General features: G+C 42.0%; 1 protein-coding gene across 14 annotated transcripts; it reads right to left on the reverse strand.

Annotated features, from left to right (window-relative positions):
- Positions 1 to 3,713: 3,713 nt before the first annotated feature.
- gphnb (gephyrin b) lies at positions 3,714 to 106,510 on the reverse strand. Of its 14 annotated transcripts, none has more exons than XM_054748050.2 (26): positions 106,355 to 106,510; positions 67,623 to 67,701; positions 60,273 to 60,341; positions 56,402 to 56,459; positions 56,218 to 56,310; positions 46,835 to 46,929; positions 46,663 to 46,729; positions 43,171 to 43,443; positions 41,412 to 41,546; positions 25,232 to 25,273; positions 23,304 to 23,378; positions 19,145 to 19,201; positions 16,182 to 16,224; positions 14,603 to 14,740; positions 13,443 to 13,535; positions 13,316 to 13,371; positions 12,607 to 12,726; positions 12,428 to 12,486; positions 12,092 to 12,245; positions 10,126 to 10,247; positions 9,817 to 9,904; positions 9,584 to 9,657; positions 9,388 to 9,452; positions 9,173 to 9,276; positions 6,254 to 6,350; positions 3,714 to 4,060 (listed from the first exon to the last, which is right to left on the reverse strand). In XM_054748050.2, the coding sequence occupies exons 1-26, from the start codon at positions 106,416 to 106,418 to the stop codon at positions 3,927 to 3,929; spliced, it is 2,454 nt and encodes an 817-aa protein (XP_054604025.2). In that variant the 5' UTR covers positions 106,419 to 106,510; the 3' UTR covers positions 3,714 to 3,926. The 14 variants fall into 14 exon arrangements, with proteins under 14 accessions (XP_054604025.2, XP_054604024.2, XP_070399773.1 ...); XM_054748049.2 differs by having other exon boundaries at positions 9,385 to 9,452; XM_070543672.1 differs by having other exon boundaries at positions 13,443 to 13,583.
- Between the last annotated feature and the right edge of the window lie 37,669 nt (positions 106,511 to 144,179).

Genomic DNA, 144,179 nt, shown 5'->3' on the forward strand with positions numbered 1-144,179 from the left:
ACCATTAACAAAAATCACAATTGCGTTAACTGGTTCAATATATTCATAAAAATCAAACATTTATCCTTGAAGAAACAAACATACTTGAGGGGATGAGGAATTTGCCATTATTTTCTACAGTCACCTTCACACTTTAACACACTTTCACATAGATGCAGGTCTACTTTCGTGGCATGGCACTATTAATCATCTCCAGCTAATGGGATCTGCTGTCATCTGCTGTTGCAGAGAAGAACAGAAACAGTCTAATTTCGTGATGCCTCCCTGAAAACCTTCACTAAATCCCACAGCTGGCTTTTTCCTATTAACTTATTACTTCCTTACACCTCTGCATTTGACCTCTTTTCCTTGTGAGTCTCCTTTTAGTCCCTGAATCTTAAATACTTACATTTCTCAAGGATTTGTTCAAATGCATTAGATTTTTGTTGCTCAGAGAAGCAGCAATGAAAAACACACACAGATGTACAATAGTAGAAAAACAACACATTTGTAGGTAATTCAGGCTTCAAACCAAGTATTTCCAGAAAACAAGGAATGAAACATAACGTAAAAAATATCCTAATGCCAAAACTTTTTACATTTTTTTCATGACCCATTTTTGTAAATACAGGGCTTGATTACTGTCAAGAAATACCTTCTATTTATCTTCAAAGGATGAATTCTTGTGACTTTTGAAGAGGATTCTAGCAGAAAACAGAAAAAAATGTATCCAAATTTCTTTAAAATTGTACTTTATGCTACTGATCACACATTTGTCTGGATTAAGAACGAGGCTCTGTGGGAGGGACATGCCCCCCTTATCCTCCCCCAAATCTATGTCTATGCTTGCGGAGGAAGCCCAGCAAGGCGGGCACCCAGCCCCTCCCATCTCTCAGCCAGGAACAACTTGCAGGCGGCCACAAGGTCCTGTCTTCTGAGGAGTCTGAGAAGTGTCGCGCATCCGCCTGTCTTCCATGCTAGGTTTTAGTTGTGCTGCTCAACTGTGGAGCTCTGAGGGAGTTTACAAAACACTGCTGCTCTTTGAGTTGTTTTTGGAGTCGCTTTACCGAGGCTCTGCTTGTATTTTAACAGTCCACATTAAAGCTCCACAAGCTACCAACTTGACCTCACACGGAAGCCAGGTGGCCGCACAGGTGGGCCACCCCGGAGCTCATCCTTAGCTTCTTGGGTTAGCCAAGTTAGCTTGTGGCTACATTAGTTTATTTGGTTCTAATCCTATTCCAACCATAACAGCCCCACCCTCAGCTCCACCTCTTTTCCCATTTTTGGATTGTGTGGACGTGATTAGACCTGTGACACAGCTAAAGTGGCGGTAGTGGGAACCAAACCTGCCCCCCACAGAGCAACAGGCAGGGTATGTCCATCCTTTTTACATGTCCATGGTCCCAACAGAGCGACCTGCCAGTCTTAAGTTGCAAGTGGAATATTCCGGCCACAGGGGGCATGGGCGTTTCATTAACCATGCAAAGGGACATTTTAGCACATGGCTCAAGAAAATGATTTAAAAATATGAAAAAGTTGCAAAGTATCCCTTTAAAGACAAAACAGGACAAGCCTCCCACTTAGCCCCACACCCTCACTAACAAACAGAACATTATACTGACATAAACGTTGATTTAGGAAATTTTAAGTGAAGTTTTTATCAATTGTTAATCTGTGAATAGAATAAAATGTAACAAGTAAAACAGAAAAAACATAGAATTTACCCAAGCAGCAGTCAGTGTTTTAGTCAAGTCACCATCTATTGAGTTCAAGTCACTCTCAAATCCCTAGTGTTTGAGTCCAAGTCACATAGGATTAGTCCTATGAGTCTGAGTCAAGTCACCGTCTTCCAGTCCAACGTCCACTTTCAAACACCACTTGTCACATTTGCACCCAGAAAACTAGGCCTAAGTGAAATAGCTATTGTTGGAATTAGCATGTAGCTAATGCTAATGCTGGCTTGTTGTATAGGTCAGATTACTGCACAATTATATTAACCACAACTTCACACAATCTTCTTTCGTGTACAGGTAACAAGTAGACTATTGTTTTCAAATTTATTTGGAGCATGCTTTTTATTGCTTTGCCACATGCTACCGTGTTAGCTTGGCCACAGCGTGGCGGCAGAGACTTGTCCCAGCCTCGTCTTCTGTTGTCCTCTTGCATATTCTGCACATCTGGCACTGCTTCTCCCTGACTTTGATGAAACATCTGCAAAAGCAAATGGCACAATGCGCAATACGTGTGGATGCTCACTGGACATGTTGAAAATGTCGAAGGGAGGTGAGTCACATTTGTACATCAGAGTCCGTGTCCAAGTTTACATCCTAACTTTGCAAGTCCGAGTCCAAGTGAAATTCATTGGCATGCTCTTCGAGTCAAGTCCCTTTAACGTGACTCAAAACAGAATTTCAGACCAGGTCCAGGACTGGAGTTCTCAATTCTTGCCAGGTGACAACTAAAGAGTCGAGTCTTGAGAAACAAGTAGTCCTCTGACTTGAGCAATACTCTTGACTAGCTAGACTGGAAACAACCTAATGATTAATTTCTGGTATTTAAAACAATGTTTAAGCAAAACAAGTCATATCAATGCGTTAGAGCACTAGATCACCAGTTTTTACCCAGCGTGTCATTGCTGCTGCTGTATACCTGTATTCTCCTCCCCCCCAGCATTATACCAAGACATGTCTCGTTTTTATATTTGTTAATGTTTTTGGTTATTTTTTGCCTTTAAATCGGAGTGAGCTTCCATCCCATTATCACCAATGACAAAAAACCCAACTTTTTCCCATCGACAGCGTTTATTAAAAAAGGAAACCAAACAAGATATTTTCTTACATAATGATCAAGGATTTTTATTATCTTAGTCTCTTTCATCAGTTTCATATCATTACAGAAAATGTTATAGTACAGCGTTGTTCAATGTCTCCTCATTGCTTAATAATTTCCTTAGGAGTGCTGGTCACATATATCTGTACAATATGGTTATTTTTTTCTGTACATTTTGTGTGAAGTTGGTTAAAAAGGCTGTCAGCACTTAAAGAAGCTGTTTCTTTTCTTTAATATTTTCTTAAATAGTTGATCAAATAAAAGATTACTTCTCCCAGGCTCAGCTCACTCCCTAAGCCACCCTCGGTGGGGTTTGGGGCTGAGTTTAGCGCCCGGTTACCGTGAATATAAGGAAGCTTCAGGGTCTGGGCCCCTCCCTCCCTCCCAAGTCCCAACAACACCTCCATCCTGCCCAGGCATTTGGCACTGCGCACATAAACAAGACTCACAAGATAAACAACAAGCAAAGCTCTTTGTGAAGCCATTATGATGCATACTAATGAGAGAAAATCAGAAGTGTCACCTTGGTAGGCACTCAGAAGAGGAGGTGGCCCTGATGTGCGCCTTCTCATCTTAACTGAGCACCAGTAAATCTGCAGCCGTCCTTAATGTTTTCTTCGCTTTCAAAAAGCAGTTTTTTTATTCACTAAAGATGAGAAAATAAAACTTTTCTTTTTTTTGTCCTGGCAGGCACCTACTGCTGTCTATTAAAATGCTACTGCTATAGATAAGGTCTAGCATTGAACACACAAAGCAATTGCAATGAAAGGAACAAAGTTGCCTTAATATAATAATGATAATAATAAGAATAATGATAATAATAAGAATAATAATCATAATAATATATTACAGAATAAATCTCTTTATAATTAGATTTTTTTCATTAAAAGTTATATTTTCTTTGAAATACTAGAATTTTTTTAAATAGTTTTTTTTTCATATGTCTCTAGGTTGTGATCAAGATGTTGACTATACCTCAACGTTATCCAAATCAATAAAAACTAGCTGTGCCGTTGCATATTACAGAATAGTCAATGATATGTGGACATGCACCGTGAACCACCCATTCCAACCCTCGCTATACGACGCCGTCTTGCCGTCCCTCTCTGATGACATCATAGCCGTCCGATGACCATGACATCGACCACTTCCCCCTTGTGCAGCTCCACGTATTGCTCTGTTTTTGGAGGTAGCATCAGGAGCCCGTTAGCACTGCGCATACTCATCAACCTGCTGCTCACCTGGTTTCCTGTAGCAGAGGGACATGACGCGCAAGATTTACAACATCAAAAAACGGTGTTTAATTGTCTTGGTCTCTAGCGCCTAGCTCACCAATAAAATACTCTACTGTCAACATTTAGCTTCAAACCCACATCAGGAGACATTTTTGAAGACGTTAGGAACATCTTTGTTCACAGATTTGAAATATTTAGGTAATTACCTGGATCGATTTGTTTTCTTGCTCCTTAAAGCAACACTCAAGAGTTTTTAACACTATTGCTTTGAAAGTGGTTTCAGTGATTCTTGAGGTAGAAACTTTACCAACTTCACTCTGCAGCACTCTGCTGACCAGAAACCACACTTCACAGTTGTGTGGTATGGATGGGAAAACTAGTGGGAGCTCTCTACCTGCTTTGCACTCGTAGGAAGGAGGCTATGGACTCACGGACTGACAGCGACGTGGTTTTATTCCCACTGGACCGTGTGACAGGGGTGCCTCCAGAAAATTTTGATAGGGGTGGCCAGATGGGGCCAAAGAAATTTTTGGAGTGGCACACCAAATTGGTCCTTGTGGTAACTCTTGGAGAATTTAGCCTGAATTCTGAATTTAGCCTGCAATGTACTACATTGTGCCTTAATTTGTTTTTATTAAAATAACAGTACATTTAACTTACATTTTACAAACAGAAACATTTCAGAAAAATACATTTGTTATTTAAAATGTAATCCCAAATTTAATTAAAAAATATATTTTTAGGTTAATTCATCTGTTGTTGTGTTAAAAAAACTATGGAGATACATTTTTTAATGGTGAGCAGCAGAAACATGTATTTATTAAAATTCAGATTATTTCTTTACTCATTAACTGTAATATTTTATTTTGTTTTACAATTATGTCTTGAATAAACAAGATCAATATATGGTTTGACTGAACATTAATATGATTTGTTAACACAGACTTTTCCTAGGGGGGGCAGCAATTTTCTAGGGGTGGCCATGGCCACCCCTGGCTACCCCTTGGGGCGCCCTTGCCGTGTGGATCTTTTTACTTCGTGAATTATTTTAGTATTAGTTGGCTTGTGTCAGCGCTAGCTACAGCAGGCTGCAGCGGGGTTGTTTACGACAGTTGTAATTCCACTTTCAACCAGTAGGAGAGAGAAATGGAGGAACTTAGCGTTGCTTTAACACTGATGTTACAGCAGCCACAGTGGGTCTAGCCTTTAGTATTTCAAACACATTTGTGCATCTGTGGTCTTCGTGTTTTATGACTTTGACCAATTATTAAACTTTTGTGTCAGACTGTTAAAAACGGTTAATCTGAACTTTCTGGTGATGTAAAGCTGCTCTGCTCAGACCAACTTGTCCAGAATTCAGCAGCAAGGTTCCTGACTGGAGCTGACAGAAGAAAGCACATTACACCAATTCTTAAATCACTCCACTGGTTGCCCGTTCAGTTCAGGATCAATTACAAAATTCAGTTTCCTGCATTTAAATCGTTGAGCAGTCAGGCCCCTCCCTATCTGAGGGAACTCCTCCGTTTCTACCACCCTCCTTGTGCTCTTAATTCTGCAGATCAGCTCCTCCTCACCGTCGGGAAAAGGGCTTTTTCCATCTGTGCCCCAAAACTTTAGAACTGTCTACCTCTCCAGAATAGGCAAGCGCCCTGTTTTGCCTTTTTAAAATCACGCCTGAAAACACACTATTTCTTTAACTCCTGAACCATAAAGCATTAAGACATAATTTGTCATCCTTCTTTCCACATTGGATGTTCAATTTAAAATCTGTGGATTAGTTTCTTGTTTGGCTTTACTTTGTTGTTCTTTTTAACCGTTTCTGTGACATATTTCTGCCTGTGTTGTTTTAGTAACATGCAGCACTTCAGTTAGTTGTAATGTCGTGTTAAAAGGGCTCAAATAAATAAGGTGGTATGTTTCCTAATTTAGGGACTTTTATTATTATTAAACAAGTGATTTTGCATAAAACGTTTATAATTAATGTTTTTAAAAAATAAAAACTGTTTTCCATCTGTCCACATCCGCCATAAAGTCATAATAATAAACACAATAGCATCCAGAGCCTTGATGATGTCAAGTTTCAGCTTCATTCTAAACAAAGAAGTTCTTTCGGATATAAAATCTCAACTAACGGAGATTGATAAACCAGATATTCCCCCAGATATTCCCGGTTACAGAACAGCGATGTTCCTGCTGGTGTGTCGTACCTGTGCTCTGTGCCCATGGCAGAGGCTCCTGGTGATGCCATGTCAAAATGCAGCGGTGGTATTCAGGGCGAGGGTCCAACTTCACGTCACATGACAACTGGAAACAAAAGTTTGGTTAATGTAGATTAGGCTACAAAGTAAATTCTTCCATAATCCTGCAAAATGCATTCCAAAGCATTTTTTCCCCTATCTCCTTGCAGGTGTGGATTTATCAGAGCACCGTTTGGTCCATACCTGTCAGGTTTTGGGTTTGGAAATATGGGAGACTGGGGGTGGGGTGGTGTCTCTCAGGTCATAGGTTAGGTCTAGCAGAAGTTTGCAACTTCTAACATGTCAGATATAAAATCTTTTGTTGAGGTCAGCTGAGTGGAGTTGAGCAAGTTTTGTTTCCAGATGACACTCCGGAGTGGCCAATCCAGAACCAGCCTCTTTTGAAACATCTCCTTTGACATACAGTCAAAACGTGTTTTGCACGCTGCAAAGCTGTCACAGCTAGACTCCTTAAGAGTCCATCCGTCTTTGACACAACAACCTTCCTGCCTGTTGTGACTTGGAGACAACCCGAGACCGGACTGGTCGTACTGCGGTTTTTTCCACGAACTTCGGTGCCTTGGGGTCCACCGGACTTCCTGACATTCCGGATCACACCGGGGGTCTCCGATCAGGGTTTGTAGGACACGACAGATTGTATCTGATGTTGTTTTATTAATAATCAACTCTCTAGTTTAAAGCAGACCAAATTCATTTACACCCAGAACTCAGTTTCTTCCAGATACAAAGGTTCTGATATACATCTACTTTACACCAGCATCACACATCACATCCCATCATATATCATTATTCATAGCTTGTCAATTAGTCTAGAAAATAATGTTAATTTTTAATTATGAACTTGGCTCTGTCTGAATTAATACGAAGTGTGTTTATGGTCACTGAATAAGCAAAGAATCCTAAATTTTTCTGGTTAAACATTCAAAGATCAATCAGGTTGATATTCTATATTTATATAGAATCATCACATCTTATTGGTCATAATTAAACACCCAACATAACATCTCTACATAATGGCACACACACACACATGCACACACGCACGCACGCACGCACGCACGCATGCACGCACGCACACACACACACACACACACACACACACACACACACACACACACACACACACACACACACACACACACACACACACACACACACACACACACACTCACACACACACAGAAATGTATCCAGACATAGCAATAATTCTTTTAAAGTTACACAACAAATAATGTTTAACTAATTGAAATGCAGCTTTTTTAACATTTTTTTTGGTCTAAATAAACCTTACTGGTAATCAGTCATTTGACTTGTTGGTGGCAACATACTCTGTCTATAAGGGATTATGTTATGAAGGATTATTTATGGCAACTTGATGAAAACGTGAAAACTTTTTCCTTTAGTTTCGGGCTTTTTCACCCTCTAGTGGATAAAAGCGGTAGCTGCAGCGTCCACATAAAGCTAAACACACAACTGATTACTTCCTGTATGTTCTTTCAAAATAAAACATGCACCTTTAACTTCCTATGTTTTTTAAATTAGCACCAACAGCATAGCCTAGATAATGGGAAGGCCAGGGTGTCTTCACTCATACAAACTATCTAACTACTACAACTCAAAATTAATCAAAATAAATGTTAAATGTGTTAAAGCTAACGCAGGAACTATCATCAGCTAGCTGCAGCAGGAACATCATAGTACGCCCTCTGGTGGCAGCAGGACGAATTTATATCCACCGTAGATTTTGGGATTTTTCTCTTAATGCATTTAGATAATAAGAAAATATAAATAGTTACATAATCTGACTAGCACAACTTTGCAACTTCTAGTCAAACAGACATGTCATCCAATACACGCGGAGACATTCGTAGTGATTGAAACGTGTGAATAGGAAAAAAACTAAACCACACACACGCACGCGCGCGCGCGCACGCACGCACGCACGCACGCACGCACACACACACACACACACACACACACACACACACACACACACACACACACAACTTCAAGATCTAATGGGGAGCCTAAGTCATGTTATGTTCCATGGATTTCACATATGATGTCCGTGAATTTTAAAGAAGCATTTTGATACCAAGAAAGTGCTTGTTTTCAAACGGGGGGAAACACAATTTTAGGTTTTGAATGAAAATAAGTCCAGGACTAAAAATGCGCTTCACGAAAGTGACGTCATCGAACCAGACACGGGGAAAACAGAGAGAAAAGGGCTGTAAGTTCAGCAAACTTCAAACCCTTCCCACAGCAGAAAAAAACCACCATAAAGGTGGCCCCTTGGAAAGTAGCAGCTACGCTAGGGGAGAGGAGATTATGTGGTGACGTCGTATATGCGACGTGCCGATTTAGTCATGCTAATTATGAACTTTTACAAGCTGATAAAACTCAATGTACTGGCATGCTCGAAACATCCATCCTTACTTTTCATCTAAATTTCAGGACAACACATGTGGGATCCAGGGTCCAAGGCAAAGCGGATTAGAAAAAAAGCTCTTTTAGCTCCGTTGACTTGCATTCATTTTTTCGTTCTTTCGAGGAACCGTGAGCTGAGCGGAAAGGGAGGAATCTTAGGCTCCCTATACTTTATAACAGCAGATGATGCAGCACTGCACTCTGGATGCCCCCCTAGTAGTTGGAGAGCAGATCCTTTACTTGATCCTAATAGCTGAGGACATAAGCTTTGTGTGTGTTTTGTTTTTGCTCCACAATTATGAATATTCCTGGCTGTGACTTCTTGAGTTGCGATGCAACCCATGAAAATGAAACAAATTGATGTTCTCCTGTTTTACAGTTTGTTGCGTCAAATCACGATGCAGAGAAATCAGAACGCCCTGACATCTCTGAGCATCCTACCCTCGCTTTGATGATTGTGGGCCTGGGGTCCAAAATGCCCTGCATCTTCCTCAGAGCAGGGATGACAAAAAGATTACAGGTGACGACAGCGGATACGGGGTTTCCTAGGACAGAAGCACGCACAGAGGGGGAGAGAGCAGAAAGAACAATATCTGAGTAACGTCTTTGAGCGTGCAGCCGGCTGAATCACTCTTACTCTCAACTTCACACACTACCTGGAAGGGCAAAGATTAGTTTACGAGCACCGTCTATGTCCAAGGTGGCAAATGTGGTTGGGAGCCTGTAAAAAAAAAAACACACAAATAACTACAAAAAATCTATTAAAATAAGATTGAATTATATTTATATGTTTTTCATTTTATTTCTCCAGTTAAACGTAAAATAAACGTGAGAAAAAAACGTTTTCCTCACCCTGGTTTCATGAAAACACGACCAAAATGGATCTGAGCATGAAGGTCGATATCCAGCACCTGTTTAAGATAATCCTGCAGATAGAAACAAAAACAAACAAACAACAAAAAAGACAAAAATTACAAAATGTAAATGAGTTTAATAAAGACTTCACTGCGACACTTCCTTTAAAAAGTCTGTCATCCTTAAATCTACCACTAGTTGTCAGTAAAAATGTTTTATTTCTTTCTTACCTTCTCTCCCATGGACACTCCTCCTGAGGTGATGATGACATCAGCACGGCTGATGCCTTCATTCAGAGCGTTGAGAAGGTCATCGGGGCTGCAAGACAACACGTGCGCACGCACACACACACACACACACACACACACACACACACACACACACACACACACACACACACACACACACACACACACACACACACACACACACACACACACACACACACTCAGCTACCAACTCACAAAAAAGGAGACACTATGCCGTAAAAGCTAATATTAGGGTGATAATTTGTCTAGAGACTTAATCCAAAGGCGTACTTGTCTCCAACGATGCCCAGGTTAATAGTAGGGTAGCCATGTTCCTGGATTGTGGCCAGGAGGGTGGAGCGATTGCTGTCTCTGATCTTCCCAGGATGGAGGTCGTCCTCTGGGTTCAGCAGCTAACAAGACACAAGAGGAAACAAATGTTTGTGGTGCTCTTTAAAAAATACACAAAACAGAGAGATTTGCGTGTTTTTAATCCAAGTTCACTTGATTAGCAACTGTGTGAGGAAAGAAATAATTCAGTTGGGTCACTGTCTTTAAAAAAAACTCCTCGAGGACCTCTACCTGCAAGTTTTCTATTTTCCTGCACCGGCCCACCTGGTGGGAATCAATAAGTGAGTGTTGGAGCAGGGGAACAGCTGAAGAATGGGCACCACCCACCGACTTTCCTGTTTTTATTCAGTTGATCTCATGTTAAAAAGCTGCTTTGATCAAATTCTGGAAAATATTGTCATGAATCGAGCGTAATCTGTTAGCTGCTACAGTACGTGTGAAAAGTCTAAGCTCAGGGGCGGTTCTAGAGAGGGTCCAGTGTGGGCCAGAGACACCCTGACAGCAAGCTTGGAACCCCCTTGTGCCCACCCCTGCTGAGGGCGGAGCCTAAGTCTGAACAGCGCAGATAAAGTTGAAAGGAGATGCTGCGACAGATACTTTTATTTTGTTACTGATGCAGATAACGAAGATACCCATTTTTTATTGTGTTCAAAAGCTTTTTCATCTAAACTAACAGAATTTTTATATGATGCTGTGAATCTCTCATGCACTGGCTCAAATAAAAGTTCCAGTATATTTTTTATTATATTTTTAATCAGAAAGCACTTTATATGTTATACAATACGATGCTACTGCCATATTTGAGCTATTGTGTAGAGGTCTGGGGAAATACGTACAAAAGTAATTTACAAACAATAACGACAATGCAGAAAAGGGCGATCAGATTAATAACAAATGCAGGATATTTGGATCACACAAATGAACTTTTTATTAAAACGCGGACAATGAAGTTCCAGGACTTGGTTAAATACAAAACAGCACAAATAATGTATAAAGTAAGAAATAAATTAATGCCTGATAAAATACAGAAACTGTTCACAGAGAGAGAAGGAGGATATAACCTGAGAGGGACACTAAACTTAAAGATACATAAGTTTAGAACAACATTAAAACAGATGTGTATCACAATAATAGGGGTTAAATTATGGAATAATTTAGAAGAAGAAATCAAAGTAAGTGCAAATATAAATGTGTTTAAAATGAATTATAAAAAATATATTCTGAACAAGTATATAGAGGAAAATAGATGATTTATGTGGTTGTCCTTTATTCTAAGGAAAAGTAAATATGAGCATCAATTGTAAAAAGATGTGTTTTTTTTTCCATATGGTTTGGTGGTTTTTGGTGACTTGTACCATTTTGTTTGTTTTAATGTAGGTTTTGTGTTACATTTAGTAAACAAGTAAAAATTACTTGTATAAAGGGGTAGGGACATATAAGTTTCGACTTCAGCCTACTCCTTTTCAGACAGAGAAGAAGACAAAAAGGGATGATGATATGTATTTTTTCTGTTTGTGGTATTTAAAAAAAAAGATGTATGTTTTCTTTGTTTGAAATAAACTAAACTAGAAAAAAGTTATTGACAGCGTTTCTTCAGCATTTCTGCTTTAAATTCAAAAAGAGATTTATTATGTATGAATGTTAATTATTTCATTTAAAATCTTTTTTGTGTGAGTGCTGGGGAATAACATGAAATTCAAGCTTTTGAGTCCGTTCAGGGCTACGTACCAACTGATTGCCTGAATCAACACAGAATTGGCTGACTTGCATGAACTTTAAACAAGGTGTGATATAAACACAGATTTAGTCTAGACAGTAGTAGTAACACAAATGCACAAAAGGAGACAAAATCAGACCCGTTTGTTGCATTTTTGTCCGTATTAAACACAAATTTGACAAGTTTCACCTCATTTCCCGTGGACATGACAGCCACCACAGGGAACTTCTGGACTTCAACCTCTGTGACTCCCACAGTGGCCAAGAGGCCGATCTCTGAGGGGCCCATATGGGTGCCCTTTGCCAGCACACACTCCCCACGCTTGATGTCATGCCCGATAGGCCTGTGGAGATTAAAACACTTCATTTAATTAAAGAAAAACCCTGAATGCTTTAAAAAAGGCAGCATTTTAAGCCTTCCTTTGGCTTCCATTCATAATGGGTATTGTAGCTTTAAACATAGCTCGTGGGTTCAAGTTAGGAAGACCTTTTTGAATGTTTCCCTGATATAATTAACAAACCTAACCTGATATCCTGCCCTGGGCGAGCTTGCATGAGAATTCGTACCTCCAGCTCCTCTGTTCCCTAAAGCACACAACAGTTGTTTTAAAAAAAAAAAAGATTGTGTCTCAGTTGCAGGTTTTACTGCTCTTTACTTTTTTCTCACCAAATCTGCCTTTATTGTGAAGGAGACACCAAACTTACATCTTCAGATTCACGGAGGAGCTCCGTGTCTTCCACCTGGACCACGGCGTCGGCCCCGCAGGGTATGGGTGCACCCGTCGTCACTCTCATCACCTGGCCAGGCATCACTGTGTGGGTGGGCTTCACATACAGAGAAGGGGGGGGGGGTGCAATTAAAAGCACGATCCTAGCTTCGCTGGAAAGTACCTGTAATCTGTGCCAAAGATGGTGCACAATGCAGAGAGCTCAAACTCAAATGACGGCAAGTTTTAGCTTAAATTCTGCAAAGGTGAAGAACATATGGTGGCCATCTTGAACTGGGAAACCTCCATCACCTTCAGCAAAGGCCTGAGGTGGTGCAGTCGCAAAATCTAACAAACACAGAAGCAGTGGGTTCATTTGGCCTCTATTCAGCTGCTGAAAGGATTCCAATGGATTGCCCCCCCCCAAAAAAAAAAAAACCACAAACTGGTAGATAAATAACATCCTTGTCCAAAATCATCATATTTATGCACAAAAATTGGCTGCAGCTCCTTGCAATTTCTTCTCCATCATCTGAGCTAGTTTAAGTGATCTGAAGCGTAGCTGGAAATCGCAGACTCTCATCTGACGAGAAATTTATACGTTTTTCCAACCGGATCCGTTCAAGACAAAGTGAAACGTCAAAGATGTCACGAAAAACAAAAGCTCAAATATCTGTTTTTAAATGTAGACGGTGAGGGTAACAAACCTGCTCTCCAGCTTGGGATTCTCCTATAATAAAGCGGTCACCTGGGCCGTCGGCCGCTGAAACAAACCAATGAAAAAGTAAGAATGTCTTCATCAAATGTCTCAAAAGGGATAAACGAAACTCTCACCTCTCACAGCATATCCATCCTTAACCGAAGCAGGAAAAGGTGGAAGGTTGTCTTTGGCATAAACGTCCTGAGCCAGAACTCGACCCATTCCATCTGTGTTGGTAGAAAAGTGAGGCAGAGAAGTGGGATCAGGAATAAATGCTGGAAAACGAGGGGAAACCAAAGCAGACATAGGAGGATTTATATAAGAACACGTGTCACAAGAAAACATTTGGAATGAAACAAATAAACTTTCATTGATGTGGAAGAATCAAAGTAAACTCTTTAACAGCTAAAAAAAATAAGAAAAAGCACAATGGAAGAGTGGGAGGAAGAAAAAACCCATCTCTTAACTTCGAGGTTCTGAATGTTTGTCATGGGTGATTCTGCAGGTTGAGTGCTTTGCAGTTTTGTCCCTGGTTTTATTGTATTTCTGGTAATTCCTGTTTTATTTTGTGCATTCACTTCCTGTCTCATTACAGGCAGGCAGCTTCACGACATGAGGCTCCTCACTAATCTGCCTCATGTCTTGCACCTGGGTCCTGGCTTCTCCATTTAAGCATCTTTGCAACATTTTCCTTTGCCAGTTTGTCTTCTCCTGTTGTGTGATGTGAACCTGCTCTCAGAAACACTTGGTAAAAGTGTATTCAGTTCGATTTGGACTTTTCAGTTGTGTTGTACTCCAGGAATCCCTTCTGCTGATTAAACTGTGTGAGCTCTGCATTTGAGTCCTCTTTGTGCTTTGATAATGTTAATTTAAACGCTTTGATTTCCAGGGATGAAAACCGAACGTGCATGCAGATAAAGCAGCATTTAGGACAAAGCCTTAAGCAGCAGAAGTATTTTTCACATTTCATTGCAAGCTGCCATGATGATGATGTCATCTTATATTTTATGTATTGGCAGAGTTGTCATGGTGACTGCATCCTTCTGAGATGCTCGTCTCCCTTGCTGCTTCCTGCAGCTATTTTTAGGTAAAGCCTGTTCGTTACGTGCATCTTTGTGCAGCCTGGAGAGTTTATGTCAGGGCGACCAACGCTTTCTCACTGCTGAATGAATGAAGCCGCCACAATACCACGAAAGCGTTAACAGCGTAATTACCCAGCATCCTTAGAGGCTGGTGCCACAAAGCATATCTCTCTGAATTTCAAGGGGAAATAATGACCCCCCCACACACACACCTCTGTAGTTGATGATTTCAGTGCCCAGGACGGCGGTCATCTCCAGCACAGTGATGAAGGCCTTGTCCATAGAGGTAAGAGGGAACGGGGACATGCGGTGTCTTCGGGCCACCTTTGTGATGTCGACTGCACTGTGACCTGCGTGGATGGAGAAGATGCTTGGAAAAAAGACCAAAATTTGTTTCATGTTATGAAATATTCTGATACACCCAAAAGTTCTACAACGAAAATGCTGCTTAGTGGAAAAAAAAAAGAGCTTACTTAAAGCTCCCACTCTGTGCTCTCTAGTATAAATGAATGCCTTGTGAGTTCTCGGTTGAAACAAAGCTCTGGGGCTCAATTTTCAAGAAATTAGTTGAAGAAGGGGGAGCTGAAGGCGGCATTATTCACGATATTCAAACATCTTGACTCTGATTGGATAACAGCAACACGACTCTTCCACTAACTCCGTTCGCTCTGCAATGCAGATGTGTTCTCGCCATAAATAACACAAGTCTGAAGGAGTTCTGCCATGTTATGCTAAGGCTAATAGATAGCATCTGTTAGCCGAGACGTGCTCTGCTCTCTCCCGGATGCTAAAGCAACAACAGTGTTCCCTTGCGAGCCAAGATGGGTGAGTCCATGAATCCCAAAAATCAAGTGACATTGTCTATTACTGTTGTCTTACAGTGGCTGATTCAGGAATTAGGGGTAGAAACAGGTGTTTAGCTCAGAGTGACCAGTCATCTTTAAAAAATAAGTTAAAAAAAAAACAAGATCTTTTCTAATATGTTTGGGGTATGCGGCAAATGTGGAGTGACGGAACAAGAACTACAACATTTGTGCAACTTTTTCTGTCTGCTATTTATCTTCAGTTGATCAACAATTTGTTCCCAACACCTCAAAGTTGTCCCACACTGTTTGACTTCCAGACTCTCAACAATTCTGTCTTGCAAATGTCCAAAACTAAAACACCATAACAGTAGGGCCTTGTGGCTCACGTGAGGAAATCGAGAACCCTCGCAAATGTTTTGAGACATCTTGGAAACTCCTTTCCAAGTTGTGTAATCTCAAATCATAGCAGCCAGTGAGATTTAGAATTTAAGAGACTTCTCTGTTGGGATTCTCTTCCACAATATGATATTAGAGTGTACTTTTACTTTTTCCTGACAACGTCCCTAATCTGTGCAACAAATTTCGCACCTGTAGCAGTAAAAGTCATCGTAAATGAAACCAAACAACATTATTCGCACTCATATACAGAACTGGATTAGGACTATTTCCTCTGCTGACTGCAGGTATAAATGCACAACAACATCATCTAAATTCTCTACTAATTCCAGGGTGCAACTAATATGAAATCTGTTCAGTTCTCCTCTCTTTATCTTTTCCTACCTCCTCTCCCTCACATTAAATAATATCTTCCACGCTTTGATTTGCCTTGACCCAGTTTCATGCCTTTAAACCCATATTCTGATGCTTGATGCAATGCTTAACAAATACAAGACAACAACTGCACACGTGAAAACGTTTGCATCACGCATCACATGCATGCTTAACATCTAATTACGAGTTTAGGGGCACACCCTGTGACACTTACTTGATCTTAGGATATTCTCTTTGCTGCTGCATCGTGACTGCACCTGGAGACGAGAGAGCGATTGGTAGGGTATGAGAGAGAGAAAGGGCAAAAAGAGAGGGAAGACAGAACAAAAATAGTGATAATTTGAGATAAACAAAGCTAGACTTGTGACATGGTGGAGATGGCAACCTGTTTATACAACATTCAGAAGCACTAGCAAGAGCTGTGTCACACTACACCGTGCACTTTGTCCTGCGGATGAGAGATGGCTGCATCTCCTGCTCTACGGTATGATCACTTACATTACATCACGTTGCATAACAGGCGGTAGTGATGCTGAAAAATGCACCGACATTGCACAACACTATCAAAAACCTTTAGAAACAGGCTTTACGGACAAAGGCAACAACATACAGAGTGACAATATTGCATCACAATGTCGTAAACAATGTTCTAACGGAGTCAAAGTTTAACACTGAATGTGGTGGACATGTTGTGCTGAGTCTAGATAGCGGCTGTTCAGATATGGTGCAGGATGGAAAGGTATCGCTGGAAATCGCTGATTCTGTGAGCTAGCTTCTCGTGATCTATGTCAGAGTGGGGGGGGGGGGGGTGGGGGGCTGGTTTAAGGCTGGGCTGAGCTTCCCAAGACAACAGGTCAAATGCTTCCTTTTCAGTGTTACAGTTGTGTTTACAAAGGGAACAACGGTCATGACCTCTGCCCAAGTATGTGACCAGGGTTAGGTTAGGGTAAGTCTTGGCCTTTGGATGAAGAAAGCCGGACAAAATAAAAAGGTTGAAACAAAGTTTCAGACAGCTGTTGACAAATAAGTACAGCAGTAATATTCAGTATGAGAGTTAAGATCAACTTGACTCATCCAACTAGGGGCTGCTTCCTTTGAAGGTTGCATTCGACGTCACAGCGATGCAACAAAAGCTGTCCAAATTTGAAGGCTCCTCCAAAAGTGGCCCAGAAATACATCCTTCTTATTTCTGAATTTGATGGGTGGGTCTTTTGTATCCTTCACGGCCCACCCAATACCCAAGATCCAATGCGGGTTGAACAGGATATTTTAGTTTTTTTGTAATAATGGTGGTCAAAGCAAGAGCAGATTTGCAGAGGTGATACAAAACTGAAATGCTTGAAGTGGTTTTGGTACTATTGTTGCTTGCATATTTTCTAAAAATCTATTTTTGTCTAGCCTAGACATCGAGACCAACCATAGCAACAGCAAAAGATTTAGCTGTGCAGGTTGATCTGGCCACGCTTCATTGTAGCCTCAGCAGGTCTACCATTGGCCCAAACAGTTTTGTGTCTTGCCAATCACAGCGATCTGTTTGATAGGTAGAATTAACGCTAGAGCTACGATGGGGAAAATCTACAAAGATGGCGTCGGCTCAGAAATGGCGCTCATTTAAAACAGCTTTGGCATCAACTTTGGCTGATTTATACTTGAGATTTTCGTCGATATATGATCAGACAGAGGTACTTACGTAAGTAATTAGTTTTTGAAAAAAGGATTTATTTGCGTCTTCATCAATGGTTTTGGTGGACTGCCCTGTTGACTGACCTCTGATTGGTCTCAACACTGTCCATTTGCATGCAGAGAGAGTTTGAAAGACGACCGCGGATTCTGCCCCACAACTGGGTTGTTCCAATGGCTTGTGGCAAGACAGTTTATTTACATTGATAGGACGGTTTGCTAGACTATTTTTTTTATCAATTATCAAAAGAAAAATCATCCTAAAAATTTTTGGGACTTTATTCCAAGTAACCATGTTTCAGTACAAATAAATTATGAGTGAAAACATGATGCGTAGAATTTGGATACGGCCCTAGAATGTAGACTGAAATCCATCTAGCTGCAGGAAGTGTGACATCAATCTGCTGAGGCAAACAGAAATGGACCATTCTGCCTCATTATGTTGTTAAAAGTTAATTTACTAAAAGCAAAACAACAAGCTGATCTAATGGCATGTTGTTGCAACACAGGTGTTTGTAGGCCCTCGTTAGGAAGCTACTCTCTTGTGATTTTGGGAAGCTCAGTCTTGGATAGAGGAAGGAGAATAACAATACAGCATGTTGGGCTTGATGTTTAGTACAGAATTTGTAAATATATATATATGTGTGTATATAAGTGTGAATGTTTGCCACAATCGCTCTTCTTATGGACCTCACTTTTCAGATGTGTGAATTGAACTTGCTCTTCACTCCCTCTGCGATTTCCAGGTCCTCCCTTCCTAAAGTTATTGACCAGGTTGGGTGTGGGTGGTGCATGTGGCACGGAGAACCAAAACCCCCGTGGTGAAGGTGAAGGGCTCTCAATTCTCACCCACCCACCCACCCCTTTCTCTCTCCTCCCATCCCTCACAGCCTAAAATGCTAACAGCGCAACACCACTGGGCACCAAACAGCCAAGGTGAGAAGGTTGATGTAAGGGGGTGGATGTGGCTGCATGGGATGGTGGAGGGGAAGGGGTGGAGAGATAGCTAAATATGTAGAACAATGAGTATCAGCATAACGTGGTCCTCCAGCCCAGATACAAAGAAAAGGAACAAAAACGGGAAGCACGGACTAGACAGACCACTAAACTACAGAGCTGAGACACGGCAGAGAGAAGAGAAACGAGAGGAAATTAAAAAAACATCAAAGACCAGTCTCAATGGCATTTACTCAACAGACATCCAGCACACCAGACAGCTACTGAAAGCAGAGAATGTTAACCAGAAAGACAGAAGGCAGATGGAGGAAGGAGGCTGAGATGAGGAGAGAAAGAATCCCGACAGAGATATCAAGACAAAAAGCGACGAGTGTAGAAAGGACAGTAGAACGAGAAACAGACAAGTGACTGTAGACGGAAGGAGAGACAGGTGAGAGAAAGCCAGAGACATAGGCAAGCAAGAAGAGGGGGAGAGGGCATTTGTTTAGTGCAATCCTCTCAGGAGGGTGAGGGAGGAGGAGGGGGGTGGGGGATAGTTACTCGAGAGCTGAAGGTCCTCCTGCGATCATCTTTAAGCCCCTCCAACCTACACTGGAGCTAGTGGAGATAAAGCATTGAATCACAGGCATCAGTGCATCTGTCCCAGCATCCACAGGACCACAGACAGACGGACGGACGGACAGACAGGAGGGCACACGAACAAACAGGCATCCACAACAACAAGCAACCCTAGCAGAAGTAGCAGCGGGGAGATCGTAGAACCAGCGCCAAAAAGGAAGAATGTAGGCAGATCCTTCAGTATCTCTAATGGGAATATTCCCTCAGGCTTCATTCAGGCTCATGAAGGTTTCATCTTGAAGAGTCTCCTGTCTCTAGGTTTGCTGGTTTATTTTGATGTGCCCCCCCCCCCCCCATGTGCTGCTGTGAGTGAGAAACTTGTGTGAAACCACAATCCTTCTCCAGAACATTTTTCACCAGTCACAGTGAGATTTGCTATTAACATGGATGGTTGCAGGTCTGAATCCCAACTGTGGCTGAGTTTGCATGTTCTCCCTGTGCAGCAGTGTGTGTGGGTTGGGTTGACTGGCGACTTTAAAATGGTGGGGGTGGTTGTCTCTCTCTGTTCTTGTGATGGAGACCTGTCCAAGCCGTCCCTCACCTCTTTCCCAATGACCTTTGGAGATAAACACCAGCTCAACGTCAGAAAAGCAGCGAGATTTCAACAGCAATGCAATTTTTCTGCAATTTCTGCAATCAAGGCTTGTCGCCTGGTGATCACCAAAAGTCTCCTTGTAATTAACTTAAATATTCCCCTTCATGTTTTTTTGTTTCCTTGGGGATGTTTGTTTACTTTATCGATTTTGTCTTTATTTTATTCCTGAATAATACAGGATGTTCAGAGAATTGGTTCTGAAATCTGCAAAACAGCACCATACTTGTAAGAGCAACTCATAAAAAATGACACTTAACACTCAGGATTGATTTATACTTTATGTGAAACTTCCAGTCTACTTAAAGCAGAAATGCAGAGTTACCTCCTTTTCAGGAATTATGTATGATTATATAGAAATTAGTAAAAGTGATGGTCTTACCCTGTACTGTGATAAAATGGAGGCATTATGTCATTTTTTTTGCTAAGTTCTTCTTTGAGGTCCTGGCATTTCTCCAGTTTCTTGTGTGTGTGTGTGTGTGTGTGTGTGTGTGTGTGAGTGTATATTGGAGATAAAGCATTGATATATAAACATAAATATGTTTTGAAGACTTAGGTACTTCCTCAAACGCGCACAAGCTCTTTGATTGACATCTTTACACAAGAACATGTCTAACGCTATTGGCTACAGCAGTGCTCAGTCAATCAATCAAACTTTATTTGTATAGCACTTTTAATACAAAAGAAAATGCAGCTCAGGATAACGAGAGACTAATAATTTAAAACGGTGTGTTTCATCTTTGAGGTGTGTGTTAACGAACGAGAGGCGTCGCTTCCAGCTGTAATCATGGAAGTCGTGGGGGTTTAAGGTGCAATACATTTTTCCACCTCTAGATGGTGACCTCTGAGAAAAAATGTTCAGATTTCTACTTTAATTTAACCTAGAATTGATTTCACTGACTGTTTTTTTAGTGTACATAATGTAAACATTTCCATTTCCTTGTGGTTCACAATTATGTCTGTTTCTGTGTTAATATTGGCAATTTTGGGAAGTGAGCGGAAATAATTAAACATGCAAATGTAGGAAAGAAGGAAGCCATCCCTCTTACGGTGGTCATGTGTGCTTTCATTCAAAGATTTTACGAAAATTTCCACCATAGTGATCAAACTCTGAGAAAACTAGCTATAGTTGCTTTATTGCATAATTTCATAAAAATTCCAGAGTTTAGTGTTTTACTAGATTTCAATATGTTCTCCCGAGATTAAGTTACCGTCACAAAATAAAGTTAAGCAGCTGGAATAAAAGGTTTTCTGCATATCCCACAATTTTCCCTTTTTGTTGTCTTTTTAATTATTGCTTTAATTTAGAAAAATGCAATTTAAAAATGTCCTAATTTAGCTCAGTTCTTGAGTTTGTTTAAATTCCTGCAAACGCACATGGATACACAACCTTCAGGTGCACAGAAAGAGCGACGTATGTTGGGATAAAAGCAAAAAACCCACAAAATAAACAAAAGTGAGCTAAAAACTGCTTAAGACACAGATCAAACTTGCGCACACAGAAAAGCACAAACAAAACAACAATCAGGACATTTTTGTACAAGGAGAGTCTTGCTTAAAAGCAGCAAACATCTAGAATAAAAAAAGTGATTTCGCAAGTCTCGTTAAATGCACGCCACAATAATCACACACTTCCTACTTCTTAATCCAGTTTTACATCAACTTTATGGTAATGGATCATTGTCTGACCTGTTGCTTTGAATAAATCAGTAAATATTCAGTCGCCATGAGCTGGAAAACAACTGAAAACCTGAACGCAGTGGTGGCAGGTGACACAAGTGGTAAAAATTATCTCAGAATGATAACAAAACAGACAAAACAAAGTTTAGTACAGAAGATCATACCTTCAGTGAGGAGAGAAAGTTTGCTTATGGAGATAAAGATGGGAGGAGCTGAAGGGAAATGTGTTGGGGAAGCAGATTGGTATGTTTGTGATGTTTACGAGGGGTGAAACAGGCAATCACACCTTCCTTCTATTGTTTCTAATCCTCAGCTGTAACCCCTAATTATTTGTGAGAGACTGGCCATGTGAGGGATGACGATGGGCTGGTGAGAGATATGCAAACACACTCCTCACACACACAATCACAAGGACAGTAACTGAAAATGTTTCCTCGTGGAGCAAAGTTAACTCGAACCTTATATGAAGGTTTAAATCTGACCCCTTCACTAAGAGGCGGTATGTGGGAAAAGGAAACGCATTTTAAAGAATATAAATAAACAAAAACCTGCTTTAGGGCCAGAAACACTAATCACTCCACATGCCAGAGCCCATCGTCGCCGCGGAAACAGGCTGACGAGAGGTTGTCATGGAGACGTGCCAGGAAGATCAATGCGCCGGGAGGGAAGGAGTGAATACAGACACGGAGCAGCGAGTGTGGCCGGGCTCATGAGACACGTGGCTCAGAGCCCGTGAGCCAGCCGTGATGAGAGGAAAAACAAAAGAAGAAAATCGATGAAGCCAATAAGCAGCCGGCTGAGGAGATGCTCGAGGAAATGATGGGATGCAACTGCTGCGGTGCTGAACTCAGCACAAAACAAAGAAGCTGTCAGACAAATTATGCAAAGAAAAGGGAGGATTTATACAATCAGAGTGAAGAGGAGAAGGTTGTGGCAGAGAAGAGATGCTCGTTTTAGTCGTCACCCATTGGAACAAATCAAAATGCTTCTGGGGTCAAAATGTTAGAAGCCAAAGTAAAATCCAGAGTCATGTTTCTGGTTGTTTCCTGGTTTAAGGACTCCCACCCGATCCCTCGCTAATTTAGCATTTTGTACTGCATTGTGTAAAAGCCTCGAGTCAGCCCATTTTCTTCATATTTTGCCTCCAAGAAGCTAGATGTTCTCAATCTATCCCAAGGTTGTCTTGAGTTTTTGTTTTCCAGGAGTTCAGATCGCAAAAAGAGCTGGCTCCTCGAAAGCAAAGTAACAAAGGAGTTGGGAGCGAGTAAAACGTTTGCACAACTACAGACATTCAGGCACATAGACACGAATACACACACAAGTTCTCTGCAGAAACAACACAGCCCCAGACACAAATCAGACCAAAGCAAACGAGCAGAAGTGAGACGGATGAAGGAGTTCTGGTGCAAATCTGGAGACAGAGGCATTGAAGAGTTGGGATGTTGGTCATTATTGAAAAAGTAAAAAGTGGTGACCCATGGGTCAACCTCTGCAGAAAATACATGTTCGTTCCTGCAGGATGTAAATGTTGTTTCTCCAAACGGAGGCTGTTCAGAAAGCCATCTACAACAGGTAAAATAGAAAATGGACAAACAACTAAAACAACCAAATCCTTTTAAAGTGCTGCCAAACATGAACTGAAATGTTAACATATCTCTCGCTGCCTCTGTGCCTGTGTGCAAGAATGGTGTGTGTGTGTGTGTGTGTGTGTGTGTGTGTGTGTGTGTGTGTGTGTGTGTACGTGGAGGTGCTAGGTGGGAAGCCTGCATGCCAGTAGGTAAGAAGTTGCTAGAAGGTTAGCGGGTTTACCTGGTCCAAGGTAGAGTACCTTGACTTGAGCGTGATGACCTCATCCAGGTGAGCCCTGAATTCTCTCCGTGAGGCCTGGGGGGAGCCATAGGACAGTCACTCACCTTCATACCACACACACACACACACACACACACACACACACACACACACACACACACACACACACACACACACACACACATGGGCATGCACATCCACTCTGTAAAGTACAAATTAATAGTGCCTTTAGATTTAATTACACCCACAATCTGGTTATTTTGCACGTGCACACACACACACACACACACACACACACACACACACACACACACGCACGCACGCACGCACGCACACACACACACACGCACGCACACACACACACACACGCACGCACGCACACACACACACACAAACCACTAACAGCCTCTCACACACTCTCCAATCAGATCAAAGGAAATTTTAAAGTTTACAAAACGGGAAACATGTTGCTGGTAAACACCAACCCCACAGGGCCAGAGATAGATGTAGAACAGAAATGGTTTAGTGATAACAGTTACAGTAAAGTGTGTGTGTGTGTGTGCGCGCGCGTGTGTGCATACATATGTTAACACAGAAGGGTTGTGCTTCTTCTCTGGTCTAAACCAAGGCTAGACTAGATCTGCTCAGTATGTTGAACTGATACCAGCATCAAATTAGTCCGGATTCTGATAAATATCAGGTTTGTACGGGACAGCATAGCTCAGGAGGTAGAGTGGGTGGTCCAGCAATCGGAAGGTTGCAGGTTGGATCCTGGCTCTGAACAGAGAATGCTGCTGTTGTGCCCTTGGGAAAGACACTCAACCTGCCTTGCCTGCTGCTGGTGGTGGTCGGAGGGACCGGTAGGGCCTGTGTTTGGCAGGCCTGTCCCCGGAAAGCTGTGGCTACACTGTAGCTCATCCCCATCAACGTGTGAATGGGTGTATGACGGATTGTGTTGTGAAGTGCCTTGGGGGGTTGTAGAACCCTAAGAAGGCACTATACAAATGCAGTATATTTACCATTTGTAATCTGGAGAGAATCATCTAAACCTGCTCAAGTAGGAAAAAGGTTTTCAGTTTTCCCAGATCATATAAAACAGGCAGTAATGTCTATCCTTAACCCTAAATAACAGATTTTCCATTTTTCCAAACTCAAACTTTTGTCATTTTCTTTTTGCAGAGGACCTACATGAGTCATATTTTACTTATAACTCTGAGGTGTCATTTACAACATTGCATGGCATTATTCAGTGTGGAAAAATCCTCCAAAATTATCCACTGAGAAGCAGAGACTGTTATGATTAAAGGTTTACAGGCTGCTGAAGGAACAGGAGCAATATGGCAGATTGCAGAAAAAGCAGCATAAATGTTGAAAAAACCTGTGGTCTACAGGTCTGCAGGTCTAACATACGCCCAGATCGCAACGTTACTATTAAAGCAGCGCATCAGCCATTGGGCCAAAACCAGAGTAGAAGCACAGCGGAGCTCTGAAGGCTTTTAGAAAACCGCCTCTGTTTTACAACTGATGTTTGTGTATCAATGAGGTCATTTTAAGAGGACGCGAGGTGCACACTGAGGCAGAGAAATGCAAAAAAAAAAAAAAAACACACACAATATAAGCAACTTTCAACTTCAGCTCTGAGGTTGAAACGCAGTGATGAGAGTTTGGGTGTTAGCATGGAGACGAGGTGATAGTTAGATACGGTCCGTTCACCAAAACGAGACAACATCCAGACACCATTAGTACGAAACGACAACAAATGTTAAAAAAAAAAAAAGCAGGAGTGATGTAGGGAGGACCACACCCCCACACACGGGCACGCCACAGACAGTATAGGGCGACATGAAGCTGTCATGCCAGGCAGGAAAACAGGGATGTGTTTCCATGGTGACGGCAGTAACTATGCTTCCCAACACATGCAGGAGTACCTCAGCAATGCTTAGGGTGGATGAACAGGAGGGGAGCCGCGCCTGGTGTTGTGAAAGAGGAGGGAAGAAGAAGAGAGGTTTAACAGAGCCAAAGCAGGACTGAACAGGGAACAGAGGCACACAGAGACTGACGGGCGGAGTGGACGGCACCCTCTAGCTCTCAGGAGGACCTCTGTAAGACAGTTCTCTGTGCAGCTGTCTCAGACAGGCCAAAGGCAGCCAAAGGCATGGGAGACAGGGCGGGGCTGGACAGGACAGGTGAGGACAGCAGGTAGGAGTTAAACAGGAGAGAGAGGATAAAAAAACAACTAATAATAAAGAAGTGTGTTTGTGTCTTTCTGTTTAAAGATTGGATTTTTCTGAAAAGCTTTCACATCAACAGTGGCTTTATTTTTCATGTGCTATTGGGAAAGACATTCAGCGAGCCCATGTGTTGCTTCAAACTCATGACTCAGTTAGTGAAAATAAATAAGCGAGACAGAGACACCATCTGTGATGGCAGAGGTCCCTAATGGTCTGCTACGATGTGAGTTATCACTGAGAAACACAAGATTTCCTATAAAAATAACGAGCAGAAATATCCGGCTCAGTTTTAGCATTACTTGTGATGCAATGAGGCAAATAATATTTCCTCATGAATCTGAAATGAGTTTTTAATTATATAAAAAAACATTGTAATTGAAGCCGTCAAGAAGAGGACATCTTAATACAAATGCATTCAGAAATGTAAAATATTTAGCAGAAAACCACAGTAATTCACAAAATGAAGCTATGAAGATTTTCTAAACTGTTTGAGGAAACATCAAGTCCTCATTGCACAGACTGAGCTTTCTTCCTTCTCTGTATAAAAGAATATTGAGTCGATGCAAAGAGGGTTATTTCTCCATACAGAATCCCTTCAAAACAAATGAATCCTCCGCCTGCGGTCCCAGTGGTCCAACGCCATGTGCCACCAGCGACTCCAGCTTTCTGAGGCTGGGAGGAAACAACTGAGATCAAACCCACAACATGCTGCTGCAATTAAATCAAAAGAAAACAGCGCCTGTGGGTTTAGAGACAAAGAAACAAATAACAAAAATAGAGCAGTTAATTTTAGGAAGCCTCTGCTCCCCGACAACCAATCACACCAGAGCGTCTCTGAAACGCGTAATGTCATTCCAATGCTGACAGATTAAATCAAAATCACAAGTCCAGTTTTAGATCTGATCTGGAAGCTGCTCACAGTGCTCTTCGCTGACAAAGACAAAAGAAGATGGGATTTCAGTCTGACCTTATTTTTTCAAACATTTCAAACATTTTTTGGTAACACTTCCTTTTACAGTCCCCTAGTTACTAAGTACTTACATGGTTATTACATAAGTTAAAGTGCGATACTGTTTGAGTTCTTAAACAGTTATTACATGCAACTCAGGGTAAATTCTAGCTTTTATTTTTATGAATCATTCCCAGTAAATATTGCTTTACCCAATTGCACTTTATTACAATTATACATTTTAATTACACAATAATAAACTTTTTTATTCTTATTTAGTTGTTCTATGTGAAAAAAAAAAGCTCCGGCGCTCCTGTTTCCAAAAGTAGCATTTAGCTGGAGGAGAGGAGGGCAGAAAATGGCGGGATTTGGAGTCTTACTCATTATTATTCATGATATTGGGACATCTCATCTCTGATTGGCTAACGACAATGTGACTTCCACTGCCATCGTTTGTTTTGCAACGTTGTTGTTTTATCTCCACAAATAACACAAGCCTGACAGAATGCTGCCATGTTGCTAATGCTAACAGTTAGCTTCTACTAGCTGAGAAGTGCTCTATCTTTCCTGGACGCTAATTTAACAACAGTCTTCCCTGTTGCGAGCCAAGATAGGTGAGTCCCTGTCTAGTTTTTATTGATGGCGAATGCAGGAAATAGGGGTAGAAGACCATTCTATATAAGCCTGCATGGAAAACTCAGAATGATTGACCATATTTTAAAAATAAGTAAAAAATTATAATTGTCAGAAAACTTTATTTTACATTTTGATAAGTGCAGGCACTTTATAAAGACACTAACCCTCTAAAATCACAAGATTTTGTCTCTACCAGTACATTTAAAGCCATCCTTAAATCTAAAGATTTAAGCTGCAGGTTAAGTAAAACAGGAAACATGTTTTTAAACCTGGTTTTATGTGAAAACAACATGTGTGGAGCACTATCCTCACTGAAAGAGCTAAATGACCAGTAGACTGAGCTCACCAGCAACATGTGCCACGTGCATCCTCTTCTAGCCTCGGTCATTTATCATCACCCTCTCAGGGCTGCCCTACATCTCTACATATATTAGAAATTAATGAGCTATGGAGCAAATTTCCAGCGTGGCGGAGAGTGAGCGCTAGCACAGCTGATTTGACAGGCACATGTTATGCCTGCTCACCAGGCTCCCCCGCTTCTTCACTGCCCAAATGGTGAGTGAGGACGCTCAGTACAGCTGGTCTGACAGTATAATCCATTCCCTTAGAGCGTTTTGTTTCCTGTTTGTCTTCTCCTCTTTTGTCTAACTATCCTGCTCTTTGTTTCTGTCTCTTTCTATTCTGAGCTCTTCGTGTGCTCCTTCCATCCTCCCATTTCCCTCAAGGACAATTGAGTAACTCGAGATAAACAGAATCCACAAACACGACAAGCAAACTTCACACAGACAGAAATCCCACTCCCAAAAAATTAAGGCTTAATGTACACACACGCACAATGAAGACTTTTTGTGACTCTAAGCCTAAACGATCGGACCTAAATGGTCAGAAGATTCCAAAGAGAAGAAAAAGATGGGTGAATGTCAAAGAACAATTTCACTTGGTCTCTGCAACAAATTTTCATACATGGCCACTGTTTCACACATTTAAATCATCCACTTTGCCTTTAACACTCACATGCTGTCAATTCATTTGATGCCGTTTTCATTTAGACCAAGCACTTTCTGTTTCATTAAAGGTGCAATATGTAAGAATAAAAAAAAATTCTACAGTGAAATAATCCCCAAAAAGTCTAAATCCCCCCGGGTAGCCGGTTTTTCTCATTTCACAATAAAGGAAAGAGGGACGTAGCTACTGTTTAATATCAGTGAATGTGAGGTTGCCATGTCTCCTGTGAGCTAACACTGCAGCAACAACATTTGTAATTTAAGTTCTGGCAAAATGCTCCAGAGTTGTTTAAAGAATCAAAGCCAGTAACCAGAAGCACCCAGAAGTTATTTCTTGCACCCTTAAGTAGCCACGACATTGTTTTGTTTTACTCCAAAATTGGATAAAAAAGGCTAATGTTGAGATAACATTGCTAACGGTGAATTAGAAGCAAAGAATTGGCTCTAATAAAATCTCAAGGTACTTTTTCATTAATGGAATCAATTTCAGTGAAATGTATGTGAAGTGAATTATGAGTCAAACATGGCATTTTACGTCCTTGAATAAGTTGTTAATAGCAATAACAGCAAGCTAACAGCATGACGGTTAACAACACTTCCTCTATGCTGGAGGCGTATTACTGTAATAAGTGTAGTAAGTGCTCTCTAGAATGTTCTGGTGCTGATCTGTGACTGGCAACAACCATGAAACTCACAAATTCTAGCAAACTCACATACCAGCTCAGTGACCTAGTGGTAGAGTGTCCGCCCTGAGACTGGGAGATCAGGGTTCAATTCCTGGTCGGGTCATAAGACTTTGAAAAAATGGGACCCAATGCCTCCCTGCTTGACACTCAGCATTAAGGGTTGGATTGGGGGGTTAAACCACCAAATGGTTCCCGAGCGCGGCTGTGTCTGCAGCTCACCGCTCCCCCAGGGGATGGGTCAAATGCGGAGAACAAACTTCGCACACACACCAGCGTGTGTGTGACAACTAATGGGACTTTAACTTTTTTTTACTTTTAAAACAGAAGTGAGATTGATTGCATAAAGCAATTTTAATATAGGATGTTGATTCAATTTCATTCCTACATAATGCACCTTTAAAACTAAACAAGGCAATAGAGGCACCAGAACCTAAAAGCTCCACGTTTCAGACTTACAATCATTACCGGCCCTGAATGTTGACAGCAGCCCCTCAATTACACTTTACAACTTTGGTTTTAAGCTCTGCAATATCTCGGAGTTCTGCATATTTGCTTTGAGGTATCTCGTCACATGTCAACAACTAGCTAACAGATGGCGCTATTTGAGAAAACAACGTGAATGGGAAGTAGACGAGCAAAAGAGAAGACAATTGTAAACATCAGACTGACTCTTAAAGATGGAAAGAGGAAACAGAACAACATATATGATAAAAGAGCTCCTTTCACAGTGTGTTATTCTGTAAAATGATTTCTTACAGCATTTTAATTTGGATTAGGACTAAATCAAGATCAGAAGTAGAAGTGCACCAATTCTGATCTTGAAAGCTGATACTGATTTCTGATTTTTGTACAGTTCTGATCTGCTGACACCAATTTTAGCCATATCTCAGAGAGCAAAACAGAATACTAGAAAAGAAAATTGTTTTTGATTCACTTGAAAATTATGATTCTGGAAGAAGAAAAATCCCCACATGAAAGATCTGTTCTTGCTGGAGTGAATTATCACTTAGCGATGGTTAGTTCATGGACCTGGACAAATGTTAGTATTCTTTTAATTTCAGCTCTTTGAGTCTCAGACTAGCCGAGAACAGACCAAGACAATTTTTCGGATTAATTTGCTGATTCCGAGCCAATTTTTGGTGCATTTTTTGAGTTTTGAAGTGTATCAAAGGAGATTAGGGTAATTATACAGCAAGTTATTTCCTTTGAAGGAATATTTATTACCACCAGTCTCTAGTTCCAGACTTTGAAACTATGATACTTTTCAGCTAAGAAGTTATGGAGTTTTATTAATTCTGGTAAAGACATAAAAAACACTAGCTTTTTTGTAATCTTTACGCATTCACATGAAATGCCACTACTGAATCAAATCGTTGCTTAATATTCTAGCCTGAAATCTAAACCAACCATAACAGTAGCAAAGTTGGTCTAGCCGCTCTATTGTAGCCTCAGCAGGTCTACCACTGGACCAAACAGTTTTGAGTCTAGCAAATCCCACTAGTCTTTGTTTGTTGGGCGGGCTTAGCACCAGAGCTGCGATGGAGAAAAACTACAAAGATGGCATCCTAGTAGGTACTTGAGTCATTTATAATAAAAAAAAAGGATATATTTTCTTCTTTTTCTTCTTTGACGGGTACTGCGTCATGTTTTCAGTTCCTCTGATTGGTCCAAGCACTGTCCAATTGCGAGACGAATTGAAAGACAACCGTAGATTACGGGTTGTGGCCAGACTATATATGGCTAATAAATCAGCAGATTTTTTTTCCCCACTTTTTAAACAAATTTTGCCTGTGAAACATTATCAAGAACAATAAAGAAGTAAAAAACCAGCAGCTGCTAAAGTAAGTCCACCATAGCTGACTATTTAGTTTTTGTAAGCAAGAATAAAGAAACTGGTATTGTAGATGAACTGTGCTCAATGCTAGAAATTGGCCCAAGAAAAACCCACATCGGGGGACTGCTTCTTCAAATACTCCAGCAGAGCTCATAAAAGGAAACTAAATGTACCACACATGTTCTACTGCAGCTTTAAGAAGCCATATTGTTTCTCTACAAAACCTTTTAAAATCAAACATTGTTGATTATCCTTTTTAAAAAAATCTCTAGATTTCTATTTTTTACACACTGACTGAACGTGCACATCAATTTCTTCTTGTCTTTCCTCGTCAGCTGTTTAAAGCCCATCATGGATCGTGATGGTGCTGCTTCCACACTTCTCCATCCATATCGCCCTCATTTCTATTCACAGTAGAGCTGCAGCCAAGCCGTTGGTGCCTCAGAGGCAGTGTTCGGTGCCTTCGGGGACATAGAAACAGCAGCGGGATCAAGAGGTCTCTTGTTTCCTGTTTATCAGGTTTATTGGATAAAAGCAGCAGCTAAACGGACACAAGGCTTACATCTTCCTCCTGTCTTTATGCAACCATGTCGGCTACCTTCTACCACTGCTGGGCACAACTTCAACATCTCCCTGATTCACTCAGTCTCATTGGTCCAAAATTTCCTGAACTCAATATTTCCATCAAGTACAAACACAAATGAAGGAGTAGAAATTATATTTACAAAAACACACGCACACACGTCAAACCACATAAACAACAATACAACCCCCAAATTCGGTACCCAAAACCTGTAAACGTTCACTCTGATTTGCAGAAAGAAAGACGTTTACTTACCATCCTCTGCCTGGAGTCGAAACAGAATGAGCTTCCTGGCACATGCACGCACACAAACACACTTTCACACACTCTGTGAGAGGGAGGATGGGTGAGCAAGGGAGTGAGAATGAAGAAGCGAAGGCTGGATGGAGAAGGATTCACAAGAGAGTGAAAGAGCAGAGAGAAAACGACAGTGAGGATGATGTTGAGGCGGAGGGTAAATAACTGCACATATGGGGCTGTGCGACACACACACACACACACACACACACACACACACACACACACACACACACACACACACACACACACACACACACACACACACACACACACACACACACACACACACACACACACACACTGCATGCCAAGTTAGCCAAACTGTTTCTGTGTGCAGTTTCCTCACCCTTTCCCCACCTCCCACCCCCGTTCAGTCCCATGTCTCTCCAACTCATTCTCTCTCTCTCTCTCTCTCTCTCTCTCTCTCTCTCTCTCTCTCTCTCTCTCTCTCTCTCTCTCTCTCTCTCTCTCTCTTTCCCCCTCCCTCTTTTTCCTGTATTCTCACTCACTCCATCATAAATCCTCCACTCCTTCAGCAAGCAAGGAGATGAGAAGTCACTTTTACGATCTTTACTGCACCGGAGGAGGACAATAACACATATCTAGCTGCCTTGGCTGAGGACAAATGGGTTGATGATGAATCAACAGTTAACAGCCAGATAAAATAAAATAAAATAAAAAATTATGAATAAATTCAAAAGAAGAGAAAGTCATTTAACAAGTCATATCTATTGTTTCTGCAGGGGAATAAAACAGAAATGTCCATTCTGGGAAAGTGCTGGAGTGCAACACAGAAAGGAAAAAAAGGGTTTGATGTAAAATTTCTGAACAAAATTACATCCGATTAAGGAATTCAGTACAGTACAAAAATGTAAAAGTATCTGTATGCTGTTATGGTTGTTTTGGTTTTAACTCGTTTTCTCTTTTAGGCTCAGCACAAACAAGGTGTACATATTATTAGGAGCTAGAAGTTGGTACCACCTTATGCTCACTTTCAAAATGAAGTTATTTATGTTGTAAAGCTGTGGACACATGGCTGATTTAGTATTCCTTGAGAAAGACATCATGACTGAGATTTTCACCATGGAAATGGGTCTTTTCCCTCTCCCTGACTCTCACTTGATTATGCATTTGGTGAACTTAAAATTGACTGTAGGGGAATATTCCTGATTGAGTCCTGATCTGGATAAATACAGGTTAAAGATATCGGCCAGCTCAGATGTTCAGATGGGAATCTTTTCTTGGGTGATTTAGCAACATCTGCGATGTGCGTAGAATAAAATGTCAGTTCGTCTGCATGCGTCGGGGTAATTCTTTCTATTCTTTCTCCGTCAAAATAAACGGTCAAATACGGGAACTGTCCGGTCAACACAACACAAGCCCTGCTTTTAACTGTTTTGTTTTCTTGTGAAAATTGTTGCAAAGAGATAAAATTTAACTTGATTACCACCAGAGCCTGCGCTGTCACCTCCGTGACGGTAAACGAGGGAAAAACAGATTGATCTGATCCTGCACGTCTTTTAACACATTGGTCAGGATTGACACACTTTGTTTTCATTTAGTTGGTTAAAAAAAAGTCGGGCCAGAGAATCCTGAAAACCTTTTCGGACCGGGTCGGGCTGGGGCTCCACCCCCTCGGGCCGGGCCGGACACGGGCTCAGATTTTAGGCCCGTGCAGGGCTCTACAGGGAATTATTGAGGAGTATGTACCCTCACCATTCCTTTTCTCTGAACCCCGTCAGCTTCATAGAGCTTCGTCTCAGCAGTTATTTTCGTTGAGTGTGCACGTACAGCATGCGCGCCTCGTGCACGAGCCTCCCATTCAAGCTGCTGTTACGCTTTTGGCCAGAGGGGGCAATCGCGAGCATAAAAATTCAAAACTCCATAAAGTCCCTTTAAAGGTGTGGAACACTGACAAACCATTTAAAAAATCTTATTTCTGATTTTAATGTCACACTGAGTTTTTCATTGCAGGCTGACAATGAAAATAGTCTCCAACACCTGTCTCCCGATTAGCTTTTGATAGAAAACAGAAGGTGAAACTCTATAATTAGAAAAGCCTGACAGACACGTCACACTGTCACTTAACACTCATGGACTCATCCATCTTGACTCACAACGTTTAAGATGGTTGTTGGTTTAGCACCCAAGAAACTGCAGAGAACATCTCAGCTAGTAGAAGCTAACCATTAGCATTGGCAACTTTATGCATTATCGGGCCCGATTTAAGATTTTGCTCCATGTATTCAGGGTTCTGCAGGGCAGCTCTCCCTTATATCTGGCTGAACTGTTGCAGCGGCGTGTCCCTGCTCGTGGCCTTCACTCTGCTGAGTAGGAGCTGCTGGAGGTTCCTCGCTCTAAACTGAGATCAAGGGGGACAGGGCCTTCTCAGTAATGGCCCCTACACTGTGGAACAAGCTCCCCCTTTGTCTACTTTTCTTTTTACTGATGTTTATGTTCTGTTCAGCACCTTGGGCCTCTGCTAAGGTGGTAGAAGGTGCTTTATAAATAAATAAATGAAATAAATAAATAACTCCTTCAGGCTCGAGTTCTTTGTGAAGATGAAACATCCCCATTGTAAATAGAGTCACATTGCTGTTAGCCAATCCAAGGCGAAATGTCCAAATATCAGGATATAAGACTCCAAATCCCGCCATCTGAAGTTCAGCTGTGATGTGACTCACTTTTAGTTCCTGGAAATGGTGCACCAGTGTTTTTTGCCCTACCCGAGTACGACTTACAAGGCATTCGTTCCCACTAGAGACCGCTGCAAATGTGTTAGCTGAATGAGTGTTTTACACCTTTAAGAGTACATCAGTGTGAAGAGTTAATTTAAGCTCCACTAAGGAGGTGAAACACATATTTTACACAGTGATGAGTACAGGAGAGGACAGAGTCATGCTTTCTGGTCTATTCTGGGATACAGGAGCAGAAAGCTCCCAAAGCAGCTGGTGGATCATTGATCTATCACACTACAGCTGGCTGTGCTGACCTTGTAACAGTGCTTTTGCTTACAGCCAGGACATAAATCATTCACCTCCTTGTGTCAGATCACCTCACTTTGTCCACGATCCTCTGTCATCCTCTGTCATAGTGACGATTCTATGATGTGAACGCAGACAGAGCCTGAGCCAAGCTGAGTGGGTAGTGATTTCTCATGCTCGTCCCAGACAAACATTTGTTTTGACTGGTGTCAAAAGAGCCAAATTAATATGCTGCTCAATCGCCAAGGAGGACTGATGAGATTTAACAACATTTCACAGAACTGCTTTACCCATCTGGTAAAAAAAAAACACATTTGTTTTGTGAGCAATTAAAAGATAAATCAGTTCCTACTAGTTGCATTGAAGACTGAAACGTGTTAAGTCGCTGGTCAAGCTGGAGGTTATGGAAGTGGCACAACTTGTGTGCAAACCCCGCTGTAAGTCATTTCCTACATTTCAGTGCAGGTGGAGGAGAGGATTTCCATGAGCCCTGACCTCGCTGGAAAGCCTAAATCGTTAATCAAAGAAGTACAATCAGTTCAGAACAAAGTGAAGCTTTGTCCTCTGCGGCGTTCACAACTGTAAGAGGCTGCGCTGAGGAATTACCGTGAAAGAAGTATTTAAAAAAGAAAGAAAAAAAACATAAAACAATGAGATGTCATGTCAATCATGTCAACAGCATGACTGACTCAGATCATGTACAATGTTGCAGATGCAAGGTGTGGAACAGTGGAAAAACAAATTTTAAAATCTTATTTCTGATTTTAATCAGTCACTAAGTATCTCATGCAGGCTAAACATGAAAGTCTCCAACATCTATCTAGTGTATTAGCTATTGATAGAAAACAGACGGTGAAACTCTAGGATTAGAAAATCCTTACAGATCTACGTCACAGTCACTTAACATTCATGGACTCACACATCTGAACTCACGACGGGGAAGGCTGTTGTTGGTTTAGTGTCCAGGAAACAGCAGAGAATGTCGCAGTTTGTAGAAGCTAACCATTAGCATTAGCAACTCCACCGCACAGTAGAACTCCTCCCAGCTTGAGTTATTTGTGGAGATAAAACCACAGACATCATATACCTAGCTGCCCCGAGGACTGGCGCTACCAACTGGAGCTGCCGTAGAGGCCGGCCGCCATCTTAGATGGGTCTCCATTCACCTCCAGTACATTCATTTCTACTGAGGACGGTGCCTACCCAACAAATGAACACATTTTATTATGCTTTTTCACAAAACCAGGCATATGGTGTTTAATGTATATAAATATAATTAAATACAATAAATTAAAATAGAAAATTGCAACAGGTAGACTAGAAAAGTCAATGTTCGTCCCATGTGATCTGTTTTCAATGGTTGTTAGGACCAGGGAGCACAAATAACGGGCATAGTCGCTCACCCTGCGTCTACTCCAGTTGGGTTTGGAGACTGAGAAAACCATCCAATATGGCGGTAACGCTGTTACTCTCTACAGCGCCCAATGAGGCGTCAACGCATTCTTGTCTATGGATAAAACATCCATGCAGCAAGTCAGTGGTAGAGTAGCGTTGCTGTTATCCAATCTAAGGCGAGATGTCCTAATATCAGGAAATAAGACCTGCCATCTGAAGATCAGCTCCCCCATCCCCGAATATGACTTGCAAGGCATTCATTCCTGCTAGAGACCACTGCTAATTTATTGAATAAACGTGTGATCCACACCCTTAAATCACTTTCTCCCAATTCTCAAGGCCGAGAAATCAAGTTTTAAAAGTTCTTCAATATTCCTGAGACCAGAAAGCTTTTGTTCCACATAAAAACATGGTAGCATCAGAGCACTTCTGCTTGAGGGCTTTAGTTGAGTTCAAAAGCTTTGGTAAAGAAACGTTTATGTTTATCAAACTTGTGTGTTACCATAGTTACCCACAGACACAATCATTAAAAAAAATAAACGTGACAAACTTTTCACTCAAATCCACTTTTTTCCCCTCTTCAAATGTTTTATGCAACTCTTCCACAGACTGATATTTTTATATGGTAAATGGCCTGTATTTGATATAGCGCCTTCTAGAGTCCTAGAACCCCCCGAGGCGCTTTACAACACAATCAGTCATTCACCCATTCACACACACATTCACACACTGGTGGGGATGAGCTACAATGTAGCCACAGCTGCCCTGGGGCGCACTGACAGAGGCGAGGCTGCCGAGCACTGGCGGCACCAGTCCCTATGACCACCACCAGCAGGCAACGTGGGTTAAGTGTCTTGCCCAAGGACACAATGACAGCGACAGACTGAGCGGGACTCGAACCAGCAACCTTCCGATTACAGGGCGAGCACTTAACTCCTGTGCCACCGTCGCCCCGACTATATGATCGCCAAGACTTATATGACAGCATTTAGCAGTAAATCTAAACATCATTGTGCAAATACAAAATAAAAACTGCAACACAGTCTACTCTAAGTTCCAGTATGTCACTCAAGGATGCTTGTAAAGATTTAACACACGAGAGATTTAGAGATCAACAAAAACCAGCCTAGAAAGCTTACGAAGAAAGACAATTTTATGTTTCACTCCCTAATCAAGGGAACTCATCAGTTTCACTGAGTAAAAGTAGAAACCATTAATTCAGACATGATACAAAAAAAAAAATCACATAAAAGAAGAAACATTCCAAACGTGAGTGCGCCTTAACACCACACAGACGCCGTTTCTGTGGTTTTTTATCTCCGTGAATCTAAGCAAAGAAAAACACAGAATGAATAAACAACACGGGAACACGACCATGAGACAAAAAACAAAAACAAACATGCTGTCTGCCATCTTTTGAGTCAGAGCCTGATCTCCCATATGCTTCATTAATCCAAACTCAACATTACATAACTGTACTAAATACTCACCAGAGTGGAAGAGCACAGCGACTCTCGCTGTGTCTTATGAATGTCTGTGTGTGTGTGTGTGTGTGTGTGTGTGTGTGTGTTAGTGTCTGTCTCAGAGTGTAGAAGTAAGAAAGTCTGGATCAGAAAAAGTAAAGCGGTTGTTGAGCTGCTCATTTTATAATCTTTTTGCATCTGCTTGCATTTGTTGGTTTTGTGTGCTGCATGTCAGACAGAGGCTATTTCTTCCTTAAAGCATCAATATGTAAGAATTTTACAATGAAATAATCACTAATCAGTCTAATGTTTCAATTTAACAACGATCAGCAAAAAGCTCCAGAGAGCTTTAAAAAACCGAAGCCAGTAAACAAGAGCAACCCGGGAGTTCTTTCTTGCAACCGTAAGAAGCCTTGACTTCCTTTTGCTTCACTGTTATATTGGGTGAAGCAAGCTTGAGGCTAACATTGAGCTAACAATGCTAACAGTGGATTAAGAAGCAAACTGTTGGCTCTAAACATATTTCAAGCTACTTTTTCAATCACCAACAACTCGATATTACGGGGCACAAAATGGAAATCCACACTTTCTCTAATGCCGGAGGCATACTACCATAATGAGTTTAGTAAGTGCTCCTTACTGTAAAACACCCAATTGTGCTAACACCAGATATGACAACGTATTGATTTACGTAACAACTGATCTAGAATCCTCTGGTGATGATCTGTAACTGACAGCGACCATGAACCTCACAGAACGGCAATGAAAAAGTGAGCTTTTGTTTATAAAAATGGACTGCAGTACCCATATTTGACCACAAGATGTCATTCTTATTTCAGTCTTACATATTACACCTTTGATGATGACCTTGTGAGTGCAGACTTGCACACAAAAAAGCCTCCTGTGACTGAAAAAACGGCAGTCCCAACCATATTTTGTGAAGAACCAAAAGGAAGTGCATCATTACTATCTGTGGTCTTTTATTTAATCAATATTTTGAGTGTTGCTGGGCTATAAATTACTATAAGCGTGAAGTGTGGCTAATGCGTGTTATGAGGGTTATTCAACTTCTGTGTTATATCCATGCGCCATGCAGTGGCGGCTTGCAGCGGTGCTTTGTCATAATGTAGTCCCAAGTCTAAATCGCCTCCTGAAATCCTTCGTGTTACTTCTTAATTTTCAGCAGCAGTCGACATGATTATTGAGCTCCCCAGGAATAACTGGTATCATTACTTCATTGGTACAATGATTTGTATCACTTTTGCACACAAAATGCTAGTTTTGCTATTCATTTCCACAATGCTAAGCTAAAGCAGACTGACTGCTGCCAGACCACAAGAACTACTGTGCTGGTAACAAAATGCTTTTTTCTTACTTATCTAACTTTAGGGAATATGGAAAAAGACAAATTTTCACTTAGGGGTGGAATATCCCTTTAAGCATTTGGCATGTGGCAGGGGTGGTGCTCACGTCTCACCCCTGCCACATGGACCTCAAGGGATAAACCATCAACCCAGAACTTTCCTCGCGGGGTCACACCCATTAACAGTGGGAGGGTTAAAACATTTGAACCAAAAACTACTGATATTTACCTTTTTAAAAAATGACAATATGTGACATCCCACTGATTGTGAAACAAATAGGCTCTGAATTATTGTCTTATTTAACTGATGCATCTTTTCTAACTGCAGAAACACAAATGTTAGTGAATGAACAATAAAATCTTACTGCCATTTTATACATCAACTTTAGCTTGTTTTTTTAATTGTTGGTAACTGGAAAAATAAAATAAATGTAGTTTTTTTTTCTTTTGTGGTTGTTTCTTTTATTTCCAATGCAGGGATGAAATCTGTTACTTTGAAATCAACATCTAAAGTCTTTCAGAGACGTTCCCTAACCACTCATCCTGACTGGATGAACTGGTAAATAAATACCAACGTTTCCAACCAGACTTAAAATAATACACTGTGGAGGTTTACTGTCTGTGACTTTTCACTATAAACAACCAGACATGACTCTGCAGAAGACAGAGTGCTCTCTTCTTAGCAGCATGACCCATCCATGCACTCGCTCCCTCCCCCCTGCCTTTAAAACTTATTCCTTTTGTTCCTATGGCAACCCCATCCTCCAATCCCTTGGCACCTGCCTGCTGTCCAGAAGGTACATGGAGATGTGACACTGACAGATGAAGTGAAAGAGAGCAGGAGACACACAGAGAAAGAGAGCGAGAGAGAGAGACTTGACAGCGTTTAATATTTTAAAAACTTGTAAGAGAGCTCAGTGCAGCGTACCAAAAGGGTCCATTTTCACCTATATATTGACCAACATAGTGACCTTTCATCTACAGCATAAATCCACTTTCTGTTTGGCGTTCTAAATCCAGAAGGTTCTGTGTGAACGCCAGACATCAACATTCTTCACTCTGAATAAGTGAAGACTCCACGATCTTATAGTTATAAGTTAAATAATCATATGTGATGAATGAACACGATGTTTAGCTGAAATGTTTCAATAATCTGTTCTTAAATTAATTAATTAGAAATGAATATTGTTCTTACAATGATCCATTTACATCACAAATGTCTATGTGTTTGATTTAACCAGTTAATCATGGTTTACACTCATACACATTACAATAAGATACTCAGGTTAAAAACATTTTTGTATCTGAAGGAAGGCATGGCTTTCTGAGGGATGTTGGTAAATACTCAGAAACGTGTAAAATTCTGATTTGCCAAACTTGGCCAGAAATCATAAAGTAGTTTAATAAAAGAAGAATTACTTCCCGAGTAATTTAGCTTCCAGCTAAACCCCGGTTCGGCCAAATCGGGAAAGAAGACTCTTTTGAACCAAACTCCTTTGACCTTAAGCCAAAACTTTTCTGCGACGCTGCAAGTGATGACAGACACAACAGCTCTTTTCAGAGCTGCTTCAACTCTCAGACATCCACCTTGGACATCTAACCTGCAGACCCCGGGTTGCATCTCATGGCCGGGGAAGCTGAACTCAGAGGAAGTTACTAATCTCTGAGTATTGTGGATTTGACCTCCGGTGACCTCACCACTCTGACCGCAACCCTCCGGACCGCCGGGAGCAACTCATATAGTGGTGTCTGATGTTGTTTATAAATAAACAACTCTAAGCAATCCCTCACACGAAGGAAGCATGTAGCGTCAGTGGCTGCATGGTGGCGCAGTGGTTAGCACTGTTGACTCGCAGCACGAAGGTCGCAGGTTCGAAACTCGGCTGCAGCCTTTCTGCGTGGAGTTGCGTGCTCTCCCCATGCATGCGTGGGTTTCCTCCGGGTACTCCGGTTTCCCCCACAGATCACAACATGCCCTATAGGTTATAAATTGTAAGTAGCTTTGGATAAATGCGTCTGCCAAATAAATAAACATAAATTATTTTACACCCAGATTTCCCAATTTCTCTCAGATACAAAGAATGGTTGCTAAATATCTAGCTTCCATCACAACACCTCACATCCACCATATCATATCTCATTTTTTATATCTTGTCATGTATCATTAGTTTAGGAAAATTAATTAAATTATAAACTATATACTGACTGTCTGAATTAATACAAAATGTGTTTATGGTCCGTGAAAAGGCAAAGAACGCTAGAATTTTCTGATTAAACATTCAAAGATCAATCAGCTTTATATTTGATATTTGTATGGAATATCACATCTTATTGGTCATAATTAAAAATGTATTTTACTACATTTTACTACAAGGTTTTATGCAGCTGCGTCTTCTTTTCACAAAGAATTGTGTGCATCTTCAGCTAAACGACGAAGCAATTAGTGAATATTAGGAATGTGTGATATTAAAACTGTGACTTTACAGCAATCCCTCACACTAAGGAAGCATGTAGTGACAGTGGAAAGCAAAAACTCCCCTTTAACAGTATGCAAGATAGCGCAACCATTTTCTTTGCCTTATTTTTCATAACATAATTCGAGAAAACCAACCAACCAACCGAAAATTCTCTCCAACAATCATATGATTTGTGTGTGTCTGTGTGTGTGTGTGAGACTTACTTTGGGTGTGGGGCAGGAAGCAGTGGAGAGGCGGGAGGTGGCCTGGGCGCGGGGTGACTCTGAGGGCGTGGTGCTGAGAGAAGCTGCATCCCTGGGTAACACCTGCACACCCCGCGAGATAATGGAGTCTGGGATCTGAGATCAGACACACACGCGCGCGCACACACACACACACACACACACAAATGCACGCACACACGCACAAATATATGCACACACTTTCATAAAAACACAGGACACACACTACGATCCCATTATTCTGAAGATTTCAATAGACAAACATGTATGTATTTATATATTTATATTTTCCAAACACAACTAATTTGTGTGAAGGATCACAAACCAGCAACTGACTAAAACTCAAAAACATGACAAGTTGATGGTAAATGATATCAAGCAGGGTTGAGATGTTGGGTGGTGGAGTCTTACCAATATTTATCTGTGATGGGACAATGGGATGAGATGTTACCCTGACAACGGAGCCATAAAGTATGGTCCAGGCTGTAGACAGGACAGGACATGATGACATGGCATGGACAACCGTCTCACAGGCGCTAATGAGACAGTAACTCAAACATTTTATCTGTCACCTACACTGAGATTTAGAGAATATGGTGAATCTGGATGAAATGAACACAAACTGGACTGGACGGTACGTGAATGTAAACATTGGGCAGACACAGAAATAGAATAAAAGACGTATACATATTTTATAGATTTCTAAAGATTAGATTTCATTTTCCTATTTAACATTTAGGTTTAGCTTTCAGACTTAAGATTTAGATTAACATCTGGATTTTAATATTTAGATTTAAATTCAATATTTAGATTAAAAATTTCTATTTAACATTTAGATTTAGATAAACATTTAGACTGAGACTCCTTTAGAGATGGGGTGAGAAGCTCGGTCATCCGGGAGGGGCTCAGAGTAGATCTGCTGCTCCTCCACATCGAGAGGAGCCAGTTGAGGTGCCTCCCTGGTGAGGTTTTCTGGGCACGTCCAACCAGGAGGAGACCTAAAGGTAGACCCAGGACACGTTGGAGGGACTATGTCTCTCACCTGGCCAGGGAACGCCTTTAGATTTCCCCGGAGGAGCTGGCCCAATTGGCTGGTGAGAGGGAAGTTTGGGCCTCTCGACTTAGGCTGTTGCCCCCGCGACCCAACTCCGGAAAGGCGGAAGAAAATGGATGGGTGGATTTAGACTGAGATTCATAATTTAGATTTAACTGTACAGATTTAAGAATTATGGTTTAACTTTTGGATTTAAGATTTAGATAAACATTTAGATTAAAATTCAATATTTAGATGTAATTTTTAGATTTAACATTTAGTTTATGTAACATTTAGCTTTAACTTTTAGAATTGGATGTAATATTTAAATTTAATTTTAACATTTAGATTTAAATTCAGTATTTAGATTAAACTTAGATTTAACCTTTAGATTAGCTAACGTTTTGAAGGTAATTTTCCATCTTAAACTTGAAAGTGTGCTAAATGTAAGAAAAGAAAGCTAAATATGAAAGTGTCTACTTAATCTTTTGCATGAACAACTTACACTTGGTGTCCCATAGAGAGCTGTAGAAAAGTTGACAAACTGGAGACTTTATATCCTTTGCAGCTTTTATGATACTTAACAAAACTTTTGGATCCACATGCTTGTATTTAGTAATCTTTTTAAAAATTACTTGACTTTTTTAATTGATAGATATAAATTAAACAGAACAACAGACTCTTCTCTCCCCTTATCTGTTCTGGTACCTTGGCAGCAATAGAGGCAGCAGTGATGTGGGAGGAGGAGCTGTCCTCAGTGGATGCCACTCCGCTGTCCTTCTTCTCCTCATCTTCCTCCTCACATTGTACACCTTTATCTTCTGTCTGCCGACGTGGCGAACTGTTGGGAGGCGGCGAGAGGGGCGGCGGTGGCGAAGGCAAGTCTTCCAGCTCGTCTGCTGCCTCTTTTACCTTCACCACTGCATCCCGGAGGAGGTCGATGGCATGCGGCAGTGCTGGGAGGATGAATTGAAAGCATTCCTGAAAGGATGTAACACAAGTTATTTTCCCAACTTAAACAAACAAATTTCTTTTAACACACTTACTGTAAACCAACGAACACATGTCTTATGAGGCTTAGCAGTGAAACCTGTTGTAACTTTAGGTGTTGCAGCTTAATCAAGACCCCTAAAGTAATTTTACTTTGAAGTTTGACTTTTATTTCCATCCTTAGATGTGAGATGTGCTAGTCTAGTTCATTCTCAAACGATGAATATTTTAACTGTTCTTCTTTGTGAGCTTCGAGAGTCACATTGAAATAGCACACGTCCTTTATATGTTTTGAAGGCTTTTATTTTGAAAAAAAAGCTATAAAATAAAGTACTGTAGATCAGTAAAGAATGACCATATGATTAACTTAGAGACATGCTAATAAACACGTAATCCAATGACTGGATCAGCCTTAAGGCAGGATAGTGGACCTCGATCAGGAAAAATATTCAGAGTTTAAAAGCAAGTAAAGAAAAAAGGCAACATGTTGTTAATGATTCAGGTGGAATAAGTGCATTAAAATTGCCCTAAGGAGACAAGAAATGACAGTAGAGCAACACAATGTCACAAATTCAACCTAATAATGTCTAAAATGAGGTGGACAACACAACTCCAGGAAGTAAATGAATTGCATCTCTCCAACCATGGGAGTGTTGTCTGATAAAATCTGAAATGACAGGACATTACAGCACCACCTACTGGCCACTTTTCCTGTCTCTCCATTTTCATCTCTGTCACCATGTCTGCAAGCTCCTGAGCAGTACTAAACGCTCAGTTATCCTCACTCCCAAGACAAAAGCTAATCTGTAAAATTATTTATCTCCCTGTGTGTTTTAAGCATTGGATGGATACATTATTAAACATCTCCACACTTTACATGGCAGCTGGTGGAGCAAGCGTCCTCTGCTGTCGGTTTCATGTTTGCGTTTTTTCCGGCTGGATTAAATCTGACAGCACTGACTTTGATTTTACCGGATTCCACAAATCCACTCTACAGTCTGGATATGAAATTGACATTAAAGCAGAACAGAGGGGATTCCTTGCTAACGTCATGTAACTCTGAAGCTATGTGCTAGCCTTTGCTCCTCGTACACACAAGCTGCAGTAAGTGGATGCGTTTTTAGACCACATCTGGGGGGACTAGGCTGAAAAAAAAAAGCAGTGAGGACTGTGTTAAACATTTTCCTGGCACACAATGAAAGGACAAGACAGGAAAGGAGGAATGCCTCCAGGCTCTTAAGTTACATCAGGAGTTTTTTTTGCTCATATTCACTGTTTTGTCCTAGAGGAGAGTCGCTGTAAGGAACACTAAAGAGCAGAATCCTGAAATGAACTGCCAACGGACGAGAGAGAAAGGGACACAGGAAGATGGGAGGGGGTTGGTTGATTGGGGGGAGACAAATTCAATGACCAGACCTAAAATAAAACCACAAGACTTAAAACTGTGCAAATGTTGGATTTGTGTTTGACCGTTACCTCTATTAACCTCCTGAGACCCAGATTTGCATTTGGTGTGATGTAAAATAAAATAAAATAAAATACAAATTTTGACAGGTTTTCTAGAAAAAACTGAAATAATTTTTTTTAACTTAAATTCAATATCAAATGTGTCTAAATAATTAAAAAAAGTCTAATTTGAAGAGAATAAAATATTCTAGTGCAAGAAGCCAATGTTCATATACGTGGACGCAGAGTCTCAGGAGGTTAAAGATACTTTTTAAAAATAGTTAAAATTATATCGTCATTCCCCAAATGCAACATGTATTTATAAATATTTCTAAATCACCTTTTAAAATGTTAAATTGTCACAAATAATGAAGTTTTAGCATGCTTTTCATAAATGGAAACTGGTTTTCTCTGCAGCCGATCTAAACAGACAACAACAGCCTTACTGTATATGGAACATAATCAAGCACAAAGATTTGTAGGATTTATGAGCAAAAAGAGATGATGCAGAAGCTAAAACAAGAGCATAACCACACTAATGCTAAAGAAATGTAAATATCAAGGTAAAAGCTGTAACCATGCTGAGGATTCAGGAGCAGAAATGTCATCACAGTGCGTATAAAAATGTCTCGCCCGTGTAAATCTCACATGGAAACTTCATCACTAGAAGTATGACGACGTCAAAATCACAACAGGTAGACTCGCCTAAACATCAGTGGGCAACAATATTATCAGCACATGAAATATACACCTCACCATATAAATAAGGCCTTTCTTATAAACATTTCACAGATTAAATTTGTCATTAGATGTAAGATTGTATAAACATTGGAGTCAGATGGGTGTCTTTAGGTGTTTTAGGAAAAACACCAATCCTCATCATTTTTAATAAAATTATTGTGTCATTAAACTTTTTGCTGCTTCTGAAGGATTAGCTTGTGATGTTTTCACACGCTGAGGCTGACAGAATTATAGCAAAACACTCTGGTGGTGAATGGAGCCTGTTAACTGTGAAATATTTTATATAAAAAACATTAGCTAGACGAACAGCTGCCCCAGAAGATCTTCTTTTATTCCTGACTCGGTTTTTTATAGAAAAGTTCAACCGTGCCTTTCAACCAGACGTTTGAGCAAAGTATAGTACGCAGCAATTAGCCAGCATTATAGCAGGTGGGTACCATTCTACCAGCTGCAAAGCATCCCAGAAGCATAGTGACACGCTCATGTAAATATTTACACTTTGAGTCTATTATTTATGTGCTTCTAGAATGCATCAAGCTCAGCAATTCAGATTGGGCCAGAAAGGAAGTCAAAGCAATGTAAAACACCTGCAAACTTTCAAAATAAAAGTCAGCCGCAGATTTGCAGGTGAAACCTCTGTAGCAGCAGATGACTTTTTTTGGATGAATGCTGCCGTCTTTGTCGCATGAACTGCCAAAATCACTGGTGGTGTTGCAATTCTCCAATCATTTCGTGACCCTGATGGACCAGTTGCATGGAACGCTTTTGCTTCCGCTTTGGATCTGAAGGCTCCTGGTAGGAAGGGAGCTCGTAGGTAAAACGCATCCATCACGTGCACCTGCCACTTATGCATCCAACGGAAAGCTGAGGTACCTCTTTATTTTTAGCTTTAGATATTTACATACATGTAGGTGTTTGTTTTGTTTTGCAGACAAACAGCAAAACAAAAGATATTGATTGTCTCTCCGTGCCAGGTGTGCTTGTTTCGTTTTATTTATCACATCAGAAAGCGGTTTTTCCTACCTGGGAGCCTTTCTTGCTTCCTGGTAAGTTAATGATGAGCGTCTTCCCTCGAATCCCACACACAGGTCTGTAAACACAGGTGTTTATGAAAATAAAACATTAACACTCCATGTCACTGTGCTGATTGAAATGTTTAAACTTAAGTGATGTTGTGTTGTGGTGATTCCATGACCTGGAAAGCATGCCTAGTGGTGTGACATTGAGGGATCCCATCAGCATTGCCAGAGACATCCCCGGAGCCTCACGCTCTATCACCTCCTTAGTGGCCTGGAGAGATGAAACACACAGAGGAGACTGATCATTTTTTAACTAAGCATGCCAATGCCAATCCTCCTGGGGAAAAATGACAAATAAAAAAATTGTGCTGCTATAAAAAGTAAAATATAATCCCATTTGGTTAATTCTTGTAACCCAGGGGTTAAGCATCCCCTGGGAGGGATCAGACGATATTTTTTGTCACACACTAAACCATTCTCTTCACATGGTGCGTATTGTTCTGGTCATTTTTAACTGCGGTTTCTGTACCAGAGAGGGACGTAGTTCCTCAGAATAGTCTCTGTGTAAAAGGTGCAATGCTTTCTTGGTCAGACATGGGAAGTTGAGAGAGCAGGAGATATTTTGTGTTTTAGTCTCTCCCAAAAAATTAATTTCTTTTTTTTTTTTTTTTACCTCAGAGTAGCCACTTGTGCTGCACAAGCTTCTGGTGTATTATTTGGTGACAACAGTCTCTTCGTTGTCACCAAAGAGCTTATTGACTGCTCAACTATTAGATATTCTATCCTCAATGCGTAAAAGCCTCATTAAAGTTTATTTATTGCTTATTTATTTGGCAGATGGTTTTTTCCAATGCGACGTACAATTGTCAACCTAAAGGGCATGTTTTGATAATTGGTGGAAACCAAAGTATCTGGAGGAAACCCACTCATGCATGGGGAGAACATGCAACTCTGCGGAGAAAGGCCTCAACAGAGTTTCGAACCTGCAACCTTTATGCTGTGAGGCAACAGTGCTAACAACTGCACCACCACACAGCCCGTACTGTGGTGTCTGAGTCGCCTTAATCAGCTGGTTTGAACAGAGTTTCATTGCAATCATGTGTCAGGTAAAGAAAGAACCGAGTACACATCCCTGTGGAACTCCTTGAGTTTATCTGGAAAACAGAAAATATTGTGGCTAAAACTGATTGTGTGTAAACAATAAATATTTTGAATGTGTTAATTTCTTATGTAAAAAAGGGCAGAAATTATAAGAATTTTTCTTCATTCAGTTTTTCTTTATTTTTCTTATTACTGAATAAAATTCGTATAGGTGTACTCAGTTTTCTATTTTTTTTTATGAAATAAAGAAGAAAAACAGAATCTAACTGTTGAAGTTCCATGACTCAGTGCCGGAGGATGAACATTGTAGGATAGATAGGGATGTTTTATTTTGCATCCAAACCTCTTTAAGGAAACATTTTAAATGTTTATAAGGTTAACTGTGTCACATTTATGAACAAGAGACCCACAAAGCTGACTTAGCTTCCAGACATGTGTCTGTTGGGTGTCCTTGACTTGAGTGACACACTATTAGCAAGGCAGAGAAAATACTTTAAAAGAGAAGAGACACTGACATGGATCTCTAGCTTGGGTTTGAGAGAGGAGAGAGAAGTAGGGAGTGAAGATGGATGAGGAGAGTAATAAAGTGGGAGGTAACTAAGGAGGGGTGAAATACAGACAAGAGGGAGGCAGAAGGGTGGGGCTGGATTTATGCTTCAGCATATACCCAATGACTGGAATATGAGCGACAGTTTTTATTTTATTTTACTTAGCTGTGGTTTGTTTTTAAGTTAAATTTACAAGATATATAATTTAAGCAATTTGTTCCTCTACTTAGAAAGAAAATTAGTTAGATTTTTATTAATTACATGTGTCTGAAGGGGGTGAAGAAATCTATCAGCAAGGGCAGGAGATGTGCTCAGACATATTGCAAAAGAAGATTCTAAGAAGAGCCAAGTAATATCCTTTTATTGCACACTAATTGCTTTCCTTTGCAAAGATAATGCTGCAATGTATGAAGTGAAGGAGGTTTAATTTCATGTAATTTAATGGGGGAAATATATATGTGTGTGTGTGTGTGTGTGTGTGTTGGAGCAGCACCTGTTTTGTGAAGGATTATTAGCATGAGTGAATTTATAACACACATTTTATTTTGAAATTAAAACTTTAATCATGGTAAGTGCTAGATAAAACACGGTTAATGCTTCCCACTTATGTGTGCTAACGCCAAGAAATCGATGCATGTGCACGAGCAATTTAGTTTATTTGGGCATGCGTTTAGGAAAAATGACATTCCAGCAACATAAGAATCAGAATATGATAAAATGCAACTTTACAGGTTTTTTAAAAAGCTTAAATATATAATAAAACTACTACATAGTTACATTTATAACCTGGTTATAGATCTGGAAAAATATTCATATTACTTGTTATATTACATAACATATGTGACCCTCAAACATATGTAATGAGGAACCAGTCTTTCCAGGAAATTCAAGATTAAAAAGAGAATCGTTTAACATCAAAAGGTTAAACTGCAGGGATCCACCGAGAACAGAAGATATTTCCCAAGTGATTTAAGAGACCAAATCAATACTGACTGCTAATGTAGATGAATGTAGATGTGGAAGAGATAGTTAAGGATTTTTCTGCTTTCAGACAGTTGAGATACTGACTGTTTAATTTGTTAATGGATCGAATGGAAAACACTACAACATGCAAAGCCTGACAGCAAAAACAGACCTTTTAAAGAGCTTATATTTAATCTTTAAAGTTTTTCCCTACTTAGTTTGTGAAATTTAGCTTGTGTGGCTATTTAAAGGTCTGCTAACACCTAACACCTCCATTTAATGGACACACTCTCTAAAACTAGAGTTGAATATTTGAAGTCCAAGCTTTTCATCTCTCACTTGTTGTTACACCCCTCTGTGGGCTCAGCTAGGAAGGAGAGGGGAATAAACATAAGAAGGACGAGTTTAACGAAAAGTAACCCTAATGGGGGAAGAAGAAGGCTTGACAAAGCAAAACCAAACTCAAAGTGTCCTTGTCTTGACAAAGGTTTTATTAAAAAGAAAAGAAAAACCAAAAGAAGGGGCCACAACCCTTACCACGAAATTAACCACTCTAAGTTTATTTAACTAACTAAAAATGTGTAAAGGACCAACCACACTAAGAATCCTAAAATAAATCTCCTTTAGTAAAACGGACTGGAACTTAAGAAAATGGGCAAAATCCCACCGAGTAGATAACAAAGGTTTGTCTAAAAGACAAACCAAACAAAAGGTACTAAATTAACTAAAGTTGTCAGAACACCAAAATTTAGCTCAGGAAACAGAGACTTCAAAAGGGGAAAAACCCCACCTGGTAATTTACCCAAAGGTAGTCTAAATGGCTCACCATACCAAAAATTACCAGTTAACTAAGAATATCCCAAAATCAAAAATCCTACGATTGCTTCTTCTCAAAAGTAAGCACTCTACAACCTGGTTTACACCACAAGACCCAGATAACCTCCAAGGGGAGAGAAGAACCAGTTGCTGCTGCAACCCACACACATTTCTCTCCCGTGATGAGCTCCAGCTGGCCGCTTTTGAAGGGCCAGCGGATGAGTTGAAAAGTCCCAGCTGGGCGTGACTGCGGCTCTGGTGCTGTCCATGGTCCTGAAGGAAAGACAGCTTCCCAAGGAGCAGCTGTTCAAGGTGCTGCACTTCTGCACAGGAAAACTGAGTGCAGCACATCACTGGGCTCTAAAACGGCGGCGGCCGTAACACTTGCCAACATCTCTGTTAAAGTACCACTGTAAAAAAGTGTCTGTGAAGGTTCTCAGTCATCCAGGTCATTGTAGTCTAATGAGCTTTGAAAGAAAAGCGTCTGGACTTCTTTGAGTTGCTTGAAGACGTTTCACCTCTCATCCGAGAGGCTTCTTCAGTTCTAAGGTCAAATGGTGGAGAGTCCCAGATTTAAACCCAGTGGGAGTTTCCCCCCGAAGAGGGAACAAAAGACCCCCTGATGATCTTCTACATAAACACATTGAGGGTGGGTGTGGGTCCTATTCAGCCAGAGTTTTGGGTGAGCTCATTGTGAAACCTGGCCCCACCCTATCATGTGAATTCCTGAGGTGAGATGGCCCAGGATATGTGTGGGCGTTGAGGCATCTGGGAAGGGATCTCAAAACTGGATTATAGATGGCAGACAGTTGGTGTCGTAAACCACCGCCTCTGTTCAAAGATGGTTGCTCACAGTGGACATAAATGGCTTCCTTTACTCCTCTTTCAAACCATCTGTCCTCTCTGTCCAAAATGTGAACGTTGGCATCCTCGAAAGAGTGACCTTTGTCCTTTAGATGCAAATTAACTGCTGAGTCCTGTCCCGTGGAGGTGGCTCTTCTATGCTGTGCCATACGCTTGTGAAGTGGCTGTTTGGTTTCTCCGATGTAGAGGTCTGGGCATTCCTCGCTGCACTGTACAGCATACACCACATTGTTCAGTTTGTGTTTAGGAGTTTTGTCTTTCGGGTGAACCAGTTTCTGTCTGAGTGTGTTGCTGGGTCTGAAGTACACTGGTATGTTGTGCTTGGAGAAAACCATCCTGAGTTTCTCTGATACACTGGCTACATAGGGGATGACAAGGTTGTTGCGTCTGTCTTTCTTTTCCTCCCTCGCTGGTGTCTGGTCTTCTTTTCTGTGCATCTTTGCTGATTTTATAAACGCCCAATTAGGATAGCCACATGTTTTAAGTGATTCCTTTATATGTGTGTGTTCCTTCTTTTTCCCTTCCGGCTTAGAGGGAACATGTTCTGCCCGGTGGTGTAAGGTCTTGATTACTCCAAGTTACTCCAATTACTTGGAGTAATCAAGACCTTACACCACCGGGCAAGCAATGTTTCCTTCTTCGTCAGCCCACGAGGACAAACTGATTTGTAACAAGCAGATACAAAATTTTCACCTTTCATAAATATTATTTTAAACGTTTACCTCTTCACCTGTTGCCATTGATGAAAGGGAGTCTGTTAAGGTTGAACGATCAGACAAACTACCTAACGGCCATCTTTTGGTAACTCAAACACAAAAATACTGCTTGCTAGCGATGAGTTCGGTATGTACTGCCCCCTATCCCCAGGGGGAAAAAATGCCGTCACCTTAAACAACAGAGCTGGGCAACCAGCATCACATTGCAGTTCATTACTAACATTATTTGGGCATTAAGCCAACATTGACCAACACAATATTTACTACTGCCTTATAAGCAACAATAAAGTACAGGAAATAAGAAAAACATTTAACCAGTCTATTACGTTATTATGTACACACTCCACACACATTTACACTTCTGAGATGATTACAATCACTTTCACATGACTAAACAATACACATCATCCCCTCACCCTCGGAAACAGGCAAACAAATGGAGACAAGATGGAAAAAATATGTTAAAAATGACTTACATTGGCCGATACCGATACTGATGCTGATATATTCTGCATCCCTAATTAAATACGTTATGACATTATTCCTTTCTAAGCCCTAAATTGACAGATGGAACAACATTTAACAGATCATCCAAAAACAAACATTTTTTACACAAAAACTGTTGTGGAACATTCATGTATTGTTATAACGCGGTCCTGTTACTTTAAACGTTTAATATTCTCAAAAGAAATCATACCTGCTTTTAAACACAGTATCTAATGAATGTGAAAATATTTGACTAAATTCAGCTTAAACTTTTTTTTAACAATTACAGCCATCGCCAAACATTTGATCACATGCAGAAAAAAGACCAGCATCGAAACATAAGACTGCCTCTCCTAAATCAAATCAAATCAAATCAAAGATACTTTATTAATCCCAGAGGGAAATTAGAGTTTCAGTACACACAATTCAGAGATCAGACATACATGGGCAAGACACATGACAAGAATTGGTGACTGTGGTCATTCGCAACCCTGAGTCGCGCTACCTTAATAGAGATCAGAGGGGTTATATGGGGATTGATTCAGGTGGAGGGAAAGAAAAGGCACTTCAGAGTTACTCTCCATGGGGAGGGCAGCTTTGCTATGCAAAAAAACACTTCAAACAGATATGCAACAGACTTCAGACAACACAACATAAGTATCCATTAGGTGGGGTGGTGGGTTGGGACTATCCCCACTTCAGTTCCTGCAGCCACGATGAAGCAGCGCATGTCACCTCAGTGTGGATAGGGGGAGGAGCGTTGAGGGTTGGAGGGTTGCAGTGACCCTGGAACATTTCAGCTGCCTTCACACAGTCCCGTCGAGGCTGGGATAGGAGACAGAGTTGAGTTGCCATAGTGACGGCACATTCCACATATCTTCTGAGGGGGGCGTTTTCGTTGGAGACTTGCAGGCTCAATGGCGCCAGATTCCGATTAGAAATTGTTTTGGGGCCAGACAGAGATAATTTCCTCTCTGTCTTACAGTTTGTTGGTCCTCAACCTCTCAAAATCCCAATAATGGACATTAAACTATCCCAATCTGTGCTGATTCATCCACTGTATCCTTGAAGGTATCCATCTTCTGTGCCAAAGAATGAATCTCGGCCAAAGTTCCAAGCTTACGATTCATCTCGACAATTATGTGAGTCTGTGAATTCACAGCGCGGTGCAAACCATCTCTGAGCTCCGGGAGCAGGCCAATATTCCTCGCTTGTTAATTTTCCGGTAAGCCAGGTAGCCTCCAAGGCCAATGAGCAGGAAACCCGACACCAACACCACCAATATCCACATGTCTTCAGAGTCCTCCACAGACAGCTGAGAAAGACAAATCAAGTTCCACTGTTTCCAGGAATCCATGATGTGTCCAACTGGATCTGTCGCGGAGGGGCATCCGGGAGCCCCTTCTCCCGTTCTCATCATTGAAAAAATGTTATTAACCGCATTGAGAGACCAACTGATGAGATCCATTTTAGTGAATTTCAGTTTCCAGTTTCCAGAAAAAATGCAGAAGCAGCCGTGCACCCAGCACACACAGACAGACAAAGGCCTTGAGGATAATGGGCTCGACACACGGGAGGTGACATCGCCTCTCCTCCATTCATTTTCAATGAGACATGCGCGACAAAGCGATAATCGCGGGTCTCCCTCCTACCAAGCGAAACGCGAAAAACGTGCATGTGAAACCCAGCGACGCAATCCCAGAAAGTTGAAATATTTTCAACTTTTCATCGCTGTCGCTCGGACGAGGACCAATCAACGGAGGTTTCATTCACTGACCAATGAGCGGACAGGATGCTCCGTACTCCTCCGAGCAAACATGGAGAAGTTGATCATTATTGTTTTATATAGTAAAATCAGAAGTAAGATTTCACGTAACTCTAGCAGCACCTTGTGAAACATCGCATCTACTGCTTTTTCAACTCTGAACCGCTTAAATAACCTTAATTCCCTCCAACCTGACACAGCCAAACAAAACAACGGAAGTTTCGATTTCGCCATAGAACAGAACGCGTAGATGGCTTTGCTGCTGGCCGCTGCCACGGGTCGCCTCCCGTGTGTCAGGTAATAAAAGGGACAGCGACAAATTTAGCTGATCGCGGTCGTTTGTCACCTCCCGTGTGTCGAGCCCATAAGATATGGAGGAGATGAGAAGAAAAGTGTCTGCACCCTCCAAGAGCCGGAAGAAGCATCTATTTCATTTTTCTGTTGAAAATATGAGTAGTTAGAGAACAATTGTCTACCTCCTTATTTCCCATTTGACCACAGGACTAATTGGTGGTAATCAGTGCTGTAACACACGCATGATCAGCAGAAAACGGCTGCTAATGAAGCACGTGCAGCAGCAGGAAACGTGCCTCTCAACACCCAGTCTCTGTAAAATATAAAGCTCCATTACATTCTGCATTAATGATCATCTTACTTATAGTTTTTAATGGAGCTGTGGAGCTTTTACTTCTCTAGAAAATGCCTTGCCCCAGTCGGTTTGCGGTTTCAATCAATAACTAGATCAGCTTAAAGGTGCCATCTGAGATAATTTTTTTGCCATATTGCTTGAAATGCTCTTCACATACAAATGGCAACCAATAAAATTTACTTTTGTCAAAAAAATAATAACTAATTGCTTCTGAAATGTACAATCTTAGAAAAACCTCATCTAATCCAGTTCTGGTTCAGGACTGGATCATAACCCGTCCATCAAACTGCTCCTCTGAATGTCTCACCCTGCTGCACGACCCCTTCTGTCCCCGAAACGCGCGTTCTCGGTGGAGCAATGGAACAGGAAGTCATGCTAGCTTAGCTGCCTAGTGTCACAGACGGAATGTCCCGTCATGTTTGGAAATCTCATTTAAAGAATTGTTTTATATGTTCTGTTTAGAGTCTGGTTCTGCTTTTTGTTAGGAAACTTTAGGGGACGGAGTTACTTTTTTGGAACGCAGCTAAGTCTCAGCTCTTTGGGTTGTGCAATAATTAGCGTGTATGATTGTGTGTGTGTGTGTGTGTGCACATCACCATGAGCAAGCAGAAAGGATGGAGTTGCTTTGTGTTCTGAAAGTTTTGTTGGTGGTGGGATTTCCCCAGATTGTGATTTTGAATTTATGAATAAACAAAGAAAACTAAAAACTGCCTCACTTTCACCATAAAAACACCACACCAGATTTATGCTAGCATGCAAAATTTTTGGGGGTAGAGGGGAAAAGAAGCAAGTGGGAAGAGATTCTGTTGGTTCTTGAAATTATGACCTTAGCAGCTCAGCAGAGCTGTGTGCCTAGCACTTGCTTGTGTGATTGTATGTAAGCTGGTGTTGTACCATTTTCTGCAACCATCAGATCCTGCAACTCCAGGAGGAGCCTGAAGAAAAATGTAGCTTGCTTTTACAGCTTTTTACCACTGCACCTTTAAATTTATAAATTGTAAAATAAGGAAATTTAAACACTGAGCAATTTCCTGCTCCTCCACCCTACTGGTTGAAAGTGACATTGCAACTGTCTTAAACAACCCTGCTGTAGCTAGCGCTGACAACAAGCTAACTCTTACATGAGCCAACTAATACTAAAATAAACTACAAAGTAAAAAGATCCAATTAGAAAAAATACAATTACTTAAAAGTCCAGCAAAGGTTGGTCACTATCAGTCCGTGATTTTGGAGCCTCCTTTAGCTCCCTTAAACTAGCGTAGGCTGCGCTGATGTTCACTCTGGTTTTAGCTCTTTGCTTTGCCTCCATCACACTCTTACTTTACTTCCAGGCTTCGCCATGATGCCAACAGAACCGACATACTTATTTTTCTTCTTATTGTGCTTTTTATTGGCAAGTGGCGAACTGAAATGCTAACCGCTAGCATAACAGCTAAAACCTGCCTGCTCCGCAAAAATGTATCAGTGCGGTTTTTGTTCAGCAGAGGGCTGCAGAGTGGTGTCAAATATGAAACAGTTCAATCACAGAAATCCATGTTAAAGCTCTAGCTTAACGTTTCAGAGAAAATACTTGCAGGATCAGGTTTACTCGTTTCACTTGTGTTGTTTTTGGGTTAATATGTGAGCAGAAACAAGTAAAACAGGTGCTTACTTCTGGTGTGACGTCCCTTGGAGCGAAGCCGGTTCCTCCGGTGGTGAGAATGAGGTTGAGTTCTTTTTCATCGCACCAGTCCACCAGTGTCTCCTGTGTGGAAGCACAGGGATAAATAAATAATAATAATGAAATCAGCATGATAGACCAAAAGGAACAATGTGGCATGTGATAGGCAACTCACCTTAATTTCATCTATTTCATCTGGCACTATCTTGTAGGCTGAGATCATACCCCCCAACCTGACAAAAGAAGAAGTCCTCATAAGAACACATCTGGAATGGAATGAAAACACTTCCTGTCTCACACAGGTCACACAGGTCAGAAGAGCCGCACGCCTCATCAAACATTTATGAGAAGTTAAACCCTGGATGACCGTCTCAAGGACATCCTTTATTAGTATACAGCACACAGCTTTGTTGCCACAAGTTCTACCAGAGCAGCATGTTTAAATGATCTTATTTAACATTTCGGAAAAGTTTAGAACAATTACTTTCTTACTTGGTTTTTTTAATCAAAATGAATTGGAAAAAGAGACTTGCTTTAGTAATCCTCCCTATGTTTATTTAGCATAAGCGTTCATCAAAAGTGACTCACAGTTGAAGATAAAGCAACACAACAAACTGACCTAGCACGCATGTTTTTAGCCTGTGGCAGAAAACCGAAGAACCTGGGGAAAATGTCACACCTGGGATCTTCTTGTTGGGAGGCATCCGTACTACTAACTGATCCACTATACTAGTCAGACTAGCAGTTAGCTCATCAATCTGGTCAGAACTAATCTTTTTCTCTAAACTGAGAACACCATCTACAACACGTAAGGTGCGAGTTCATGAATTTGTTTCCCAAACCCACTCACAGGTGAAGTGAGAGTAAAACAGATTATGGGAATCCAATTAGTGACAGTATTATAAATTATCCGCACTTGTATAGTGCCCTTCAGAGTCAGAGGACTCCAAAGGGCTTTACACTACAGTGTGTCATTCATCCATTCACACACACACATTCACACACTGATGGTGATGAGCTACGATGTAGCCACAGCTGCCCAGGGGCGCACTGACAGAGGTGAGGCTGCCGAGCACTAGCGCCACCGGTCCCTCCGACCACCAGCAGGCAAGGTGGGTTAAGTGTCAGCAGAATTCTCTGTCCCAAGCCGGGATCGAAGCTTCCGATTACTGGACAGCCCGCTCAACCTGTTGAGCGACTGCTGCCCCTATTATGTAATACATCAACAGGTGAGTAACATAAAAAATGCATGAATTAAATAAATTTATCAGTGAAAATTAGATTTAAGAAACTGTCCTTGAATCCCCCTCCTGGAAGGACTTTCCACAAATTGTAGGAGTGGGGGTGGGAGCTCATGCTGATGAAGCTATAGCGACCCCGTGTGGTCAGTCACAGTAAAGCATCTTAAGAAAAATCAAACATGCAACCTCAAGGTGAAGAATCCGCACACAAAACGTTAATTTCTATTTTAAAGAAAACTACTTCAGAGGCTTCAGCATGGTGTTTCTCAAATAAGCCCCAATGCAGATCCTCATTACAAAAAATAAAAACAAATTCTAAAAAACAAAAATAAGCTGCTCAGGTTCTGACAAAAAAGCACATGCACGCACGCACACACGCACGCACGCACGCACGCACGCACGCACGCACACACACACACGCACACACACACACACACACACACACACACACACACACACACACACACACACACACACCTTCCCTACTGACATTTCTATGATGGCACGAGGGATTTACTTCTCTTGATTTGTTGAGAAAGGAGGGAGGATTTTGTGTGTGTGTGTGTGTGTGTGTGTGTGTGTGTGTGTGTTTACATGTACTCATGCATGTGCACTTGTCCACTTATGTGTGAGTGCATCTGTGTTACACCTCGGGAGAGTAAAGGAGCTGTCAGGACAAATCACCTCTCGCGCCCTCTCAGGGTTTTCATGCCTATCTGTTTCAGTCCAAATGAAAATATGCTTCAGCACAAATAAGTAGGGATCCTTCCCACCGTTTCCCTGGCAACCCCTCCTGTCAGAAGCCTCCGTTTGCTGTGTTGAGTGAGTTTGCCACTGAGTGTTATGAGTTTGTTTGCTTTTCTTTAGTTTATAAAACAGATTTTCACATATTCAGGTAGAAATAACGTTTGATGAATTCTGTATATAACAACAGGCCTGTCATTCCTAGGACGACATATCGCCCTCCATATTTCTTGTTTCTTCACCGAAAACTAAACGCAGGTTCATACAACAATGATGTCAGACCTTTTAATAAAATACGTCATTCTGCTAGCAAATGTAAATAAAAAATGTTATAATAGAAATGCAATTACTATGATCCCAGAAACCGGCTTAAATTTTATGTTTATTGGTAATTCATACGATGCAATTTTAAGCTATAGCATTTCAGGGTAAAATACAAAATCATTTCCAAAAATAAAAAAATATTGGGGCTTTTAACAACTTTTTCCAAACTTTTTTGATGTTCCAAATATTAAAATACCAATAAATGTAAACAATTTATTATATTTTATTAATTTCATAATGTAAAACCCAAATGATGTAGTTTTAAAAAAACAGCCATCTTTACTTTTATTGTTTTGTTGAATTTCCTGCTTGTTTTGTTTACACCCCAGATCCTTAACATTTCTGGTTTGTTCCAGATTTCCTCTCATTTGAGCAGAATGGCTGCAGCAGAGGCTGTAATTATGAATGCATGAATGAAACAGCTGACATTTATATTACATACTCAACTATTTTAATAGATCAGTTATGCTAATGAGTAATTTGAAAAATCTTTGTTACTATCCCTTAAATGCAACAGTAAAAAAGGCATTAAGATTAAGAAACTTGTATTGTCATACCCTGTTCACATTTACATGCTTGTGATACAAAATTTGAACTCAGGACCCGGTATAAAGCCATGAAAAAAGAGCAAAAAAGCACTAAGGATAAAAACAAGAACCGAGCATGTACAGTATTCCATAGATAACTAAATATGATAAATGTGTGTGTGCAAGTGAAATTAGTCCACTCTAAAGGTGCTCTCAGTACCGATGGGGGGGGGGGGGGGACGACTACTGAGCATTAATAGGGAAGTTAAATGTAGTTTAATACGTTTAGGATTTATTAGCATGTAGTAGTAAAATCCCACCATGCAGATTCATAGGAAAGCACGCATAATTTGTTTCGCTGCAGATGTGGCGCTTGGCCTTTAATTTGAAAGGGTGTGATCTAAACTAAAAGGAGTGTTTTTAAGGAGAAAAGTAACATATCTTTCTCCGTGTTGCAGAGGGTTGTGACACAAAGCTGTTTTTAAACTACTGGCTGAAGTTGGCCAGGGGTGTTGACAAACCCTTAATGCAGGTGGAGGCAGGGATGGAAGATGCAAGAGTGGGACAGAGGGAGAGAAATGAGCACGGTAACAGCTGTGGCCTGAAAGCTTGGACATCTCGGTCAAATCTATGAATAAAAGACGAGCACAGAAAAGAGGATAGAGAGGGGAAGACGGAGTAAGAGAGGAGGCGTAGAGTGAAAAGAGTGAGGGAAAAAAGAGAGATGGACTGTTATGGGGCATGTGTGTGTGTGAGTGTGTGTGTGCATGTGTGTGGGAGAGAGAGAAAGGGTGTGCTGCAAATCAATGGTTGTGGGACCCTTCCAAGAGGAGACCCATCTGCAGGGTGATTTCATTAATAATAATACAAGCTCTTTGTATAAAGCACTCAAACTCTCTCAGTGTTCCTCTTACACGCACGCACGCACACACACACACACACACACACACACACACACACACACACACACACACACACACACACACACACACACACACACACACACACACACACACACACACACTCCGTCCAGGGAGAAGACAAGAACCTGGGTCATCTCCACACTCCCAGCAGTAACATGTAGCTGAGGCCATTACAGCTAAGTTGTTGGTTCATCCATGTGCAGGAAGGAGGCTCTCGAGGGGTCACTTCTCAACATTTCAGCTGATAGATGGAAAGGTGGAGGAAGAGGAGGCATGGACTAACTCACTTCTTCAAACTCCTGCCGTGTTGAGAGCTCCGAGTGCTCAGCGAGGTTCCACTCCCATGATTCCACTCTCTAAACACACACACATACACACTTTAAAAGAGTGTGCAGATTAGCCTCGCCTCACAATGGTTCAACTGCTTCTTTGTGGAGTAAAAGTCACGGCGGTTCACGTCTGACGGTTTCTCGCCGTTGGCTCCTTCCTTAAACACGCCTCATACATGTAAACAGAAACATTTACCACATGTGGCTAAACGGGCACCACTCATTGGTCTGATATGTTTATTAAACCTGTGAAGAATCTCAGAGGTCCAAGTAATCACAAAATCCTTCTGCGTTGATTTAAAAAAAGTGTCTGCCTCCACAGGTGAAATATGTCGACTCAAAATTCTGCAGGAACGGTGCAAAAATATGCAAAAGTGCCACTTGTCCTCACGTTACAGCGTGCTTTTAAGAAACTGGGTTGTTCGTGCCATTCATGACAAATTCATTAATGACGAGTGCAAAGGCCAATATGCATGTAGTACGTGAAAACGTATTTTATATTGGCTGAAAAATAAGTTTCAAATGTTCTTTTTATATATAAAAAAACTAAGAGCTGGTCAATGCAAATGCTTGGAGTATTTTTATTCTGTATGCATCTGTTTAAAACAAGCGCAAAATTATTAAAAGAAAAATCAAACTCCCAATGTTTCAGCAAATACCTCAAATATAGGAATCATTTTAAGTTTAAGCCTGATTTTAATATCAGAATATTTTTCAACAGGGTTTTTGGAGGTTTAAATTGGCCTAAATTCATGTTTTTTTCAGGTGTTTTAATTAAGTTCTTTTAAAATTTTAATCATATTTTAGGAAAAACTTGTACTTTATCTTTTTAGAGCTTTTTCACAGCTTAACTTAAATTATTATTTCATTTCAATTACCCACTTTTTAATAAAATACATTTAAATGTCTTCTTGTGCTTCTTCAGCTCAAACAGTCATTACTGTTTATTTGTCTAACACTTCATTATAGTACTTTATTTTGTCCACATTTGCAGCTGTATGAAATTTTTTAGAAATAAAGCATGTATAGAGAAACCGTACGTATGTAAATCAGACCCCATTTTGTATTTCCTATCTCCAAAAACTAGAGGCCGGTCGATATATTCAATTTTTTCTATATCGGCCATCAGCCAAAATTATTAAGAGCCGATAAAAATAAAACATTTTTCAAAATAAAACCGTCTCTAAAAGCCTGTAAAAAGAGGATGTATGTATCATCGTCTCAACGTAAATGAACGTGAACCATAAGACTCCTACATCTTTTGCGCAAAGCATCAAGAGCCCTAAGAACAAGGTGGATAGCAGCACACCGTACTGTTAGGTGTTTCTGTGTAGAGATGACATTACAAGAAGACTGCGTCCGTGGTCTTGTCACTTCTGGAAGTAACTGGTTGACTGAGCCATTTACATGCAGATGCAGTCGTGGTCCTGCTGCATTATCTGGGTGCTTCGGCATAACTAGAACCAGTTCGCCTTCAGCAAGACCAACGCCTATTTAGCCCATTTAGGGCAATAGTTTGGTTTTCTGATGTGCATGTAAACACCAACTTTTATTAAATTTACAACCAAAGTAGTGAAAAAACCTATAAACCCTCCTGGATGCTGAATCCATCTACATACTGGAGTGGACTGCAGGTGTTTTTCAGGGGTTTTACTTTGGCTGACCAACTCCTGATAGTTAACTCAGTTAGTTAAATCAGCTCTGGTGGCACCCCTCTGACTTTCTTCCAGATATTTTTAGCCACGGCCATTTGCAAAATTGAGTTGTTATCTTTTAACAAAACAAGTAGCTGAAGGGCAAATGGCTCAGCCAGCCTCACACTCTTGTTGCATACATGAAAAAGTACTCACTGAGACGTGTCCATTAAGGAAAAAAACATTCTAGTGCATCCACTTGGACACACTTTCACCTTTCCATCGTCTTTGTCCTTGAGTCTTGGTATCTGCTCTGCTCCTTCGCCTCGTTCTTTTTTCTGCCACAAATAATCTTTTCCGAATCGTCCTGAACGTGAAAACCGTCCGACTGATTGATTCCACTTGTCAATGTTTGTTGGAAAGATGCTGTGATTATAGTTTATGTTTGGAGTCCTGCTGAGGCACCATGCTAGTTCTCCTCCTCAACCCCATTTCTACCCAGATGTCAGCGTGTCTCTGTCATGGCAGCAGGAGCTCGCTGGTCTACCTGAAGGAGCTGATGATGTGTGGAGTGGATCACCTACAGGATGATCTTTGGCCAGAAGTGAGCAACCATCACCAGCCCAAAAATGTTTTACTCCAGAATCAAGAGCGAACAAAGAAACAAAAACAAAAAAACAATGGTTTACATGGAAAAGGCCCTTCTAAAATCACCAGTTATTTATTTGAACATTAACTTAATATTCCTCAGGTTTGTATCATTCTGGATCTAATTTACGTCAGTGGAGCTGCAGATCTGCAGGTTGCAGACCCCTGAGCCCAGACTTAACCCAACCCACAAAGTGTCGCTGATAGACGCGTTTCATTTAGCCTTTCTGATGCAAATCCACAATTGGCTTTCAAACAGCGTACAGTAAAGTCCACAATACACTACCCATAATGCAACATTTGTGCATTATTACTACTCAATACACCATGGTGCATGTAAAAGAACACAAACGTTAAAATAAAATTCCCTTTTAGAATCTTGGAAACTTGAACATGACTCTGTCAAAAGAACAGCACTGTAAATACCACCAAGTTGATTTTAGTAATTAAAAATGACTAAATACAGGATCTCCATCAGTGCCACAAGCCAAGTTCAAAAAGCAGCTCTTGCAAAAAATAAAAATAAATTAAAAATTTAAATCTGACTGAAGAGTCACATGCTAATGCTTAGAATCACAATAAATGATCATACAATGTATTTAAATGATAACACAAACACAGACCAATTACATCAAGGCTGATGTAATCCCAAATTTTACAGCTTTGAATATTCACACCTGCAGGAAAATCTCAGTTCTGCATGCAAAAACAAAAACAAAGCTACATCGAAGTCAGCTGATCAGCAAACAGAACATCAGTAGATCTCTCTCTCTCTCTCTCTCACACACACACACACACACACACACACACACACACACACACACACACACACACACACACACACACACACACACACACACACACACACACACCCCTCCATTCAGACAAACACGTTTCAGATGAATTTTAGATGTTTTTACTGTGTTACTTAAAACTTACATTAGAATAAACTAATTAGGATATTTTATTCATCCATACTTTTCTTTCATAGCTGCAGCTGCTTTGGGTCTTGGTGTTCTCATACCTTCTGAATCGTAAAATACACATTTTTTTGTTGAGAAAACCTCAGAAAAGTCATGCATTCAGCACCAATGGGCTGCATAATTTAAGTACAACATTTTAAAATAAAAAAATAAAACTCTTTAAAATCAGATTACTGTGTGTGAATGCAATTAAATAGTTAAAATTAAAGTCCCATTAGTCATCATCACACACTGGTGAAACTTTTCTCCACATTTAACCCATCCTCGTGGGGAGTGGTGAGCTGCAGCAGTGGTTGTGCTCGGGAATTATTTGATGGTTTAACCCCCCAGTCCATCCAATTAAAGCTGAGTGTCAAGCAGGGAGGCATTGGGTCCCATTTGTAAAGTCTTTGGTATGACCCAACTGGGATTTGAACCCCGATCTCCCAGTCCCAGTTAGGATTGGATAGAGAAAAAAAAAATGGATTAAGACATATTTTAAATGCTACATAGACTAAAACTGTACAAAAAAAGCAGTTTAAAAATGCACACACATGATTTCCCCTTGTTGCGTGACACACTCGACATAGCCAAGGGCTCCTCACACGGCCTCCCTGTGTCACACACAGACTTGACACATAAATTACACATCAGTCTCAAATTAAACATATCTTAGTGGACATGATGAGGGCTGACCAGTTCAGGGTCTCGGAGCGGGGCACTGGTGACGCGTCAGTGATGCTGACTGGTGTCGCTCCGGCAGATCAGCAAATGTATGAGGGGCATTTAAATAAGTATGTTTGAAAGTCACTGTCAATACAAGCCCGTTTCGGTCTCAATAATGACTCAAAATCAGTGAAAACAAAGAGAACTTATATCTGTAGCATCCAGTCCTTAAAGGGATTTTTCAGGATCTGTCACCTGAACCTAGCCTAGTGAACTAGACCAAATTCTTGCTTTGCAAAGTTTGGTCTAGGAACGCGCCACTGGAACCTCTGCAGCCCCAACAGCATTCTGGCTGGCCAATCACAGCTCTCTAGAGGGGTTTCAAACACATAAAGAGCTGTGATTGGTCCATAATGGTGGGTCAATCATAGTACTCTATCTGCTTAGTGAACAAATCACAGAGCTTTATCCGCTTTGTGGGCCAATCAGGGCACTCTATATGCCTGGTGGGTGGGATGATGCAACAGAGTGAAACAAGAGTATGTTACATTCATTGTCCAGTGGAATGCGGAGATCATTTGAAAGACAACGGTAGAACCCGCCCCACAACCGAGAGCCGTCAGTGGAGCGTGGCCAGACTAAATAATACATTTATTTAGTCTGGCTTGCCAGGCTAACCTGAACCACCTCCGTTTGAAGAAATATGGTTCACATCATGGAGGACTGATGAACTAAAGACAAGACTGAACTCACCAAAAGCCAAAATGTGTTGTTTAAACGGCTTTAGTTTCTCAATTTGACTGCAGCTTATGTGAAATAATATGATAAACCTGAGTTTTAGTTATTTATACCACCTGCAGCAACAACATGTAGCTCTTTTCAGTGAACCCTTCTCTGGCCTAGTGGTAGAGAGTTCGTCCTGGGACTAGCAGATCGAGGTTTAAATCCCGGTTGAGTCATCCCTGCTTGACACTCAGCTTTAAGGGTTTGGATTTGGGGGTTAAACCACCAAATAGCTCCGGAGTGCAGCCACAGCTGCAGCTCACCACTCCCCACGGGATGGGTCAAATGCGGAGATGAATTTCACCAGTGTGGGATCACTAATGGGACTTTGACATTAACTTTTGGTGCATCCAGAGGTCAAGTCTCACTGCTTCGTCTTCGTCTTCCTCCGCTTATCCGGGTCCGGGTCACGGGGGCAGCATCCCAATTAGGGAGCTCCAGGCCGTCCTCTCCCCGGCCTTGTCCACCAGCTCCTCCGGCAGGACCCCAAGGCGTTCCCGGACCAGATTGGAGATGTAACCTCTCCAACGTGTCCTGGGTCGACCCGGGGGCCTTCTGCCGGCAGGACATGCCCGAAACACCTCCCCGGGGAGGCGTCCAGGAGGCATCCTGACCAGATGCCCAAACCACCTCAACTGGCTCCTTTCGATCCGGAGGAGCAGCGGTTCTACTCCGAGTCCCTCCCGAATGTCCGAGCTCCTCACCCTATCTCTAAGGCTGAGCCCGGCCACCCTACGGAGGAAACTCATTTCGGCCGCTTGTATCCGCGATCTCGTTCTTTCGGTCATTACCCAAAGCTCATGACCATAGGTGAGGATTGGGACGTAGATCGACCGGTAAATCGAGAGCCTGGCTTTCTGGCTCAGCTCCCTCTTCCCCACGACAGATCGGCTCAGCGTCCGCATGACTGCAGACGCCGAACCAATCCGCCTGTCGATCTCCCGATCCCTCCTACCCTCACTCGTGAACAAGACCCCGAGATACTTAAACTCCTCCACTTGAGGTAGGACCTCTCCCCCGACCCGGAGGTGGCAAGCCACCCTTTTCCGGTCGAGAACCATGGTCTCAGATTTGGAGGTGCTGATCCTCATCCCAGCCGCTTCACATTCGGCCGCGAACCTACCCAGCAAGAGCTGAAGGTCAGAGCTGGATGAAGCTAGGAGGACCACATCATCCGCAAAAAGCAGAGACGAGATTCTCCTGCCACCAAACTCGACACACTCCACACCACGGCTGCGTCTAGAAATTCTTTCCATAAAGGTAATGAACAGAACCGGTGACAAAGGGCAGCCCTGGCGGAGTCCAACCCTCACTGGGAACAGGTCCGACTTACTACCGGCTATGCGGACCAAACTCACGCTCCTCTGGTAAAGGGACTGAATGGCCCTTAACAGAAAGCCACCCACCCCATACTCCTGGAGTGTCCCCCACAGGGTGCCCCTGGGGACACGGTCATAAGTCTCACTGTAATTTCTTAATTTTTCTGCTTAAAAATAATCATCTAAAACTGGCTGACAAATGAACGTTTATTAAAAATCGTCTCATGAACTGCTGGGAAATGTTGGCGACAGGCTGTTTTACTTTTTTTTAGCCTGATCAATGAGGTCCAAATAAAAGCAGATTGATGCAGTCTAAAATGTTTTACAGAGCTTCTTATATGTTCTTACATCACTTTTATTTCTTTAACAATTATGATTGCAGATATATTCAATTCTATTGAGTTTGTTTATATAGAAACAATTCAGAGAAAAAGTAACAATAAAGTGCTAAAAAAAAGGTCACTTTTAAGGCCCAGTTTAAAGCAGATTCAGTAAAAATCCCTGCCAAACACGATCCCTGAATGCATCAGAAATGATTCCTTTTGCTTCTGGTAGTATTCATGTTTGTAAAGAACCAATCGTACAATACTAATTTTACTGTACAGGTTTAAAAAACTATGTTTGTTTGCAGATTGAAGCTGTTTAAAGAACATAGTTGTGAATCTGCTGTCTGCGGGTCTGCAGCTGTGTAATATGGTGGAATTCACACAGGATGGTGGAATTCACACAGGAGGCGGGGTTTGACCAAATCCAAGGTTCTTATTTCCAAATTCACTAAAATATCTTATATTTCATAAAGAATGACATGTCAACAGTGCCAACGGTAGTATTTTATCATATTGTGCCAACTGTTGCTCTGGAAAATATAAAATAATGCAGACCCTTTATAAAAAGGTATTGTGCTTAAATATAAATAAGAAATAAAGATAGAGTCAAACCTTGTAAATGTATGAACATGAAAGCCATTCTAAACACAGGAAGTAAGACAAAAAAGCAACAAGGCTTTGTGACGACGCGCAGCCTGTTGATGAAAGCAACTGTTGATCTTTTCAGTCATCTTTAAACAACAGAGCCTTGCATGCTGAAGCTCTTTGAGTGCTGCCATGCATGCTGGGAATTCCTCTTCACAAGAAATGCGTTTAATCTTAGTTTCGCAAAAGTCAAAGAACAGAGATGCATGCATGCAGAACGGCTGTGTGTTTGCGTGTGCGTGAGAGATTTTCAAAGAAAAAACCAAATCAAACACTTGAAAGTAATTTCTGTTGGCTGAACTGTTGAGAAAGGGCGAATACTCACAAGGAGGGATCGTGCACGAGGTCTTTGAGGTTAATGCCACTGCGGTCCTCCGCGAGGTTCCTGAAACAGCTGTCGCTCACTGGATAGACAAAGAGAAAGGAAGAAGTTCAGTTAGTTTATTTACGCTAAAACACCAATACAAAAATGCAACAAAATCATTCAGTCGACTGTTTTTTCTTACTTTAACCCTTTATCTCGCCGCTTTGGAATAATAATCAAGTTTTTTTAGGCTCTTTTGACCCCATAAAAAACATGAGGAAGCTTCGTACAATCAAATTGATGTTTTTTTTTTTTTACTTTACACCAGTTTTAATTATGATTAAATTGCATCAAGGGAACACAGACATCCTTCTTCCCAGACACTTTCCAACCCCTATTCGGGGATCCCAAGGTGGTGTTCCCATACCAGAGAGGAGCTGTAATCCCTCCAGTGAATTCTGGATCTGTCCCAGAGGCCTTCAGCTTGTGGGCTGTGCCTGGAATACCTCCAAATGGATCCAACCAGCAAGCTCTGTTCAACATGGATAACAGAGCCCCTCACCTCACTGGATCGTGTTCTTTCAGTCATGAAGCAAAACTATGAGAATGAAAGATTGGAATGTGGAGTCGGAGATCTTTCTAGCCAGTTAAGTGACACTATGTTCCTAAAGCCAGAGGATCAGCGCACCTAGGATCTCCTTTGGCTCCAGGACTATGCCCCTTTTTCCCAATTCCAGGTAAGGTATTCGGTGTCTTGAGCGCCTACTCAATATATTACTGTAGTGAGCAATTGGCCAACAGCCGCATCACCATTGCATACGTACACAGACCAAAAAGCTAAAATAAGCAGAAAGAATCCATCAAAGATGACGAGATGTGTTTCATTTCCTTTGATGGGGGCAAACATGATTGGGTGAGCTCTTGTCTTGGAATAGACACAGACGAGGCAGTTTAGAGGGTGGAGGTGGTGCTGTGGTGGACTTCAGCCAAAAACTAGATGTGCTAGAAGCAGTCAAGGCTGAAAATGTCAAGATGATACTCGAAATGAAGTCTCATTGATCCATGAACGAGGAGGAGCGAGTGAAGCAAGAGTGGTGTAAAAAATGGAAATTGACAAGAAAAAGGCAAAGGAAGGATGCAATCAAACTGAGAAAGGATGAAAACATTTAGGGAGAGAGATGGAAAAATGGAGTAAGCTGGACATTCTGGTAAAATTGTGGGAGGGAAAGCAGCGCCGATGGGGCAGCTTCATGGAGACAGAGGTAAACACGGGGAACAGCACGGAAAGTGCTGACATTTGCACACCAGGCCAAGTCAGAAGGAAGAGAGGAAGTAACAAGGGAGACAGGGAGGCAACTGGAGGAGGGTGGGGGTGAGCATGAGAAACAAAAAAAAAAAGGATGGCAAGCACATGGAATACACCCTGACTCAAGAGGGGCAGTGCTGCATTGATGCATGTGTGTGTGTGTGTGTGTGTGTGTGTGTGTGTGTGTGTGTGTGTGTGTGAGGATGAAACTTCTTTCAAGACTGCAGTATTCCTTACAAATGCACACACGCTCACACTCAGAGCCCTCCTCAGTATTTCTCTCCCAGCTACCCCTTGATCTAAAAATAGCCGTTCCACTCTCCTACAAGAGGCAGCAACCATTCTGAACCAATCAACACGGTCTGTCGAAGGCATCGGTATCCACAAACCCTGTGTGTGTGTGTGTGTGTGTGTGTGTGTGCACAGTGTTTGCACACCTTTTGTGCAACCAGGGGAACTCCTGACTGAAGGTAATAAAACTGCCCCATGCTGCTGCAGAGCAATCCCTTCCAGAAAACAATAAGCTCAGGCAAAAAAAAAAAAAAAAAAAAAAAGTGAGGAGGAAAAGGTTGGAAGGAAAAGAGAGGGACAGGGAGATCAGGCTGCAACTGAAAGGGGCTTCAAAGGAATATTAATGTGATCCTGAGCAAGAGCTGAAGACAGAGAGGAGAAGCAAACAGGAGGAGGTGGGACGGAGGAAACAGTGTAAAATGATACTGCACCCTCCCAGATCTATGCACCCTTCTCCAGGTGAATCTCCATCTTGCAGACATTCACGGCATCTGCTGTGATGTTCTTTGTTTAAGCTTTTAGTTCAATCATTAGATAAGTTCCAGGATCCTGCTTGATTTTTGATGCTTCACGTCACGAGAAGACTCCAAAAGGCCTCTCGATAAGTCGTGGCTGTGGGCCATATCAAAAGAAGGCAAACTGGTCAGATAAGATCATACGTGTAAAGAAAAACAGGTTTTGAAATTTCTAAAATTGTATTTATTGAAGTGGTGGTCACCAAAGAAACGGAGCATTGAAGCAACACTAAAAAGTTTTTAAAAACTTTAAGCTATTGCTTTTAAACTGGTGTCAGTGGTTCTTGAGCCATAAACCTTGTACAACTCTGTAGTACAACAACTACCACTACTAATACTACTACCACTGTAGACTTCAGCTGACCAAATACTGAATGTAAAAATTTTGTGGTTCATGTAGGAACACTAGTGGGAGGTCTCTTCCTGCTTTATAGCAATAGCTGTTTACTCTGCCCACAGACATCACGTACGTAGACACAATGTAGACAGATGCTGCCATGTGAAGCTGCTGTAGCAGCAGTCTGCCATCTTGGGTGGTTTCCCATTCGCTCCCAGGGCTTTTATTTATATTGAGGAACCCAACTAAAAAAATCAAATTTTATCAAGCTTTTTCATAAATCAGACATATGTGTGACAGGGTGAGCATCCTGTCACTGTATCCTGATTGATCATGCGCCCTGGCTACTTGGCCACAGGGATGTCCCTTTGGCTAACTGGTTAGCAAGCATGACTCACCTGGGAGTCTGGGGGTTGAATCCTGCCCAGGCCCTTGTTTCTCCATGTTGCCACATGGTATGGCATTAGGACTGGACGATAATTCAATATATCTATCAATAGACATGTGGTGCGACAGGGAAAAAAAATGGGTCGATAGTTTCCTTTTTTCAATATAACCTTTTTTCATTACAACCTATCAGGCAGCAGCATACTAGACTCTATTTACTCCTAACCAATCAAAACCACAGACTTGGGCACCCTACGTCACCAGGCCCTCCCCTCTCAAACCAAAACAGAGCATGAGGCAGCAAGATGTCGCAGCAAGAAGAAGCGGAGAAAAAATAAAAATACCCAAAATAAAATGGCCAGGGCTGCACGTGAAATATATTTTCTACAATTTTTAAAATAATTTTTAATAATTTTCGATATCCATCATTATAAAAATATTTCAATCGATATACTACTTTTTATATCGTCCAGCCCAATATGGCATTTTAATTCAAATATAAATATAATTGAAAAAAATTTATATAAATTTCCAACAGGTAGCCAGAAAAGTCAATAGTACTACCACACAATCTGTTGTCAATAGTGCGCCAGCGTGGGCTGCACAAAAAAATGGCCATAGTTGCCCGCCCTGCTTTGCTCCAGTCCAGTTAGGAGTGAAGAGTCAGGGACCCACCCAATATGGAGGCAACACTGTTCCGCTCAGCAGCACATCTGAGTATTCATGTCTATGACTCTGTCGGAGGAGGAGGAGAAGAAGAGCTTTGCTTTCTGTTGACCTCATAGCAGAGCCTAGAAGTAAAGGGAAGAGAGTAGTGTGTTTGGAGGCAAAGCAAAGAGCTAAACTCTGGGTTAACATGGACACGGACTACACTGGTTTGAGGGAGCTAAAGGAGGCTACAAAATGTCGGACTGATGGTGACCTGGCTTTGTTGCTACTTGACTTGTAAAAATATAGTTTTGTCCAACAGTGTGTATCCTTTTACTTCTTGGTTTATTTAGTATCAGTTGGGTTGTGTTAGCATTAGCTCATTGTTAGCGCTAGCTATAGCAGGCTGGCAGTGTTTATAACCATTGTAATTCCACTTTCAACCAGTAGGAGGGAGAAGCAGAAAACTTGAATGTTGCCTTAAATATATGTGATGTCTGAATGTAGAAGGGGTAGATTTAAAATTAAAACATACATTAAGTGATTTACAATGTGCAGGAAGTGTTCTAATAAGCATTTGTTATGTTCAAGTCCCGATTATGTTGCTGTCTGTATTTATTCTCCAACACATCACAGTTGTGTCCTTTCATCCACATTTTATTTTACACCAACAAGGAATTTGTTTTTCCTAACTGCAGACAGAAAATCCATCAATGCGTGCCAAACACTAAGATTAAAACTCAACAATTTTTTCTGCTTCTGCAAATTTCTTTCAGGCCTTTTCTCATTTTTCAGTTTCAACCTGCTTTGATTTAGAATGAGTGGTTCGAAACGGAGGTGGACCCTGGACAAGTTGACTTCTACTAACATCTGGTAGTAACACATTGATAACATGACCACTAGGTGGTGATAATTCACCAAGTAGATTTTTAACCTCTAATGGGATTCCAGGCCCAAACCTTCCAAAAGAAGAAGAAGAAAATATCATTTCTGTGTCACCTCTCAAGACAAAAATCACGAGGCGCTTCCAGAACTTGATGTGAACTCACATCTCCCTTCATAATCCTATTTTGAAAAAAATAAACCACAGCTATGATTGAAACTTTCATTTGTTTTTGTTTTTTTACATGTTTACTGTGGTCTCTAGTAGGAAGGAATGGCTAGTGAGTTTTTCTCCATGAAAAGAAAAAAATGCCCTGGCACTCCTGTTCCACGAAGTTGAAGTTAGCCGGTGGGGCCATAGCTTCTACTAGCCGAGACGCGCTCTGCTTTCTCCTGGATGTTAAAACAACAAAAGCCTTTCTCGGTTGCGAGCCAACATGGGTGAGTCCATGTGACGTAGACTTGTGCGGCTTTTTCAGACCCAATCATTTATATAACAAGTAAAAATGGTTTTCTCAGTGAACTTGGTCTTTAAGCTACACTTCTACAATACAAACGTGTGTGTACCCGTCTACATTGGTCCATGGAACACGTGGAAATGAGGGAACACAGAAAACATCCTCAACCTGCAGAAAGAGCTGACACTTGCAAGTACACTTAAGTAAGAAACTATTTGTTTGACATTGTGCAGAGGTGAAATATAAACACTGAAAAAGCGTGAACTGCTGGCACTTATTTTTTATATGTGCATGTTGGTGGGGGAGGTGGGGTGTAAAGATGGTGGTGGCAACTATTCCAAAAGTATTTAGAGTAATTCTTGAACTCAATATTTTTGTTTAAAGGTGTTGAACACTTGTTTGATTAATACATTTGCCATCATCTCTGGCATTCATTTCCAGGAATTAGAAGTGAGGCACATTACAGCTGAGCTTCAGGTGGCAGGTTGTGGAGTCTTATTTCCTGATATATAACAGCAACGTGACTTCCACTGACTCTGTTTGCTTTGCAACATTAGGTGCAAGGTGGAGTTGTCAGGCGGGAATGTTACCGGTTGTAACTTGGTCGGAAATTATGTTTTGTTTACTGCTTTAGGTGCATTCTGTGCCAATCAATGATGTAACTCATTGCACCGGTCGCGATGTGCTGATGGTTTAGTACAGTTCTAACAGGGCCAAACTGTAAATGGAGACACAACAGCTAAGAGGATTATTCCCCTCACTGCATTTAACCTGTGGTTCCAGTAAAGAATCGCCGCAAATCGCTACATACTGTATAACACAAGCCTGGAGGAGTTCTGCTGTGTGGTGAAGTTGCTAATGCTAACGGTTAGCTTCTACTAACTGAGACGTTCTCCGCTGTTTCCTGGACACTAAACCAACAACAGCCTTCCCTGTTGTGAGTAAAGATGGGTGAGTCCATGAATGTTAAACGACAGTGTGATGTAGATCTGTCAGGATTTGCTAATCCTAGAGTTTCACCGTCTATTTTCTATCAGAAGCTAATGCAGGAGATAGATGTAGGAGACTGTTTTCATGTTCAGCCCACAGTAACCGATTATAATTAAAAATAAGATGTCTAAATGTTGTTTTTGTGTTGTGCACCTTTAAAATCGCAATCCCTGGTTTGGAACACAAGAGGAGGGCTAACAGCTAAGACAGTAAAACTGAAAACATGTTTCTGATGTTTACCGTTTCATTACAACTTTTTTTGTACAAAACCAATTGAATTTTGTGTAATAAATAACCACTCATCCCTTTTGCTAAGATTTTAAACTGTTGAACGCATTTTTTTTTTATTTCCAGGATGTGCGATGTTGAGCTGTGACAAGTGAAATCCTGAGGGAGAGTTTATTCACATGCCAACACGTTATGAGAAACAGACTCCTGGGGTTAGGACCGCGGAAACATCGAAATGACTTCATGTCACAGAGGACATTTCAGGCTAGGTGTGTTTTTCTGATACAGATACTTTCAGATTACAGCTGGAAGACATCTGTAATTCAGCAGTTTGCCTGACTAGCTGACTGTGTGCTGTCAGTCTGTCAGCTACTGGCAGAGAGGATTCATAAACTGCTACTATGCTCCACTCAATCATTTCCAGGACATAAAGCAGTCAGCACTCATTATCTCCCTAGGATCCCACACTAATGGGGTTTCCCCCTATAGCAGGCCCTCATGTGCACTCATTCACATATGCTACATGCAGTTCATGTGCATAGCGTGCCTGTACATGTATTTGCAAATATGAAAAGCAAGATGCCATGGCCTTACACTTCTAGGTGCAGAAAACTGCAAGTGTTGAAATATAAAACTTGGCTTATTAAGGATCAGCACCCTTGCATAACTCCAATTCAAACACATGGGTTGAAGTAACTTGGAGGTCTTGTTGATGAGAGATAAACGGATGGATGAAATCTGTCGTAGTGAAGAGGGAGCTGAGCCAATAGGCTTGATTTACCAGCCCATCTACATTCCAGCCCTTAATCACAATTGTGGGATTTGGATCAAGAACAAAATACCACATAAAAATGCTAAAATGGGCTTTCTCTGTAAGGTGGCTGTGCTAAATTTTAGAAATAAGATGGGTAGTTGGGTTTAGGCTGACTTATATGCACTTCTGTCAGCTGGACAACAGGGGACGTAGAGCTTTTCTGGGGCATCCTGCCACTATTACTTACACTTACACCGCCAGCAGGTCCCTGAGGTCCAGTGATCAAAGCCCACTGGTTGTGCAGCACCAGGCTAAAGACCAAAGGTGACAGACCATTTGCTGCTGTGGCCCCCAGACCCTAACTCTCTCCCCCTGAGCCTGAGATCAGTGGACTCAGTGGTCTCCTTTAAAATCAGCTGTTCAAGCTGGCTGTGGTGTGACCTTTGTCACCACCTTCTCCTTATTCTGCTACTATTCCGCCTTTCCTGGGATCCACTAATTCCCCTCTTTCCTATACATTTTTTTCTCTCCCTTTCCTTACATTTTGTAATCACAATTTTCTTTTTTCATTTTAAATACATCTTTAAATTTTTTTTAAATCTCATCCCATTAGGCATTCTTCAATCTGTTCCATGAATGCTGCTAAATATCTTTTTATTATTTGATGGAGCAATGGCGGCGCTGTCGACAAATTTAAAGAAAGCAACGTCCTGACCAATCCCAAGCTTGCAGTCTCTGTCACTTTTGATGGGGAGTTAAAAAGTTGGGGATGTCTCCGTCAGCCTCTGTGAACCTGTCGGAGAACCCTTGCACTGACGCATGATGGTTGCGTGCCTCTACACCGACACAAACAGAGAAGTATTATTACGCCTGGGACACACCGGCCGCAGAAGCGCCGCAAAACGGGGACCGCCTTCACTCGGCGCCCTTGTTATCCTATTCTATAGGCCACATGGACCGGACCGCCGTGCAGCGATCGTTTCGACGTCTGCTCTATTTTTTCCACGAGCCGTGGGTGAACCGCGTCAATTCTGGCAGGAAGTAAAACCTAGACATAAGAGGCAGGCCAGTAAATGTAACAAAACAAAGCTTTTCAAAATAAAATTCCGCGATAGAGACACTGCATAAAAACCACACGAACACACACACACACAGCGAACTTGTGTGTGTGTGCGTGTGTGTGTGTGTGTGTGAGTGTGTGTGTGTGTGTGTGTGTGTGAGACCACGTGAAGGGGGTGTGGTTTTGGGTGTCTTTCAACCGGAGCAAACAGGACAGAGAGGCAGAAAGTTGTAGGCCAGCTATTAACAACTGGTTCACACCATAGGTTCACACACACGCGGACAAACACACACAAACAGCAAGGGGGAGGGGGGTGTAGAGGAAAAGAGCAGAGAAAAGGCAGAGAGGAAATGGAGGACACCAAGTGGTTAAAAGAACAACTACAGCTGAGTCGAGGCGCGCCTCGACCGGAGCGGGGAAACAAGTGTCTGGTCTGAACTGAGGAGCAGCAAGCAGCGGCTGAATTTCGTGAGCGCTTCGCCTCCCGGCGCTTCGGCGGCCAGTGTGTCCCAGGCGTAAATCAGGCTTCAGGGTTAGAATTAGGATTTAGGGGAAGGCTTGGAGTAGAACATCTGATCCAGTTCCTGTTAGAGGGCATATCCCACTGAGAGGAGGCCCCTGGGCCTGCAATGCCTTGGAGTTAGGGGAGACCGGGGATGGTTGTAACATGGGTCAGTTTTTACACTTCCAGTATGTCCAATCAGGAACCATTTACAAACCATTTAATTCACTCTGCACATGCTCAGTGCGGTTTTTATGCCTCATGGGGAAAAATTGTGACCTGCAGCACAGGGGCGGCGTTAGGCCCGGCTACTTGGGCTCAAGCCCCGAATGTTTTATGAAAAGACTAGTGCGTGTTACGTGTGTGTGCGCGCGTGTGTGTTAAGCCCCGGATCTTCTTCAGTCCTAAATCTGCCCCTGCTGCAGCACACACAACAAAAGGAGCAGAAATGACATTTTGATGCCAAAAAGTAACTTTGTAAAACTTTTGAGTTTTTGTTATAGCACTGCCTGCTTTGTAGTTAAATCCATTAAACTTAAGTCATGTTTATTGTGTGTTTATGGAGATATATTCTATGCTAGTTGTTAGTGCTAATGTTTTATCTGTTAGCTGTAATGTAAGCTAGTTGATCACTACAGGGTTCTGGGTTAGTTGTAACAACAGGAGTCTGGGTCAATTGTAACAACCAAGAAAATGTTACAACTTACCCCAACCTAAAATTTTCTTTTATTTTTATGTTTTATTTGAATTTCAGCATGAAATTGGAAAAGGAAGCCTGACCGATGGGTGCCTCTCTGCATTCTGGAGAAAGCATCCACTGATGTTAAAATTCAGGGAACGCGTATCAGATCAGTGGCAAAAATGTTTGGTATTTGCCACGGCACACTTTACAGATTTTGTCGAGCCAGGAACAAATTAGAAGAGCAAGGATCAAGACAGCTTCCATAAGTAGGATACTACAGTAGATAAAAGGCCCTAAGTGATGAACAGAAGAAAATGCTGACAGATTATTTGATGAGGGCTGCTGATGCTTATTATGAACATTGTCCACTAAGGATATGTGAGGATAAAGGTAGCATTTTATATTGGCAGCAATATAAGATTGATCTAGGTAGGAATATTGAGTTTTTTTTGTGATTTTAATTTACAGGTCAAAGAACTTACATATCAACTTGCTGTGAAATATGAGTGCAAACACCCAAAATCATGGAATGAATCTTCCAAAGCTGGAGCAGAATGTTGCCTATATGAAAAAGAATCCAGCTTTGTCTTTAAGGAGTGCAGAGGCCACAAATCTTGCACGGCCCACCAGCTTTAACAAACACAATGTGGAAACATTTTTTTAAAAACTTGATGATGTGTTAAGGAGGCACAGTTTAACTCCAAATGACATTTGGAACGCTGATAAAACCGGCTTGACTACTGTGCAAACCCCTGGCAGAGTGAACGTAAAACATGGAACTAAGTAGGTTGGAGCAATGACATCAGCAGAAAGGGGGTCACTGGTCTCCATTGTATGGGCAGTCAATGCTATTGGCAACACAATTCCGCCGATGTTAGGCACTTAAAGAGCAAGTCACCCCTACCAGACTCTTACTCAACTCCCACTTCCTGTTTGAAAAATGCAACAAATGCTGTTCCTAGCAGACCGAGAGGGTGGAGCCGCTAACAAATACACACACACACACACAGGCTCACAAAGACATTGTGACATCATATGGTACCAGCTAACGTTCTAGGGTACCTCTTAGCCAATAGCGATGGCAGATATAAAATCAAATGCAGTGCAGAATTTTTACCTGGCAATGACACAACACTGACAGTTTTAGGCAGAAAATTTAAATTTGAACTAAAATGCACTAAAGTGCAAAACTATTGACTACACGTGTCTGCAGCACGATTAGACACGCATTCATATAGTTTATCAGAAAAAAAGTTGATTTGGGGGTGACTTGCTCTTTAGGTGAAGAATAAAATATGCTTTGACTGTCAAGCTATTGTGAGAATGCATTTTTTGTTACTTGTGTTTCAGACAAAGCCACATGCTTTCTGTTTGTTCTGCAGAAACAACAGCTACACCACTTAATAACTGACACATGTAGCTAGTTTGTGTCATATTTTGAATTTTCAAACTTAAAGGAGTTCCAAGCTACAGATAGAAATGTCAAAACTGTTACAACCATCCCCGGTCTCCCCTATCCTAGATGAGCTGGAAGCAGTCCAAGTTCCTCTCCTGGATTTTTACCACCAAGACCTGACCTCGGATGACTACATGAACACAGATAGATGGAAGTTTCAGAAATCATGTGTCAGTTTTGCTATGCATTAGCCAGCAGCTGCACAGGTGGTCCTTCATTCCCAGTGAAGCCATATGGGGCTCTAACACTGAATTGGGCAAATGCCTGCAGTAGGAGAAGAAAAAAAATCCTCTCACCATTGGATTTGAACCAATGAGATGTTGCTACTCCCAGTGTTCTATTTTATCAACTTATTCTGCGTCAAATGAAAACACTGGGCCCAGGGCCTGGGATTAAACAGGCTTATTGATGAATGGAGGCTTGGATTGGCCTCTAGATTGTAACTGGGTGGGGTTGACATGTTGCTACAGGGGGCTTTTGGTACCCCTTCCAACCCAAAGGAGGAGAGGAGAGGAGTAATGGTGCATCTTCATTCCACGGCAGGGTAAATTTCCAAATTAATAAAGGTTTCACAGAGCTGGGTAAAATATAGTAACAGCAATAACAGCAGATAACCTAATCTAATATAAGACCACTGTATCTTAGCAACCTTGCTAATTCTGAGAGGAGCGGTGGGGTAAGCAGCAGAGGCACAGCATCCATCATCAAAGACACACCCAGCACCAACACACACACACACACACACACACACACACACACACACACACACACACACACACACACACACACACACACACACACACACACACACACACACACACACACACACACACAAATCACTCACAAACTCACAACACGAGGCTCCTTCCCATGCTATCTCACCATTTCGCTGCTATCTCATGATGCAGATGAATGCATACACGTGTGCAGGGCCACACGCTAGACACGCACACACACATACACACACACACACACACACACACACACACACACACACACACACACACACACACACACACACACACACACACACACACACACACACACACACTTTTTGTAAGCAGCCAGGAGAATGGAGGGGGTGTGGAGCGGAACAATGGGATCCTAATCATTGGGCTGTATTTCAAAGCCTATTCCCTTTACAACACTGTTTTGAGATAAGATTAGAAAATGCTATTTATATCCACGGGGGAAAGAAGCCAACCAGTAGCTTGATTTTCATTTATTTGAAGTCGGATCTAAATCGGGGAGGAGTTACATAATGCAAAGATCGCAAAACTCCACCTGCTCCAGCCAAGCCCCCGAAGAACACTACGAAGGGAAAACCGCCCAGAAAGCTACTGGACTCCAGCTAAGAGATCTGTAAATATTTAATCTATCAGCTTTTTGACAATCATTTTCACACCAAACGCATCTGGCACAGCAGTGGGACGACTTTGCATCCCGATTTGAAACCTACTCCAATGTGGCACGACCAAAGTCTGATAAACACACTGGAGCCAAGGACAAAAGAAAAGAAAGGAGCGCCACCCAGTCCCTCTATGATGAGTGAAAGGAAAAATAAAGAGGGAAAGACAGCTCTGTTCTTCACAGCTGTGTCTCATGCAGGCAGGGCTCTTTGCTGGTCTTGGCTCATGCAGCTACACCTCCTCCCTTCCCTCGTGTCCCTGGAGAGCAGAGGCGGCTCCATCCCAGCATTAAAGGTGGAGGAGGAGAGGTGGTAAGGTGGTCATGTGAGGTTGTGAGAGAAACTGGAGCCCTTTCCTGACAGGATTAAGAGAGCGGTTCACTTTGGATAAAAGAAGGCTAACATGCAGGAGAAGAGGAAGAGTGCAGGAAAGCAAAATGGATATCAAATTAAGAAGTCTAGTTTAAACCCTTCATTAGGAAAGGCCATAAAGAGCAACATAAATGAACAATGTAGAGGTTGTACAGAAAACATCAGTCATAACCCAAAACAGTTGCAAGATAAGCCTCAGTGGTAAGTGAGTGTAACACACAAGCTTTCAACAGAAACTAAGACATTATATCAGAACAGGAAAAACGGGGTTAGACACATATTGATCCTACACAAATATTTACACCTGACAGGAGCGTACAATTCAATCAACCAACTGAAAGTGCAATATTAAAAGTGCTAAACATTAAAAATGTATAATCTTTCAGTGAAGTCCCTTTTCAAATTTTCTGAATGAACTTTGACTCCTGCACACAGCATAGACGTAGAAGAGTAGACGCCACACCAACTGCTACTGCCCATGCTTGGCCGCATTTGCGGGTTCTACTTTTTTAAAACTCTATGGTTAACAGGATGTTTTAGCTAGGGTTTAGCTCCGGAAAAGCTCCGTGAAGATCTGGAGCTAGAACGGCGAAAGAATGCGTTCATAAACCCGTTCGCGCACGCCAGGACGAACGCACTCACTTTTACGTTCGTCAGGCAAAATACGAACGAGTTCAGTTCACGTTCATGAAAAAAAAAACGAACAAATTCACGAACGATCGTTCAATGAACGTATTCAGGCACAACAGTGGAGTCTGGGGAATCCTCATTGGCAAATGCTATCCCAGAATTCACTGCAGGCTAAACAATAATGGTGGAGGATTACAGTTTTAAAGAGCAAGTTCACTCGTTTGCAGTGGCCTCTAGTATAAACGAATGCCCTGTGAGTTAATCACAGTGGGGAAAAAAGCTCTGGCGCTCCTGTTTCAGGAAATAGAAGTGAGCCAGAGGAGAGGTGAGCTATGAATGTCAGGATTTGCAGTCTTATTTCCTTATATACTGACATCTCGCCTCTAGCAGCATGACTACCACTGACTCAACGTCGATGTTTTATCTCCACAAATAACACAAACCTGAAGTAGTTATGCTATGTTGTGGAGTTGCTAATGCTAACGGTTAGCTTCTACTAGCTGAGACACGCTCCACTCTCTCCAGGACGCTAAAACACCAACAGCCTTCCCCATTGTGAGCAAAGATGGATGAGTCCATGAACACTAATTTCACAACGTGACGTGACTGGCGTTCCTAATCTGAGCGTTTCCCCACCCATTTTCTACCGTGTCTGCTACTACACCAAGGTCCTGTTGTGGACTTATGGAAGCGCACACAGACCCCCCCCCCCCCCCCCAAAAAAAAAAAAACCCAGTCTGACACTCCCATCATGATGGTGGACTCACGTCGCTTCCTGGGCACCACCATCACTCAGGACCTCAAGTGGGAGCTCACCATCACCTCCGTCATAAAAAGGCCCGGCAGAGGATGTACTTCCTGAGGCAGCTAAAGAAATGTATTCAAAACAAAAGTTTTAATCTGTATACCTTTAGTGAAGTCTGCAATTAAAGTGTTCTAAAGATTCTACAATAAGTTTTAAAATAACTTTCTACGTTTAAAAAGCCTTTTTCTGAAATTGTTTTGTTTTTTCTAATTTGAGGAGGAGCATGCAACGCATGGCCACAGGCTAAACTCTCCTAGAGTTACCACGCCGACCAATTTGGTGTACCAACCCCAAACTTTCTCTGGCCCCATTTGGCCACCCATATGGAAGTTATCTGGGTGCGCCACAGTTCTGTTGTGAGCTTCACCAAAATCAGTCCTTTAATTCATTTTGCTAACAAATCAGTTAAATCTAAGAAATAACTATCTGGCCAGGACATTGTCCTTTTAAATCAGCTTATAATAAAAAAAGGGCCAATTCTACACACTTTCAGAACAGAATACTTATTTGTAGGGCAGATTATTAACCACCAACCTGTTTTACCTATGCATCCCAGTAAATCAACCCCTATCTCACCCAACGTTCCCTTCATCATTCCAGACATCACCCCCCCCCCCCCCAAAAGCCTGCAGCTCTCCACGAAGACCCATCATACAGATATTTCATTAATGTAACCATTAATACTGAAAATACACTAATGAAGCCACGTTGGAAAGTTCCATAAACAATTTACAGAACCAGGGTGCATGAGGACCTTGATTGTGTCACCCTTTGTACTTTCACTGTCCTTCATCTAATTTGCCACAATAGGAATGCCCCTTCAGCAGCACCCACATCACCCCGGCACACACAAACACACTTTCACCTCACCAACCTCCCTCTCTTTCCTCTTCTACATTTTTCTCCTTCAATGGAATCAACAGATTGGAGGGGCTTGACGAACTGCCACACCCCCTGTGAATATTAATCATAAATCACAGCCTCCGAGTATAATGAAGCTTGTTTCTAATGACAACAGGCCTGATGAATGTGTCTGTGGCTCACATCGCATTATCATATAGCATGCAATTTTCTTCCTCTATACTCAGATCTATGTCTGCGTGTGTTGACTCCCTTTATTAATCAGCCAGCTATTTTATTTTAGGCAAAAATTAAATGAGCTCTATTGATTTAAACAGAAATGCTTACACTGGCACCCATAAAGCTGCACATTTTAGAGTAGCCCTTTCCTCCACTCCCCTTTCTGCCTCCATCCTCTCACCACCACCTCCTCCTCCTCCTGCTTCCTCATCCTTCCAAGCTGCTGATGCAGGGAAACCCAGGGCTGCACCAACTAAAGGTTCCAGTTGGACAAGCTGGGTAAATCTGCATGGAAAACACAAAGCTTGTTCATTTTGCTTTGCTTAAAATGAATAAAGATGGAAAGCTGCAGAGTGGCCGGGCATTGAAAAGGGTAGCTGCTGGCTTACATGAGAAAAAATGCTCTTTCTGCTGGCTTTATGGCTATAGGTTACCGTACACCTGAAGCCGGTGTTGTGGTTCAAGATCCAGCTGACAGATGGTTGTTCAGAATCAAAGCAAAGATCCCCGCTTGTGCTGAGAAAATGGGCAGAGCAAATGCACATTTTTAATTCAACCTTGATTGAGACAAATGCATCTCAAGAGATTCACTTGTCAGGATGACTTTTTTGGAGCAGCAGACATGACCATATTGTAAGTGACACAACGTTCACTAAGTGCAAAGTTAATCTAAACTGAGTCTCCACAGGACTCCCATGTGGCAGAGATGGCAGCCTCATCACCGTGCCCCCCCCCCCCCCCCCCCTCCCGATCAGCACAGCTGTGCCTTTGGCACACCGTACCCACAATCATGCAATCAGCGGAACGGTGAAGCCCAAAAGAATTCTGTAGCGGACAAAACTGAGCCCAAAGTCCGGTGTCCTCATTTAGAACAAACAAAATGGGTCTCACAGTTATGCTCTGTCACTTTCTGTGGGATTTATAGAGTAAAGCAAACGTGACGGGAACATGTTCACAACTGAACGGAAACTTTATGCATGTACTTTTTGAAGATGGGGAAGATAGAGTGATGGCAAAATGTTGGCATTTTCAGACTTGCAGACCTTTGCACACATGCACACTCACACAAAAACAACATCCTGTCTCTGAACTCAGAATAAAAAAGAGAAACTGAATGAAAATGTTGCATTTAAGAGTTATATCACAGTACGTTCATAGAGATGTCTCAAAATTACAAAGAAATTGCACGTACTGGTGCATCAATAGTCATGAGGAGTGCATCACTGAGTAGGCCGCGGTCCAAGACCATGGTCTTGAGCTGAAAAAGGGTAGAATGCCTTCTCCAGGTCAGGGACGAGGTCTTAGGTGGAGGAGGTTAAGTACCTCAGGGTGTTTCCCGAATGACGGAAAGACGGAGCGGGAGATTGATTGGTGGATTGGTGCTGCTTCTAGTGATACATCCCTCTCTGGTGGTGGCCATCTTTGTCTTCACCTTGAGATCTGACCACATCTTTTTTTTAAATGTCCATAACAGATCTCTCCATCTCTCTCAGAGCATCCGCTGTTCCACTCAAAGGGCTTCCATTTATTTGTGATGCCACACTTGTGACCCCCAAAGAAAACTATTTTATGTGCCTCTACCTCCTGAATAAAACAGAACTGAATGAATTATGACCCTTTCAAAAAACTTAAGACTCTGCACCACGTTTTATAAATGAGGCCCCAGAACACTTCAAGAAGATGGCAAGGAAATTGTGATGCAGCTTTGTCAATGTTCCTTTTTAAATGTTAAATTCAGCTAACACTTCCTGTCAAAATCTTCCAGTTCAACCGAACTTTAAACAGTTGAAAAAACCCCGGAAATTACCACTAAATAAAATAAACTGAAATCCACATTCACCATAACCTTCTAAAAAGTTGTAGTTCATCCAGAAAAATCATAGTTGATCATATAAGCCAGAATGTCACAGAGCTTTTTTATCTCATCAGCAGTAAACAATGTTAAGTGTTTTCTGTCTGGAGACGCATTTATTCGAGATTCAAACTAACAATCAATCAAGAGTAATATCTGTCACCAAATATCTAAAAATGACTCAAACCCAAAACTTTTCTAGCTGTCCAAGCAAACAGTAAGTACTTTTGTTGTCAAAAGTCACTATTTTCTCACCTGCACATCTGTGTTGCTATGAATAACAGCGTGCACTGAGGCTGCTTTGTGTATCCTGCTGCAGATCGCCTGTGAGTTGAAGTTCTGCTGGTCTAATCCCAAAAACAACCACAGATATTAAAACTCTGTGATTGCCAAAGTAAGACAACAAGCATCTTTTCCTGTGATGGTATAACATTAGCTGTGGGATCACACAGCTAAAACAGATGAAGGCAGCATCCATCTTGCGCACATTTAGCTTAGCAGCACCAACATTCTTCTAGGGTGAACAAGTTTGAAACGTGTTCAAACAGCCAGAAGATGTTGGAGTTGACTTAAAATGACTCAGAAACTCTTCTTCTTTATTCTGACCACTGCTAAATGCTAAAAGAAACTCCACACAACTCCATGCCTTACAAAAAGACCACGCTTAAAGATGTGGTTCACTTGTTTCATCAATACACCCGCAGTGGTCTTTAGTAAGAATGAACACCTTGTAAGTCGTACTCTGGGGAAACAAAGCTCTGGTGCAGAACAACTAAAAGTGAGCCACATCACAGCTGAGCTGCAAACGGCAGGATTTGGAGTCTTACTTCCTGATTTTGGGACATCTCGCCTCTGATTGGCTAACAGCTCTATTTTTTTATGTTTATGTTTATGTTTATTCATTTAGCAGACGCTTTTATCCAAAGCGACTTACAATTCATAACCTATAGGGCATCTTGTGATCTGTGGGGGAAACCGGAGCACCCGGAGGAAACCCACGCATGCACGGGGAGAACATGCAACTCCACGCAGAAAGGCCGCAGCCGAGTTTCGAACCTTCAACCTTCGTGCTGCGAGGCAACAGTGCTAACCACTGCGCCACCATGCATTGCAACACTGAAGGAGTTTTGCTGTGTGGTGGAGTTGCTAATGCTAACGGTTAGCATATACTAGCTGAGACGTTCTGATGTTTCGTGGACGCTGAATCAACAACAGCCTTCCCTGTCGCGAGTCCAGATGAACGTTACGTAACAGTGTGATGTAGATCTGTCAGACTTTTCAAATCCGTCTATTTTCTATCAGAAGCTAATGCAGGAGATGGGTGTAGGAGACTATTTTCATGTTCAGCCTGCATGAAAAACTCAGCGACCAGTTAAAATCAGGAATAATAATTAAAAATGGTACACCATTAAAACTTCCAGTCCAATTTAAGATTAAAATATTAATAAAACCCAAAATTAGAATTGTGTTTATGAATTCAAACACTTCAAATATGTGTTGAATAAATTCTGGATCGAGTTTCAGAGATCATTGTCCACTAGCTCAAAACAGACTTTTGGGTCATCAATCCTGATGTAGAGTGAAAAAAAGACAGGTGATGACGTTTTTGCCTGCGTTTGTAGCAAAAATCTTCTGGACCACTGGGCAGATTTTCGTTAAACTTTTAGAAAATTACATATAAACATCTGGAGTTTGCCTCATTCAAGATGGCCTCTATGACAGCTCATCTTCAGCATCCGTGGCTACTTTGTAGCTCATCACCACCAGTGTGTAAATGTCTGTGAACGATTGGATGTCTTGTAAAGCGCCTTGGGGAGTATACAATCCATTTATCATTTTAGCAGAATCGATATGTCAGTTTTACAGATGTTGAGCTTTAATTTGATCTGCCATCTTAGATGAACAGCTGGCATACATATGAGCATGGGTGTTGATGTGCAGGAAAAATCTCAGAAATCATACATCAAATTTCAAATTGTAAACAATCGAGCTGAAATTGGGAAAAAATAAATAAATAAATAAACACACTCATCATGTCTGTTGCGTGATTTTTAAATAACTCAGAAAAAAATCCTTCCAGCCCCCTCAGTGAGAATGTTTCTCTCATGTGTGTGTTGTGTATTTAGGGCCATGGTGTGTGTGTGTGTGTGTGAGTGAGTGCGTGTCTATTAACATTTGATTCCCAGGAACCATAACCTGAGAGGGTTTTGTAGTCCAGCCGAAAAAGGCGCGACACTGAATAATAGAGGAGGGGGAAAGGGAGAACAGACTGACCAAAAAAGAAGCACACACTCTTTACTAGGTTTGGCCATCAAGCACACCTTGTTAGGGAGAAGCTGGCCTCCTCCATTATTCACACGTTCTCTTAATACAGCCGAATGCTGCTTTTGGGCTGTGAGATGGAGTGAGCCGAACAAAGACAGACGGTAAGACGGCGAGAGGTGAAGAGACCTGGACGAAATTCATAAGAGGAATAAATATCGCGTTCATTTCCTGAGTTTTATCATTCTTGTCAAACTCAATTTCAGGAATCACTGACATGTTACTAAGTGGTGTAACTGATGTAAATACACACGCACGAGCAAGCCAGTGACTGATATAATTACTGCCAATCATCAATGCACACCAACTCTTGGCTCAAAATAGATTTTAGTAATAAAGAATCTTAAAAAAAACACAAACGTTTCCTAGTCAAAGATTCCTCCTTCTTTCTTGGCTTTTGCAACGGTTGTGTCCAAAATCAGAAGGAGGCTCTCAGAAGCGTGTGTCACACTCATCAATCAGTGTGTCGTGCTTCGACATGGCTGGTCGTGTGGCCCCGAGGGGCACGGAGTAGCGGAGGGGGGGGGGGTCTGAAGGAATGACAAGTCAACGGACATCCTGGCTGTGCGTCAAGAGGGAGTGGAGAGGCTGTTGCCAAGGGTGACGGCCAGAAGCACGCAGTGTTGCTTTCCAGTTCTCCTTCACCAGCTTCTGATTTTGTTGAACAAGCATTAAAGCATCTACAGTTTACCTCCCACCATGTTGAGTGCCGTCTTCTGAAACCCTGAATAATGCAGACAAATGGCAGTTCCCTGTTTACCTCCTCTTTGACGTCTCCTGATGAGTCAAAAGTTGAAGAACCGTTTTTATTTAGACAACAAATGGCCAAGTTCTCGTCTGAGACAGATTTACTCAAAGGTGAGCAGAAGATGCCTGGGTATCTCGACCTGTGTGCTAGCGTGGTTGAACAAATCAATAAAAACACCCTGTTCCCATAATCCACCTCAGTAGCAGCTTTCATTACGCTAATTCTGCCTGCTAAGCACTAATATCTCTCAAGTCCCACGGCCCCAATTTCTTTCACAATGTTTTGTTTATTAAAGCAATGATCCAAGTCTCCAGGCTGAAATCAAGATCACCTGGGTGAAATATCAGAGTATATTTATACGAGTTGACAAAGCTGGTGCATGTTTGGAGAAAAGCAATCAGCACTTTCAGATGTTGGCTATAATCACCATTCAGCTATAAGATTAGAAGCATTGATAAATAAAACCATGGGTAACAATCAAACAAACGTCTGTTGGGAAGCCTCAGATCTAGCTTTCCCCTGCTAACAGAAGCTAAAAACTCCTAAGAAGCAAAGAGATTTCTGCAGATCGTAATTTGTTTGAGCTTTTGCAGAATGCGCCAGAAGAAGCCAAATCTCCGAAGGCTTCATCTCACAACTTGTTGGACCCAGACGTCTCCTGCTCCAGAGCCAGAACACACAGAACAGCAGAAGTTCTGCATTGAACAGGAGATGTTTCATCCCAACGAAGCAGACCTACCCAGCCTTGCAGGGATTTGTTTTAAAGTTGTGACTGAACACAAACTTTTAAACATGTTATGCAAATATAGAGATTCAGAGCCACTAAGAAACGTCCACCTGAGGGCCAACACGCGGCGCTTCTCTGCCTACCAGCCATCGTTTAAAGGTGTGGTTCACTGAAAAAAAATTGTTTTTTAAACCTTATTTCTGACAATAACCGATCGGTCACCCCGGCTTCACACTGAAAGCATCAGCGGGGCAGAACGGCAGTGGAACGTCACTGCCTCAAATAGAATCCTTTATAGACTATGGACTGTTTCAAACCAGCTGTGATGCGGTAATTTTCAGGTGCGACGCAGAAGCAGCACACCAAATTGCGCCGTGCCACCAAAGATAGGATCAGGTTCTATTTTTGCAGCGAGCCGCTTCGGGAACACGTCAGTTTCTTCAGTAAACATAATGTTAATAATTAATAATAATTTTCTATAGGTGCTCTTTAGAGAAGTAATTCAGGAAGAATTTTAGTGCAAACAGCAGCTCCTGTTCTAGCAGAGATGAAGGGACACTACGGAGAAAGACTGAGCAGAAAAACAGCTGACTGGATAGAGTAGAGAGCTGGAGAGGTGGTGCAAATCAAACCCCCGTGTGCACCACGAATGCACATTAATGGGTCTTTAGCTGAATGGTACCTGAACTGAACAGACTTAAATGCTAGTAGGTAGGAAAATAAAGTAAAAGCAAATAGATTTTATGACCGCTTTTAAAAATAAGTGACATGTTGGTTATACAGGGTTAATGTTAACATAAATCTGTTTAATCAAACATTAATTATGCATTTTATTTATGACATTTTTCTGTTAGATTTTTTTATTTTACTATAAAACTGTATTAATTTGATCTAATGGATTTCCGTTGCTGAAAGCAACTTGGCCAGTTTATTCATTTGTTTGATCAACTTTGGGTGAATTATCTTTATTTTAATACCGTGTAGAGCACAAAAATAAGATTTCCTGTTTAAAAGCTTCAGAAATGTTGTGCATACCCAGTTATTAGTGATGTTCTCATAAGGCAGAAGAGGACTAGATATCGCCCATGAAAATCAGCCCCTGGCAGCACATATCGGCCTGACGCCTCCATCACACTGGAGGCATCAGCGGCGTGGAACGGTTTACTCGCATGATTCGCTGCACGCCAATCCAAAGCAGCAGAGTCTCAGCCGCAGAGCGGATTCTCAGCCGTCCTCCTCGCCAGACTCGCGAGATCACAAAATCCCAAGACTTCAACGGCCACTGTTTGTTTATGCCATTCGCCATTAAACCAAAAAGAAGGAAATCAGGTTTTATATCGCTTTTTGATGTCATATATGATGCTCCTCTCTACTGCCAGGATTATTGCTGTAAAGACACCAACACTAGTCAGTGACTTGATGCAATCTGCAGGGTTCCTTATATAAGACACCTTTTAGTGATTGGCTTAATGAACTGATCTGAGTGTTTACTTTGTGAAGTATCGTGAGACGACTCCTGTCATGATTTGGCGCTGTATAAATAAAAACTGAAAATAAAACCACGTAAAACACACTGTTGCACTTCTCTCGTAAATGAGCTGCACCCCCTAGTGTCCATTTGAAGAATTGAAAGCAAAACCTATCTAGTCTCCTTTTTAACACCTTAATCTAACAGCTGAAATGTCTCCAAAACCTGCCTTATTGTCTTCAGGAGTGATTCATCACTAAATTAAACAGATCAGCTGTGTTCCCGATCTAAGACATGCAGGAAACGTGCTGGAAGCAGACTGCAGCGCCAGGTATGTCAGCTGAAATTTTCTCTACGTCTTAACAGACCGGACCGGCAACTCTGAAGTTGTAGGGAATATTCTGGCCACAGGGGGCGATAGAGGGTGGGTGGCTTTTCATTAACCATGTAAAGGGTCATTTTAGCACATCCTGGCTCAAGATATGATTTAAAAATATGAAAAGGTTGCAAAGTATCCCTTTAACTGTGAAAACTGACACGTCCCAGAAGCGGCTCGCCGCAAAAATAAAACCCATTCCCATCTCTAGTGGTGCGGCGTGACGAGCTGCTTTTGGGATGTGCCGGAAAATTTCTGTCCGATTTGGATCAACCCCATAGACTATACTGGATTCTATTTGAAGCAGGAACATTCTGCTGCCGTTCCAAGTCGCTGATGCCTCCAGCGGGCTTTAGAAAACCCCTCATCAGTCAATCTCCACAATGAACCATGTTGGAAGACTAAAATCCAAAAAGAACAAAAAAACAAACTGTTAACTTCTATTTTTGTGCATCTGCTCTGTCTTCTCAATCTCCCATGCTGTGACAGATGGCTGCTCACACTGATCCAGGTTCTGTTGGAGGTTTCTTCCTGTTAAGGGGGAGTTTTCCTCTCTACTATCGCTACTTGCTTGCTTAGCATGAGGACTGCTGTGAAGTCTGACACAAGTCAGTGACTTCTGATGAAATCTGCTGGGTGTCCTCAGACAGAAATCTTTTAACAAATCGGAACAATAAACTGAACTCAATGCACTGATGAATAGGTTCAACTGGAATGTTGAGATTCCTTGTGGATTGTCGCTTAATAAACTGAATCAGGTCATACTGAATGTTTTAATTCTAAAAGGTCAAAGGTCAAAGAAATGCATGTACCAGAACTGGTGTAGAATTAAAATGACATCTCAGAAGATGTTTGCATTGTTAGCTCTGCTGTCGAACTCTAAACATCTCTGTGGGACGTCAACACCCATTCAGTGGTGGATGCTAAACGAGCGGGATGACCTCTGACCCAGAGTGAAACATGAGAAAGGTGTTAATTCAGACACCTATTAGAAGAAGACTGATAAAGAGGCAAGCTGGGATGGCACTTTTTGTTTCTTTGTCCCCTTCTACTTTGTTCTGCTTCTTCTACTCCCCATGTCACTCCACTTTAATTAACACCTGGAGCTTTGGATCCAGAAGACCCTGAGAGTGACTCATCAGTTTAAGTCTCCACTGTATCTTCATCTCAATCTCCATCAGCATCACTCTGCAGCTTCCATCTTCATGAGGGTTGTCACATGGGACAAACCTTAGCAAAGGAGGCAGGACTCCATCACCGCCTCTTCATAGAGGAGGAAAGTGAAGATCTGGGAGAGTGTGCTTTGTTTTTTAAAATGAAAGGACTTCAGCAAACATCTGTTATTTATTAAAAAAAACAGTTGTCCTTTGTCCCAGCCATGCAAACCTTATTATATGAAATGTTTTAGCTTGAGGAGAAAAATGCAATCAGCCCAACTCTCCCCACACCAGCTCATCCAGCCCTGATGGAGCTATTCTCTCTGGAGAGCCAACAGCTCTCACGAGTGGGAGATTCTTCTCGTCTGCGACATTCCTCATGTTCAATCCAACAACTACAATCAAAGTCCATTTGGAGTAAGAAAAGCATAATTTCTATTAGAGCAGAAACAGAAATAGACGGGCGGAGGTGGAGCAGAGCCCCTCCTTCAGCACCAGCACACACACCACTCCGCAACTAAACACCGAAAAAAATTCCCTTGCAGTCGAAGCTTAATTCACATTCTGTGTCCGTGTTCCTGATCCCATATTATCTATTCTGGTCATGCTGTTCGCATGCCTTACTGCTGTCCACCGTGACAGCTGTGTGTGAGTGTGTGTGTGTGTGTGTGTGTGTGTGTGTGTGTGTGTGTGTGTGTGTGTGTGTGTGTGTGTGTGTGTGCGTGCGTGAGTGTTTGATGCAGGGAGGGAGAAAGAATAAACCCAGAGGAGTCTGCTTTCCACTACAGCATGAGCCCCACCCAAATATAAACTAAATCCTCCTCTGATCACATGCATACAACCAAGACTTTGATATTAGTAAAAGGCTAAATTACAATCCACAAACCCTTGATGTACATGCTCATTTTCTCTCAGGATTACAATATTAATGCCATTACTTGCCAAACAGACTCCTGCAACACGCTCAAAGTCAATGGAAAGGGCTAAAAGTCATAAAAAGGCTGAAATCAGACAAAAGGGAAGCCTGTCCAGGTGTCTCTGTCAGATTTTTGTGCCTCTGTTGCAAACATATCCTCTCTCAAACTAGCATACTGTTGAACAGATGCCCACATATCCTCACAAAGCTTCACCCCAGCGGCGGCGCAGAGATGATTCAACCACACACAGACAGTTGGGTCAAAGCAGGAAAACCGAGAGTAAAATCCTGCTAGTGGGTAGTCACATGCCCCCGGCTCACACACTCATCCACATTTCTTTATATCACCAGTGAACCCAAATATAACAATTTTTTGTAGCTTTTTTCCATTTTTATTCACTAGTTACTGTTTATTTGTCAGGATGTTAGGTTTGCATCAGCAAAGGAGAAAATGTTGAACAACGTTGTGTTGCTGATGAGACTGGTAGCCATGAGGGAGTTGGCAGTGACTTTTAAAAGTCTGCTCTTTAGTTTTGTTTTTTGGTTATTCGTTATGGATAACTGGAAAACGCTAAAGCGGAATGTTTTTCTCCATCCCGTTCAATGCTAAAATGTACCTGAGAAAGGTGGAGACAGATACTCAATTCCTCTTGTAAATATAATTTTGTCACTTCTCCAGACAGAGAAGAATAAAATCAGGTATATTAATGTATTTCCCACTAGGAAACATGCATCCTATTAGTACTGCAATATTACAAACAGCCTTCCTTTATTATTAGAAAACTATGTATGTTATTCATTCAAGCATTAGCGTTACCCTTTTTTATTTTAGAAACCTGAGTCATAAGAAAGTAAAAGCCTATACATGTGTGTGTGTGTGTGTGTGTGTGTGTGTGTGTGTGTGTGTGTGTGTGTGTGTGTGTGTGTGCAGGTGCACTGTATGAATCTACAAAATACATTATGTTTCCAAAACATGCAAGTTAAACTGAAGCAGAAGGAAAAAGAACATAAATACTGCTGTTAGCCCGAGATACCCAAAACACTAGAGGTGGGACTCGATTAAAAGAATTAATCTAATTAATCAGAGGCTGTGGAGCAAATTAATCATGATTAATCGCATTTTAATTGTTCAAGGCAATTTGCTCTGAAGCAACTCTATTTAATTAAAAAAATGTTAGTGAGGCACATATGACATACCTACACTTTACTTTAATCAGTACGTATTTGATTCATTTGGTCTCATAATAAAGGTAACTAATGCATTAAATTCCCACCCCTACGAAAATAAAATAGAAAATACATGTTTAAATGTAAATATATGTAGCAGCAGATGAACAGCGTTCACTAATAATGTCCAGTAGAGATCCGAGGGAACATTCTGGAGAGGTCACCTGGATGGACAAATGTCCTAGCCTGGCCTGCCAGACTCGTCCTCTGTTTAATTCTGCACAGAGAAAGAGTTTGGAAACTCACATGGAGAGGCACTTGAGGGGCAGGACTAGGCAGCTCAAAAATGACCAATCAGAAAAATAACAGAAATATCGACTGTACCATGCAACGCTGTAGTATTTATTTTTTTGCTGTAGTAATAAAAGGCATGTGGCAACGGCGCAAACATCTTCTATTTTTTTTAGAAGAAAAGCTTCTACTTGTTGTGGTTTTAAAGACATTCAAGTCATTTAGAACAGAGGAAAGAGCCGCAGAGAACTCCGGTTCAGTCGCCATGTCGTGTGACGTACGATACTCAGCGCTGATTGGCTCGGTTAGAATTCTCAAGGGATGGCTTTATTTGAATAGGAGACTTCCCAGACCCTTTCTCGGTGCAGAATGAAACAGAGGAGGAGTCTGGCAGGCCAGGATACAAACGTCCAACCTTTGAGCTGCTTTAAATAGTCTTTTTTTTAACTAACGAGCACATTTTAGGCTGCAAAAAGGAAAAAGTGAAGTGAAGAGAGGCAAAAAAATAAAACCCATTTAAAGGAAATAAATATGTAAAAAAGTAAATAATTTTCACAAAAACTTCCAAATGTCTGGAAAATCTGAAGAATCTGATATTAAAGTAGCTTCAGGTGTTTAATTTACACTTTTTTGCAGGTATTCTTGCAAACTGCAGCCTCAAGCATTCACTATGTCCACATAAAAATAAACTTGTTTGGTTTTTCTAACAAACTTGACCCCAAAAATGTATTTTAAGAATACTTCCTGATGCTTCTAAACAAGCTTCTGCATCACTGAGGTCAGAATATTCCGATTTATCCCAAATGCAATAAAGAGGCAACAATCTAAAGCAGTAACATGATATTTACTCCTAATTCAATTTGATCACAAATCAGAGCTGTTTGATGGTTCTGCAGCAATGCATAATTGGAGTTAAAGCACAGGTGCAAAGAAATCTGATATTTTTGTAAGTCTTTAATGATTTAACCGTAAAAGCAGAAGCCTGCACCTGGTGGTGATGACAAAGAGGCGGGGTCAATCCCCGACAGGTTTCCAGTCCATCACAGGGCGAGCACAAGCATTAGAATCATGCCCATTTGCCCTTAAATCCACTATTTAAACCATTTAAAACATAATCAGTTTTCTGACATAGGTCTCATCTCACCTCAGTGTGCTTTAAACACAGATGACTCACTATAAGAATTTTATGCTACAAGGACCTTTTAAAAATCTGATTGGAGCTCTAACATAGAATTTACTCACACCATGTTAGACAAACAGGAAGTCATAATAAAATCGTTTCTCTGCTTGTTTGAGTTCTTTAGAAGAACCATTCAGCAGCTCATGGCCGTTAGAGCTCAGGAAAAACTCCAGATATTAAGTGATATGCAGATTAAAAATACTGCAGAAGTCTTTAGTTATCCACCATTTTATAAATATTTTGCTTCCAAACAGCCAGAATTGCTTTAATAACCTTCAAAAGTTGACCTGATTTATAGTTCATCCATTTTTCTTGAAGTCTGACAAAGTTTCTTTACAGTTCAGTTTTTTTAAACAAAATCTTGGTTCAGTACCTGAAAATTTCTGCTTTCCAACATTAAAACCTCCAAAACTCAAGAGATGAACCTATTTTGTTTCTGCACTTAACAGTTTAACAAATGATCATAATTAAAAAGCACTTTTGCTTGCTTTTGCCACCCCCAGTGTCCGTTATTATCTGTGGTCAAAGCAACAGTGAAACTTAACTCCTCGCTGTGCGATCGTCTTTTTAACACCTAAATCCAACAGCTGAAATGTCTCTTCAGCCTTCATTAGTTTCTACAGGAATGATTCATCCCAAAATCAAAAAAGTCAGCTGTTCATGATCTAAAACCCACAGGAAGCAGACTGCAGCACCAGGTATGCCAGCTCCTTTTTTTTTAAGTCCAACCAACCAGACAGGATACTCTGAAGATGCAAATGTGATTGTTGGTTAGGACCCAAAAATGCAGATAACCCAGGATGACTCGAGTCAGGAGTTGATGTAAAGAATAAATCATTTTATTTGTAGGATGAAACAAAAAAAAAAACAAATCCAAAGGCAGGGAGCCAAAAATCCAAAAATCCAAGGTCCGAAGAACAAAAGTTCATCTAGAGCACAAAACTGGGACGAGACACAAAGCTCACACAGAGCACCAGAAAATGCTGACATACAAAACAATGGACCGACAAGACAATGAGACACAGAGAAACTGTAAGTGCTCTGTTAGCAGTGACGGAATCCTTTAAAGAAGCTAGTGCAACTGCCAAATCCTCAGAGCTTATCCTGCTCCACTTATCGGCTGCATTTGACACTGTCAACCATGGCTTCCTTTTGTCCACACTCTCTAGCACGGGCATCACAGAGAAAGCACACGCCTGGTTTGAATCGTACCTCACAGGATGATCATTCAGAGTATCTTGGCTTGGACAATCCTCTACTGTGCACCATCTTGCCACAGGAGTCCCCCAGGGCTCTGTACTAGGACCTCTTCTCTTTGACATATACACCACCTTACTGGGTGAGATCATTCAATCACATGGCTTCTCCTACCACTGCAATGCAGACGACACCCAGCTCTATCTGTCATTTCCACAGGACGACCACACTGTCTCTGCACGAATATCAAACAGTGTCTCTGACATATCAAAATGGATGAAATCCCACCATCTCCAACTCAACCTCTCTAAAACTGAACTACTTGTCATCCCAGTAAAACCATCCATACAGCACAATATCTCAATCCAAAATGACTTCCTATCTCTGGCTCCTTCAAAGGCAGTTCGAAATCTGGGTGTTGTGATTGATGAACACCTGACCTTTAAAGATCATGTTGCCTCTGTTGCTCGTTCATGCCGCTTTGCACTGTATAACATACAAAAGATCAGACCATACCTAACACAACATGCCACCCAGCTCCTGGTGCAATCTATTGTCATCTCCCGCCTCAATTACTGCAATGCCCTTCTAACTGGTCTTCCAGGCTGTACTGTGAGACCTCTTCAAATGGTCCAGAACGCAGCGGCGCGTGTGGTCTTCAATCAGCCAAAAAGAGCACACGTCACCCCTCCGTTCATTGAGCTCCACTGGCTACCGCTAGCAGCACGCATCAAATTCAATTTGCTAACACTAGCATACAAAGTCCGAAATGGTACGACTCCCATCTACCTGAATCCTCTTGCAAAGGCTTACGTCTCGGCCCGGCCACTGTGGTCATCACAGGATTGTTGGCTAGCAGTGCCTACACCACGCTCAGGACAATCCAGACTTTTCTCATGCATCGTTCCACAAATGTGGAATGACCAACCAAGCACTACAAGAACAGGGGCTTCCTTTTCAATTTTCAAGAAACTCCTGAAGACCCTGCTCTTAAGAGAGCATCTTCTTAACTAGCACCCTCCCTGCACCCGTCCCCCCTCTCTACTGTCCACTCCTTGGTCCCTCCTCTCCATGATTGATGTCAAGTTGTTGTTGTTGTTATTTTTTTTGTTAGCCTCAATGGCAACATGCCGATTATCACTTGTAAGTCGCTTTGGACAAAAGCGTCTGCTAAATACATAAACAAAAACATATACAAAAAGATATTTTAAAGAGTCTATGTCTTCTGAACCAAACATTTAAAAATTAAAATGATTTCAAATCTATTTCGTTTGTTGCTCTTTTTACGTTATTTCACAGTGATCCATTTCCCTTGTTTCTGTTTGCTCTTTTGGAATAAAAAAATCCCATCATCTCCCTGATCAACTCAGATTACACTTATCATAAACACATGGAATATTAGAGGGAGCGTGCTGTTTTGGTTGATGCCTGCCATCGGTTCATGTCTCTGTAATGCATGTAAGATTGTAAATCCGCCCACACGTCTCTGGGTCTCTCTCAGTTGTTACAACCAAGGGGAACATTTCAAAAAGCACAAAAATATGGAAGTGAGAAAAACAGAGGGATAGGAAGGGATAAATGCAGGGAGAGAGAGAGAACGGGAAAAGATGTGTGATGTCTGTCGCAGAATATGGAGATTTCCTGAGTGCATATCCAAGTCTCTTTGAGGAAAGGCGAAAGTGAATCCACACAGTCTCAGCAGCCAGCGTCAATGGGGCTTTTTATGGGCAGAAAATCAACCACAAATTCAAGAGCATCTGTGGCGTCTGCATGGTCTTACACATGCACACTGACTTTATACAGATTAGAAGCTGATGAATGCCTTCTGCAAGCCTATCTCTGTCTTCCTCTGAGTGTGATCATGGGTGGTACGCATGCTGCATCTGTGTTTGGGGTCAGGGGGATTCGATAAGCAGCATCTTTACAGCCAGAGATGAGTTTAAATGCACAAAAATAAAACTGGAGTTGTGTGCAGATAGTGGAAGGTAATACCTAAATACCTCCATGTGGAGTACACATTCCAAGTTATTTATGCAAAGCATTTACCACAATTCAGCCTCATTTATACAACAAAATCAGATTGACCAGTCCTGATGCATTAACTGCCCAAGATGGACAAGGAAGAGGTGGCAACATGTCCCTCTGCTCCCCGGACAGGTGGGGCGTTAACAGTCTGCGCTTCACTGATTGTGTTTGCTGGCAAGCACCTGTGAGTGTCAGAGGCTTGAGAGGGCTCACCACCAGAGCCGTTGGCTGGTGGTTGTACAGGTTAGGGGGGTAATTTGACACAGATAGTTGTTTTTGTTAAAAGCCAAAAAAGTACTCTTAACCCTCCCACTGTCCTAATGGGTGACCCCGCGAGGAAAGTTGATCATTGAGCAGGGTTGATGGTTTATCCCTTGAGGTCCATGTGGCAGGGGTGAGGAGTGAGCACCAACAATGCAAATTAAAGTCCTTTTACTACAAATTTTTGTAGAAAATGTAAGGGAACAGAAAGTACAGATAATTGCTTCAGAATTTAATTGAGTAAAAGTGGCAGCACCAGGCATGTCAGCTCTCGATTTACCGGTCGATCTACATTCCTACCCTCAACTACAGTCACGAGCTTTGGGTGGTGAACGGATACAAGTGACCAAAATGGTTTTCTCTGCAGGGTGTCAAGGCTTTCCCTTAGAGATAGGGTGAGAAGCTCGGTCATCCGGGAAGGGCTCGGAGTAAACCTGCTGCTCCTCCACGTCAAAAAGAGCCAGTTGAGTTGGACCAGGCATCTGATTAGGATGTCTCCTGGACGCCTTCCTGGTGAGGTTTTCTGGGCACATCCAACTGGGTGGAGACCTAAAGGGAGACCCAGGACATGATGGAGGGATTATGTATCTTGCCTGGGTAGGGAACGCCTTGGGGTTCCCCCGGAGGAGCTGGCCCAAGTTGCTGGGGAGAGGGAAGTCTGGGCTTCTTGATTTAGACTGTAGCCCTTGCAACCCAACTCTGGATAAGCGGAAGAGAATGGATGGATGGATAAAAGTTTAAAAAGGCCTAAAGAGAGTGACTGAAAATAAAGTTACAGAAAATTTTTATTTAAGTACAGTAGCAAAATACTTGTACTTTGTAACATTCCATCACTGGGTAGAGCATAAATTGGGGGCTTGTCCAGGATCTGAACTCTTGCTCCAAAACTAATTTTGGGATGATGGTGGCACAGGAGTTAGGTGCTCGCCCCATAATCAGAAGGTTGCAGGTTCGAGCCTCCCTCAGTTTGGCTGTCATTGTGTCCTTGGGCAAGACACTTAACGGTGGTGCCAGTGCGTGGCAGCCTTGCCTATGAGTGTGCCCCAGGGCAGCTGCGACTCATCCCCAGCTGGGTGTGAATTTGTGTGTGAATGGGTGAATGACTGATTGTGTTGTAAAGCGCCTTGAGGGGTTCCAGGACTCTAGAAGGCGCTATATCAAATACAGGCCACTTACCATCTAATTCCAACTCTTAGAAAATTACATGTTGGACAAAACAATTCTTGACATAAATTCTAGCTAACTTTATTCTTAAAGGAATACTTGCATTTTGGTTTGCTTTTAGCATCCCCTTGTGTCAGTTATTTCCTTGCTGTGCGATCGTCTTTTTAACATCTTAATCTAACAGCTGAAATGTCTTCTCAGGCTTCATTATTTTCTATAGGAGTAATTCACTATTAAAATAAACAAATCAGCTGTGTTCATGGTCTAAAACATGCAGGAAAAGTGCTGGAAGCAGATTGCAGCACCAGTCATGTCAGCTCCATTTTAGTCCAATAGAGGGCGGCACCCCACTCTGAAGTTGCAATTGCAATATTCTGGCCACAGAGGGTGGTGGGGACTCTGTAAAGGGTCATTTTAGCACATACTGGTTAAAGAAAATGATTTAAAGTTATTAAAAAGTTGCATAGTATGCCTTTATAGATTGGTATCAGACCTAAAAAAATCACTCACCAGCCACAATTCTTTCCATTTATGGATTTATCTGCACAAAATCTGGGGACAATTTAAGTTGATCTGAAACAAACAAAGACAGCTTGAAGAACACTTGTGTATAAAACTCCACAAACTCACCAGTGTTTACACACAGGTAGAGAAAAAGAAACTCTTCACAACAGGTTGAGCACAGCATGAGGTTCCATGTACTCCTAACAAAGCTTGCATTGTTATTATGACATCTCTGACAAATGATGGCGTGTTCAACCCTAATTATCCCATTTCACATTTCCCTCCTTCTCAGGATGGATAAACCCCAGATCCTTGTCAAGCATCCAACCAAATATACACAGTTAAGACTTGCAGAAACTCCCTTCCCCTGCACCGTGTCCAGAGCCCAAACGTGTCCTGTCACTTGTCTCTTTGGAAGTAGGGATAAGTGATGGAGAAAGGTGAGCCAAAGTTTCAACGGTGTCCTGGAGACTGAATTCAATAGTGGATGAGTGACCTTTGACCCAAACAGAAAAGGAGACAGCTCTGCTGAAGATTCCATTACCATCCTGCTCACACAGGCCCCATCCCTCAGCAGACTAGCGGCGTTACGGATGTTTAAGGTGTGGCAACAAGATTCCGAGTTCTGATTCCATCAACAGGAATGTTTGGATAAATGATCACAGGAATGTTTCTCACATCCAGAAGTAATCCCATAATCCCATAAAGCTAAGGGTCAAATAAAACGTCATCCACGTCCTCATACTTCATTCCGCACTTCACCCTCCTACTCAATACAAACACAAATTTATCAGTAGGACAAATAAATCTGTCAGTTGCATCTGCGCACATCTCAACATCAGCAAATGCATGCAGGAGTTGTCAACACTGCACATCCAGATCAAACTGACAGCCTTCCACAACGCCGTGGACTTAGTTGAGGATTAAAGTGACTGATGACATGAAAATTTCCTCTACGGATGTGGTGTAGGCATTAATGTAAGGGTTAAAGATGGCATGGCTACACAGCGACTTCCACATGATGAAGTAAGATAAAGCAGGAAGTTAAATATGGAAATGAAGGTTTGCGTCATATTACGATTCAAATCGACATTTATACCTCCTCTCCAAAAAAACACGCCGACATAAACAGAGCACCAAGTTTCACTGCAAGGCCTTTTTTAAGTAGTTTATTTAAAACCTAAATAGCTTAATCTTCTATTACTTAAAATGCCCAAGTGACCACTTTAATTAAAGTATTATGGAACAAGGTTTGAGGTTTGAGATGCTTTTTAACCCTACCACTGTCTTTATGGGTGACCCGGCGAGGAAAGTTGACCATTGAGCAGGATTGATGGTTTATCCCTTGAGGTCCACGTGGCAGGGGCGAGGTGGTGCTCTCTCTTCAGCCCTGCCAGGTGGACCCAAGGGATAAACCATCAACCCTGCTCAATGGTCAACTTTCCTCACGGGGTCACACCCTTTAGGACAGTGGGAGGGTTAAAGCATTTTGGCAAGAAAATGTGACATTTCCAGACAATTAGGAACTCGTTTTTCAGAAAGTGTCCTGGTCAGTTACAAAATCTAAGTTAAGTAAAGACAGAAATAATAAAAGATATATTATGAAAAGTGGATAGGAAGGCATATAGGCCTAGATAAATAAGAGATAAGATGTCAATGGTAACTAAATCATCATATATAACGAATTTTACAATCAGTGCCACATACTGTATGTAAAGTCTAGGCTGAAATAGTAAAATTACTCTCAGTATTGATTAAAGGCTTTAAATTCAAGTTTTCATATTATGAGAATATTATATATATATATATATATATATATATATATATATATATATATATATATATATATATATATATACATTTATTTGATATATGATAATGATGAACTTTCCAGACTGGAAGTATAAAGGAATCCTATACCTGGAACATTTGAAGGATTGGATTACATCCCATTCAACAGAATAGTCTCCCAATATGGGACGGATAAGAAAAGATTTTTAGAATATCACCAGATTAAATCTGTAGTTAAACAAAAATTTAAGCTTAAAAAAGAACAATTACAAACACCATCGAGAGTACTAGACTTCTTGAATCTCAACCACCCCAAATTACTGTCTGAAGTAAATAAGACACTGTCAAAATAGACTTACTCAATAGCAATTCCTATAGAAAAGTAGAAGGTGGATCTATCAGCCTGCTTTAACTCAAATTTCTGGTCTCAGACTTGTTTAAAAACTTTTAAAATGACCAGGAACTCCAATTTACAATTAACCCAATACAAAATTCAGCACAGAGTACACTACACAGTTCTGACATCTGTGCACACTGTACAGACAATACTCCAGACAATTATATCCACGCACTGTGGTCCTGTCCACCTGTTCAGGGATGCTGATGCAGAGTGTGTGAAGACATGTCAAAGTGTCTGAAATGTGATATTCCAACTTCCCCCTCATGTTTTTTTTTTTGGCTAGGAAACATGGATGGTGTCCTGATTGAAACAAATCTGGTTTACATGGTTCTGAATGACTAAACTTTAGTGGGATTATACTACACTTGAGACTTACTGGGTTTGGATTATTGGGTCCTGGCTTGTATGCTGCCGGCAGAAGGCAGGAGGATTCAGCAGTGTCTTGGCCTGGCTCGGGGGCCTCGGGTGGATCCTGGTTCCTCCTGGACTAGCAGAAACACTTCCATTTCATCACGGGGGAGGGGGATGTCCGAGAGGGGGAGAACCAAACTACTTTACCTGGGTGTTTTATATCTTACGTAGTCTGGAAGTTGACCAAATGCAGGAGTGGGTAAAAATATTCTGCTGGGGCGGGGCTGATTCGGTGGCCCCTGGCTCCATGGGGTTCTGCGATACTGCTGCTTTGGGTCCTTGCTAGATGGGCAGGGGTCTCCATGCCCCGGGTGGATTATGGGAATGGGGGGTGCCTATTGGGGACAGTGGGGGAGCTGGATCCCTGGAGGGTCTAGGGACCCAGCCATTCCTCCCCATCCTCAGAAATTTTCCTCCTCCTGTTCCTTCACATGACCACACAAATGTGCACAAAGAGCATTGAGGTGTGAGTAAGTCAGGGGGGTGCGGGTATGGTTCAAATTTCCGCAGTCCAGTGGCCACCTGCACCCCAATTTTAATTTGCACATTAAACACCCCCCACCAACGACATTCCAAGCAAAATGCACACTTAGGGCCTTGGAGGTGAACACACTCAATGGCACCTGGCGGGGGGATCTTTCAGCCTCACCTCAAGTGCCGGTGTCCACTTCTAATTTCAATCTACACCTGGACACTGAGGGTTGTGAGGGGGATTGGGGTTGTGTGCTGGCGCTAGCTGGTGTAGGCCAGACGATGCCTGTACTGTCCCCCCTCCCAACCACAGAATGCACTTTAGCATGCATAAACACCACATTGGAGCAGCCGGCGAGAGACTATGGGTCTCATCACACCTCTGTTCTCTGTTGGCTGCCCATGGCTGGAGGCTAGGAGTGGGAGGTGGCCGTTTGGTTGGGTATTGGGTGGTGAGTCACTTTGCTCTGCATTGGGCCAGGATGCCTGCTCATCATTGCCCCAGTAGAACAGGGTTAGCTCTGGGGTCCAGAAACAATTGTGCCCTCTGTGTGTTCATGCGAGAGCATGAAGGAAGGAATTTGTGACTGTTTGTGTGTGACTGACTGTATCTGTCAGGTGGGGTCCTGGACCCCCCCCCCCCCCACACACACACACACACACACCTTTATTCCTGAGACATCTTGTGGTGCTACAGTATCTTCACCTACCCTCCCCCTACCAAAATATTTTTGACTGTGGATGGTGCCTCGGTCAGCCTGCATATTCGCAGCTCCCGAGTTGGAGGCTGGACATTTGTGGCATCTCTCAGGTCGCACCTGGTGGCTGCCTAGAGGGGTCATGATCCATGGGCTTTGTCGGGTCCTCACTGGGGTTGTACGCCTTTGGGTTCCGGGTGGCTGGGTTCCAAGCCTGGCCTGCTCAGAGGTGGGCGGCTGCAGGTGGGCAGCTGCAGGTGGGACTCAGGCCCTTCCATTATTTCCTGGGGCTGTGGCGTGGCTGATAGTTGCGCCCCTTGGGGTAATCTGCTAAACCTCTTGGAAAGGGGGTTGGGGCTTCTCCGGTAGTGGTCTCCCCGGGGTCTCCATGCTCCGGGGAGACCTCTAGATCTTTGAGGCATAGAACCCCTCCAGCTTCTGCACATCCTTGGGGGCAGGTCTGTGATCCCTCACTCACTTTTGGACACTCTACCTTACGCAAAAGCATGTACGCACACAGGTGCTTACATGGTGCTGTTACAAGTATGGACCTGGGCATTTTAAACACATGTCCTAAGGCAGTGGTTGGCACTTATTGCACTATGAATTATTACCATATACTTTTCAGTAAAACAGGCTACTGTTATATATGCCATTTTCTCTCTCTGTCTGCAGGTCTAGAAGTACATTCTTGTTAATTTATCAGTTGTTTTTTTAACCCCCCACCACACGCACACACACACACACACACACACACACACACACACACACACACACACACACACACACACACACACACACACACACACACACACACACACACACACACACAGACACACACACACACGTACACGCACACACACCTCTTATTTTCTCTTCATGTTTTTTGCAATTTAAAACCACTGAAAATATTTCTAATAAAGTTTTGTTATCAGGCGTGGCATTATATCGCAGAAGCTATAACGCCCCACCTGTGAGAGAAAACTAAGGCTTGTCTTCAGCATTCAGACATCAAATCTGATAGCTTCACAGCTACGCAGCTACACAGCACACAGTAAAAAAATACTTTTGTATCATACTTTGATGACACAATTATTAATTTGCTGTAATGGGCCAAAACATTCTGCAACTTGCCTCAAAAAAGGGAAAATGTTTTATTTTTTATTAGTTTTATAAACACTGTACTTCATAAATGTACAATTATAAAACAGGGAAGAAGCTTATTCAGTTATAGCTGACAATTCTGGTAATCGTGCATGCATTAAAGAGTAATTCTGCACAGAATTCACATAAAAAAACTTACTACGACTACAGATTCGTTGTTGGCAGTTTATATGCAAACAAAAACATCACAGCCCTCTCTGTTGGAACATAATTAAGCTGTAAACGGAGAAAGGCGAGCTGAGATGGGTGTATTCTCCCTTTACAATCAGTACCGCACTGATTTGTGAGTGACGCTAGATTTCAGCACCACGGACAGCGCTCTCCCTCACTTCAACAAGGGGAGGAGGAGGGATGGAGAAGGAAACGAGCGATTGTGGTGCTGTTGTTGGTGGTGGGGGTTTCCCTGGCAGATTTCAGAGGAGGGTAGTCATTCCTCCATCGCTACACACACCGCCACCGCCTCCTTGGTATGAAAATCCGGAGGAAAACCGCGCGATATGAGACAGAGAGAGACAGAGAGAGAGAGAGAGAGACAGAGAGAGAGAGAGAGAGAGAGAGAGAGAGAGAGAGAGAGAGAGAGAGAGAGAGAGAGAGACAGAGAGAGAGAGAGATGAAATATTGATCGGCCCAGCCTCACATACACATGGACAAACGGGGAGGGGGGGGGGGGGGTCTCTGGACAGCATTTATAATGAATCCCCCCCATGATATTTCCACCCAAACATATGTTTGATTTGGTTTCCGATCAGGACCGCAGCGACAGATGCTCACAAACCATGACAAAGCAATAGGCTCAGCGCAACACACACACACACACACACACACACACACACACACACACACACACACACACACACACACACACACACACACACACACACACACACACACACACACACAATAAGGGGGATCCGCTTAATTTGCCGCACATCCAAACGCACATCGTTTCCAATGAGCGCGAGACGCGCCGTCATCGTGCAAAAGGATGTCAGAAGGATTTACCGCGTGCAGTCTCACCAACGCCAACCAGAGGGGTTATTATCATTTGTCAAGGCAACTTCTCATTTAGTGCTGTCACTGACAAGTTAAGCATCTTCGCAGCCCCCCCCCCCCACACACACACACACAACCACAAACCCGCATCAGACAAGCTACTGAAAAAAAGGGCCAAGGATGCGCTCCTCATCCACCTTAAGCAGCTGTCGTGAGCAACACTTCAAAAATCGCTGTGGTCAGCTGGGTGTCAATAACGCAATTTAAAGCCCGATCATCTTTAGCAGCGACACAAACGTGCGCTCAGCTGTAATTTTCAGCTCTGACAAGCAGATATGCACATGAATTATTCAATACTCATAAACTGAGCTCTTCTTCGGGGGGGGGGGGGGGGGGGGGTGAAGAGAAATTTACAGCAGCTGACAAAACCGTGCAAAACGCGTTACATTGAAACCAAGGCATTGGGATGGGGATGGAAAACCGGGAAAAGAAGAATCCAGATCGGTTTGCTCCAATTGAGGCTGCAGATAAATAAATAAAAACCCGGAGACCGACACCGCTAAGCAATAAGCACCCAGCAGACATGTATGATGATCCAGACGCACAGCCGGCTGTGGAAATGACTCCATGGACAGATGAGCGACATGTGACAGAACCGACCGGGCGCTCGCGCATTTACCTGTCAAGACTCCGACCCGGATTTGGTGGTCGTGGTTCGTTAAAATCATCCCGTCTGACGCCATGTTCAGCAGCGCTGTCGCCCGCACCGAGAACTCACGGCAGGGCCCAGAGCCGATCTCATCGAACTTACAGGGGAGAGGGAGGGGAGGACGAGGAAGATGATGATGAGGAGGAGGGTGGCTGGGACACGGCAGGAATTAGCCAGACGCGATGAGTGGAAAGCCGAGAGATCGTCGGGACTCCTAGATGAGCAGGATGCGGGGGCCGTTTAAAACACACGCATCACTCGGCTGGCCGCCTGCCACGGTAGTAGTGTGGATCCTTGATTAATTCTCATGGAGAGCGCTTTTTAGCAGAAGGATTTGAGAACGCACCGACAGCGCGCGTGCATGCGCTTCTCCCCTTTTTTGATTTCACATCTGTTGCCATTTTTAAAGGTAAAAATAAGCATCTCTCTCCTTTTAACCACGACATAACGGCCATTTTCCCAAGTGTCCCCATAACTCCCCCATCAGAGGTGCACTCTCAGATCACTAACCTGTAAAAATCTAACTATCCATCCCAGGGCAAAACAGACGAGATGCTATTTATAGACTAGCTGAATGTTTTCCTGGTGTATAATTTCCCTTGTTTATTCTCTTGGAAAATAAAGGCCCACCCTCCAGCATCTGTTGGGAATCAATCAAAATGTATAATTCATTAGCACACAGGAACCTATAGAGCAGCAAGAAAAGATGCAGCTCCTCCACTATGACTGGTCCATTTCTGCAGGAGAAACGATGCTCACTTTAGATTTCTCCCCTCTTGTGTAAGATTCATCACCAAAATGTCTTTTCCAAGAACGTAAAAGAGACATTTAGGGTTCACCGCATGTCTGGAGTCTCTCTCTAAAGTTAAAACTAAAACTTTGATTCAAGGATGTGACGTCCAACTTGCAGCCCGGGAGCCATTTGCATCCCTTTCTATAGAATAAAGTCAAAGACCAACACTTTATACCTGTTTTATGCCCAGATTTCAACTAACTTGCATTTTTAGGGTCAGTCAACAACTATTTTAACCCTCGTTTCTAAAAGTTTGGACACCCAAGCGTAATGGCTGATTGTTTTTTATCAATCTTTGGCCTTTAGTTTCATTATTTTTATTAGAGGTTCGCAATACTTTTGCACTCAAATAAGAAAAAACTGGATGATAAACTAAATAGCTTGACTGGATTATTGTTCTTTATCTTTGGTTTTTTTTAAAGTATAATAGTGTAAAATAGAAACAGAAATTTAAAGAGGTTAGATGACATGAATAATTGTTGATTTCTTTGTGGTAATGCTTCACTTCCTGTTTGGTTACTACACTCAGATGTTGTCTGCGTAATTGCATCTTAATATGTTAATTCTTGTTGCTGAATCCTCAGCCAGCATTCAGTAAACAGACAACAATGCAATTATTTTTTCCACCTCTTGGTGAAGAATTCAGTCAGACTGTCAGAAATCCTTTTAGATTAAATGTTTAATGAAAAATAAAAGACCAACATCTATATCGGGAGTCAAACTGTCAGAATTTAACAGAAATATTTGGGGTTATTTAGCCTTTCAAAAGAGAAGATATGGGAGTTTGTTTTTTTAAAGTCATTCTTTCACCATGTCAGACATTTCTAAATGTTGAAGCACCAAACAAAATACTTTGTTAGCAAGCTAAATATTTATCTTGAGTTAAATTATTTTACAAACTAATTATGTAATTTGAAAACTGCTTGGTTTCCTGGGGCTGGAGGCTAGGAGGGAGATCTGGCCATCTGGTTGGGGTCTGGGGTGGTGGGTTGCTGTGCTCAGCGTTGGGCGGGGGAGCCTGCTCATCAGCACCCCAGCAGAAAGGGTCAAACTCTGGTAACCGGTAATGGTTGTGCCCCATGTGCAGCAGTACCGGGACCAGAGTGAATAGGGTGTGTATGGGGAGCATGAGTGGGTGTCCGGCGTGCATTTTTGTAAGTCTTTGGTTGTATGTGTGTGTGTGAGCATGAGGGAGGGAGTGTGTGACTGTGTTTGTGTATGACTGTATACGTCAGGTGGGGCCTTTGACTCCTCCTTTCTCCTGGGACTTCTTTTGATGATATAGATCTTCGTCTCCCCTCCCCCTGCCACCCCTGGTGTGGAGTGCGGTGCCTTGGTTTGCCTGAGTGTTTGTGGCTCCCGGGTCAGGGGGTTTAAGATTTTTGGCGAGAGAAAATAAATACTTTGTTAGCAAGCCAAACATTTATCTTGAGTTAAATTATTTTACAAACTAATTATGTAATTTGAAAACTAAATATTTAGGACAAACCTAAAGATTTATTGTACAAACTAAACATTTATTTTGGAGCTAAACAATTAGTTTGAAAAAAAAAATCATTTTAGGAAATAAATATTTTAAGCTGCAATAGCAAATCTGCAAACAAGCTAGATTTTGAACGCAAACATGTCACGGAACACTTAACCCTCCCATCGGGTATCTTCCCTGAGATGCTTGTGTCTGAACCAGAAACCCACATTGCCAGAGGAAACAAGAGAGCGATAAACACCTGTCGCCATTTTCTAGGTTTAAATGTCTTTTGTTGTCCGAGACTTTAAATGGTGTTTTTCATTTTGGGACTCTGGAAGTTTGTCCTAAAGTGGAAGTAGAAGCAGCCAGCTGTTTCTCCTTTTCAAATATTATTGAGCAGAGAACCTCTCACACCAGTGGTGTTCTGCTACTTGAGTGCATGATGAACGGAGGATGCAAGGAAGTGTGGCAATTTGGTGAGTCTAACAACCAGATGGTGTAATGGTTGACTTTGGTTTCAACAATGTTATTGGTGGAGGTTTGTAGACAAATGTGAAATAAATACTTATTGTTTTTACTTTATAATTTTATTTCCAAAATGTATTTCTAGCTATTCTGTGTTAGAACGTTAAGAGGCATGAAAACAAATTTTTATGCTAATTTGTTTTCCAAATTTGCCATTGAAGCTTTAAGTGTGACCTCAACATTTATTTTGGAGCTAAATATTTAATTTGCAAACCAGATATTTAGCTCCAACATAAATATTTAGTTGGGTTTGAAAAATTCATTTTGGAACTGAGTACTGAATTTGGAACTAAATAGTTAACAAAATAAATATTTAATTTTGGAAATAAATCTTTTATGTTTACCTAAATATTTACATTGAAGCTAAATATTTATTTTGTAAAATAAACATTTGACTCCAAACGAAACATTTTTGATCTAACTTACTAGACATCAAGTAGGTTCTATTTCCTATTGCCGACTGTAAGAAGATTTATTTCTAAACTTTAAACACCATGTGTATGATGTAACTAAGGTGGAGTAAGACTGTGTGTGAAATATGTTCAGAACCAGCAAATTCGGAGAGACTATTAGTTCTGAGTGGGAGCGAAATGGTGTCTGTTGGTCTAAGTACCCCAACGGAAGTCCCCGTTTAGATCCGGAATGTCTGGGATCCAGCTTGGATACTCTTGGAACTGACACCTGCAGACATGCAGCGATTGCAGACGCTTCCAGTCTTGAGTTAATCCTAGGTCATGACAGTTTATTGGCATCTAGCGAGACCCTGAAGGGGTCGTGATGGTTCAGCTTTTATTCTGAAGGAACCGTTGCAGCAGGTGGAATATGCAACAGATTTAATTCAGTTTGTCGTTAGGTTCTTTCGGCTTTAAGAGGAAAGTTACGGATTGGCCACTCCTATAACTTCTCTAGAATGCTTGGAACTGAAGCTAAGATGACGTGGGGCATAGTTTTATAATTTGGTTGTTTTGATTTACTGTCGAATCAGAATTTGACACAAAAGGGGATTATACAAGCACCAACAAAACCATGCCTCGCGCCAGATCTGGAAGGTTCTGATTGGATCAGAAAAAGGAAATGTGTCATGTGACTTCAGCATTATGTGTGATCAGTCTAGTGTAAATATTTAAAGTTATATTACTTATTATAACACTATCATAGGATTATAATATCTGATTTCACAGATTGATTGAACATTAGCTTCACATGATTATTTGGATTAACAGACATTTTTTAATTATTATTTAATAGAGGCCAATGATGGAAATAGGAGTAGATGATTATTTTCACGTTTAACCTACATGTGAAACAGAGTGACCAATCATAAGTAAAAAAAATAAGTAAAAAACCAGTTTCTCAGAGAACAGTGAGAAAAAAGGCTAAATCAAAGCTTATACTGGAGCCATCCACCAGGGGATGCAGAACTTCCAAGTTGGATTCAGATACCTGATTTCTGTTCATGTCAATGATTTATACATCCACCCTTTTCAAAGTGTGCAGCTTACAGTTTGACACAACATCAGTCACATGATCTGTGTAAAACAAACCTAGTTATGGGAGAACTAGCATTCTCAGCTTTGAAAGAACCCAAACGGGAACACTTCACGAATCAAAATCAAACATCTTCGATGCTTCACACAGAAACTCACTTCATGGTCCGGAGATGCTGAGCTTTCAAGGAAGTCTGGAATTCCCCAGCTGGTGTAAAGAGGGAGAAGTGAGGAGAAAGGAAAGACAACGGCAGACATCAGGGACCCCATCTGGTGTGTAAAGGACTGTGTTTATGTAGTGTGAGAATAAGTATGCTTGTGCACGAGAGCGTGTGGGAAAGACGGCGTAATTGCCTTTCTGTCAGTGGAGCGGCTCGCTGCTGTTGGATAGGTGATGAGGAAGCAAGGACCATCACTCTGCCTTTTCCCCTCACTATCCATCACAATAAGGGGAGTCTCAGCAGACAGAGGAAGCTGTTAACATGAGCTACCCCGTCTTTGTGGTGAGCTCGGGGAAGTCCCTCATCATCCCCCAGATGCTGGAAACGGGGGCGACCAGAGGACAGCTGCCTTCAAGGGTGCATTATGCAACATTAGAGCAGCGTTAGCTTAATTTCTTAGCTCGCTGGCAGAAATTTGCCCATCTTTGCAGAATATCTTTCAGAAAATAAAGTTTTAGATGTTATTTCATTTTTTTATTTTAGATCTTGACTAAAAAAGAAAAGCATGCATCGTGGAGCCGGAATACTTTAACTCATGCTAAAGCACACAGCTGCCTTTTTTAAATGAGTCCCACAAAGTTTAACACTTTCAACGTGCTGCATCTGATCATTTTACACCGATAAAAGATCCCACTGAACACTAATCTACTCTTGATCAGTCAGCGGTCTGTCGCTTTCAAGGCGAGGAACGTTTTTGGAGTAAATTTTTATTCTGTATCTATATTTGGAAACATGCCCCGCAGTAGTTACGTTGCATGAAAAATAAAAACTAAGAAAACATGACAGGAATGGACACCTGGGGGCTTTTTTTTAACCTTTTTTTTCCTCCATAATACCTGACTAAATCTGGCCAAGGCAGAAGAGAAAAAAAATTCATATGTGAGTGAGTGGAGACTTAAATTTAGCAAAATCCTCACTTTAGAGGTACTAAATTCGTAACTGCATGGCTATGGATTATAAGCATGGTGGAGTGGTTATTCAAGGAAGAAGATGAATGAAGGAGGAAAAAAAGACAAGAGAGATGAGAATTAAGAGTGAGCGAGTGCATTGAGTTGAGTGGAGGATCTGTGCAGACTCCCACCACCATCAGAACGTCGCTCCGGGGCTTCAGAGTCAGACCCATTACATCTGAAACATTTGCTCAGAATTAGTGCAACGTGGACTCGCCTAGCTCAGATGAAGCTGGCCAGTGTCGCATAGCATTGCTGTGCATCGAGCTGCACCACAGAGAGAGAGAGAGAAAAACTAAAAGAGGACAGGGAGGCTTGCTGCAGCTGAAGGGGTCGTTTCAATTTTCAGTTTGTAATGCCAAAAACAAGGGCTGACTGTATTAACACACAGGATGTATGGAAGCATCCATTTGCATAAATGACAGACCTCAGACACACACGACGCGGGTTTCATGTACATGGACCCTTTAACACCAAGATCTTCCTCACCTTTTGATCCCTCTGGGTCATGACTAGATAGTTGGAGCATTAGGAAACTGTTTCTATAAATACTAAAAAATAGAAGATTTAATTGATTGTTAAAGAGGAAGTCACCCCCTACCAGAGTCTTACTCCACTTCAATTTCCTGTTTGAAAAATGCGCCACAAGGAGGAGTTGCCTGGTAGGCCAAGAGGGCAGAGCCGCAGAGCCAGCCACACACACACACACACACACACACACACACACACACACACACACACACACACACACACACACACACACACACACACACACACACACACACACACACACACACACACACACACACACACACACACACACACACACACACACACACACACAGGCATTGTGACATTTGGTACTAGCTAACATCATAAGGTACCACTTAGCCAACAGCGATGGCAGATTTAAATTCTAATGTAATGCTGAGTTGTTACCTGAAGAGGGCACAACACTGACAGTTTTAGGCAGAGTATTTAAATTTGAACTAGGATTAAAGTGCCAAATTACTGACTACACACGTTACAGCAGGATTAGATAATTGTTTATATAGTTTATCAGCAAAAAAAGGTAGATTTGGGGTGACTTGCTCTTTAATGTTAGAAATGCTGCAACATCTGCTCCTAATTTAGTTTCAGCTACATTTTCTGTCGTTTCTGACACAACCTCTCTGTGTTTCCATGTCTGATGTAATGCGCGTGTAAGGGATCACACTGGGAAAAAGCTGGATCTGCAGCTTTTGTCCCGAAATTTCCATCTTTTCTCTGAACAAACTGACAGTTTTATAAGTTTAAATTGGATTTAGGCAGCCCCACAGGGGCAGGAAAAAAGCTAGATCTAAATAAACATCTAGGATCTTTGTTGCTATGATTATCTTTTTGTCTTTTTGTTCTTTTTTATATTTGATTTTAGAACATTTTTAGAGGTTTACACAAGAATTTTCTGGTAATCTGATTTAGTATAATCAAACTAGATCAATCCAGTTTTATTTGTCACTTTGCTAACATCTATATCTTAATAAAACACGGCTACCTTTTGTTTTTATAACCAACTGCTGATGACTAAACGTGACAACTCCTGATCAGTTTAACTTGCCGCAACTCTTGGTGTCATGGTGCCCTTTGCAGCATAACCTCCTGACCCATACCTGCAACTCAGATGAGGGCTAAAAATAATCCACTGTGGATTAGAATGAATCAGAAAATACACTGCTCACAAGAATTTAAGGAACACTTTTTTTATTGGGCCTGGCATGAAATCAATTAAACCTGTCTGATAATCTCCTGGTTGATTAAGCAGCTGAGGGCATTGTTAATCACTTTCAGCTGTATTGGTGTTCATGGACTTAACAACAGGTGCACTAAAGTGGCAATAATTACAAACACCTCAAAACAGGACTGGTTTAACATGTAGAGGTCATTTCAAGTTTCTCACTCTTGAACTTTTTCAGCTGGTTTTCCACTCGTGCTGGTTTTGGCTCTCTACTGGCAGTATGAGGCGATTCCTTAGCCCTACAGAAGTTGCACAGGTTGTCCAACTTCTCCAGGATGGCACATCCACACGTGCTGCAGCAAGAAGGTTTAATGTGTCTCCCAGCACAATCTCCAGAAAATGGAGATTTCAGGAGACTAGCGGTTATTCTCGGAGAGCTGGACAGGGCCGTAGAAGGTCTACAACCCCTCAGCAGGACCGATACCTGCTCCTTTGTGCAAGGCGGAACAGGCTGAGCACTGCTAGTGCCCTACAGAATGACCTCCAGAGGGCCACTGGTGTGAATGTCTCTACCCAAACAATCAGGAACAGACTTCATGAAGATGGCCTGAGGGCCCGACGTCCTGTAGTGGGCCCTGTGCTCACTACCCAGCACCGTAGAGCTCGACTGGCATTTGCTCAAGAGCACCAGAATTGGCAAGTCCGCCACTGGAGCCCTGTACTTTTTACAGACGAGAGCAGGTTCACCCTGAGCACCTGTGATAGACGTGAAAGTGTCTGGAAAAACAAGGAGAACGTTATGCTGCCTGCAACGTCGTTCAACATGACAGGTTTGGTGGTGGGTCAGTGAAGGTCTGGGGAGGGACGCACAGACCTCTATGGTGCTCTGACTGCCATAAGGCATCGAGATGAAATCCTTGAACCCTTTGTCAGAACCTACGCTGATGCAGTAGGTCCTGGTTTTCTGGGGGGGGGGGGGGGGGGGGGGGGTGGACAAGATACTGAAAAGCAATTTGAGTTGCAGAAATTAAGTTTTTGAAATAGTGGACTAGCCTGCCACATCTTCAATTCACTCCGATTTTAGGGTGTCTACACAATTGAGCCCTCTGTAGGCCGATAACTTTTATTTCCATTAAAAGACTTGGCATGCTTTTGTTCCTAAGATATAGTCATGTCGTTATTTGTATGGATATCCAACTTCATATTGAGATCTGATGTATCTAATGTGTTTCTTTAAAGTGTTCCTTTAATTTTTGTGAGCAGTGTATTTGTTGCTTTTTACTGTTATTTCCTCCCCAGCTTTTAAAACTTTTTTGCTGAATACTGTGACGGTACTGAAGTATTTTGTTAAATTCAGAGGACAGACTAACTGATGGGGTGTCTTCAGTCAGCAATGCTACAAACATCCATGCTGGTTTCAGCCTTTCAGCTGAACTTGAATCAGTCATTAAGCCAATGAATGTCCGTCTGCTGGATGAGAAATGTTCATGTTTCAGTTGGAAATGATAGATTCTTTTAGAATTCATGTTCAGCAGGACGGAAATCTGCCTAACAGCAACCTTTGAATCTTCTTCCATCCAGTTATAGCTCCACCCATCCATCATCTCTCTGTCCATCCATCTATCTATCCATCTATCCATCTATTCATCCATCCATCCATCCATCATCTCTCTATCCATCTGCCCATTTATCATCCATCCATCCATCCATCCATCCGCCATCAGTCAGTCCATCCATCCATCCATCCATCCATCCATCCATCATCCATCCATCCATCCATCCATCCATCCATCCATCCATCCATCCGCCATCAGTCAGTCCATCCATCCATCCATCCATCCATCCATCCATCATCCATCCATCCATCCATCCATCCATCCATCTATTTATCTATCCACCCATCCATCATCCTCTATCCATTTATCTCTCCACCCATCCATCCATCCATCCATCCATCCATCATCTGTTGGGGTTATTAGGTCAACGAATAATTTGTAAGCTTTTACTTACTTTTTGGATTCTTCAATAAATTCGTAAATATGGAAATATTTATCAATTTATTAATTAATTTAGATATCAGAGATATCTATGGGGCACCATCCCCTTTAATGGTGAAATATGAATCCAAAACCTCTGGTTAGTCTGTCTGACGTTCATAAAATCCGTTTAGGAGCAGAGATTTTCAGCCGACACACAAAATCCAACCTGAGACAAAAATCTTAATTGGCTATACATTTATTAACTAATATCATCCTTCAGCTCCTTCTGAAGCATTAATCAATCAATATATACCAACTGATTTTATCAACTGAATAACAACAATGAAATGATACCGTAATACCAGGAGACCCCAATGGATGGGTTTGTTTTAGTGGTGAGTCCCCCCAAATGCTAAAAACAAGTATGTGTGTGTGTGTGTGTGTAACTTGCACTTTAAACTTCCGAAGCACTTTCAATCACAGTAACTTAACCTTAATTCACTCAAAACACTTCAAAAAGATCAAGAAGCTTCACAAAAGATTAATCATAAATTAATATCTGATAGTTTAACAGCTTGGCCACAGCAGAAACTATTTTACATATCAAACAATGACAAATGAAATGGCTTACTCTTTAAGATACTCCCGATGGCGTATTTTGGTACGAAAGAGAAAACCGATGTAATTTTAAGCAATAGCGCGGTTTTATTGCTTGTTCTGAACTATAGAGAAAACGGGAGAAGAAAATAGAGAAGGGAGAGGAAGAACTTTTGTTTATCAAACCCGAACAGCAAGGCGTATCCCGCGGTTTTAATCGGCATTCTCCCGCAGTTTTAATATGCGTTCTCCGTTGATTTGATGGTTCTCCGCTGCTTTCCAGCCAGGTTCTGTCCTCACACGTCCGGAGTCGTAGCAGCGAACGTTTTCTCACACATCAGCTGGAGTTGAGCACCAGGAGAGAAGATCTGATGGGTTTGTGTTGCTTTTCAGCCGTTCTGTGCTCGCTCCACTTCAGCACCCAGGCCTCCCGTGTGCTCACGTTGATCGGAGCGGCCGCAACAAGCGTCTTCAAGCCAGTTGACCGAATAAAAGACAAAGAACGATGTCGTTTCGCTATAATTTATAGCTTTAGGGCTGGCGGGGAAACACTCCGTGTGGCTCCCACACATGCGCAGAATGTGTTTCTGGTATTCGGCGGTGACGTCATCACATTGCTTCCGGTAGCAGGGAATCATGGGAAATGGAGTCTGCTTGCGCTTATTTTTATATATGCCTTATTTGTACGCTTCAGGGCGTTTTCTTTGGCACAGTCTTTTGGAGAAAATTACTGCACAGCAATTTCCTCATGAGGGCAGACCCTCAACATTCCCCCTTTTGGTTTCGGGGATCGCGCCAGAGCTCGATCGTCAGAAGCACAGATGGGTTCGTCCCTCATGACGTTGGTCGACTTGATTGTCGGAAGCACAGATGGGTTTGTCCCTTAGGAACGTAGGTCTCCTTGGACGCCTTTGGTCTTTGGCTTTGGCTTTGGTCTTTGTCTTTGTCTTTGTCTTTGGTCTTTGTCTTGGATCCTGGTCAGGCCCAAAAACAAAAGAGGATAGGAAATGGAATAGTCCCCACGCGCATAACGAGGAGAAGCCACCCACGCAGGTGGTACGCAATGATGTCTTCGTCCATGCGAGAGGTAGTAGTGTGAAAGGAGGGAGGCCGGCAGGCGGTTGACTCCACGAGGGGACAAAAGGGGCAAGGATCATCCGTCCACAGTCCATGGGGACTAGGGGACATCCGTGAGGGATAAAAGGGCATATCACCGCCGGCCATACAGTTCAGTTCATGGGGTACGCGGTGATGTACGAGGTCCATAGTTCGCAAACGCGCATTGACCTATGTGGTCCCAACACATCCATCATCCATCCATCATCTATCCGTTTATCTATCCACCCATCCATCATCTCCATCCATCCATCTATCCATCCATCCATCCATCCATCCATCCATCCATCCATCCATCCATCCATCGACCCATTCATCATCTCTATCCATCCATCTATCCATCCATCTGCCATATATCCATTTATCTATCCACCTATCCATCATCTCTCCATCCATCCATCCATCCATCCATCCATCCATCCATCATCTATCCATTTATCATCTTTCCATCCATCCATCTATTTATCATCCATCCATTCATCCTTCATCTATCATTCCATTCATCAATTTATCATCCATCCATCCATCCATCCATCCATCCATCCATCCATCCATCCATCCATCCATCCATCCATCCATCAATCCATCTATCCATCTATCCATTCATCCATTTATCATCTATCCATCTATCATCCATCCATTCATCTTCTATCCATCTATCCATTCATCGTCTATCCATTCATCCATTGTCTATCTATTCATCCATCTATCTATCCATCCATCCAACCAACCATCAATTGTTCATGCCCATCTAGCATCCATCCTCCTACCCACCCATCCATCCATGAGGGTGAGCATGTGATTCTCTTCCGCCTCTTGGATGGTGCGGTCGCTTTTCTTTCTCCTCCCTTATCTTGTCAAGGCTCTTTGTCCTGTCTGCCTCCACAGCGCTTCTCTGCATGACTTCTGAAATCTAGAAATTATTAAAATATGGGTCTGGTAGGCTTGTCTTTCAACAGGATTGACAAAACTTTTTCGACAATGAGATCAGAGGAAGGGGCTTACATGTCTGGATGGAACGCACCCGGTCGGGTATTTTTTTGATTCCTGAAAGAGGTGGAATGTAATATGCCTTTCCCAGCTTTATGTAGAGAATCCCGACGATGCATGGATTTTTGGATTTATGATTGCATGCTGCTTTTTAACGTGGGTGGTTTTCTGGTATATCAGAAATTTATGGAGCTTTCCGGGGCAACTGGAATGCTTCCTGAACTCAGGGATGGAGTTTACCGTACTATGAACGCACAGACTCTGACAATTGTTGAGATGAATTGCAAGCTAGAGACTTTGGCTGTGATTGCAGCTTTGACACAAAAAGTGGATGTCATCATGGAGAGAGTGGTCCCTGTATGGCTTGGAATAGTTTAAACACAATTATTTGACTTTTGGAGGAGTTGAGACCAACTGAACTTCAAGGCAGGGAGAACATCTATCTCTGCCGGTCCCAAAACAAATCATTTAATCAGAATCTGGTGGCTTGAGTCTTCAGTCTGAAGATGAGGAGAAAATTCCCCACAGAGGGAATGTGGACGGATGCTGTGAAAACCTCTCCCCCCCCCCCAGCCTGGTTGGAACTGTGACACGGTGAAGGCCGTGGAACCGTCTCAGAGTCTATGCATCCTCCACCCTAGACCTCCCTCCCATCTCTGAATGACAATGATCGAGCGCACTGACACTACGTCTCTCTCTGAAGCGAGGGGCTTTCCTAGCCCCTCCCTTACGTCTCAGAGACTCACGTTTGTGAACTATCTGAAGTTTTGTGCTTTTAAGTTGAGGTGATTTTTTGCATAGCAAAGCTACCCCCATCATCATGTAATCCTTTTCTATCTAACTGGAAGTGAGCGCCTTGGCGACTGCTCTCGTGTCTGCCTGTATCTGTTTTTGCTCTACATACCTGTTTAACCTTGGTCAGGCTGTGCTGACACACATTTCTATGCTTCAGGATGCTGAGGCAATGACAAAAGAGCTGATTCTGATGAGGAAGAGGGTGCAGCTGAATGTTCTAGCCACAGGCTTCAGAACCCACAGATCTCCAGTCTGCTCTGGTTCTTGATAATCAACTATGGATCGGGTCAGGTTTTCATTACTGAGGGGAAACTTCATTATTACTACTTTAGTAACTAACCCTAGAGTAAAACTTATGGTCCTTGAGTCATCATCATCTTCATCGAATATTTGCTACAGATTCAAGTACTGACGTCAACCACGGACACCCAGTTGATCAGGTTTTTTTTCAGTAGGACCAAGAGGACACCATCCTCCAGCTGCGACCAGTTTACTTCTGAACAATGATGGTCTCTAAATCATCAGTTCTGACAAGCTACCCAGGAAGTGTGAAGTGAATTACAAAGAAAGGAGAAAAAACACCCCCCTCTGGCATCTATCCTTCCAAGTCGTTCCGTGGAAAGAATTTAATTCTGGGATTTTCTGGATCCCACACAGCCTTTGGTATGTAATCTCACGTCCACACACCTGTTAACCTCAACCAGCAGAGAAGTTGGAATGACTTTCAAGCTCCAGTGGGTCTAGTGCAGGATAATGACTGTCGAGAGTTCAGGTAATGTGGTTAGCGAGCTGTTGGGGCCAAGCTGTCAACTTCGTGGCAGAGTTACAGAGGCGGGCATGTGGGTGGGGGAGGTAAGGAACCGGGAGGAGGCAGAGGAGGAGTGAATCTGGACCTGACAGGGCCTGGAAGCAGAAACAGCACCTCGGGATCAGCCGTGCAGCTTTGACTGGATTGGACATTTTCCTGCAGAGAACTCCATCCTGCAGCTCCAACGTCACACATGCAAACATGCACTCTCCTCTGAACATGCTCACCTGCTTTTGCACAAAATGGAAATGTAAAGCTCTTTCCACATAATGCAGATGTTCACTAATCCTCTCCTCTCCCTGCTTCTATCATCATCCTCCCTCCTTCTCTTGAAAGGTGCCGAAGGGATGGGAAGATGTTCATGGCAGCCAGCTCTACGTGACTTACTACTAATTCAGGCCTTTGGTGGACTTTATAGCATCATCCCTGCATGCTGGCACTGCTTTGGAGTTGTGTGATCAGACACTCGCTTTGACAATTTGTTGATCAGTCAGCCAAGAGACCAATCTGACACTTTTGCAGCAGCGTTGCAGTTTATCCCCTTTCTGGCTCAGGAAGCTCCACCCTTCATCTTCAAGTCCTGGAGTTACATCTCAATCTGGACTCGGGAAGGGATTTCTTTTCATCCGGATTTACGTCTTGCTCGCATGGAGAACCTTGGCAATCACCCCAGGTGACCTCCTGCACGGTCTCCTATTCCTCCGCGGGAGCCCTGACTCACATCTAGGCCAGTCAGAAAAATGAGTCAGCCATGCAGAAGAGATGAGATGCAGTGCAGGGACGACACGCAAGCTATAAAAACACATAATCTAAAGTAAGTGAGAAAGAGGGAGCGATGAAGACGAGGCGGTTTGTGGCAATGAGAAGGGTGGGAATGAAGAATGGTTGAGCAGACATGACTCTGAATCAGTTTAGAGGACTTTTAGGTCTTCTTAATGGAGATTAAAGTTAATTAAAGCAACACTAAAGAAGTTTTTAACACAGGAAATAAAGAAGCATTCAAATAAGAGTTTTGAAGCTAATGCTTTAAAACCTGTTTCAGTGATTCTTGAGGTAGGAGCTCAAGGAAATTTACATTGGACTGCACTCTGTTGACCAAAGCTGCACCTAACCAGGGCTGCCAACTCATGCATTAAGCATGAGACACATGCATTTGACCGTTTTCACATGATCTTATGCCACACCTTCAATTTCTCACGACAAAAAGGCAAGCCACTCACTATCATGGCCGACAAAAGGGACACCACCCGACCAACTCCCTCCTTGTGCTCTCACAGACGATGGAGGCTCACCACCTGACCACAGCACTCTGTTGGTGGTTGGTTTGTTACTGATACAAAGATAGGGATGGTTCGTTTGAAACGGCTTAGGGAAAAGACTTTGGACCATTTAGACTTGGGCTTTTCTTTGAGTCAAGAGCAGATAGAGGTATTTATTCAGAAAACAATGCAACTATTTACATCTTCTTTGATGGAGTACGGTGGACTACGTCATTGACCAACATCCATTGCGTATATCACTTTGTTATCCAACAGCATGTGGAGAGTTTGAAAGACAACCGTAGATACTGCCTGGAAAAGAACTAGATACTGCCATGAAAGTAACTATTTCAAACTCAATGTTGAAAAACTAACAGAATACAGTTACTCGTAATTAGTATTCTAGATTTCTAACGGCAGTACAAGTATTCTGTTATTCTCCAACACCGCTGGTAGCTAATGCAAAGGCTAGCAGTTAGCTTTTTAGTTTGTTGACCTTCAACAGGCACAAAAAGGATAATTTTTTAATTTTTCTGGAATCATGCCAGAGCCTGGAAGTAAAAGTAATAATGTCTGTGGAGGTGGAGTCAAAAGCTAAAACCAGAGTGAACAGCATGGTCTACACTAGTTTGAGGGAGCTAATGGAGGCTACAAAATCATGGACCGATGGTGACCTGGCTTTGTTGCTGCTTTTTGCAAATAATTCTTTTTATCCAACAATGTGGATCTTTTTACTTAGTGTCTTGTTTAGTATCAGTTGGCTCATGTTAGTGTTAGCTCATTAATAGAACTAGCTACAGCAGGCTGTGGTAGGGTTGTTTCCATGAGTGAAAAACAGGGAAATTATCTGCAGTTGCTTTAAATCTGACCCAGGAGATTTGATAACAGGTGACATGCCTTTTTAAAAGAATCTAGACACTACTGAATAAAATTACATTAAAGTGTTTTGGTAATCAAATGATTTTGTGCAATCAATTAGATATTTCACAAGCTTGGAACATTAAGTAAAATACCCAAATTCTCACATAACAGCATGGCATTTTGTCATTTTTTAAATATCTAAAGGTTTACAAAGCATGCCGCTTAGTCTAAAACGGTATTGGTATCGAAATCACAAAAAAAAACTGAATTAAGGAATAGAAACATTCATAATAAGAGCTAGTAGGCTTTCTAAACCCCCAACCTGTCACTGACTGGCCTATTTATGTTAGTGTGCCGTCTCAGGGCCAGAGGATTTAAGTTAAGCCATATCGCAGCTGAAAAGGACTTCAGAGAATACACAGGCCTGGATGTGGCATTTATATTACTGCAATGCTCTTGCACTTGCAGGAGCCAGAGATCAGCAACAGAGCTAGCTGAGAGCTTAGCGTCTAGGAGAATCAGTGCTCCTCAAGGACAATAGACCTCTCTGATATTTAGCACCAGGGAGGGAACATTTCACTCAATCGTGAGTCGCATCAAACCCAAAAAGCAAAGCGTAACTAATCTAGATGACCTGAATTTTAAAAGGTGTCCCTCTAATAATGTGAGGAGGTAAACACAAGGTAAGAATTGTTTAATTTATCAGAGATTTTCCATTCACAGAAGTGTCTCAGGGAAGACACCAGAGGGAAGGGGTGAATGTTCCAGGACCATGTTTGTGTTCAAAACATAGCTTGTTCTGTTGATTCACTACAACAGCTTTAATGCTTTGTGTCCCAGCTGTCCACATCTTCTCCTTTTAGACATAAACTGTTTAACTGTTACTGGGAGCTTGTTCAACCATGGGCCGGCTCTGGACTCTCTATGGGTTCTTTTGTTCCTTCCTCTCATCTTTCTCTTTTTCTGATTGGATTTTCATTACTGCATATTTTCGTAGTCAAAAATATCGGTCAGTATTCATCATTAATATGTTTTTAAAGAAGTTTCTTTGGTTTTTGTCTGCAAAAATTAATTAGTTACAAAAAAATGTGTCGGGGCCAAGCTGTCATGTGGCCAGGTCCCTCCATCAGATTTATTTAAGATTCAAAAGGCAAGTTTTTCCTCGTGTTACTGAGAGTCTGCTGTAGGGGTAGAAGCTGCGTTCGGGTGCGAGTGTGGACTGAACAGGTGGTGAGTGGAAAATGCCAGAATTCTGAAGGTAATAGCTCACCGCAACATACTGAAAAGAAAAAAGAACGAGTTCATTTTTGGAACTGTGAACTTTTAATTATGACCTATGAGCTGAACTAGTTTGTTATAAAATGTATGAACTGAACTAGTTCCCAACACTGCCTATTAGTACTTCAAGTATGTTATTCTGGAATGACTCTCAGCTACTAATACATCCAATTTATATCATAACCTGGACAATGTACTGATCTACATCCATTTTTGCATTCGCCAATGTAGAGACGCTGTGGCAGCCATCTTTAATCAGCTCACAGATTTACATCCAATGATTCTCTGAGAGGTTCATTAAACTTCAAGTGACTTGAAAGAAGCTTTGCTAGTCAAAATCATCATAGGCTGATCATGGGACATGAATCAGCACAGATGCAAAAACTTGAAGCTTCTTGTTAACGACTTTTCCTTTGTAGAAAAACTCTGAACCTTACAGATGGTCACGACAAACAAAGGGTTAGAGTATGTGACGGGTTTTCCACGTCCATGATCACTTTTGTGCCTCGAAATATTTCAATAAGTTTAAAATAGAAAAGTTAATTAACATTCAGCAGAAGTTACTGTGCCCCCAAAACAATTACTTGATCGTCTAGGCACGCACGAGCCACCGTGCACACTCTAACCCCTGCATGACACGGAGTTATTGGATAACGATGACAGCGCCGTGTGTGACAATAGAGTCTGCTACGCTGTGACAAATGAATGGGATCGTGACAGGCGTGTTAAAGAGGAAGGCTCATTTAGAGTTCAGTCCATGTGGAACGCATGTGGGCCCAGCGTGCACCAGAGTTTTCAGGCTCCGCCCGACCTCACAAGGACACACAGAGCAGAGTCCCTGACTTTCACAAGGCTGCCAGGCACGGATTCCAGATATTAAACGGGGGCCAGCCAACACAGAGGGAGGCACCTCCCCCTGGCTGCAAAGCCTAACACCCGACAGTGCAAGCTTTTATCTGGCAGACCTTCGTGGCCCACCTGAGAGCAAAGCCAACCGAGGAGCGGAGTGTTAAGCTGCAGGCTGTCGCTGCATCACGCATGCATGTTAACAGGAAGTCGAGGCTCTGCTGCTGTATCTGAGGGCTTCGCTGAGATGCGCGTTGCAGTTTGATGAGTGTTTCTTGATGCAGTGCGAGAAAAGAGGGAGAGGCAGAGAATCCCTCCACATCACAGCTTCACATATGCCGCATGGTTGCATTTACTGGCATGTGCACGAGCATAAACACACATGCGCGCAAATATAGGTAGATATATTTAAATACACGTAAGCACTGCACACAGTAAGGGGAGGAGTGCTTCAGTGACCCAACGCTGTAAAATAAGGCTGCTCTGCAATTCAGAAATATGCAAGCGGCATGTTAACAACCCCTGGAGTGCAGCCTCCCCGGAGCTCCGTGCCTCCGCTCTCAGCCTCCCCACCTCTCTGCTTTCCATACTCCACAGCCCTCCACTCTAACAATTGCTAGTACCCCGACTCACCTCAAATGGCTGAAAAACTCAGAAAAATGATCAAAAGAAAGGGAGCAGAACTGTGAGCAGATTCTAAGAATACATTAAAAAGGCTGATAATCTGCAAAACACAGCATATGGAGGGTGTAGGAGGTTCTGTTTGAGGGTCTTCTCAGGGAAAGGTGTTGGTGGGCGGGGTTAAGGGAAAACAGAATGATGAAAGTGGGCAGAAAAGGAGGGACAGAGTTACAAAGAAAGAAAGAAAAAGAAAAGCATGAAAACACACATCTACTCAGCTGCAGGAAGGAGAAGGAAAGTTTAGCTTTCATCTGCTCTGGAGATGCTGTGTGTAGTGACACGTCCACACGACGCCGGCAGAACGCACTGGCTTTGATACTTATATCCGTCTTTTTAGTGGGAGGTTGATGAAATTTGCATTTAGATTGAAATGACTTGGGAACGGCCAGGAGACCACAGAGTGCTGCAGAAGGGAAGAAGGAGGCAAGTGGAGGCATAAAAATAAATAAAAAAATAAACAGATGCATAGACACAGCTTCCCCCTTCACACACACACACACACACACACACACACACACACACACACACACACACACACACACACACACACACACACACACACACACACACACACACACACACACACACACACACACACACACACACACACACACCTCTTCTCTGAACCATTAACAACACTGTTTCCTGCAGACCGAAGGTCTTACTTTGTCTTTAAGGAGGCAGAGGTGGTCTGCATGCCTCACATCCTCTCATCCTTCTGCCCTCCAACGACACGTGCCTGACATTTGCATCGTCCAGAGGCCGAGGAGCAATGAGGAGGAGGTGGGCACCGCGCTCAATTTGTGTCTTAATCACATTAAAGCAGCCCTGTTGAATTTTCTGAGCAGTTTAACGAGGCCCACACCAACAGCTCATGCACCGTTTCCTAATACTGAGCCCTGCCCTCCCTAAACTTTCATTTCCCCCTTATGCAATAGTGGCCCTGTGCTGTTATGCAATTATTGCATTCAGCAATTATCTTATTATTGGGGCATTTTGGTCATTTGTGTGTTTTTAAACCAGTTCTCCATCTTCCTTAAATATTAGATGAGAAATTCCTGATTTATTGTTTGCAGAGATTTGAATCAAATATAGAATAAAACCAGAACAATTAAAGCCAGGATAAATGCACCAATTCATAGTTTTAATGATATATTTCTAGTCTTACTGATGCTGCAACTACATGTAACAAGTTTTCTTCCACATAAGATTAAGGTAGCATATTTTAACCACCATAGCAATGTGTGCTCTTCAATTGCATAGTAATAATGCATTTAAAGAGCATGTTAGCAGCTTTTCCAGAGAACAAGACCGCCACCTTGTGTTATTATTTCACAATTGCAGTGGAGTCAACCATGACATCTCATTTACCTGCAGAAAGGACTGAAGAAACATGACTAAACAACTTTTGTAAACACCATGTGGACAGTTTATGCCTGATTTTTAGGTGCAGATCCCAAAAAACGCATAATAAAAAACAGATTTATTGGATAATATATCAAGAACTCCTAAATAAATGCCAGAAATGTTCCATACATTGGTCAAACAAGAACTAATGCATTACTTTCATCTTACAGCCAATGTGCATCCCAAAATAACCTCCTTTATTTTCATTTCATGAATTAACAGCTACACAATCTGCAGCACCTGAACTCAAACCACCGACACCTCAAGTGCTGCTCGTTACGCTCAAACCACAAGATCAATAAGAAGTGTTTGTTATGTGAACATCTTTTTCAAGTGTTCGAGAATTCCTGCAAATCTCCCGGCGTCACATTATGCTAATGTCTGCTGTGGGGAGGACGTGCATTAAAAAAGGAAGATGAGATTGAATTAAGTGTTGATAGCAATCTTCAGCACTGGAATCCCTGTGAGGATTCATAATCTTCCATGTGAAATAATTTAATCCACTATGTCAATGTAATCCTGCAGATATTATTAAAACGCCCATGATGACATGTAGATATTACTGCGTTGCCTCTGAGCCAATTATGTTACACCACCTGGTGTGTGTGTGTGTGTGTGTGTGTGTGTGTGTGTGTGTGTGTGTGTGCGCGTGCGTGCGTGCGTGCGTGTGCGTAGACAGAGAAAGAGAAAATAAGTGCTTGAAGAGATGATGGGGGAGTGAAAAGCCATTTTAATGATGAAGAGGCCCCAGGGGGGAAATAGCTCTGAACTACCTGGGTACTTACATTAGCAGTCAGGGATTCTCTCTCACACACACACACATGCACAAGTATTGCTTTATTGCTTCTTCTCAACCACCCGTAATAATCATCCAGATGATGCAGGGCGTGAGCATGAAGGAGGTCCGACAAGAGAAGCGGACAAGTTTTCTCTTTATCCCTCCTGCCTTCCTCAAACTCGTGACTCATCAAATGGCGTTCTTAGGGAAAAAGTAGGTCATCATTTAACATGTTAAGGAAAATTTTAAGCCAGTCTTAAGAGGCTTGGCACCCCACCATCACTCCTCCATAACAGACTTCCGTTTGTCTGAAGTCATAGGCTAATGGTCAATGACCAGATGACTACAGTCCAGCTTTGGCTTCCTTACATTTATGTCATCACTTTATTGTGAAGATCATTGCACGGGTTAATGGGAGAATAAGGATTGGTTTGTTGACCAGCAGGTGTCAGTGTCGCCCTCAGACCCGGCTGCAGCTGCCTGAGAGGGAATGCTGAACCTTGAGTGGAAAACAGAGGGGAGCGGCCTGCAGTGGACTGGCCAGCCAGAGCCGCACTGCATCAAACACAAGGAGGGTAAATTGCTATTAATAAGCAAGAGCGGGCTTGGGTGGGCACTGTGACACGGCCTGGATCAATATTAATGAAGCCTGGGGCCTGCAAAAATCCTCCCGGCCTCATTTTTAACCATCAGAACCTATAAAGGTCCCAAAGACTTCAATTTGTTCCTCACACCGACACAAAAGACATAAACCTTCTCCCCTCCCATATTTGAAACTTTGTAATTCCAGAGCAACACGGGGACCAGGTAGTTCGGGAAGGGGAGGTGGCAGCGTTTAGTTTGTGCTTTACGAAGCTCCTATTTTTATTATGAATTTCCTGTTCTGTCCTGCGAACGTTTGTGGACTTTGTCCTCTGTTGCTAGTAGATACGAAACCCCTCAAACACCATTAGCTATTAGCGATGGAGTTAATGATAGACCTTGGTCCTTATAAAAGTCCCATTTAGCCTGAATAAAAAGCTCGTGCAAGAATGATGAGCGACCCGAGGGTATCGCTCAACAATTACAGCAACAATATTTCTTGTTTCTTTTGTGCCAAGCGACACAGTAGGATAAACGTGGGGAGGTCAGTACTAGAGATGGGCATCATTAAGATTTTATTGATGCCGACACCGCCTATTGGTAGTAATCTTTTAAACATTAATCATGTGATAATGTGGTTTAGAAAAATGAGAATTAGTCAGGTCAAGCTGCCAGAACCCAACTCAAAGTCTTTGAATGTCTGACTTCCAATATAATCAACTTACCAATTAGTGGAGATTGAAAAATATCTGCTTAGCTCAGTGAATCTTCTATCAGAGGCAAAAATATTTAGCTTTTTATAAACAAACACCACAGAAAATGTTTATTTTTTTCTTTTTAAAGTTCACAGTTAGCATTTGAAATGAGTTTTCTGAAAACATTCTAACATAAAAAGGGTTTAAACCCAAACGAAGACATTTTTGGTTACATTTATTAGAATTAAGTAAACTTTTAAAGGTGCAGTATGTAAGAATATAGTAAGAATTTAATTTGTCGGTTTTTCTCCTTTTGAAACAAAAGAAGGAGGGACGTAATTGTTTGCCATCAGTTAGTGTGGGGATGCTGTGTCTCCTGCGAGCTACCACTGCAGCTCAGACATTTGTAATATGATGACAGGCCTGCAAAAAGATCCAGATTTGTTTAAAGTGGTTGCGGTATCTAAATTTTACCACAGGATGTCATTTGTATTTCATTTCTACATAATGCACCTTTAAAGCCTTAACCCTCCCACTGTCTTCATGGGTGACCCTGTGAAAACAGTTGACCATTGAGCAAGATTGATGGTTTATCCCTTGAGGTCCACGTGGCAGGGGTGAGGTGGTGTTCTCTCCTCACCCCTGCCACGTGGACCCAAGGGATAAACCATCAACCCTGCTCAATGGTCAACTTTCCTCATGGGGTCACACCCATTAGGACAGTGGGAGGGTTAAAAGAATTTCTGAACAGCCTTTGTTTGCAGAAAAATAGTTTATATCTGCAATGACTGATGAGCTAACTGCTAGTATGAGCAAAACCAAGATCAAAAAGTATTACTGCTTAAAGTTACCCTTCACAGTTTTAACACTTTAAGCCAGTGGTCCTCTAGGTGGCCCGCGGGCCCCCTCTTTGTGCCTGTTCACCCCTGACTACGGGCGAACGGGAGGTGTGCTGTCACATATAGGGCCAGTGTAATGAACCGCCAGCAGCGCAAAGCAAACACTCTTTACGGCTGTTAGCTGTAATGCTGGCGGTTAGCATTTTCAGTTTGCTGATTGTCAATAAAACAAAGAAGAAAAAGGTTGTAAAAATGTTTAATTTTTTATTTTGACTGAGCCATCTTGATTTTTTGATGTAAAGTAAGAAGACCCGCTCGAACACAAGATTATTCATCTCAAGCCGTTTCATCCTCGAGAAACATACGTTTATAAATAGATAACATTTTAGTGCATATGTTTATCAGATTTACCTTTATGTGTTTTACAGGACATCAAAGCCATTTCTCCAAACAGAGGCCATTCAAGAAGACATCTACAGCAGAAATGTATTTATTTATTTTAATATTTTAACCAACACAACTTATTAAAATAATTTTAAGCAGCACAGATATATTTTTGTTTCTAATTTCATTAATATATTTACAGATTGTGTCCACTTGTTTTATTATACAAGTGTATTTTAGTAACGTGTTCTAATTACAGCTTTTCGATACATGACCACATTAGACTTGAACCAGTCACTCTGACCAGGCCTGCAGCTATTTATTTGACCGTGATCAGAACAACATTAACACTGATGTGTAAACTGGATGCATGTTAATGAGGAGCCGGAAAACGCCAAACACTCATGCATTCACCATGGCAACAAGTTTCTTCTCCTGCTGCAGACGGATAACGGGTTTGTATTGTTCTGCCTTGTGCACAAGCTGGCCTCGTCCAACATACCTTTTAGTTTTAATGTGTCCTGATTTGTGGTGAACTTTGTTAACCTCTATGATGGCTTATTGCACAGAAATAAAGAAAAACAAAAAGTTTGGCCTTCTTTTGTGTCAAAGTTTAACATAGGGAGCAGATGAAAGAGGGAAAAAGGGAGAAAGACTGAAAATAGAAAGACAGAAAGAGGCAGGAAAGGAGAGAGAGCAATTAGTGAGAGATAAAAAGCATGGCAGGCAGGGTGAGACAACATCCTATTACTTCAATTAATCCAATTTAGAAAAAAAAATAAAAACCACACATACACAAAAAGAACTGAGCACAACAGAAAGGCAGATCCATTTCCCTGACAACAGCAAGTGTTTGAGGGTCATGAGTGGGCAGTCAGATTAGGCCTCCTGCAAGAGTGAGCGGAAAACAGCACGGCGGCGTTTCAGACCAGCAGAGGGGAGTGCGTTTCCTGTCAGCCAGAGCATTAATACTAATTGAGCTCGACTTGCTGATACATTTTGGTCGTGGTAATGATGTTAATGGTGATATTTTAATGGCCTTATGCGTGGAAATCAAAGGGAATATTAATACAGCCGCCCGCTGATCATGACAAGGACCAAAACTGAGTCCATGTCAACAGTTTCTTCAGTTTAACATTTACTAGTCTGGTGCTAAATAATGATGTAGGTCCTTTGAGTTCAAGAATCCTCTTTCACACTGGTGTGCCACAAGGATGTGTCCCCAGTCCCCTCCTGAACACACTCCTCACAAGTTACTCTGTGAGAAATCCTGAAAATCAGAATGTCACGATAGCAAATGAGACCGGAGGTGGTTTAGAGGCTAGCTGATTGGTGTAGAGCAGGGGTGGCAAACTCCAGTCCTCGAGGGCTGGTATCCTGCATCTTTTTGTCATTTCCCTGTTCCAACACAGTTGATTCACTTGTGCAGCAGCTCATCAGGCTCTCCTGAAGCCCGTTAATCACCTGCTGATTGAAATCAGGTGTGTTGAAGCGGGGAAAACACAAACTTGTGGGATAGCGGCCCTCGAGGACTGGAGTTTGACACCTGTTGTGTAGAGCAAATAACCTAAACATAAGTAAATAGATGCTACAGATGTGTAAGCGGCATGTGATGTAATAGATATATTTTACCCACGAGGTCCTTTCCCAAAGGAGCATTTCAGATGTGTGTGAAATGGCAATGAAAATATTCCACACAGCTGGTCCCCCAAGGTCATGAAATGAAGAATTGCAAGACCACACACGTTACGGCAGTTCACGTGATAACAATCAAGGAGAAAGAGGCAACATCTATTCAAAAGGTTTTGGGGTTTCTTTTAAGTTCTGTCTACCTTCCTCAGAGGTTTCATAGGAAATACGCACCTTTTTTTTCTTTTACTAGCAGCTAGAGATCTGCACATGGACTTTACTTTGCAGGTTTGACTGTGTCCGGCTTGATTTGAACTGCTAAGCTTGACACGCTCTGGAAGCATGGCGCACAACAAATAGAGTTGAAGCTTATACATGACAGAGCAACATGTCATTATGCATCTGGGAAGCATCCAAAATGCAATGCTGTAAATGAACCCATCCTCTTTAACACGGAACGCCAACTGGGCAAAAAATGTGCACAAAAACGTGCTTCTATCACACAAAAAGTATGCTCTCTTTACAGGTTATTTTCATGTTGCTTGCAGGTTGAATTCACGGGAACGTCTCACTTAAATTCTCTGACATATTGTTTGTACATTACTGCTAGGAGTTGGTATCACAAACCGCTTCTTGAGAACCGCAACCCACGGTTTGAATTCCTAGGAATCTTTTGCCATTTTTGCAAATTATTCTCTTATCAGTTCCAGTCGGCACAAATGAAATCACCACGCACATCGAGTAGTTTATGCAGGCTACGCTGCGTAGCTCACGCATATAGCAATAAACATGGCACCTAAGTGTCACAAATGCTTGAAAGTTTGGTTATATTTTACGAGGAAAACTTGCAATACTTGCAAAGCAAATAGAAGAAACACTGCTACAAATTACACGATAACTCAAAGTGACTGTTGTGTTTTTTACCTGTTCCGGACAAGTGAATTTCAACACAGCAGCAGCGTTTGCATGTCCTCTCCTGTTAATACTGCAGGAAACTAATCAGCTAAATCTTCATCATGTTGGCGTCACTCATCTTGCATACACATCTCCACGCTAGCAAAATCCAGTGACTAACGTCTAACTCGTGGTGAGATTTAGCCCATTTTGCTAAAGCTAGCAACACCACCGTTCAAGAAGAGGGCTCTGCCTTTACCAGGAGCATAAAAGAGAACATTTGGAGAGATCTTTCTAAAAGATACCCGGTACAGTTGATTATTTGACATTAATAAACTGATGGTTATAATAAAGTAGTGCTATTATATTTTTGCCACCTATTGAAATATTCGGGAATTGATACAGAATTGGATCGATAGACCGAACCTACAATGACATTGCTATTGATAAAAAATGTATTAATTCCCACACCTTGTCACCGCATACTTTTCATGTGATGGACACTTTGTCCCAGATGGGGTTCCATACTATACGGGCGGCTAATTGCTGCGTGCTACGCTTCGTGGATGTTTACACATCCAGAGGAAAGGCCTGGTCACCCTCCTCTGGTAAGTATTCCTTCAACAGCTTCACCAGCAACTATTTCAACATAATTAATCAATTTCCCTCTGGGATTAATAAAGTATTTTTGAATTGAATTGAATTGAATTCATGAGGAGGCTGCAAAATGCCAACGTGTGCAGTGGAGAGCATCCTGAAGTCTTCCATAAGGGACTTGTGTTTGTTTATTAATTTATTTGGAGAGGACAAGGCACATTAATGAACACTCAGTAATTACTGTGTTACCATCTGAAGTCCTCATACATTTAAGATGACATACATTTTCAACCACTGACATATAATTCTTCCACATCTTCAGACATGCCGTTTAAAAAAACAGCTGATAACCAAACAGCCTCAGTCTGGACCCTGCAGCTAAAACTGGGCTCTTATATTTTTGAGAGTTTGAATTCTGACAGATAGGACGTCCAGCCAGCACAAAGTCCTTCAGCGACCCAATTAATGTGTTGCCTTTGCCACAAGTGGCTGGGGTAAAAGGACATATGATGCATGCCACTAATTAACTCTAAAGCTCTCGCATGTCTGTGGTCTCTTGCTCACGGACTTGCTTGTTTAAAAGTTCACATCAAACCGGGAAGGAAAAAAAAATCCAGAGCCAAGATTCGTGACTAATACTCCCTCAGGAAAACTAATCATTCATGCACAAACTTGCTAATAAACTGTGATTTTATTCGTGTTTGCATTTTCCTTCTTTGGATACCAGCAGAAAAGTCATTTATTTTGGCTGTTGAGCTGCAGCTCCATTAGTCTCATCAGCAGCAATGGCTTTAAGATGTGCACAATTATCTTGATCTCACAATCAAAATACAATTTTCTCCACTAAATATATCACGAGCAATCTCCCAAACAATCAGCTTTGTTTCTGATCAAATTACTTTGGCATTTCTACCCGCAGCAGGAATGCATCTAATGCTCAAGTGAAACAGATTGCTGCCCTCTTTGTTCCGACTCTTCCCGCCTGTTTGACAGCTGTATTGTTTAAAAAACAGCAGCGCTGGATTCAGCTGTGACATCCCAGTCCGTAGGAGCTTTGTTAACCCTTCACCACCTTCACATGTGCATCCAGTCTCACTGACGGGAACATTAACAGCAACTAGCTCTGAAATGTCAACACTGGGTTCAAGATACTGTTTTAGCACCTCATTATCAAGCTTTTAAAAAAGCATCAGACATTTACGGCATAACAACGTGGCAGTTGGCTGCTTTTATTGCAAAGATATCTAGTGATGCAAAAAAGAAAAATACAGGTTTTCATCAGACATCACACATTTTTATCCTTTTGCACATGCATCCAAGTAAATGAGTGTTAGGATTTTCTTATCCAGGTTTCTGGGTGGTTATCATTAATTCAAATGTACTTTGAAAAGGCATTGATGCAGAAAACGGTTGTAATTGCACATCATGCAACAGCCCAACAAGGACGTTGCACCAAAGTTGAAACCTTTACATTTTAAGCTAGTGTCTCACTAGGCTGCAAGCATTCGTGTTGAAATGTAAATGTCATGACTCGTGGGAGGTGTTTAACCCAAGACATGCAGAATCAACACGACTTCAATAGGTGGGTAAAAAGAAAAGTTCTTTATTTTCTAAGCAGGAACAAAAAGTGCACTGGTAAGTCCAGTGAGGGTGTGCCGTTCGGCGTTAGTCCATATGGTAGTCCACGACGTGTGGGAAAGGAGGGTAGCCAAGGTGAGCGCAGGTGGGATTCAGCGGGCTGAGGCGGGTGAGGCAGCGGAGATAAACGTGCAGGCGTAGAAGAGGATGGGACGTGGTTCTGGAAATGCGAGGTTCAAGCGGCGAGAGAAGTGTGAAGAGTTGAGTGTCCTGAGCAGAGCAAACAACAGAGTTCAGGGGAAAATCCAAAAGGCATAATCCAGAAAAACAGTCCAAGGTTCAGAGCCAGTAATCCAATGTCAAATGTCTAACAAGCGAACGAAGTCGAGAGGCTGGGCTACCTAACAGGTGCAATCATCCGGCGCAGTGAGGTGTCTCCATCCTCCTTTTATACCTGACCTCCAGATTGGAGATTTGGCACACCTGCAGCACCCTCCACTCCTCACCTGTGGAAGACTGCCTCAGAGATGGTTAATGAGGAGAGTGCTCACCTCGGCTCAGGAACATGACAGTAAATGCCCTTAGAGTCTCCATGTTTTCAGAGTTCTCCCTTTCCTCTCTTGCTTTACAGAGTTGCAAGAAAAAATGTTTCCTTCAAAATGGTTGCAGAACACATGCAGACACCTGGGATGGTTTTATTTTAGTTTACATGAATCAGGAAGTGGTAGAAATGCAAGAACACCTCCTGGTGTTGGTTAGATGGGTGTGACAAAAACTGGAACCAGAGCTCACCTGTTGGTCACAGGTGTGACTGACTGATTTCACCAAGCACATCTGGTACCAAAACATTTCATTTCATTTTACATGACATCATTTTTTATATGTTTTTCCCAATTTTATTTCATTAGGGGGCTAAAATATTCATTTTTCTTAGGATAAAATAAATTTCCTTTGTCAATAGTGTTGACTTAGTGTCTGCTTTTATTTTTATAAACAATAAAACTACAAGACACTCTTCCACCACATCACTCTCACGCCCTGACATTTGTCAGCTTTTATATATAGAGCAATTATGTGCCAGAAAATGTCAGTTTCCTCTGTGCCGGGCCAAAAAAATAAATAAATAACACCAGCTGCTGATTTTTCTCACTTTCCACTGATTTTTCCTCCTAGTTTTGTAACTGAAAAAGAGTAAAAGTAGAATTAGCAACAGGTGCATGTTCCACAGCTTCTGTAACCCAAACTCTCAAACAAAAGGACAAATGATCTAAGGAATAAACGTTTATGTGATAAGGATGAAAGAAGAAACTTTTTTCCTTTAATTTGTGTGCTAAAATAAACATTATATCAACATAAATAATTACAATTATAGTCTCAAGTCAGACGTTGCTGCATGCAGCCAGTTTGCATAAACTGTAAAATGTTACGAGTCGTGATCAGCTGAGTTGTTAAAAATGTCTGGTTTTTGCTCTAAACACTTTTGCTGTGTTTGTGTTGGAGGTAGAAATGAGAAAACCCGGCGAGCAGCAGGACCTTCTTCCTGAAGAGGATCCAGCTGTGGGATCAGAGCTCCACCAGTGCAGAGCAGCAGCAGGCCGGTGTGAGAGAATCTTGTGAAGAGAAGACCTTTGGTGTGTGACTTGGTGTCAATAAAAACAAAAAAAGACACTTTTCTCCAAGAAAACCATCAGGACCAGACCAATGACTGTAAATATAAGATGGACAACCCCCCGTGACATCACCTGTAGGTTTCTGAAGGGCAGAACTGAAGCCCAGTGGGGCATATTGGTATTGGGTTAGACTACACTGGTATATCGGACATCAGCAAACAAGATGATAAAGCCCTTTACACTAAAGCTGTGCATTGTGTGGACTGTTTAGAGCCTATTTTCCTTTGCTGCGAGGATCTTTGAAGTCGGGCAACTTTTGCATTGTACGTCGTGTAGCATACAGAGAGGGTTACGACAAGCGAATGACACCTCACGACCAGCTCCCAGTCAGCAATCGTGTGTTCATATGAATATCAAACATCAAACTACTATTTTTAGCGTAGTTGTAGGTTTGACATGTTGCTACCGGATTTTTGAGCAGTCCAGTTGCATCCGGGCAGTGTGAGAACACGACTCGTGAGCTTTGCATAGCTCGACACGGAGCTGAATGCTACGAGTGAAAAAATCACACGGCGTACGTCCGGTTTTAGATCAACTTAAATGCAGAATCATAAATCTTAGAAACATTTTTTGTGCACAGCTGTTGAGCAACAGTCACAGGAGCTCTGAAAAGGCAGTGAAGCTCAAGAGTCAGAACGTGTTTGGTTCAAGAGGAAAAGGGGATTTTCAGGCCTTGAGGAGGACTTACAGGAAAGAGGTAGAACAGGGCAGCAAAAAGTCACACGCCTGTGACCTGAGAGCACAAAATCAGCCAAAGTTTCTATCTAGGACCAAAGCAAACAGACGTGCCTGACTAAAAAGTCTTATTCCTTCAACTGAATCTCAAATCCTCTAATTACTTTTTCTTTTATCCAAGTTACGCAACAAAATCTCAAAGCTCCTAAAACGTGATAACAAACAAGCTGGGAATGAAAAAAAAATTAGCATTGGTTTCTGAAATAATGGTGGCAGAGGGAGGAGAGAACGCCAGAGAGCAAATTACAGCAACGTCAATGAGCTGGAAATAGAGCAGCCTCGTTGATGACAACGCTGTGTGCTTTTCTGACAAGAGACCCTCACTCAACTTATTTCAAAACCAAAATGCCAGCTCTGAGAGGATTCAGAGTGCTGAGTGGTTTTACACCGTGACGAGTCAAGACAAAGATCCGAGGACATTTGTTTTTTAAATGTGTAAAAACAGAAGGGCAGGAGGAAGAGGGATGCGGAGCCACGTCTTAACGCTCAATCCCAGCAATCGAATGCAGAAGTGAACTGGAAGTGATGTAAATATTACCCCAAGGTTAACTGAAAGCTGTTTCCTTTAAGTGTGCCGTGTGACCATTCTGCTCAGCGAAGCTTCCCTAAACCCCTCAAACGGAGCAGTGAGCCATATGCTCTTGCACACGATAAATAAGAAATTAATTCACGGCCTGTTCAAGTTGCTCCTCGGCATTCCTTACAGAACTAATGGGCCACGAGTGAATTATTGATGAGTGTTGATCAAGGAGAGAGCAGAAAATAGGCTACCTATGAGCTCACACTCAAACCCAGTGAAAAGCCTGAATATTTCATCTTAAAAGGGTAAATAGGCATTTCACAAGATGGTAATATTCCTGTGCCTTCTTTCTAATTGCTAATTTGAAAACTAAAATGAACGGCAGCCTCGATATTGACTGGTGCTCTCTTGAATTCATGAGACCTCATTTGACTGCAAAGCCCTGCTCAGCGGCAGTCTTATCTCTCCTCCCCTCTCCGGCTGCACCCCTCTCTCTTGCTTTGTTGCCGCTGGCTGTGGGCAGTGGCGGTGTAAAAGTGATGAGTGACCTTGGCCTAGTTCTGTAGGCTCCAGAGGAAGGCCATGTCTCACAGTGTTTCGTCCCTCCCCACCAATCCCGATTAGCAGCAAAGGCTATTGGGCATTGTTGCAGTGCACAAAGGGCCACAGAAGAGGTGGAGCCGGACCCCTGGCCCCGAAGAGGAGTCAGGAGGGGGGCTGAGGAGCAGGGCAGGGACATGGAACGGCGGCCCGTACGGTGGAGTGTTTTCAAGTCACGGAACGTTTCGGTAGGATGATGGCGAGACAGGTAGTCGTAGAGGAGGACAACGATTAGTCAAGTGATGTCAGCTGTGAGGGTTTACAGGATCGGGAGGAGTTTATCATCTGTCTTCTGCTGCAGGATGATTTATGGCCATCATGGCACAGTGACGTGACTCAAAGCAGATGCAGGTACACATCTTAAACTGGACCGTGTAGTAATTTGGCTTTTGAGTCAGTAGGGAAAAAAGCATGGAAATGTATTTTCTTACCATCAACATGAAACCAGACAAAGTGTTCTGTTGGTCTTAAAGTGGCAATGGCAAATTTGGCAAATAAATCAGCTTAAAAGATGTTTTCATTAAAAACGTTCCAACGTAGCTTAGCTGTAAATATATTGTGGAGATTTTAAAAAACGAAATAAATAAATAAATGAATGAAGTGGTTCCCCCGCATCTTCGGTCAAAACCATTGGACCATCCGCTTGTCAGTCTCAACAAACCACCGTGCTTTCCTGGGCCCAACACCCCCCCCCCCCCCCCACCGCTTTTGATGTCCCTCCCTCTGGTGATTAAACTTTTATCCTTGGGGACGGGTCAGTTTTTGTTTTTGTTTCTTTCTATAGGAGGCTCTTTTGTGACGTCTAGTGCTTCAGTACCGGGACTTCTTTCTAGGGTATGATGGGTACCGGTAGTTTTTCCGGTTGTTTATTAGTCAGCCATCAATAGGCTTGACTTATGTAAAAGTGCAACTTCAGTATGATCAGTTGCACTTCTCATAAAACACCTTGGTGTTTGGAGCAATTCGGTCCGACAAATTTCGGTCTTAGGATAAAAAAAAAAAAGCAGAATCAGCAACATCATGTATTTTTTAGTAGTTTGGTTTTAAAACTAAAAGCTGTCAAAAAGTCGATGTCAAAATAAAACCTAACTTCTGTTAAAAAAAAAACCTGCCTTTTCACCTCCTGGCCTCACAGTTGGTTTTAGGAGGTGCATATTTACTGGCTCCTGTCTGTGCTCCAGCCTCCTCTTCCTGGGGGCTGTGCTGACGCGTCACCCTACAACAGCAACCGCTGAGTAAAGCCGCGGAGAAAGATTATCTGCCAAACCGAAGCCAGCTGCCTCTGACACAACAGCACAACTAATGAAGAAAAGCAAAAGCTTCTGGCTGCAATAGTTAGGATTAAATAACTTGTTGATTTTCTTTTATATTTGGAGGTTTTGTATCTTTCCACAGAAATTCACAACAGCTTACCGAATGACTTCTTGGCAGCCTAAAACAAGGTGCTGTTTTATTTTTTTACTCATTTATTTTATATTATTTTGTTTTATGGAATGAAGTTGTGACTTTAGACTTAAAATCTAAGTTTAAAAAAAGAAACAAAAAGTGTTTATTTTTTCCCATTTTTCCCCTTAAAGTGACGGCGTGTATTTTCCCTGGCAGTAGGTGGTTGTACATACCTAAATCATTGCAAGAAAGCGGTATGTTTGTGTTCAAGTAAGACCTTACCGACGGATGGCCATTAGGGTCAACAGTTCCTTGGAGCCCAACCTCCAGCAAAACAACAAGCACATCAGCCTCCCTTTCATCACTGGCAACGAGGTAAATGTGCACAAAACTTTTGTCATCCATAAATGTTGTTTTAACCGCTTGTTACAAATCAGTACATGCATTTTGTCCTCACAGGCTCCTGTAGAAGTTAATTCATTCACTGCCATTGACTACTAAAGTTGCCATTAGCATTTTTTTTTTTTTTTTACTGTTTGGGCATCGGAATGAACCCCTGCGCCAAGAGAACAAACATCTCAGCTCTGAAGCCAATCTTCATCCGCACACGTCACATGATCTGGAAGCAGAAAATCCATGTGTTAAAAGATAACACTAATTAAGGGGCAGCAGTGGCTCAACAAGTTGAGCGGGTTGTCCAGTAATCGGAAGGTTGCAGGTTCGATCCCGGCTTTGGACAGAGAATCCTGCTGTTGTGTCCTTGGGCAAGACACTTAACCCACCTTGCCTGCTGGTGGTGGTCAACGGGACTGGTGGCGCCTGTGCTCAGCAGCCTCACCTATGTCAGTGTGCCCCAGGGCAGCTGTGGCTACATCATAGCTCATCACCATCAGTGTGTGAGTGTGTGTGTGAATGGATGAATGATACACTGTAAAGCGTTTTGGAGTCCTTACTCTGAGAGGCACTATACAAGTGCGGGTCATTTATCATTTTATCATTACATTGTGAACAAATCAGATTTATTTGATTTAGTGAAGAACCACTCCTGTAGAGACAGCTCATTACCATGCCCAAACGTGGTGATTCGCTGGCTTCTGATTGGCTAATTTGCTATTTTTTTAAGCACTTCGACAGGTGATGAAGGCTGAGGCACGAGACATTTCAGCAGTTAGATTAAGGAGTTGAAAAGGCAAACACACAGCGAGGAGAAAAGTTTCTCTTTCGGTTTTATGAAAGTTAATTAATAATAGACTTTAAGAGGTCCTAAAGCAAGCCAAAAACCGCATAGTTTCCATTTAAGTGTGAAGAAACAGCAACATTTGTTTACTCTTAAAAGTAAAAAAAAATAAAACATAATTTCCAAAAGTTTTTAATATAAAAGAAAATTTTAATGACTGTGTGCTTCAACCTGTGACTTGTGATTGCTGAAAACATACACCGATGAATGACTGATGCAAACATTCTGCAGAAGGACTCATGCCCCTTTTTATTTTAATAATTACCTTGAAAGTTTTTTTTTTGTTTTGGTAAATTTGAAGTCTGTGGATAGCTTTCTTAATGGCCTCTGTCCAGAGAAATAATATTCACGTACTTCCCAATCCTTCTTCTTGGGCTACACTGCTGCTTGAACACAACTACCGTATTTTCCAGACCATAAGCCGCTACTTTTTCCCCACGCTTTGAACCATGCGGCTTTTAATGAGGTGCGGCTTTACTGAAGGTTTTCCTTCACCTGCCAGGGGGAGCTTTAGCAGAAAGTGATACAGGTGGAAGTCAAAAGTGGAAATTGAAGAAAGTGCTCATTTTAATTTAGCACATGCAAGCAGCCGGCACGATGAAGAATTTTTTTCAAATGCATACCCCCTCATCATGGTAACTACACGTATGAGTTCATATGATGCCGCATTTAAGTTGAAGGCCATCGATCTGGCAGTAAAGGAGGGAAACAGTGCTGCCGCACGTAAGCTTGGTATGAATGAATCCATGGTTCGGCGCTGGAGACGGCAGCGGCAAGAACTCATTCAAGCCAGCTTCACCCGGGGATGATGACAGCAACACGCACAGCGACACTGACATCACCACAGAAAAGGTATGTGACGAAGCTCTTCTGAGGCTGTTCAACTCAGACACTGAAGAAGATTACTTCAGTGGTTTCAGTGCGCAGGAGGATGATGAATAAACAAATCAATAACTTTTCTGTTTTGTTTGATAATGATCAGTTCAGTTACATTCAGTTAAACTACGTTTTCAATTCAGTAGATATCTGCGGCTTTTAGCCCGGTGCGGCTTATATAAGTACAGTTCCATGTTTTTTTTTTAAACTTAGTAGGTGCGGCTTATATTGAGGTCGGCTCTATAGTAAATCTTCCAGCCACCCACCCTGCCTGACCTCAGCCTCTGGACCTCGTTTTTCGCTCCTGACCCCTGCCTTGTATTCTGCCTGCCATTTCGACCTTCGCCTGTCTCCGACTGTCTCCAGCTTCGCCCACCTGGTAACTCTGCATCAAAATAAAGACGTTTTTTATCTACTTTTCTGTGTTTGGCGTCTTCGCGGGTCTTCTGAGTTCTGTTCGTGACAGCACTTTAATATTTTAGATATAGAAACAATATTGTTTATATAAATAAATAGTTTAGGGCCTTGAATAGGTATACCAAACTAAATGGCAGCCAAGTGGAAGAAAAATAGATTTTTCAGTAAAGTTTCTACTTTTTGCAAAAAATGATCCACTAATCAAACAACTCCTGCTCAAAATGAACAGAATGACTTGTGATTTAGTCAGTTTCTTTTTAAAAACATAATGCTGACTTATCTTATAATTAATCTGAATTAGAAAAACAATCTTTCACGTGGGAACACGGAAAAAGGAGCTCAAGATGGGTTCAAATGCCTGTTTTTTTTAGTCCACAGCTTCAGTTTATTATTTGGATCTGTAACAGATCTGCAACGATGATTCATAACAGGAAAAAAAAGACTTTCCGTTTTGACAAGATGCAATCAGGACAAAGAGACGCAAACAAAATGTCATGCTGCATTTGAGAAACGTCTTCCACCAAACAAGATGATGGTGAGTCGTCTGGCTCTCGCTGAATTTTGATGCCCGGTATGAATGTTGGCATCGGTTTGTGTTGCAACATCAAAATTATTGGATTAGAAAGTTTGACCTATGCAGAAGCATCTGTGTTTGGAGTAATAAGAGTGTTGTGATGTGTTCCATTTGTCATCCAGCAGTGAGAGGTGAGGGGATTCTACAAGTGGAAAAAAAATGTCAGGGAGGAGAAAATCCATTTAAAAAGGAAAGAAACTCATGTATTTTTTTATATATGCAGATGACACACGTGCGTTTTCTGCAGACTAGGTTTCCACTCAGTAATCTACCCAACTTTTAATAGTTTTCTAAAAATCTTTTCATTTAGAAAATTTTTGTTCCTGTGAAGCGCCTCCTGATTTAAATCTTGAGAGGTGCTATCTAAAAGACTGTTTTCTTTCTCCCAAAGTGGGAATCCAACAGGCTCTAATTTAAGACCTTTGCTTTCAAGTTTATACTTCAATTATTATTAGTGCGAAAGCTTTTTTCCCTACAGAGAGTGACTCTCAAGACACTCATGGGCAGCAGTAGCTCAACAGGTTGAGCGGGTTGTCCAGTGATCGGAAGGTTGCAGGTTCGACCCCGGCTCCGGACAGAGAATTCTGCTGTTGTGTCCTTGAGCAAGACACTTAACCCACCTTGCCTGCTGGTGGTGGTCGGGGGGACCGGTGGCGCCTGTGCTCGGCAGCCTCGCCTCTGTCAGTGCGCCCAAGGGCAGCTGTGGCTACATCTCAGCTCATCACCATCAGTGTGTGAATGTGTGTGTGTGAATGGATGAATGATACACTGTAGTGTAAAGCATTTTGAAGTCCTTACTCTGAGAGGCGCTATACAAGTGCGGGTCATTTATCATAGTAGGGACCACTGCAAATGTATTGGGAAAAACAAGTAAACTTGGTCTTTAAAAGACATCAAATGTACTAAACATGCTTCAAGTGATGCAAATGTTCAGGAAATCACTTAAAATCTAAATAAAATATTTTTGGCGTAAATCTAAGGATATTTTACCTTCTGACCTTATTTATCTAGTATAAACACATAATGACAGTTTTCGTTTAATGCCTCTGAGTTCACAGATAAAATCAAAGTTGGTTTTCGCACCATGGATCACTGAAGTTTGCTTTTGATCCCATAAATGTAGGAGCAGCAAAATCTGCAACTTGCATGGCTCTGCAGCAGTTGGGGAATTTGTAGCTCAAAGTTCATGCTTGACAGAGAACATACTTAGTGTAATGATCCATTAGCTGTGTGTGTATCTAATGGAGAAATAGATTATATGTGGATGCTTGCCAACATCATTGGGTTGTTAATGAGCATACTTGTTTGCATGTATGAGGGAATTTAGGGTGTGTGTGTGTGTGTGTGTGTGTGTGTGTGTGTGTGTGTGTGTGTGTGTGTGTGTGTGTGTGTGTGTGTGTGTGTGTGTGTCAAATGCATTGCAGTGGGATTGTGCAGTCCAGCCAGATTGTGGAGGGGGTGGGAAGGTGGGGAGAGTTAATGGAGCAATCACAGTCCATCAAGAAAACTACAGTCAGGTCCATAAATATTGGGACATTGACACAATGCTAACATTTTTGGCTCTATACACCACCACTATGAATATCAAATGAAACTAACAAGATGTGCTTTAACCGCAGACTGTCAGCTTTTATTTGAGGGTATTTACATCCAAATCAGGTGAACGGTGTAGGAATTACAACAGTTTGCATATGTGCCTCCCACTTGTTAAGGGACCAAAAGTAAAGGGACAATTGGCTTCTCAGCTGTTCCATGGCCAGGTGTGTGTGTTATTCCCTCATTATCCAATTACAATGAGCAGATACAAGGTCCAGAGTTCATTTCAAGTGTGCTATTTGCATTTGGAATCTGTTGCTGTCAACTCTCAAGATGAGATCCAAAGAGCTGTCGCCATCAGAGAAGCAAGCCATCATTAGGCTGAAAAAACAAAAGAAACCTATCAGAGAGATAGCAAAAACATTAGGCGTGACCAAAACAACAGTTTGGAACATTCTCAAAAAGAAGGAACGCACCAGTGAGCTCAGCAACA

Source organism: Nothobranchius furzeri, chromosome 2, assembly GCF_043380555.1.
Source record: "Nothobranchius furzeri strain GRZ-AD chromosome 2, NfurGRZ-RIMD1, whole genome shotgun sequence".
In the NCBI taxonomy this organism is placed as follows: domain Eukaryota; kingdom Metazoa; phylum Chordata; class Actinopteri; order Cyprinodontiformes; family Nothobranchiidae; genus Nothobranchius; species Nothobranchius furzeri.

What these genes read in the sequence shown, in the direction of transcription:
- gphnb (XM_070543670.1), bottom strand. Translation starts at nt 106,418, where the DNA reads ATGGCGTCAGACGGGATGATTTTAACGAACCACGACCACCAAATCCGG. An exon ending in CAAGGGACGTCACACCAGAA is followed by an intron (nt 46,930 to 56,217) that starts GTAAGCACCTGT and finishes TCATCTCTCCAG; the next exon opens with GCCACTAAGGAGGTGATAGA. An exon ending in GGAGGACCTTCAGCTCTCGA is followed by an intron (nt 16,225 to 19,144) that starts GTAACTATCCCC and finishes TCTCGTCTCCAG; the next exon opens with GTGCAGTCACGATGCAGCAG.